General features: G+C 40.1%; 3 protein-coding genes across 4 annotated transcripts in view; 1 reads left to right on the top strand and 2 right to left on the bottom strand.

Moving 5' to 3' along the window:
- LOC137645113 (uncharacterized) overlaps positions 1 to 15,891 on the top strand; it is a 19,666-nt gene extending 3,775 nt beyond the window's left edge. Inside the window, exons 2-3 of the mRNA XM_068377949.1 lie at positions 3,465 to 3,521; positions 15,302 to 15,891. Of these exons, the coding sequence (XP_068234050.1) occupies positions 3,465 to 3,521; positions 15,302 to 15,891 (647 nt within the window). The remainder of the gene's footprint in view (positions 1 to 3,464; positions 3,522 to 15,301) is intronic.
- A 12,337-nt stretch (positions 15,892 to 28,228) lies between these two features.
- Positions 28,229 to 89,174, bottom strand: PheRS-m (Phenylalanyl-tRNA synthetase, mitochondrial). Of its 2 annotated transcripts, none has more exons than XM_068378513.1 (9): positions 89,022 to 89,174; positions 80,022 to 80,159; positions 67,563 to 67,892; positions 65,582 to 65,713; positions 60,126 to 60,285; positions 59,467 to 59,598; positions 51,774 to 51,934; positions 34,090 to 34,209; positions 28,229 to 28,532 (listed from the first exon to the last, which is right to left on the bottom strand). In XM_068378513.1, the coding sequence occupies exons 2-9, from the start codon at positions 80,115 to 80,117 to the stop codon at positions 28,365 to 28,367; spliced, it is 1,299 nt and encodes a 432-aa protein (XP_068234614.1). In that variant the 5' UTR covers positions 80,118 to 80,159; positions 89,022 to 89,174; the 3' UTR covers positions 28,229 to 28,364. The 2 variants fall into 2 exon arrangements, with proteins under 2 accessions (XP_068234614.1, XP_068234615.1); XM_068378514.1 differs by lacking the exon at positions 89,022 to 89,174 and adding an exon at positions 88,857 to 88,996.
- A 23,487-nt stretch (positions 89,175 to 112,661) lies between these two features.
- Positions 112,662 to 142,500, bottom strand: part of LOC137644840 (protein Wnt-4-like) — a 122,303-nt gene continuing 92,464 nt past the window's right edge. Inside the window, exons 2-8 of the mRNA XM_068377730.1 lie at positions 139,979 to 140,117; positions 138,085 to 138,205; positions 118,090 to 118,225; positions 116,984 to 117,116; positions 115,816 to 115,961; positions 115,181 to 115,300; positions 112,662 to 114,472 (exon numbers count right to left, since the gene is read on the bottom strand). Coding sequence (XP_068233831.1) covers positions 114,271 to 114,472; positions 115,181 to 115,300; positions 115,816 to 115,961; positions 116,984 to 117,116; positions 118,090 to 118,225; positions 138,085 to 138,205; positions 139,979 to 140,117 — 997 coding nt within the window. The 3' untranslated portion in view covers positions 112,662 to 114,270. The remainder of the gene's footprint in view (positions 114,473 to 115,180; positions 115,301 to 115,815; positions 115,962 to 116,983; positions 117,117 to 118,089; positions 118,226 to 138,084; positions 138,206 to 139,978; positions 140,118 to 142,500) is intronic.

The raw sequence follows: 142,500 nt of genomic DNA, 5'->3' as shown, positions 1-142,500 counted from the left end.
GACACGACAGTTATAATTATTTGCAAATATACAAACAGCTCTAGGATAACTTTTCTATGCACTCATGAAATTATCATTGAAAAGACAGTCCTAGTGCATTTTACCATAAAAATACCTTCTCTGCCATATTATGTAATAAGTAATGAATAATGCTAGGAAAAATAAAGATTGAATGGAAATCTGAATAGAGGTTTTGTATAATTCATGAATAAAATATATAATTGTTCCTATGTGAAATACAAACCATCGTCATTTAAATGGGTTTACTCTGTTGGTGTTTAGTTACGACCAGAATTAAGGAAATCGTGGGATTCTAGTGACTTTGTATGGTTTCCAGCAACCCACCCTTGCTGGGTAGGAGCGGTTGGGTTAGCATGATTCAAACCACCCTACTTCTGGTCGCCGCTTCAGTTACACATGCTGCTTAATTGCTGTCTACTTTATCCTTTGCTTTTTGCTTTGTCTCTACTTAGTACATTTGTGATTATGAGTGTTTCCCAAGTAAATATGAGAACCTATACCAACATTGAAGGTACTGTAGTTCTTGTGGCACCTTCATGAGCCGAGCTGAGGTTGATTCCCATCCTTGTTGTCGTGGGTGTTATGGTAAGCAATGCTCCTTTACCTCTACTTGGCTGCACTCTCAGTGGGAGATATATAATTGCCAGAAAAAGAAGAAGGCTAAGAGGCATTGCTCCCCTTCTGCTAAAAGCAGGAAACAGAAGTCTTCCTTCCCAACTCCTGACCTTTCTCTTTCAGATCCATCTTCATTGGAGTTCTCAGGAAATATGATACCCCAAAGAGACAACCATTTTATGCATGATTTTGTTGACGTGTTATCATCTAATGTGATTAGTGAGCCCGAGATCATACACAATGATGTAGATCTGTTGTATTCAGCTCTTACAACCAAAGCAAGAGATACAAATTAATTTGGTATTTCCAGCTCTTATGATCCTTAACAGGTGTCCATCCCCACCAGCTCTTATTATCCTTAACAAGTCTCCACCCCCCACCCCACCCCACGAGTAAGATTAACCCAGGAGATCATGTTTTTGTTTCCATTTTTACAGATATGGGAGTTCTTTCCTCTACAATGCAGGAACATTCCCCAATGAAAATTTTAAAAGCATCGCCTAAATGTATGCCTATGCATACACCACACCAAGAGGTGACTGAACAGCCTATTTCACCAAGCACAGAAGCAACTGTGTTGGAAGCTTACTATTCTCCTATCCATACTCATGATGATTTGACCTCCCTTTAACTCTTAGAGGTCCTAGGTAAGTATTCCCCCCCAAAAGGAGGTAACCATCTTCTCTCCTTGAAAGACCTCTGCTTCTTTTTCAGATTTTTCAGAAAGAACTCACCATGAATTACATACCTGGTTGTGTCATCTTAATGTGAGTGCAACATTAGATCTGCTGCCATATGCTCACAAACGTGTTCCACGTTCACTGTCAGGTTTAAATAAGCATAATTTTTATATGAATTAGTCAGGAGGCATGCAAACAAAATTGCGCGCACCTATGGAATGCCCCACCTTTGTCACACGTCATCAAGCAGATACATTATCTGAATGTATGGCCATCTCATCTAGCTTACATGTGAGACATAAGGCCACCGTCACACGAGTAATAACAACTCATATTAACGACATGGGAACTAACTTATCGTCCTGTATGAGACTAACGTACGGTCTACCCTTTCAGGTCCACCTAGAAATTGGAATACTAAATAAACTTCTACTATGCTTGTCACTAGATCAGTTAAAGTAGCTATGGGTAATTTTAACTCTAAGCTCAGACAAGCATAGTTTTTAAAGGAAACAGGAACAGGAGTCATACCTGCCATTTCCCTATGTCAGACCATCAATGAATTTTAGAGATGGTCCTTTACAGAGACAGAGGTCAGACTCCCCTCCATATTATTCAGTGAAGAGATATAGACATTGTAGGTGGGATACTCTAGATAATAATTTTCCTCCCCACAGGCTTCTAGCTTAGAGAAGGAGAGGAAACCTTTTCTCATATTATGTCTATGAGTCTTGCATTCATTTTGACTGAGATTCTCCTCATTCTGAGTCTGTTGTTTCATCTCGTTCTTCGGGACCCAGACAAGAGAGGAAAGATTTTTCAGAAAAGGTAATAAATTCACATCCTTTTCCAAAACGAGAGCCAAGCACTCCTCTCATGAATCAGAGTACTAGAGGTCTTGATCCGAGTATGATCACAATCGGGGGAGTCTTCTAAACAAATTACAGAGACGACGGTAGATGCCTCTGGGGTTCCTTCATTAGAAGTTCCAACATCAGGTCCTTGAGTGGCCTCCCACTTTTTGAGCCTAATTAGGCATATACATGGTCTTGGTGAACCATCAAATTCTCAATCGTCTAGTAGGCATTATACCACTGTCTATTCAGGCAAGAGACACTTTAGAACTATTGAACAAACAAATGTCTGCTTCAGAGAACTCATTGAGGTTGAGTTAATCCTCAAAACTATCTCCACCTGCTTTATCAAGGCAAAGGAAATTTTACGTGAATGTAACTGTTGTTGTTTTAGATTGGGCCTCTTGCAGTTATCTTTTATTTCAGATTTTATTGCAAAGATGCAAAATCCATCAACTAATCATAGTAAATTTGACTCCTTCTCACCGATCAAGGCGGTAACTGATGACCCAAACATTCAGCTACTCTGTCCTGTAGGGCAGTTTCCTAGTTACCTTAAAATAACTGATCCTTTACGACCATTCATCCCTAACTTATTTGTCAGCACAAGTCGAAACACGAAGGGAATAACAAAAAATACCATATCCTTTTGGTGACATGAAATCATACCTAAAGCTTATAAATCTTTAGGAGAAGTGCCGCTGGGGACCCTTCCAAAGCTAATAACCTGTGGTGTTGCTGTAACCTTAGTGTTCTGCAAGAACCACTCAGTATTTCAAGCCCTTAATGGTGGTTTGTGGAAGAGACAAATCACTTTTCACCACACATTATTTAAAAGAATGCACCTACAGATTACCGGGTACTTTCTCCTGGGGCCCAGTAATGGCTGCACAATAACCAGTCTGACACTTATGCATTTACAGGACAGCTGACTTTTGTCACAAACATCAGTTATTGACAGCATAAGTGTATATGAGAGTTAAATGAATGCCATCCAAGAGAGAGAATTTCTGATAAAGTTCTAATGGAGAAAGAATTTCCTTCCAAGTAGTAGCCCCCCTCTTTCTCCATCACCTCCCTCACGCCAGCTACGACTCATCAAGGGTAAAGTGTGGCTTGTATACCGAGGTACCAATGTATAAGCAATAATATTCCCTGGTAAGTATTGAAATACACGACTGTAATGAATTTTGTACTAGAAAATAGGATATATATTTTAGATTTTAATTTTGATGAATAATTCAGTAACTCGGTTGTCTCAATTCTGTATGTAATTGAAAATTATTCTTTACAGAAAAAGCACAAGAACTAAATAGAAAGAACATTAAGCAAGAGGAAGTTCAGCCAGGCAGTAAGTAGACCCATTTTTTATAATGGTGAAATACGTATGACTCAAATGGCATCGGTAATAAGATTTTTAATCATAAACCCATCATTTTACTGTAGCCTAATTATGTGTTACCTGTATATCCAGACACACTGAGAAGTTGTTCTCTCCTGGACTCCTGTATGTTTGAGATCCAAAGTGTCTCTAGCAGTAGCTGATTGAAATGTTTTTCAGTGCGACTCCCAGAACATTTTATATTCTTCACTGATTTAATTCATAAATTGCTCTTTAGTTCTCTTTTTTCAATATTTAACTTAGCCGGTGATTATATAAGCTGCAACTCTGTTGCTCGACAGAAAACTCTACGTTAAAAATCCGCCAGCGATCGCTACGCAGGCAGGGGGCGCACTTCAACAGCGCCATCTGTCGTGCAGGTACTCAGTACTCAATGTAAACAAAGAACTCAATTTTCTCTCTGTCGGGCTACCGGCAAGACCTACTAATTCGCTGTTGCTAACTGGATTTGTTTTCACAACTATTGGTGAAGTACACTATTCTAGTTTTGAGCTTTCGCTATGCAGGTATTTTATCTTCATCTCAAAACTTGAACTCGTTTTGGATAGATTTAATTATGGTGACAAAGAGAGTATGGACTTTCTTTCACTTTTAAATGGCCGACCCTTCCCTTAGACGGAAGTGTGTTTAGGCTTTTAGTAATTATCTTATCACGTTATAGATTTTCCTCTATATATTTTATATCTCTCCGCCTTTATTAGGCCTCTTCGATTAACTTTCCATTTTTTATAAACATATAAAATAAATTTTAATGCTTTGTTTATATAGACCTTTCCTGAGAGTAGGCGGTCCTAACTTGGAAACCGAAGTTAATCAACATTGAGCCCTTTATATCGTCTTTAGTTTTTAAAGGATTTAAAACTTTTTAAATGTAATATTTTATGAAAGAATTTCTTTGATAGTCTTCGTACTGTTTTCAAAGATGAACTAACGTTTAGTTTTTTATGCTACGCAGTTGTTGACGTTCAGGACGTTCAACATGCGCTCTATCGTTACGATAGAGAGAGAGTGTATCACGGTTTCACTTTGCAGTAAGAGTAAATTGATTCTGACGTTTTGTTCATTCTTTCTTAGCTTAAATGTTTTAAATTCTAATTTAAAGGAACTTTTTATTTGAAAAACCTTTCAGTTTTTTCCTTTAGTCAAATAACATGTTTTTTTTTGACGATATATAATTGGGCTCTTCTCTTAGGTGCGAAATCAAGAGAGAAAGAGAGAGAGAGATAGAGACGGAGGGAGAGAGAGGAGAGAAAACGTTCAGTTCAAGCGGGTAACGTTGTTCTCGTGTTACTCTCGTCCCTAGTCTCTGTACGGGGAGGAAGGATAAAACGTTTTTAGGTTTTTATTCTCGTCCCCAGGCTATGTGCGGTGAGAGATTGAAAACGTAGTTATATGAACTAGTGTTTAGTCTCTTTCCCAGCCACTGATTTTTCTTTTTATCTTAAAATATGTTTTCTGTTTTTTGCTGGTATTATGAGCTTGCATTATACGACTAATTTCGCAATTACTACCTTTTAATGAAGGGTAGAATTGCGTGTTTCAGGTAGAAATAAGTGCAAAACAGAAAATCGAAGTGATAAAGTGATATGCGCAAAGTGTTACAGTGTTGCGTCCGAGGCGCAAAGTGTTACAGTGTTGCGTCCGAGGGTTCGTCTGTTCGTGCCTGTCGTTCACCTAGTCCGGGACCTCTTGCAAGCTCCCAAGCCCAGGGGAGAAGTAATGTCAAAAGACTTATGGGTTCGAGAGGCCTTGACCAACGAACAGACGTTTTCCCTCTATGGTATCGGGTGTTTCTTACCAAGATCTCCCCTACCATAAGACGAGAGAGACGTTGTTTCTCCTCGCCATCCGTAGGCTTTTCGCATAAGAAACCTGTCACAAGGTTTCGAAGCCCTTAAGCGAAAGTCAGTCCTTTCAGGATAGGTCCAGCGTCCTGGTTACAGCCATTAGGACAGCTCTGACCCTATGCAGTCTTCGGATAACTGCTCGCCGCCTAACAAAAGCGTAACACAGACTCCGAAAGTCTTTTTTTTTTTGTAGGCAAAGTGTTGCGGTCACAGACGTTACCCTCGTCTATTACCACAACCATTTCCGTTAATCCTTAAGGGGTTGTATGGCAAAACATGCAGTATATGCTTGCCTCCCTTATGGAAGACTATTCTGCCGATTAGTCCGTTGAGTCTAGCCGTTTATCTCATCGATATCCTGGCTTTCAGCCAACCTAACGTTCCTTTGTGCTTACTGTTGACGTTGGCGTAGCTTAGTCACGTCAGTCAGGTTGTTGAGAACCACACTCGATGCGGTCTCGTGTGGTTTTTCAGCCGCATTTGGACGTTAGGCCACTGGCTGATGCTCCTGTTGACGTTCTAGACGTTCACTAACAATCGGAGTTGACTTGTTTTGACGCTGTGCGTCAACCTCCGCATTCTAGAGTTGTTTTGACTGCTCAGTCTAGGCAGTCAAAGCAGTCTCGAGTGGACGCTGTACGTCCTCACGCACCTGTTGTGGTTGACAGTTCAGTTGTTGACAGTTCACAGACTGTCAACCAGTTACATGACGTTGCGTTCTGGTCCGCTACTAATGCACCAGTGAGAGACTCAGCTTTTATCGGACAAGGTTCCTGTAGATGAGGAAGTTGCTGTTCTCCCTCCTACTGATATTCCCTTGAGGACTCTGTCAGATGGAGAGGAGCCTTAAGCTGCTTAGCCTCCTATGGACTTTAATTAAATCATGATGATTTTTTTTAAGGATCTTCGTCCGGATCTTGTAACTGCTGCTCCTCGTTCGCCTAAACGTCAGAGCTTACACTAGGCCTAGCTACTTCGAAGCCGTTGTTTTTAAGCTAGTGCTCTCTCGCTCTCCTAGAGAGCGTTACGTTGGCTAGGCGACTGGTTTTTCACCAGGAGGAGTTTGGGGGATACAGCCTTTGCTTTCCCTTCTTTTAAACTGGTTTATAGAGCGAGAGTCTGATATGACACGAGAGAAGTTCTCGGCTTGGGAGTTCATGCCTCTGCCCAGATAGACTTCTCAATTCTGGTAGACTCTCCCTGGCGCCTAGCCAGGAGACGCTCCAAGTTGTTTACAGGTCAACTTCTCAGCTGTTGTCGAGCCTTTGAAGTTTTGCTGTACTATTATGTCACGCATAACAAGGCTTTCAGGGATGGTAAACGGTTCCGCCTCAGTCGCTAACCCCGTCTGTTGCCACACCTGCTCCCGTAGACCCTAAATGGGCTTTGCTGCAAGACATGCAGTCCAAGCTTGCGTCCTTGATAGAGGACTTAAATGCGGAGAAGAACCTTCTGGCCAACAACCTTCCAACCGGTCGGTTGTGCGCCCTGTTGACGCTGAGGTAGCCTACTCGCGTCTGCCAGTTGAGGTGGTTCCTCTACCGATGCGACCCAGTGTGGGTTGCCAGCCGCACGTTGACGTTAAGCGACGCTCGGAGGTGGTTGTTGACGTTCAGGACGTTCAACAACCAGCAGAGGTGACTTGTTGTGACGCAGTGCGTCAACCTCAGCAACCCGGTAGGGTGTTGACTGCACAACCCAGACGGTCTAGACAGTTTCGGGTTGACGCTGTGCTTCCTCGCGCACCCATGGTTGTTGACAGTTCACAGACTGTGCAGCAGTTCCATGATATTGCGTCCGGCTCCGTCACGCATCCACCAGTGCGACCGGATTCAGCGAGTCAGACATTGCCCACTCCGTTGCCGTTTCCTCATCAGTTTCGGATGAGGAACCCTCTGATGAGGACGTTGCTGAACAAGACGATCAGCCCCCAGCCCTGCTATCCATCCAGAAGATGCTGAAGAAGGAACGCTGCTCAGTCAGGCTGTGGATGAGTCTGGTAGGGACGCTGTCATCCGTGGATCAATTTGTGTCACTAGGAAGACTACACCTCCGTCCTCTTCTATACCATCTAGCTTTTCACTGGAAAAAGGACAAGACGCTAGAAGCGGTCTCGATCCCGGTTTCCGAAAAGATAAAGTCTTGTCTGACTTGGTGAAAGGACTATATCATCCTAAGAGAGGGTCTTCCCCTGACTGTTCAGACTCCCAACCACGTTCTCTTCTCGGACGCATCGGACGTAGGCTGGGGTGCGACATTAGACGTCGGGAATGCTCGGGAATATGGAACTCGAGTCAAAGGACAATGCATTTCAACTGCAAGGAGCTACTGGCAGTACGTCTGGCCTGGAAAAGCTTCAGGTCTCTCCTTCAAGGCAAAGTGGTGGAGGTGAACTCGGACAACACCACGGCTTTGGCGTACATCTCCAAGCAAGGAGGGACCTACTCTCTGACGTTGTACGTGATCGCAAGGGACCTCCTCACCTGGTCAAAAGGTCTAGACATATCACTAGTAACGAGGTTCATCCAAGGCAACTTGAATGTCATGGCAGATTGTCTCAGTCGGAAGGGACAAATAATTCCAACAGAATGGACCCTCCACAAGGATGTATGCAAGAGACTTTGGGCCACCTGGGGCCAGCCAACCATAGATCTCTTCGCAACCTCGATGACCAAGAGGCTCCCAATATTTTGCTCACCAATCCCGGACCCAGCAGCAGTTCATATAGATGCCTTTCTCCTAGATTGGTCACATCTAGATCTATATGCATTCCCTCCGTTCAAGATTGTCAACAAGGTACTGCAGAAGTTCGCCTCTCACGAAGGGACAAGGTTGACGCTAGTTGCTTCCCTCTGGCCCGCGAGAGAATGGTTCACCGAGGTACTTCGATGGCTAGTAGACGTTCCCAGAACACTTCCCCTAAGGGTGGACCTTCTACGTCAGCCACACGTAAAGAAGGTACACCAAGGCCTCCACGCTCTTCGTCTGACTGCCTTCTGACTATCGAAAGACTCTCGAGAGCTAGAGGCTTTTTGAAGGAGGCAGCCAGAGCGATTGCTAGAGCAAGGAGAACATCCACCCTTAGAGTCTACCAATCGAAGTGGGAAATCTTCCGGAACTGGTGCAAGTCAGTATCCGTATCCTCGACCAGTACCTCTGTAACTCAAATAGCTGACTTCCTCTTATATCTGAGGAAAGAACGATCTCTTTCAGCTCCCACTATCAAGGGTTACAGAAGCATGTTGGCATCAGTCTTCCGTCACAGAGGCTTAGATCTTTCCAACAATAAAGATCTACAGGACCTCCTTAAGTCTTTTGAGACCACGAAGGAGCGTCGTTTGGTTACACCTGGTTGGAATTTAGACGTGGTACTAAGATTCCTTATGTCAGACAGGTTCGAACCGCTACAATCAGCCTCCCTGAAAGATCTCACCTTAAAGACTCTTTTCCTGGTATGCTTAGCCACAGCTAAAAGAGTCAGTGAGATTCATGCCTTCAGCAAGAACATCGGATTCTCATCTGAAACGGCTACATGTTCTACAACTTGGTTTTCTAGCCAAAAACGAGCTGCCTTCTCGGCCTTGGCCAATATCGTTCGATATTCCAAACTTATCGTATGGTTGGAAATGAACTAGAAAGAGTCTTATGCCCTGTAAGAGCTCTTAAGTTCTATTTAAAACGAACTAAACCTTTACGAGGCCCGTCTGAAGCTTTATGGTGTTCAGTTAAGAAATCATCTTTGCCTATGTCAAAGAATGCTTTATCCTATTTTATCAGACTGTTAATACGAGAAGCTCATTCCCATCTGAATGAGGAAGACCAAGCTTTGCTGAAGGTAAGGACACACGAAGTTAGAGCTGTCGCAACTTCCGTGGCCTTTAAACAAAATAGATCTCTGCAAAGTATAATCGACGCAACCTATTGGAAAAGCAAGTCAGTGTTCGCGTCTTTTTATCTTAAGAATGTCCAGTCTCTTTACGAGAACTGCTACACTCTGGGACCATTCGTAGCAACGAGTGCAGTAGTGGGTGAGGGCTCAACCACTACAATTCCCTAATTCCATAACCTTTTTAATCTTTCTCTTGAAATGTTTTATTATTGTTTTTGGGTTGTCCGGAAGGCTAAGAAGCCTTTCGCATCCTACTTGATTTGGCGGGTGGTCAAAGTCATTTCTTGAGAAGCGCCTAGATTAGAGGTTTTGATGAGGTCCTGTTGTATGGGTTGCAACCCTTGATACTTCAGCTCCTAGGGGTCGCTCAGCATCCTAAGAGGATCGCGAGGCTCCGTAAGGAAGACGTACTTAAAAAGGCAGAGTAATTGTTCAAGTCGACTTCCTTACCAGGTACTTATTTATTTTAAGTTTGTTATTTTGATAACTGCTAAAATGAAATAAAAAATCCTTAGCTCATAATAATGTAAACATTTATTGCTGGTCTCTACCCACCCCCCTGGGTGTGAATCAGCTTATATAATCACCGGCTAAGTTAAATATTGAAAAATGTTATTTTTATAATAAAATAAATTTTTGAATATACTTACCCGGTGATTATATATTAAAGGACCCTCCCTTCCTCCCCAATAGAGACGCAGTGGACCGAGGAGAAAATTGAGTTCTTTGTTTACATTGAGTACTGAGTACCTGCACGACAGATGGCGCTGTTGAAGTGCGCCCCCTGCCTGCGTAGCGATCGCTGGCGGATTTTTAACGTAGAGTTTTCTGTCGAGCAACAGAGTTGCAGCTTATATAATCACCGGGTAAGTATATTCAAAAATTTATTTTATTATAAAAATAACATTTTACCAGCCTTTTCTTTTTGCTATTGCTTTAGGGGTGATAGTTTTTTACAGAAATGAATTTGATTACAGTACAGTAATTAAAATTAATTTAGAGATTACATGAATTTATCATGCTGTGTTCCTTCTTTTAAATTGTCTGAAGAGTTGACAAGCATCTTAATGATGCAGATTCTAACTCTTAAAACTTATTCCTGTCTCTCAAACAGCGGTTCTCTTCATTGTTCTTTAGCAGTTATTTTGCTCCATTTACTGTAGGCATTGTTAACTTTCATAGACGTAATTTGCATACAGCTGCATCTTGTTTATACCACTTTTAGTGATATGTATAACCTTGAGTTACCTGCACTTGAATTTATCCATTTTGAAGTGTTTTGTGTGTAAAATTTTGCAATGCTTCAGACTTCACTTGTGTCTGTTTACAGTGTTGATATATTGCTAGGCCACAGATGGTTCCTGTTAATTTTATTTCTTTTATTTTCTCTAGATCTTATTTGATTATTACCTTTGCTCTTTTTACTCAGTTACAAGTTTTTATATAATTTCATATATTTTAAGTACTGTATTGGCATATGATTGTATGGATGTCTGAAAAGTTCACTTGATTTAGATATAGCAAATATCTAACAGAAGATTTTTAATTTTACAGTGTTCCTACACGAATACAAACCCTTCTCTCTTTACTGTGGATATGTTTTTAGTGTAGCTGGAATCTAGCCATAAACTTTTGCATGAATTGTCAACGTCTCCCCCCCCCCTCTAGTTAGGGGGGGGGTTTAGTGGTAGACCAGCCACCCCACTCATACACTCACTCAATGATATACGCCACAGAGTTCCTGCTCTTGACAAAGATATGTTCACTTCTCTGGATGCGCGAGCTACTGGTGGGACACGCACGCATACCTCGGTTTACTCTCCGAGAGAAGTGTTTATTGGTGACCAGTGTGCTCACGAACACTGCTTACCAAGGGTTCTTGCAGATGCACATTTGTTCATGAAGGATTTGCCATGGTTTGAAAAGCTTTTGAAGGCTGTGAAGCAGGCTGTCATCGACCCTGCTCCAGTCCGATCATCAGGGGCCCTTAACCAACCCATACCTATCCTTCTTTTGTGTCAGGATCTCTCTGGAGTTCCAGTCCACCTGTGGACCCTAGGCACTGGAGTAATGCTTCAAAGCATGTTCCTCCTCCACCCTCGGAGTCTAATTATGGTCAAGGTTACTCGTCTAGATACCAGCAGTATCCTTTCTTCAAAGCTGCCCATGACAAGCCTGGTCCCCTGTGTGAGAAGCGGGGTATTATCCAAATCAAAGTGACCAAGAGACGTAGAAGATAGAGGCAGGAGATACTGCCCCCAGGAAATACTTTTCACCTGAGAACCAGCAGTGGTTTGAGGTCTCCAAGGGAGGTCTCATTTGTACTGTGCCAACCACTCCACCCCCAAAGCCTATAGCTGCCCCTGTGGTGCATCCACAAGCTTCGCAGCTAGTGAAGGCCCCTCGGAAGGACACAGCCAGTCTCCTAGCCTACTTTGCGGCTAATACCTTGGAGTGGAAAGATGCAAAAATCATTCTGAAGAATTGGCCTTCGAAAGTACTTGATGACCCAGAGCGACAGAAGGGCTCTTGCCACGCGGTACCTGCCTTGTCGTTGCACGCAACTTAGAACCTCCCCTCTAGGTCTTGTTCCCCTGTTGGGGTCTCAATTGACAAACCAAACCCAACTCAGGCTCCTATGGATGCTTGTCTGGAGTAGGACGAGTCGAAACATGACGAATCAGACAACTCTGCTAACAAGAGAGTTGGACCATTCCTTTATGCAGGTGTTAGCTTGCTTACATAAGGAAAATTAATGGATTGGGCAATCCATTGTACTATACTTCCCTCCTGAAGGAAAGGATACATTCCTGGACTTCTTTTTTCCAGGCCCCATGAACCGGAAAGATCAGTCGAGTTACCCTGGTCGAGGATGGTTAAAGGGGTCAGAAAGTGTTATTTCCTAAATTGCTGGAAAAAAACTCTCTCTTAGGGCTAGAAAATCATCACATTTACTTCCTGCGCAATATTTTTGGCAAAGGAATTAATATGACATCCTTCACAATAATCCCTCGCCACTGCCATTGGAGCCTGTGGCCTCAGATTTGGCACACAGTATGCCCATGCACAAACTAGCAGCCGAACAGGTTATGTTCTCAGCTGCAGAAGTAACAAACATGGTTGCAAAGGCAACTTTTCCGGCCGCTTCATGGATCGAATACTGGTCTGGCTCCGTTGGTTATCTGACTACCAACGAGGATTAGATGGACCTAGTTAAGAAGAAAGCAATGTACACCTTTTTGATATCTGGAGCTAGAGCTCTTGAGTGTCTTGCTCATTACGCGGTCAATCAGTGGGCAAGTTAGATCTTGAAATGCTATCATTTCAAAGTTCAAAAGGCAGGTTCCAAAGAGAGAAGCACTCAAGTTATGTAACTGATCTGTGGAGGGTTCTTCCTTGATTAGCATGGAAGACATTGACGCAGTTGCAGAGCACTAGAGGAAAGCGAGTCAAGACTTGTTCTTCCACAGGACAATGAAATCTCGCCCCAACTCTAGTACTTTATGCACCGAGGTTGTCCCCTTATTCAAAGACAGGCTCCTAAAAAGATGTCATTAGCTTCGTGGCAGCCCAATGCCAAGAATAAGAACCCCAAGCAGTCCATTCCTGGCAAAGACATTACAGGGAAAGAAGGTAGTGGAAGAAGACGTGGCCGCTTCCGCTAGGGGGCCCATTCCTCCCACCTGACCAACGATGGGATGATGCCTGAAGCGCAGGTGGCTAGATGGGAGATCCTTAGGTCCGAACCTTGGACGGTCTCAATCCTCCAAGTAGGGTACCATGCCATGTCCACTCTATTTCACCCTCCTTTAGACTCAACAACTAGTGATGTTGTATTTCTTCGGGAAGGGATCAGTGAAGGATCTCGCCATTCAGGTGGAAGTCCAGACCATGTTGAAGAAGGGCGCCCTCCAAAAGGTTCGCAACGTGTCCCCAGGCTTCTGCAGTTGACTAATTTCTAGTAGAAAAGGTGGCTAGAGACTGAAGACTAGTCATCGACCTCTCCGCTCTGAACGAGTTTGTCCATCAGATTCCGTTCAAGATGGAGACCGCAGAAATGGTCAGACAGGCTATCAGACCAAAGGACTTCATGATCACACAGGACCTCAGAGACTCTTACTTCCAGATCCCAATTCATCCATCATCAAGGAAGTCCTTACGATTCATCCTACATGAAAGGATCTTAAACATAAGACTTACCCGGTAGTTATATATATAGCTTACGTCCCTGACATCACAGCAGAAAATTAAAAACTTGCGCCAATCGCCGATTGGATAGTCAGGTGTACCACCTGCGCCCCCCTCCAGTGAGGTACCTGGAACCATTCCATGATTCCTCAGATCTTCCCTGCCGCCGCTAGCAGCGACATCGTTGGATATTCTACTCGCTAATTACCTGGTTTATTGCTGTTTACATTGGTGATGTACAATAATTTGGTTAATTGACTCTCGCTTGTTTGGATTCTCTTTGGATATTTTTTAATTCCTTTTGGATTTTGATATTTTGACCCTTTCTTGTAGATCTTTCTTACAAATTTTTCAAAATGGCCACCCCCCCTTTAACTTTTAGAATGTGTGAGTGGGTTTAAGACCCGGTTGGCTAAGGCCTCAATTGATCCCCATTCGCTCTGCATTAAATGCAGAGGTAAAGTATGCGAGTTGGGTGATAGGTGTGACGAATGCATTCTTTTATCCGAGAATGAGTGGCTAGAGTTTGACCGCTATACGCGTAAACTAGAAAGAGATAGGTTGAGACGTAGTTCTTCTCGTTCTTCCAGAGACTTTTCCTCTTCCCGTGTCACCGAACCTATTCCTCCCCCTGTAGTGGTAGTTTCTGATCCCACTACGGTTACTGCTAATGAGCCTACGCTTAAAGATATGATGGTGACTATTCAAGCTTTGGGCGCGAAGGTTGAAACCCTCGCTGCGGACAGAACGCAATTAATGTCCAATGTGAAGCAGTTAAAATGTGACAGTGCTAGAAGTGCTGTGAATATGTTTAGTGCAGTGGAGGGTGCGCCTGCTCGGGCTTGTCGTTCTCCTAGTCTTAGACCTCTTCCAAGCTCCCCAACCCCTGGGAGAAGGAATGTCGAACGACGAAAGGAAACGAGAGGCTTTAGCTCCCGAGCAGACGTCCCCTCGAGCGTACCTGTTGACGTTTCACAGGACGTTCACCCTCACCATAGGAAAGGTGAGGTTAAGGTTTTTTCATCATCCTCGGATGACGCAGTACCTAAAAGAGGCTGGCGTCAAGCTTTCAGACCTCTTAAGAGGAAAATTGATAATGTCAACCAGCGTCCTACTGTAACACCGCAAGTTCCTGGTTGTAGCCATTGAAGCAGTCCAGAGCGTTTTCTGTCCACCGTAGAGAGCTCGCCTGCTAAACGTCCTGCCAGGACGTCGGATTCTATCAAGAATCGTCCAGTTGTTGGACAGTCGTCTGAACCGGGCATGACCTCGGTTCATGCTCCTCCTCCACCACCATCAGATTGGTTTTCGCCCTCTGGACGCTCTGAGCGTTCTTTGAGCGGTGTGGAGAGCGAACCTGTGATAGACGTGACGTCCCCTGTATCACAACTAGTTGACCCGAATCTTAATATGCTACAAGAGATGCAACAGAGACTCTCTTCTTTTATGCAAAGCTACCAAGCTACAGATAATAAAAGAGTAGCATGCCTGGATCCTGAACGTTAGGAAGCTTCCTTTCTGGACGCCAAGCGGTGCAAGGCGGTGAGTCGAGAGCTTCTTGAAAGCAAACATTTGGACATCTCGCCCCGTTAAATGTTGTGAAACTCTTCCTTATAAGGAAAGTGGACATAATCTTTACCCCGAACGTTAGGCAACCAAACGTGACGCCAGGCGTCTAGCAGCCAGTCGTGACAGTGAGTGTCAAGCGACCAGACGTGACGTCGAGCAGACAACAGCACAAAGCACCGAGCGTCCTCCTAAACGTGTCGTTAAACATCCTACATGACGTGTTCTCGAACTTCCAGCGAAACGTGACATCGAACGTCCAGCCATACGTGACATCGTGCGTCCTACAGAGCGAGGCGCCGAGCGTCCTAATAAAAGTAACGTTGAACGTCCTACAGGACGTGATTTCGAACGTCCAGCAAGACGTGAACTCGAGGGTTCAGCTAGACGTGACGTCGAGCGTCCTACTGAGCGAGGCGTTGAGCGTCCTACTATACGTGGCATTGAACGTCCTACAGGACGTGTTCTCGATCGTCCAGCAAATCGTGACGTCGAGCGTCCAGCTAGATGTGACGTCGAGCATCCAGCAATACAGGACGTCGAACGTCCAGCGAGACGTGATGTTGAGCGTCCTTCAGGACGCGATGGCGAGCGGCGAGCAGCCAGACAGGACATCGAGCGTCAAACACGACGCGACACCGAGCGTTTTGAAGAACGTAACACCAAGCGTCGAACATCCTTACGCGGAAGTCAAGAACATGACTTTGAGGATGAAAGCCTTGGACTTCATGCTGAACCTAGTCTTATCAGGAGTCGAGATCAAGAACACTTTAGCTCTGATCACTTTGATCGCGAGCGTTTTACCGAGCTTCAAGCGTTAGGTCAATAAGATGACCGACATGATGGTCTGCGGTCTATTAACGCCAGAAGTCGGGACCTTAATGAGGTATATCCTGAGAAGCACAACGTTGTTACTCCCATTGGGGCTTTGTCAGAGGAAAACATCGACGATCACCTTTCCCCTGTTGAATTGTTTGAGGAGTTATCAAAAGGAGAAAATTCTAAGTCCTTTCGTCCTTCAGTGGATCTTAAGAAGCTCATGAAAGTGTTTAATGATGAGTTTCCAGATTCTTTTGTGCCAGTTGCTCCTTGTTCGCCACCCTCAGAATTCACGCTTGGGAAGGCGTCGAAGTCTCTTTTCACCAAAATGGTTCTGTCAAGGTCATCAAAAAGAGCCCTTAGAATGATGGGAGACTGGATGGAGTCCAAAAAAAAAAAGGAAAAGCAGCCTTCACGTTTCCTCCGACTAGACTAGCATCTAGATCTAGTACAGTATCTGGTATGAGACAGGAGAAGTTCTCAGCTTGGGAGTTCCTGCCTCTACCCAGGGAGATTTCTCAAGTCTAGTAGACGCTCCTCGTCGATCGGCCATGAGGAAGACCAAGATTCTCTGGTCTACTTCGGAGTTAGACCATCTTCTCAAAGACGTCTTTAGAGTCTTCGAGGTTTTCAATTTCCTCGATTGGACTCTGGGAACCTTGGGCAAGAAGGTTTCTGTCCTTAAAGAAGGTGACACTACTAGTCTAATCCACATCATGTCCTGTATGGATAAGGCGTTACGAGACGGATCGAATGAGTTGGCAGCACTTTTCACAGCAGGGATACTTAAGAAAAGAGCTCAGATGTGTTCGTTTCTGTCTCTTGGGGTTACTCCCTTTCAGAAATCGGAATTGTTATATGCTCCTCTGTCTTCCTCTCTTTTTCCACAAGAACTAATTAGATTTCATCCGCATTGACTCAAAAGGCCACCCAAGACCTGGTCTCAAAGACGTCAAGAAAGGTCCTACCAACCTCCTTTTCTAGCCGCAAGCCAAAGGAAGATGCAACTTTCCCTAAGTTTTCTCATCCCTTTCGAGGGAAGACTTCCAGCAGGGGTAGCTCTAGGCCCGATGGAAGGAGAGCAAAGAGGAGAGGATTCAGAACAGGGCGAAGCAGAGTCTGACTGTTTTCGCCTTCAGGCAGTAGGAACCAGACTACACAACTTCTGGCAAGCGTGGGAGATGAGTGGGGCAGACCTTTGGTCAGTACAACTTCTGAAGAAGGGTTACAAAAACCCCTTTTATAGGGAAACCTCCTTTGGTTTTAGCTCCATTAGATCTCTCTCCTAGATACAGAGAGGAGTCAAAGAGGAGGCTTTACAACTCCAAGTGTCTCTCTTGTTGGAGAAGGGGGCCTTAGAGAGGGTGCAGGATTTACAGTCACCAGGGTTTTACAACCGCCGGTTCCTGGCTCCCAAGAACTCGGGGGGATGGCGTCCAGTCCTGGACGTAAGTGTACTCAACACATTTGTCCTAAAGATGAAGTTTTCTATGGAAACTTCAAAGTCAGTTCTTGCAGCAGTAAGAAAGGGCAACTGGATGGTCTCATTAGACCTCCAGGACACTTACTTTCACATCCCCATTCATCCGAACTTCAAACATTATCTGAGGTTCGTCTTCAAGGGGGAAGTGTTTCAGTTTCGAGCTCTGTGTTTCGGCCTCAGCACCGCCCCTCAAATATTTACGAAACTTATGCTCAATGTAGCAAGGATTCTCCACTCAAGAGGCATCAGAGCCTCCCTGTATCTAGACGATTGGCTTCTCAGAGCTCACTCTTATGATCACTGCCTGAAGGATCTTCAGATAACCTTGAAACTAACAGAAGAATTGGGTCTTCTTGTCAATAAGGACAAATCTCTCCTGACACCATCACAAAAGATACTTTATTTGGGGATGGTGATTCAGAGTCGGGTTTTTCGGGCTTTTCCATCTCCCTTAAGGACGGAACAAGCCATCTTGAAACTGCAATCTTTTCTAAAGAAGCAGAGGTGTTCTGCGAGGAAATGGATGAGCCTGTTGGGAACCCTCTCCTCGTTGGAACAGTTTGTCTCTCTAGGAAGGCTGAATCTTCGTCCTCTCCAATTCCACCTCAATCATCATTGGAGCAAGGAGAAGGATTTAGAGGCGATGTGCATTCCAGTTACAAAATCCATAAGAAGTTGCCTTCATTGGTGGAATGATCCGGACAAGTTTCAAGAAGGTTAACCCTTAGAACAGAAGAACCCAGACCTTGTGTTGTGTTCCAACGCCTCGGACTCTGGGTGGGGAGCAACACTGGGCAAGTTGGAAGTTTCGGGGTTGTGGACAGAAGTTCAGAAGAACTTCCACATCAATCAAAAGGAATTGTCAGTAATCCTTTTGGCCCTCAGAAGCTTCGAAGGGTCAGTTTTGAACAAAGTGGTGCAGGTCAGTGGCAACAACACCACAGCATAGGCTTACATTGCCAAGCAAGGCGGAACCCATTCGATATCCCTTTACGAGACTGCGAGGAATCTCCTCATCTGGGCAAAGGAAAGGAATGTAGTTCTAATTACAAGGTTCATTCAAGGGGAGAAGAACGTGATGGCAGACAGCCTCAGCAGGAGAGGTCAAGTTCTGTCCACAGAGTGGACACTCCATCAAGAAGTCTGCAAGAATCTGTGGCGACTTTAGGTTCGCCCGTGCATACTGTAGACCTTTTCGCGACCATGAAGACAAAGAGGCTAGAGACTTATTGCTCCCCAGTGCCAGATCCCGAAGCAGTCCACACAGACGCTTTCCTACTAGATTGGTCCAATCTGGACGTGTACATTTTTCCATCATTCAAGATCCTTTACAAGGTGTTACAAAAGTTTGTGGCAAGCGAAGGGACCAGAATGACTCTAGTGGCCCCCTTTTGGCCCTCAAGAGAATGGTTCACAGAGGTACTGGAATGGATGGTGGACACTCCAAGAAACCTTCCATTAAGAGTAGATTTACTCAAACAACCCCACTTGGATAGGTACCATCAAAGTCTCCAAAATCTTCAGCTAACTGCCTTCAGACTATCGAAAAACTCACAAGAGCTAGAGGTTTTTCGAATGAGGCAGCTAGGGCTATTGCAAGAGCAAGAAGGACTTTGACCATCAGGGTTTATCAATCCAAGTGGGAGGTTTTTAGAGAATGGTGTAGAGTCAACTCTGTTTCCTCATCCAGTACCTCTGTAACTCAGATTGCTGACTTCCTGTTATACCTGCGAAGGAAGCAAAATTTTTCATCATCTACCATCAAGGGATGCAGGAGCATGTTAGCAACTGTATTCAGGCACAGAAACTTGGACCTTTTGAATAATAAAGACCTACAGGAACTTCTTAAATCTTTTGATACATCAAAGCAACATCACCAGGATTCACCAGCTTGGAATCTGGATATAGTCGTTAAGTTCCTTATGAGTGACAGGTTTGAGCCCTTGCACTCAACTTCCCTTAAGGACCTCACGATGAAGACTTTTCTTGGTTAGTCTAGCAACAGCCATGAGAGTTAGTGAAATCCATGCGTTTAGTAAAAACGTTGGTTTTCGAGATAACGTAGCTATCTGCTCATTGCAGTTAGACTTTCTCGCCAAGAATGAACGCCCTTCTCAACCTTGGCCTAAGGCTTTTGAGATTCCGAATCTTTCGGATGTGGTTGGCGAAGAGTTGGAGAGAGAGTCCTATGCCCAGTAAGAGCCCTGAAGTTCTACCTGGACAGAAGGAAAGTCTTGCGAGGCAAGTCGGAAGCTCTATGGTGCTCGGTCAAGAAGCCCTCATTGCAGATGTCAAAGAATGCCCTTTTATTCTTCATCAGACTTTTAATAAGAGAGACTCATGCACATTGCAGTGAGACAGACCATAGACTTTTAAAGATCAAGACACAAAAAGTTAGAGCTGTAGCAACTTCAGTGGCCTTCAAACAGAATAGATCATTGCAGAGCATCGTGGACACAACCTTTTGGAGGAGCAAATATGTGTTCGCTTCACACTATTTGAATAATGTCCAGACTCTTTATGAGGACTGCTACACTCTGGGACTATTCGTAGCAGCGAGTGCAGTAGTGGGAAAAGGATCCACCGCTACATTCCCATAATCCTAATACCTTTTTCTTCTCTTGGAACTTTTAATTTGTTTTTATGGTTGTTTTGTGGAGATTGCGACAGTCTTCCGCAATCATTGATTTGGTCAGGTGGTCAATTTTGTTCCTTGAGAGTGCCCAGAACTGGGTATTAGAGGAGGCTCTGTCACATAGAGGTATGTACACCGGTTTGACAGCTCCTAGAGGTCTTCAGCTCCCTGGGAGGATCGCTGGCTCTCATAAGGAAAGCGGAGATAATGAGGCAGAGAATCATTGAAGTCAGCTTCCTTATCAGGTACGAACCCTGAAGCTTGTTTTTATTAACTCTTAAGCAGAATTCCAACTATATTGGCTGTCTCTAACCCTCCACCAAAGGTGTTAATCAGCTATATATATAACTACTGGGTAAGTCTTATGTTTAAAAATGATATTTTCATTATAAAATAAATTTTTGAACATACTTACCCGGTAGTTATATATAGTAATTAAATTCCCACCCTCCTCCCCTCTAGAGACTAGAGGCATGGAAGATCTGAGGAATCATGGAATGGTTCCAGGTACCTCACTGGAGGGCACGCAGGTGGTACACCTGGCTATCCAATCGGCGATTGGCGCGAGTTTTGAATTTTCTGCCGTGACGTCAGGGACGTAAGTTATATATATAACTACCGGGTAAGTATGTTCAAAAATTTATTTTATAATGAAAATATCATTTTACCAATTTCAGGTTCTGCGCTTCGGCTTGTCCACAGTGCAGTACCTCAAGTGTTCACAAGTGCCTAAATCTTAGCCCATGCCAACGACATTTGTCTCCTTCATTATCTTGACAATTGGTTAATTCTCACAAACTCTGTGGAGACCTGTTTCCTACACTGGGACAGGCTTCTTGCTTTTTGTCACAATCTGGGCAATTGTCATAAATTTTTAGAAGTCTTCTCTCCAACCTTCACAGAAACTGGTATATCTCAGGATGCAGATAGACACCCAAAAAAGAGAAATTAGGATAAATATAAATTACTTCCAAATTTGTCATTTACGACAGCCATTTTGAATATAAGAAAAGGGATAATCTAGCCCTCTGGATATCATAAAACAGTGAAATTACTGTATATGGGATACTGAAATAGATAGCTATCCCGGAAATTTTTGAAGAAAAAGTAAATAATTATGAACCCAGATCAGTTGCGTACAGGACCGTGCACACTTGCGCGAATATACTAAAAGGGCTTTTTAGCAATAAAGTAAACTTCATTAAAAGAAAACTATTTGAAACATGTAATATAGACATTTTCCTATCCAAAAATTATTAGTGCCATGGCAGGGGGCCTTCTCCAGTTGGAGCCTCTGTACAGAATATTGTAGACCTTGTCTTCTTGTGCAGAGAGAAACCACTTTGTCTCAGCAGTAAAAGGCAGCCAGGTTTTTCGGGTGTAAGGCCATGACCTCTCTTCTTCTTAGAAACTCTAATTACTTATGAGGAGTTTTGAGTGATCCTGCCTTCTGAAAGAGCTCAAACCACCAGCTTGGTATATCATCAAAGGGCTCAGCTCTATGAAAGAGGAAACTCTCAAAGAACACCATTTTTTCAGCCTTCAAAGCACAATAACCAGAGCGTAGGAAGATTAAGCAGCTAGTGACCTAACAGAACCGTCCTAAGCTTGTGCTTATGAAGTTGGGAATAGGAGCTACTCTAGCCTTCAAGTTGAGCCTATTAGTTAAGGGATTGTACCAACAAGTCTTTCAGAAGGTTCTCCCTGGGACCAGTGATATCTGTTCAACAAATAGTATAGCATTCCTAGCTCCTCATAGGACAAGTAGGATGTCTATAATAACAGTTGCGACATCAGTTTAGGATGCAGTGGTAGACATATTATGTTGATGGAATAAAGTAAGCTATCATACTGAGCATTATTCCGTTTCACTTGAAAGAAGTTAGATCCCCATGCTTCAAACCAGGGGGAGGAGGGATGTAGATGTAAACCCATTAATCTATATTAGATTTACGCTATAAGATATCCCAATGTGGGTATACTGTAGGTTCCTACATTATTATTATTACTTGCTAAGCTACAACCGTAGTTGGAAATGCAGGATGCTATAAGCCCAGGGGCCCCAACAGGGAAAATAGCCCAGTGAGGAAAGGAAACAAGGAAGAAGAAAATATCTTAAGAACAGTAACAACATTTAAAAATATTTCCTATATAAACTATAAAAACTTTAACAAAACAAGAAGATAGATATAAAATAATAGTTTGCCCGAGTGTACCCTCAAGCAAGAGAACTCAACCCCAAGATAGTGGAAGACCATGGTACAGAGGCTATGGCACGACGAGGCATCCGGGGACACCAAAGCAGAGGACGCGGTAGCTTTCTTGGGCGATTTCTTGGCCGACTTCTTCTTAGTCCCATAAAGGACCCACTGAATCTCGCCCCAAGACTCGCACTCCGAACACGTGGCGGTAGGGGAGCACACTTTGCCCCTACATGACGAACAACGCGAGTGTGGGTCAACCTCGGGCTTCGAAAGGAAAGCTCCTCAAGACTTACCGGCCACAGGCCCTGGGCAACGGCGTGGATGCTCCATAATGAAAACACTAACACCAAGAGACACAAGGACACAAGGGAAAGGGGTAAGGATACGGGCACAGGAACCACTTGGTAAACAGAAAGGGTCGCACTGGGTAAGAGAGATGCGGGATGTGAATCACGTCGCGACCAGAAACTTACTGAGGAGCACGACCTGCACTAGCACGCTCTCTGACCCTGGGTCGCCTCAGGGCGCGTATCACTCCGCCTGAGGTCACCCATAGAAAATGGGAATAGGGTAAACTACACAAAATTCTAGGTCGGTTGGGAAGAGTTACCAGTAACTCCTAAGAAAGTAGTTCTAGGTAAGTATGTTAGGAAAAATACAAATTACTGTACTTAAAAATTTGTGATTTTGCCCGAGTGTACCCTCAAGCAAGCGAACTCAACCCCAAGATAGTGGAAGACCATGGTACAGAGGCTATGGCACTACCCAAGACCAGGGTTGCCAAATGTAACGAACTATAACCCGCCAGACAAGCCTTCAAAACACATTTTTAGCCGAGAAACCACTAGATTTTTCAAAATGTCAAGAAAATGCACGAAACCTTCATTTTAATAATAAAATCATTTGATTTACTTACATTTTTTTACTTCGCAACGGGGTATATATATCCAGAGATCTTTTTGTGTCTTTATATGCAATATGCTCTTGAGCTTTTCCTGTAAGATTGAGGGTAATTTGGACCCATCTCTATGGGGGGAAACAATTCACCAATGAAAATTAGATAGCACAGAGACTGTTAGACTAGCAACCTATGCTGAAAAAAACTGTTGTCAATCTGATCAAGTGATGCCTCACGCCTTAAGAGATTCACTAAGCAATTCTCCCGAGTTGTTAAGTTCAATATTCTTCTCTAAGTGTAAATGTGTGTATCTTTCATAAGGGTAATCAAAGTTGTTTACTTCTTTTAATGGAACTGAGAGAGAGAGAGAGAGAGAGAGAGAGAGAGAGAGAGAGAGAGAGAGAGAGAGAGAGAGTGAGTGAGTGAGTGAGTGAGTGAGTGAGTGAGTGAGTGAGTGAGTGTGAGATCACGGCTAGAGAGAGAGAGAGTGTGTGTGTTAGATCACGGCTAGATTTCTGTTGTGTTTAACATGCTGGTAAAAAGGTTACGACCTGATAATGTAGCCCATTTATTTTACCCTCCCAGGTTCTGAGTACACTTCTTGTATTCATCTATATTTTTTGGATGAAATTATCTGGAAATCATTTAAATTTAAAATTTCATGAATTATAAGTCCCTAAACAGTCGTAAAAACATTGCTGCAATATGAATGAACTATCTTGAAATCCCGCCAGATTTCCCGCTAGCCGCAGTCATGGTTTGAAACCCGCAAATCAAATTTTGATTCCGCCAGAACTAGCGGGATTCCCGCCAGTTTGGCAATGCTACCCAAGACTAGAGAACAATGGTTTGATTTTGGAGTGCCCTCCTAGAAGAGCTGCTTACCACAGCTTAAGAGTCTCTTCTACCCTTACCAAGAGGAAAGTAGCCATGGAACAATTACAGTGCAGTAGTTAACCCCTTAGGTGAAGAAGAATTGTTTGGTAATCTCAGTGGTGTTAGGTGTATGACGACAGAGGAGAATCTGTAAAGAATAGGCCAGACTATTTGGTGTATGTGTAGGCAAAAGGAAAGTGAACCAATGTACTACTGTCTGGCCAGTCAAGGACCCCATAACTCTCTAGTGGTAGTATCTCAATGGGTGGCTGGTGCCCTGGCCAACCTACTGCCATGACTGTCTGATTAACAGGTGAAGCTTAATCTATTACCTATACACTTTTAGGACAATAGATATAGTTGGAAGTTAGCACTCCCGCTCCTCGTTAGGTCCAAATGTACTGATAGCTCGGGATTTTACACCATCCAGTTTAGTCATAGGAACCTCCTCCCTCCTAAGGAAAAGTCTCCTATCAAAGGACGAAGGTTTGTATCTATGTAGGAACAAATGAAAAATTTGAAAAATAATTTGTATTTTTCCTAACTGCATACAAACCCGTGTCTTTTAACTTAACTTCCCGCCTAATCCACCCTGCAATCCCTAGGCAAAAGTCAAAAGTGGTTACTCAGTGGGCCGGCAGAGGAGCACGGACTTCCCTGCCACCCACCTGCAACTACCGATACTTCGTTATAAAATCTTAATCGCCAAGTTTTCAGCTTTGCTGAAATCATATTTCTATGAAAGGGCTTGGACTCATATACTGTAGTGAGGAAAAATATAAATTTGTAAAATATGTGATTTCCCAAAATTGACTCAATTAATATTAAGTAAAATCGAACTGTCCTGTAACTTTTTAATTAAATATTGGCATCATAAATGTAAGTTGGCTTATTGAAATTCTGTATATTGATATTGGGACTAGCTGATATGATTTCTTTTTTTTTCCAGATATGAAAGTTTGGTCAGATCCATTTGAGAGGAAATAAAATTGATTTCCTTGAGAGACTGTAAAGGAGGGAGATATTGTACAGTTTTACCTAAATTTTAAGCTTGTAGATATCCTTTCCAATATGACTCTATGTATTGATATTGGGAAATTAGAAGTTTCTGAGGTAATTCTTCAGGCTTTGGAAGATGTTCATAGCGTTGTAATTTTTTTTTTGTTATCATTTTTTTTCAGTTGAGGTTTTTCCTTAGAATATTTGAATACTGTATATTCTGATATAATAAACATCATATATGCTAAGATTTACTGTTGTTGATGGATTAGCTGCTTGTGTTTAGAATGGCTGTCTCATATTAATCTGTCTTTTTTAGCAATATAAAGTAAAGTATTTTAAGATCTTTGAAGTTTTGTTTTCCTTACATATATTTGTAGGATAAGAATATGGTTTAGATAAGTAAGAGATGCTATAAGAAGTGACAATTCAGATTATTATGTAATAGATTTATGAATATTTGGGTAAAAAAAGTTAATTGTGAATAATGCCGGCAACCTTTGAGCCTTCACAAAACAAAGTCTCATTTAAAACAACTTTGTTCATCAGTGTCTTCAGAGAAAAATGTCAATTTATTATTATCAACAATCCTATTACAAGAGGTCCTCAGGTTATGAACAGGATACATTCTTATGATGTGTCGGGAGTTGGATTTACAATACCTGTATATACATACATACATATTGTTTGCAATCAGGTGTTAGGTAAAAGAGACAGACGTGAAAAACGAGAATCCACGAATACTTCCTGCCCTAAGGTGGGTTAAATCCTAACCTACCAACTCGCTACCCATTGGGTTACTTGGTGTTAGACATTCATAGGCATTCTATTGCCAAATATTGTTTTTACTTGGTTTCTATCACAGTTAAAGCATTGTGTTAATGAATGAACATATTCCAGTAAGTGTAAAGTACATGTACACTTGTGTACAAGACTACGGTACATATAACATGAGTCATTGCCACACTTATAAGTAAATATTGTACTGGGACAACAAAACACTGTTATATCTATCTAATATTACATCACATATGTATGCAATGTACTCCTGTAAATACTAAAGTATGGTATGAACTGATCATGTTTGTACAGTGTGTGCCGTACTTAAAAATATATAATATTTTCATCACATGTACAGTACTTACAAAATAAATATATAATAGTAGCAGTACTTACCAGAAAATATTCCACTAAACGGCACAGTTTGTGAGGTTGATGGAGGATAAGCTGTAAAGTTACAGGTGATTGAAATGAACAATGAAGGAACGTAACTGAACGGCATGACACTTCTACGTTGATAAGCCGTCACCGCTTTAAAGAAAAATATTTAAAATGGATTAGTACAGGATACATCTATCTATCTACCTACCATGGCACTAACCCCCAATTTTGGCAGGTAGCCTACATTATTAAAAAAAAAAAAAAAAAAAAAAAAATTCTCATCGTTCCATTTTGCCCGATGAGGGACTCAGCCGAGTTTGGTTTGCGCTGTTAGAATGCCCCAGACAACATCACCTGTTTTCCACCATAATTGAAGCTTCATATGCTGACCCCTACTATCACTACATCAGCGGTCACCAAGGTTACCCGAGGTAGCAGCAGGGCCTATCTGAACTGCGTCACAATCACTCTCCATTCATTCCTATTTGTAGCATGCTCTTTTGCCTCTCTCACATCTATCCTCCTGTCACCTAGGGATTTCTTCACTCCATCCACCCCTCAAAACCTTGGCCTTCCTCTAGCACTTCTCCCATCAACTCTTGTATTCATAACCTTCTTCAGCAGACAACCATTTTCCATCCTCTACATGGCCAAACCACCTCAACACATTCATAACTACTCTAGCTGCTAATTCATTTCTCTCACCTGTTCTCACCCTCACTACTTTGTTCCTAACCTTATCCAATCGAGATATACCAGCCATACTCCTCAGACACTTCATCTCGAACACATTTAATTTCTCTCTCCGTCACTTTCATTCTCCACAACATCACAGTTGGTACAATTACTTTCTCATACAGAACTCTCTTTACATTCATCCCTAACCCTCTATTCTTTACCACTCCCTTCACTGGACCCAACACTTCATATCCTTCATTCACTCTCTGACGTATATCTGCTTCTACTTCACCCTTTGCAGCAACAACAGAACCCAAGGACTTAAACTGATCTACTTCCTCAAGTAACTCTCCATTCAACATGACATTCAATCTAGCACCACCCTCCCTTCTCATGCATCTCATAACCTTATTCTTACCCACATTAACTCACAACTACCTTCTCACACACACTTCCAAACTCTATCACTAATCAACAAAACTTCTCCAAGTTTGCAACCAATACAGTATCACCCGTAAAAAAAACTAATTCACTTCCCACACATGATCACTCTCACCTATCAGTTTCAATCCTCAACCAAACACTCGAGCATTCACCTCTCTTACCGTGTGCAGACATGATGTCAAATGCAGTTATGCCAAAAGACAAGATGCCGAACAGACATGACGCCAAACATACAGAAAGCCGAATGGACATGATGCCGAACGGCCAGAAAATCAAACTAACAGGAAGCTGAATGGACAAGATGCCAAGTATATACGAAGTCAAAAGGAATAGGATAGATAAATACTGTACAGTACTGTATACAAAATACTGTACTGTACTTTACAGTAGTAATGTCGGTAGGTATAGGGTATGGGTATGGTGAGTTTGAACAGTGCAAGTAGACCTGTGGAAAACTGCGATCACTTGCAAGTGTTACCTTAGCTAATTAAGCTGTACTGTACTGATACTACTGTACCTATGTTACAGTAATATACGCTATATTATCAGCAGGTGTTGTTAGATAGGAACATCAGTGTTTTTTTTTTACTGTACGTATTACATGTACATATTAGTGTGGCGATGATTTGTGTTATGTGTACTGTAGTCTTATGTACGTAGTACACGTGTGTACATGTACAGTTCATTTACTGAAATGTGTTAATTCATTAACACAATACTTATACTGTGATAAAAACCAAGTAAAAACAATATTAAGCGGCACAGTGGGTTACAGTACTTAGTACTGTATGTTAGTCAACCGCGCATAGTCAATGGGCAGTGAGTTGGTAGGTAGCAGTTAAGTACCCTAGGGCAGCAGGTATTCATGGATTCTTGCTTTTTGTGCCTGTCTCTATTACCTAACCCCCGCGAATAAGGGTGGTTGACTGTATAATACAGTAAAGTAATGGGTTTGAATAAAAAGATATCTATAATTCAAAAGGAAATTTTCAATACAAAGGCTATGGTCAATTAAAAATATAACGAATAAAACTATTTTTAAAAATATTTACATTAGCATTTCTTTCAATTTTATGTACAAAACAGTTATTTTAACTACAGAATTTCATCTGATAACAACATTCAACATTTTTGAAGCTTCATTTTCAATTGCTTTGTGAATAGTATTAACTTCTTCTTGGGAAAGTGTTCGCTCCATGTGACGGTAAATAATACGATAACAATGAGACGTCAACTTCTTTTTAGGATGGAAGAATGAATCTATTAGCTTGACCTGGAAAAAAGTTAAAAGTTTTATTAAATAATTTTTCTAGAATTATTTATATCAATATTTACCTTGAATTCATTGCATTTCTTTTCCTTGAAGAAAAGGATTGGACCTTAATATTAAAATGTAATTGATCCCACAAGCATACAAATATTCATCCTCTAATTAGGAGGATGTCTTCTTTTTTAACTGGAACAGCCATTGAATCTTTAACAATGTATTTGTACTAGTTAATGAGAGGTAGGTGGGAGTAGCCACCCCACTGTATCACACCCCTTTTGTGTTTGGCCGTAAAGATTACAACAAATTCGTTACTGCTCTTCTGACTGTTGGATTTTTTCTTACTTTGCATGTGATAAGTGTTTGATTTAATCTGTGATTTGCTTAACAGTAAAAGCACACAGAATGTAGGCTTGAAGTAAAGTGAAATTTGTTCCTTTGTGGATACAAGCCTTTTGTCACACATTTTGTACCTTGTTAAGAGCAGCACTGTACACAGTTCCTCTATTGAAGATTGACTGATTGATTTGAGGTTTACTGGCATCCTGAAAGAGATTGAACTGTCGATTGGGGAGATGATGAACGTCGCTTGGAGCATTTTTTGGTTTACTTGGAATTTCCCTTAACGTCCAGAGTGTTTGCTCTTTTCTTGGTGGGAATTTCCTGTTGCATTGCGAGTGTTTGCTTTTATCTTTGTGCCTGATAGTGATCACCGTTGTCTGCCAGATATACCCCTGTATGTGAGCCTTATAGAGTACCAATGTTGTCTCCCTCCTCTTTCTTTTTTTTTCTTTTTTTTTTTTTTGCCACTTTCTGTGGGAAGTTGTTGAGGAAAGGGGTAGTCTTATAGGAAGGCCTTTCGCTTGGAGTCTACGGACTTATCAAATCACTCTTTGCCTTCGTGAGGGAGACTACTCTCCCGCTAACTGGTATCTTCGGGATTGGTCAAGTAGATATGAGTACAGTACAGTATGTACAAAATTCAGGAGCAGGTTGGGCGTTGGGCTCACCTTTCCTGTTTCCTGTTGTGATAAGGAAAGATTTTACCTTGCCATTAGCATGCTTCTTTAGAGCTCACTGTATACCCATAACTCTGGGGGTCTGTTAATATTTGTGAGCCTTGTTATAGGCCAATAAAGGTATTGGTTGTGTTCCTCCTCATGCCTAATGGTGTTAAGTTGGCTTTCAATTGTTACTTCTCTATTCGCTCAAGTGTTTTTTCCCAGTGATGGGTACCTTCAGGGTAGGTCAGTAGAAGGTAAAACTAGGGTGACAGTTAGCTGTTTCCACTGACTGGCGAGACTTTTCCTCCCATCCTCAAGATTGGAAATTTGATCCTCTGTCTCCTTGTAACTCTTGGGCTAGGAGAAACTTTCCCACACTCTTGCTCAACAGGGAACACAATAATCTATCAGCTGTTCTCTCCATGTGGTTCATCCACATGCCGAGGAGTTTCCATGTGCACTTGCCATCAGGAACATGATCCATCATCACGTAGTAACTAGCCGGCACATTGCTTGATACTACACTAGCCTGCTCCTTCTGTTTCAAAGTGCATGAGTTCTTTCTTTGATCTTCACCATGATCGCTTGAGACCGAGTCTATCTTTGGCCTCATTTTGGTATATCCCCAGGTTTGCTCTTGGCCCATAAAACTGTATTCTAACAGGAAGGGAATCCCTTCACCAAGTGTCAGGTCACTCTCTCTGTATCTGAACACCTAGCAGGGCAGATCACCATGAAGGGATGCACAAACATGGAATGGGACCTTTGATGTCCAAATCCATCGTTTTCTTCCATTTTCATGTTCCGAATCTGTTCTTGGATTTGTGGTTCCATAATTCTGGTGGAAGGAATGATCCTCAGTCTGGGTGGGTTAGGCATCCAAAGGGGTAACCGTTCCAGTAGGTTTTAACTGTTTGTGAGGCTTTTAGACTACCCACATCATTTCAAACCTGACCCTTAGACTTGTGGTCAATGACAGGTGGTGTGATGGGGAACCTCTACCTACTCCCCATTGATTAGCCACTTTTGCCTTCAGCAGCAACCAGTATGGACATACTACTATACTATATTGCTGGTCTTTTTCAACTCTTATTGGTTAAGTGCTGGTTTTTTTTTTTTTGTGTGTGTGTGCTATTACTTTTTCATTGCAAGTTCCTTGAGCAGTAAGTATGTGGCAAAGTAGAATTAGTTCATGTGAAGAATCAAACCTTTCAAATCCTCATGTATTGTGTACATCTTGTGAGAGGGGTGACTATGCAATTTGCCCTCCTTGAAGTTTTGTTTTTCCTTCTACAATAGGGAAGTTTATGAACCCTAAGAGTATAAATTGTCTCACTTCATGGTTGTTTCCCTTCCTAAAGAGGGAGTTACCCAATTTGGACTTGGTGTCACCCTTATCCGAGTGCCCAATAATGTGCATCTGCGGATGGTGACCCATGTAGTACAGTGTTAGTGAGAGTTCTAAGTACTCCCATTATGACAAAAACCCCAGCATTCTTGTTTGTTTTGGAGAGGAAGCTCTAGTAGCTTTCTCCTCCATGGGAGTGCAGTAGGTTGGTAAAAGAAAGTATATAGAGTTTGCTCTTGCTCTTCCTTTTACCAGCCTCTTATCCCTCCTCCTATCCTCTTTAGGAGAAGACGACAAAGAAAAAGGCCTTTCAATAAAGTTTTCGGGGAACTTACAGTGAGTGCTCTCTTCCTTCAAGAGGGAGTGATATACACACATACACTAACTGGTACCTTTGCTGTTATTGAAGTGTATTGCAAGTACTGCTGTTGTACTGGGTACAGGCGAGTGGTCCTTTTGGACCAACGCCAGCACTGTACAGTATGCCAATGTGGGGAGGGGAGTATGCACCTACCTTTCCTATTTTTTTGTTGGGTTAAGGGAGAATGATTCCTTACCCTTAAAGTGCCAGTCTATTCAAGAATCGCCTGCTGATAAGTACCTTTGGGGTTAGTTAGTAATTGGGAGCTTGATGTAATAGCTACATTAGCACTATATGGTAGGCAGGAATGAGGTCTTTACTTTTTGCGATCCGCTACAAGGCTTTCTCACTGACCATTTTAGGGTTCTATCAGACAGGCGAGACTGGTGTGATAATGACTGCTGTTTGCACAGGTGCTAGGTGAACAGACCTTTTTGGAATGCATACCAACTGGAGGTAAGGATATGCTGTCACTCTTCTTCCATTTATGATGCTTCTTCTCTGAAAAGTTGAAGGGGTACAGAAAGACCTATTGCAAAAAGCTTAAGATAATCTCTCTTCTTAGAGAGGGAGACAGTTCGCAACTGGTACCTTATCCTTTTCTGGATTAGTGTACAAGTCCATGAAGCCAGTACGGCTGCTCCCATAGATGTACTGGTCCAATGTAAGAGGTCCCATTACGTGACTAAGCACCTGTACTAATGAAAAAAAATATATATAAATAAACTTACCTTAAATTGATACAAGAAAAGTACAAAAATGCTTCAGTGAAACCAGTTAATATTGAAAACTTTTTTTTTTTTTTAGACTTCTTTCAGTACATATACGTTATGTTATCGGCTATAAATAGAGATGAGCTGAAGAAATTAAATGCCATGTTTTAAGCCCAGCCTACTATCAAACATGAATTTAAGTACAAATTTATTCTGTGAGTAGTATTTAATTAACACTTTAAGGAAACAAAGATTAACAATCTCTTGCTTTTGAAGAGTTCACTAGCGCTATGAGGTACAATGCTTTTGACAGGATAGAAAAGTGGCTTTCTCTACCAGAAAGAAGCGACTGAAAAACCCCGGGGAGGTGTTGGGGATTTGTTGGATGGCGCCCTTTAGAACCATGCTCTGGATCTACTGAGCTAGGGCTTGCTGTTTCCCGAGATTCCGAGGAACCTGGGAGGACGAGATCGGAGGAGGAAGGGACCTGAGGTAATACCTTGCCCGTGAGGAACTGGTTCCAAACTTCCTCTGATGGAGAACCAGGAAGTCCAAGGGTAGGGGATACCGCTTGTACATGATTTGGAATGGAAGCGGTAACAGAGTCATTCCTGGTGGCGGAAAATATTGCTCCACTGGGGGAGGCAACGTGATCCGCCTGACCAAGAGGAATGGGGGTTAAATCAATGGTGCCACTCTTCCTCGACTTCCCCCGGAGGAGGGAGGCAAGTAAGAGTCTGAAGGGAGAGATCGAGAGGTCGAAGAAGAGGCCCGAGACTCCTTACTTTTCGACGGCGAACCTGGAGGTAACGAGTCCCTCTTGGATTTCTTCTTCTTCCTCTTCTCGAACTTTTCCAACTGAGAGGGCGACCACTCTACATACTTGGCAGGGGGAGCCTTCAAAACACCTATGACCTCTGCACGTAGGGCATAGGGAATGAGGATCCACCTCTGGCGGTGACATAAAGGTGCCACAGGATTTCGGGGGAACCCCGGGACACTTCCTCATAATAGAGGACATCACATGTAACAAAGAAAAAAGAAACAGAATTAATCAAAAACACAATAAAGAAAGGCTAGTCTGCCAGTCAAACAAAAGCAGGAGCAGCGGTGTTACCACTGCGACGGCTAGAATTAGATTGAAGGTTAACAGTAGCTACTGACCGGCGGTCCCCCACCTCTAAAAAGTGGATAACTACCGGCCAGGTTGTTAACGACCTTGTTAGGTTTTTCTGCCGTATTTTCCAGCTCGCACTAGAATATCTCCTATAGTAAAGAATGAGGGTCTGTATCAAGTGTAGGAACAAAGACAAATTATTAGATTACATGAAAGTTTTTTCTTTGTCTAAGAAAATGTACGATAGAAATTTTTATGTATAAATGTTCATATCATTATATACAGTAATTCAGTACACCATATGAAAGTACACTCAGGGCCAACTGTATTGTAGAGTACAGTACTTAATAGTTATTGTATGACTTAGAGATGGAAGTAAGGTTGGGTAAAAGGCCGTAGCTTTGATTTCATTCCAATATTCAATATTCATGGATAAGCAACCTATATTGGATGGATAGTTTCAGAAAACAACTAGACCCTTCTCTTAATGAGAAAGGCTAGGGTTATACTCTTATTCCCCAACAACATTGTAGTTGACCTTATGATAATTTGACGACTGAAAGTTAGATGGCAATTGGTTCTTGTACAGTATTTATGTTTTGACAACGTAAAAATGATATCACCCTTAGCAGACAGTTTACAGGATTGAAGGTGCTGTGTCAAGTTTAATAGTGGCAGAACTTGGTCTGTCTCATACACATTAAGTCCATGCTTTGCAAGTTGGACACTGGCTCTACAGCAGGGGGCAACAATATTTCTTTGGTAGTTATGTCATATTGGATTCCCAGTTCTAGCCTTTCACAGTTAAGTACTTGGAGATCACACAACACATTAGTCATAAAAATGATTTATTTTCTATTCCAATGTTGTCAGCTTGTGCAAATATGATTCAAAAGTAAAATTCATAAGATTAATAATATTTCTGCAATTCAAAATACTGTACAGCTTTTATTTGCAGTTCAGCGACAACCACAAAAATACAAAACTCTGTGAAAAATATAATACAGTAAGACCACTAACCTGCTCAACAATATTTCCTCCAATGCTTCTTACAAGATCATAAAAATCAGCTGAATCATATCCTTCAGTAGGCAGCCAAAAGCTTATATCATTTGGACATTGTGGATATTGACTGATCCTCTGGAATAGAATTAGTGTTCAATATAATTTCCCTTTTTCAATATTAAACTTACCCGATAATCATGTAGCTGTCAACTCCGTTGCCCGACAGAATTCTATGGAGGGATACGCCAGCTATCACAATACTAGAAGGGGGTGTACTTACCAGCGCCACCTGTGGCCAGGTACTAAAGTACTTCTTGTTGACACCTCCTCAATTATTCCTCTGTCGTGCTTCCGGCAAGACGTTCTGGGATACGCTTATGATCTCCGAGTATTTTCACGGCTATTTGGTGAAGTATTCTCTCAGATTTCGGCTGTCGCTTTACTGGAAACCTTCTTATATTAGCTAGATAGCTTTTATATAGTCCTGATTAACGGTTAACGATCTTTTGCTTGATTTTGGAACCCCCTTTGGCTAACTCTTTGGATTCAAGATGTCTGACATTTCGCAAGCCCCCTCCCATAGACGATGTAGGTCTTGCAATAGGCGTATTCCGAAGGCCTCGGTAGATCCTCACACCGCTTGTTCTGACTGTAGGGACAGGCCCTGTCAGTTAGAAAATCGATGTGAGGAATGCGCCGGACTTTCGGAACTGGAATTTGTCCGTCTTTTGAAATATTCAACTAAGTTAGAGAGAGGTAGAGTTAGGAGGAGTTCTTCTCACTCTTCACTTTTTTCCTCACCTCATGATCCCCTACCTTTTCCTACCCCTGTAGTGGCTACCCCCGAACCTACTATTTGCCCTCCGCCTGATATGTCTGTTATTTTGCGTGCTATTCAGGCCTTAGGCGATAAAGTAGAGTCAGTGGTAAGTGATCATAAGTCTCTGATGGCCGAAGTCAAGGAACTTAAGGTCAAGAGTGCAGTGGGTGGAATTAGTGCCAGTGCTGTGACGAGTGCTAGTGTCAGTGCAGTGCCAAGTGCTAGTGTCAGTGCCAGTGTGGTGCGTGAGGATATTTCTGTGCGAGCCAGTCGTCCTCCCAGTCCGGGACCTCTTGCAAGCTCCCAAGCCCAGGGGAGAAGCAATGTCGAAGGGCATAAGGGTTCGGCAGGCCTTGTTAGGCGCACAGAAGTATCCTCGGTGGTTGCGGGCGTGTCTTCCAAAGACCGTCACTCCCACCTGCAGACGATTGAGCCCGTCTTTTTCTCGTCCGCTGATCAACTGTCAGGGAAGAAACGTTGGTCTCAGGTCTCGAGACCACTTAAACGCAGAGTCCAGTCCGCGAGTGCTCAGCCAGGTTGCAGTCATTGGCTCAGCTCTGACTCGCCGCAGTCATCTGTCGACTGCACTCCGCCCAAGAGGAGTAAGGTTCTGCCACAACAGAGCTCGACTGTTAAGGCTTTACCTCAGCCTACTGTAGTTTCTGCCGACCCCAAGTGGACTCTACTACAGTCCATGCAAGCACAGCTTTCGGACTTGATGCGTGAGTGTCGGGCTGAGAGTGTTGCGCCTCCGCCTACACTCCCTCCGCCTGCGCTCGCTCCGCCTGCGCTCGCTCCGCCTGATCGCAGTACCACCTGCCAGGCGTACGATGTTGAGCCACGTTCTGAGTTTGCTGTTCCCAGTGGTGTTCAGCCTCCGCCTTCCTTAAGGCAACCTTTACAATGGGATCAGGAGGATTTTACCTCTCTTCCTCCGCCTCCACTTGCTGCTCCACCAGTGATGCAACACTCGGTTGAGGTACAACAACCTCTCCCGTCCATGAGTCAGTCTCCTCAGCTCTCGCTGCAGCGAGCTCAACCCTCCACAAGGCAAGCACCACAACACCTTAGCCTTGCGCATCAGGAGCCTCAGCTTGCGAGACATTTACCTTGTTCTGCGCAGCCTCTACCTCATCGCGCTCCGCTCACACCACAGGAACAGGAACTTGCTACTCCGCTTCCGCCAACCGCTCAGCAAGCGCAACCCTTGGGTTCAACCACTCATGCTAGGAGTCAGCCTCCTCCACCCATGCGCCTTCCTTCTGCTTCGTCTTTTATTCAGCCTTTGCAGTCTGAGCCTCAGGTTTTCCCTCAACAGTTACTTGAAGAGGAAACCACTAATATTGTTCCTACTCGTTCTGACTCTGCTGTTCAGCATTCTTGTCCGATCTCTTCGCTACACTCTGGTGATGAGGCGTCTGATGATGAGGCGGCACACCTGGATCCCTCGTCAGACGTGGATGAATCCAAGCCTTCTCCACAGTCTATTGACTTTCGTAAGGTCTTGGCTCTGCTTAGGGAGGTTTACCCAGACCACTTTGTCTCTGCTATTCCCCGCTCTCCGCCATCTGAGTTTTCGCTGGGCATACAGCAAGCTAAGTCCACCTATACTAAGCTAGTCCTAGCAAGGTCCTCTAAGAGAGCGTTAAGGATCTTAGGGGAGTGGCTGCAGACTAAGCAACACCTTGGCAAAACTTCTTTCATGTTCCCTCCGACTAAGCTCACTTCGAAAGCGAGCGTTTGGTATGCCACAGGAGAAGCACCAGGCTTGGGAGTACCTGCCTCTGCCCAGGCTGACTTCTCAAGTCTGGTAGACTCGCCTCGGAGAACTGCAATGAGGCGCTCTAAGGTTTGCTGGACCTTCTCAGACCTTGATCACTTACTGAAGGGAGTATTTAGAGCATTTGAGATGTTCAACTTTCTAGACTGGTGCCTGGGGGCCCTCAGCAAGAAGACCTCTCCTGCGGACAAGGATTCTGCCATGCTATTAATGTCCTGCATGGATAAGGCCATCAGGGATGGATCTGGTGAGTTTGCGTCGATGTTTGTATCAGGGGTTTTGAAGAAAAGGGAACAGCTGTGTACCTTCCTTTCCTCCAGCATTACACCTTGTCAAAGGTCACAACTCCTTTTTGCTCCGCTCTCGAAGTTCCTCTTCCCCGAAGAGCTGGTTAAGGACTTGTCTGCTGCCCTGATACAAAAGGACACACACGATCTTGTAGCCTCATCGGCTCGTAAGTCTAAGGTTGCTACCTCAGTCCCCAAGACTTATCGCTCCCCAGTGGCTGATACCCCTGCTACGAGGTTCATACCGCCCTTTCGTGGTAGAGCCCCCAGCCGAGGAAGCTCCCGTCCAGACTCTTACAGGAGCAAGTCTAGGAAAGGCTCCAAGACATCTAAAGGAAAAAACTGACTCTCCGCATCTCCAGACAGCAGTAGGAGCCAGACTCAAGATCTTCTGGCGAGCCTGGGAGAAGAGAGGTGCAGACGCCCAGTCTGTCAGTTGGCTGAGGGACGGTTACAGGATTCCATTCTGCCTCAAACCACCTCTGACCACATCTCCCATCAACCTCTCTCCCAACTACAAAGAAGAGGACAAGAGGCTAGCATTGCACCAGGAGGTGTCGCTACTTGTGCAGAAGAAGGCAGTGGTTATAGTCCGGGACCATCAATCCCCGGGCTTCTACAACCGTCTCTTTCTTGTGGCCAAGAAGACAGGAGGTTGGAGACCGGTGCTGGACGTCAGCGCGCTCAACGCGTTTGTCACCAAGCAGACGTTCACGATGGAGACGACGAAGTCGGTCCTAGCAGCGGTCAGACAGGAGGACTGGATGGTCTCGTTGGACTTGAAAGATGCCTACTTTCACGTTCCTATTCATCCAGACTCCCAACCTTTCCTGAGATTCGTTTTTGGAAAGGTTGTCTACCAATTCCAAGCCCTGTGTTTTGGCCTAAGCACAGCTCCTATGGTGTTCACTCATCTGATGAGGAATATAGCAAAATTCCTACACTTATCGGACATCAGAGCCTCCCTCTACTTAGACGACTGGCTGTTGAGAGCCTCCACGAGTCGTCGCTGTCTGGAGAATCTCAACTGGACTTTGGACTTAATCAGACAACTGGGTCTGTTAGTCAACATAGAAAAGTCTCAGCTCATTCCCTCCCAATCCATTGTGTACTTGGGAATGGAGATTCGGAGTCAGGATTTTCGGGCTTTTCCATCGGCCCCCAGGATAAGCCAAGCCCTAGAGTGCATCTTGAGCATGCTGAAGAGGAGCAGTTGCTCGGTGAGACAGTGGATGAGTCTCACAGGGACCCTTTCTTCACTGGCCCTGTTCGTCGAGCTAGGGAGACTCCACCTCCGCCCTCTTCAATTCCATCTTGCAGCTCATTGGGACAAGGGTTCGACTCTCGAAGCAGTCTCTATCCCAATCATCCAAGAGATGAAGACCACTCTCCTGTGGTGGAAGAACAATCTCCTTCTCAGGGAGGGCCTATCGTTGGCTATTCAGACCCCCAATCTTCATCTCTTCTCAGATGCATCGGACTCGGGCTGGGGTGCGACCTTGAACGGACGGGAATGCTCGGGAACGTGGAACGAGGAACAGGGATTGCTCCACATCAACTGCAAGGAGCTACTAGCAGTTCATTTAGCCCTGCTGAACTTCAAGTCCCTCCTGCTAGGCAAAGTGGTGGAGGTGAACTCAGACAACACCACAGCCTTGGCTTACATCTCCAAGCAAGGAGGGACCCATTCGAGGAGCCTATACGAGATCGCAAGGGACCTCCTCATTTGGTCAAGAGGTCTAAACCTCACTCTGGTCACGAGGTTCATTCAGGGCAATATGAACGTCTCAGCAGATCGCCTAAGCAGAAGGGATCAGGTCATTCCCACGGAATGGACCCTCCACAAGAGTGTGTGCAACAGACTTTGGACCTTGTGGGGTCAACCTACCATAGATCTGTTTGCCACCTCCATAACCAAGAGACTTCCGCTGTACTGTTCCCCTGTTCCAGACCCTGCTGCAGTTCATGTGGATGCTTTTCTACTGAACTGGTCCCATCTCGACCTTTACGCATTCCCACCGTTCAAGATAATAAACAAAGTTCTGCAGAAATTCATCTCGCACGAAGGGACACGGCTGACGCTGGTTGCTCCCCTTTGGCCTGCAAGAGAATGGTTCACAGAGGTACTTCAATGGCTAGTCGACATCCCCAGGACTCTACCTCTAAGAGTGGACCTTCTACGTCAACCTCACGTAGACAGGTTACACCCAAACCTCCACGCTCTTCGGCTGACTGCCTTCAGACTGTCGAAAGATTCGCTAGAGCTAGAGGCTTTTCGAAGGAGGCAGCCAGTGCGATTGCCAGAGCAAGAAGGGTTTCCACTCGTAGAGTCTACCAATCTAAGTGGGAAGTCTTCCGAAGCTGGTGTAGAGCCAATTCAATATCCTCTACCAATACCTCTGTGACCCAAATAGCTGACTTCCTTCTACATCTTAGGAATGAGAGATCTCTTTCAGCCCCTACGATTAAAGGGTATAGGAGTATGTTGGCTTCAGTTCTCCGCCACAGAGGTTTGGACCTTTCTTCCAACAAGGACCTTCAAGACATTCTTAAGTCTTTTGAGACGTCTAAAGAGCGTCGTCTATCCACTCCAGGCTGGAACCTAGACGTAGTCTTAAGGTTCCTTATGTCACCTAGGTTCGAACCTCTCCAGTCAGCTTCCTTCAAGGACCTTACCCTCAAGACTCTTTTTCTCGTCTGCCTTGCAACAGCTAAGAGAGTCAGTGAGGTTCATGCCTTCAGCAAGAACATTGGTTTCACGACCGAATCTGCAACATGTTCTTTTCAGCTCGGATTCCTAGCAAAGAACGAACTTCCTTCACGTCCTTGGCCTAGATCGTTTGAAATACCTAGCCTCTCCAACATGGTAGGTAACGAACTAGAGAGAGTTCTTTGCCCTGTCAGAGCTCTCAAATATTATCTTAAGAGGTCTAAACCTATTCGAGGACAGTCAGAAGCCTTATGGTGTGCCATCAAGAGACTTTCGAGGCCCATGTCCAAGAACGGGGTTTCGTATTATATAAGGCTTCTGATTAGAGAAGCCCATTCTCACTTAAAGGAGGAAGACCTTGCATTGCTGAAGGTAAGGACCCACGAAGTAAGAGCCGTAGCTACTTCGATGGCCTTTAATAAAAACCGTTCTCTGCAGAGCATAATGGATGCAACCTATTGGAGGAGCAAGTCAGTGTTTGCATCATTTTATCTTAAAGATGTCCAGTCTCTTTACGAGAACTGCTACACCCTGGGACCATTCGTAGCAGCGAGTGCAGTAGTAGGTGAGGGCTCAGCCACTACATTCCCTTAATCCCATAACCTTTTTTAACCTTTCTCTTGAATGCTTTTATTGTTGTTTTTATGGTTGTTACGGTAGGCTAAGAAGCCTTCCGCATCCTTTTGATTTGGCGGGTGGTCTATTCATTCTTGAGAAGCGCCTGGGTTAGAGGTTTTGTAGAGGTCCTTTAGTAGGGGTTGCAACCCTATATACTTTAGCACCTTTGGGTTGATTCAGCATCCAAGAGGAACGCTGCGCTCAGTAAGGAAGACGAACTTAAAAAAGAGGCAGAGTAACGGTTCAATTCGACTTCCTTACCAGGTACTTATTATTTCATTGTTATTTGAGATAACTGTTATATGAAATATGGGATACTTAGCTATCCTTTAATCTTGTACACTGGTTTTCACCCACCCCCCTGGGTGTGAATCAGCTACATGATTATCGGGTAAGTTTAATATTGAAAAATGTTATTTTTATTAGTAAAATAAATTTTTGAATATACTTACCCGATAATCATGATTTAATCGACCCTCCCTTCCTCCCCATAGAGAACCAGTGGACCGAGGAATAATTGAGGAGGTGTCAACAAGAAGTACTTTAGTACCTGGCCACAGGTGGCGCTGGTAAGTACACCCCCTTCTAGTATTGTGATAGCTGGCGTATCCCTCCATAGAATTCTGTCGGGCAACGGAGTTGACAGCTACATGATTATCGGGTAAGTATATTCAAAAATTTATTTTACTAATAAAAATAACATAATTCATATAAAAAACATCTTATTGGTTACACATTGTTTCAGTAGATAACAATTCAAAAATGTTTGTCAACAGTATAGTAATACCCTACACTACGTCATTAATTGGTTCCAAGAGACCCAACACAAGTCTGAACTCAATACAGTTTGCACTATAAAGTAACATATGAAAGCAAACAGAAAAGAAGAAAGAATTAAAGTTAAAACATTATAGATATTTTACCAAATGTGAAATAGTCTTGTTTTCTTAACTGTAGTTATCTAAACTAAAATGCCTGTAATCTATTATGCAGTTAGGCATCAAATATTATTAAAGGGAAATATGGCACTACTATGGGTAGTGCCATAGCCTCTGTACCTGGGTCTTCCACTGTTTTGGGACAGTTCTCTTGCTTAAGGGTACTCTCAGACTATTCTATCTGTTTCCTTATTTCCTTTCCTATCTAGGCTGTTTTCCCTGTTGGAATCCTTGGGCTAATAGCATCCTGCTTTTCCAACTAATGTTTTAGCTCAGCTAGTAATAATAATAATATTGTAATAACCGCTGATGATGCTTGTCATTAACCAGTAGATTGTTTCATTACTTTACCAGAGCCATGTATCTTATGAAAGGAAAGAAAATGGTAAAAATTTAAATAAATTTTGAGGGTAAATGTCAATAAACCGAGATTCTGGAGAAAAAATCAATATGAATAACAAGGAATGATCATAGAAATAATAGAAAATCTATGGTTCCCAAAATCTTTTGGAAACTATTTGTGTAAAACATGCCAGTCGGAATATGCGACGAAGAGACTGAACTGGATTACCATTATAACCACCAGATATTGCCTTGGTAGGCATCAGAGGTGGCATATTGAAGGGAAGAAAACTGGAAATTATTATTTTGGGGGTTAACAGCAATATCAAAGCTTTGAAAGTCAGGACAATATGAACATTAAGGGAGGTTCACAGAAATTTCAACCCTTGATTCAAATTTCCACTGTACTAACCTGCATTTCAACGACTGGACTCGGTAGTCTATAAAACAATGTAATAAACATCTGATCTGAATTATTCTTTCAAAAGGAAAATCATTTTTTTTAAATATAAATGTTTTCTATCTTCGCCATTCATCCTCCAACTACCAATTGGAGAAAATTACTTTTTAACCAAAATATTTAGGTATCCTACCTTATTTACACTTCTGATTGTTAACACAATCGAACTTGCTGTCCCACATTTCATTTAGTTTTTATCGAAAATTCCGAAATGGCCAAAAACACCACTACAGTACACTTTCATATTTCTTGACCCAGTATAATCTGTCTAGATGTTTGTTTGATAAACAGTTCATAAGTAAAGTGAAATGGGGACAAGATGTTATGGAATACCATTCACTTTATAAAAAAAAAAAATTCACCTGATCTATTAAAGGGAAAATGGGGTTGTCATTTTTATCCTTAAAAATATACATGCATATCTTTTAAGTACAATGCTACTTAATTATATTATCTTAAAAAATAAAATATTATGATAGAAATCAAACAAAAGAAATTATCAAACCAGATGAAAAATTATGATTCTCTACTCGGTCTTGATAAGAACATTCCTGACATGTAAACACAGGTTTTACCCTTTGGATAACAGACATTAATTACTACATGTGTTATGCTAAGCATCAAGTAACATTATCAACTTTTTGTTAAATACAAAACAAATTACTGCAGTAACAAAACAGTAAGACCAAAGCAAAAATCTGAACCTCCCTTTCCCAGTAAGATTTGAGGAAATTAGATTTAACTTATCTTACAACAGAGAACTAGTTTTTCTAAATGCTACCCAATTATAAATAGGTTGCAGGCAAGAACATAGGTAAAAGAACTGCCTCTAGGACACATTCTTACAAAAATACAAAAGCCTGACTTGTACTAGACTAAAATTAAACCCTTAACTATACCTCTTCAATTTAAGCAAAAAAATGAGTGAATCTCTATTAGCGTGAGAAAAATTGGCCCGGAAACTTTTATGCCCTTAACACAAGAAATGGTTTGTAATGGAGTCAGCTCGTTCATTTGAGAAGAGAGGGTTAGTAAAGTAATCCTCACTATCAATTACAGAGCACAAAGGTTGAGCATGACCACTTTGTTCAGAAATAATATGCATGCAGTCCTGAACCAGTCTTCTATTATGAAGTCCGATTGTGATATACATGAATCAGTCGTCCAGTAGGACATAGCTGGCACTATAGATGATACTGTAACCCATGTGACAAATCCCTTTGCCTTCAGACAAAGGGAGGGAAACAGACAGAACCAAAGCTAGTATGAAAGGATTCAACTCTCTATTGCACTTAGATTATGAGACTTAAGGATCAATAATAGACTAATTATCGAAAGAACTTCATCCAAATAAGTTACTCTAGGGTATAATGTAAAATAGAATTGGCTAGTAAGCACTCTAGTAGTCAGTACGAGCAAAGAAAGAGATGTGGTATTGGTTAACGAACATCAAAAGCGGAATCATAAACAACAGAATGCCTGAAATATTCCATAAACATAGCAAATTGTGATTTAAAACCATCAATTTCCAATTGACATCTAATTTCTCATTAATCTCTACCTATCTACTAAAAATCACAATACGAGATAAAGGATAGGCTCAGAACTGAATTTTCCCCTGAACTACACTCCTTAACTCACACTAATAACACTATCATGAATTCTTTTAGTAACTAACTTGACACACTCTCCAATAAGCTTCTCGGAATAAACAGAACATTCCAAACATTGAAGGTAAAGATCATGTCACTAACTTGATCGATTTTTTAACCAAAGTCTAATCACAACAATGAAATGGGGAACTCCTAGTAGGTCCAGCATTCTCCAGCACGACAGAAATTATATAAAACACCAATTTTGCTTGCTCCTGGGGATCAGCAAGCACAGTATCTTCCTACTTATAAGTAGATCGGGCCTCAGCCAGCCACCCGGAGGGGTGGGATATAGGGGGAGAGAGAGAAAGAACTTTTGTTTTTGTTTATAAGGTCACAAAGATTGTGCTTAGAGATTATTAGCAATGGGACTCAGGTATGATTCATCAAAAGCCTGATTTATACACAATAAATTATAATCATAATATCTATCAACTAAAACCCACTTCAATTTATCAATTTTGGATCAGCAATAAACTAAAAAAGGGATTTTGACGTAGGAAAAATCTATTTCTGGGCGAGGGACCTGTGCCGCCCAGTGAATAAGCTCCATTTAGCACTTATTCCTAGGTAATTTACTGCTAAATATACCAGAGAAAAAATGTAAAGGAGTGCTAGGTTAACTAGCTCGCTCACCTATTGGTGTCGGTATAAAATTGGGCGTATAATCCAGAGGTCCCGCACTATTTAGATTCATCCACGACAGAAACCCCAATAGAGGAGAGCCGTTCAACCTCACTCGGTACTACTAACACTGCATCCGCTCAGAACCCAACTCCTTAGCACCCAAAGTTTGGGGACTCCAAGGGAGAGGAGCTGGGAGGGTTCACTGGGCGGCACAGGTCCCTCGCCCAGAAATAGATTTTTCCTACGTCAAAATCCCTTTTCTGGGCTCGAACCTGTGCCGCCCAGTGAATCTATACAAGAGAAATGTCACCAAACTTGCAAAATAAAGGAAAAAACATAAGCATAAGGGAAATACAGGATGCTTTAATCAGAGATGAGTACCAAAAAACAATTATAAGGGTATCTTAAATATGAACATAATTCCACTTGGTAGACAATTGACAAATAAGGTAGGTATAATAATGCCGTGAGTGATAATATATACAGATACTCAGGAGTTTTAAAAATTTACAAATATAATAACAGTATTCAGGTGCGAGACCAACGAATACAATAGGGTATAAATGAGGCAGGTAAGAGGGAGAGATAAAGAGACAAGGCATTAACCTGTGAGTTACCTGGAAGTAACTACGCTCCCTGCAGCTACTGTAGAAAATTTTAGGGCTTCCAAATGTTTAAGGTAGTGTTTCTTGAACACTGACGGTGATTTCCACCCTGTATACCTGGAAAGGTCCGTAAAATTCATGTGGTGAAAAAAGTTCACCGAAGTAGCAACCGCTCTGATATCATGTGCAAGAGGAAAAGAGTCAGGGCTAGCTTGTTTAATAAAATACAAAATTTGTTGCCTGATCCCTTTAATAGTAATGGTACCGCCTTGTTCTCTAACGAATAGAGGCCCCGAGGAGTTAGAGGAGGTCCGGGATAAATAAGACCTAAGAGTAGTAACAGGGCACAGAGACGGGTCTTGCGTGAGGGGAACAATTTTCCAGGAGGACCATCTGTTCTGAGGGTCTTCGTTCTTAGCCAAAAAGAATTTGTTAGGTGAAAGAAGGACCTCTCCCGAAGGCAGGAACTCAATATGACCCGGGTCTCTCGACAAGGCTGCCAGTTCAGAAATTCTTGCCCCGGAAGCCAAGCTCACCAGGAAAAGTGTTTTCCTGAGAAGGGGAATGTAATCGCAAGAACTGTTAAGGGTATCAGAAGCCAATTTGAGTACATCATTAAGGAACCAGGTCACCGGGGTAGGACGAATAACTGGTTTCAGTCTGGCACAGGCTTTCGGAATTGAAGCTAACAAAGAGTCGGTTAAGTCTATGTTAAAACCCACTAGGAAGATCTTTTTCAAAGCAGATTTAATAGTGGTGATAGTATTGGCTGCCAGACCTGATTCTAATAAAGATCTAAAGAAAGTGACTGTAAGGTTCAAGTTCATACAGTTCACGTCTGAGTCTATCAAAAATTTTGCCAACTTTTTAACTGCAGAGTCATACTGGCGGATGGTGGAATCCCGTTTATCCGATTCTAGGAACAGGGTGTTTTGAGGATCAATATTGGCACCATGCATGGCCGCAAACTTCATAAAGTCCATAAAGTTAGGGCGCTCTGAATGTTTGAGGAAGCGTACACAACGCGTGTTTGTACTATCTGAGACAGAACCGGATTGGGTATCGGGTGAGGGTATAGTCTCAACTCTCGCAGGAGAGGATACCAGTTGCTCTTGGGCCAGTTGGGTGCGACCAAGGCTACTTGTCCCTTGAAGGATCTCAGCTTGTCTAGAACTTTCAGCAAAAGATTCACCGGGGGAAAGAGATAAATCTTTTCCCAGATGTCCCAATCCTGAGACATGGCGTCTGTGGCGTAATCCTGAGGGTCTAGATTGGGAGCCACATATACTCTCAATTTGTGGTTGGACTCCGTGGCGAAGAGGTCCACTTGGAGACCGGGAACCTGAGAGAGAATCCACCGAAATGACTTTAGATCGAGTGACCATTCCGATTCTAGAGGGGAGGTCCGTGACAGGGCGTCTGCCACTACATTCCGGACTCCCGCCAGGTGGACAGCTGAAAGATGCCAACGGTTCAAGGCTGCTAGGGAGAATATGGCTACTAGAACATGGTTCAGAGGCCCTGACTTTGACCCGCCTCTGTTGAGGCAGCGGACCACCACTTCGCTGTCGAGGACCAGACGAAGGTGTTGTCTCTTGGGTAGAGCGAGACGTTTCAGGGTTAGAAGAACTGCCATGGCCTCCAGCACATTGATGTGAAATTGGCGGAACAAGGGGGACCAAAGACCTTGAACTTTCCTGAGCTGAGAATAGCCGCCCCAACCTGATAAGGATGCGTCCGTGTGAATGATTAACTTCGGAGGCGGAAATCGAAGGGGAACTGACTTTGACAGACTGTTTGCTCTTGTCCAAGGAAGAAGTCTTTCCCGTAGAATGGGAGGAAGGCGGACTTTCCTGTCCCAGAGCTTCCGGTTCGCCCTCGAACGCCAGACACGATTGATATCTTTCAATTTTGCCTTCAGAAGAAGATCCGTCACTGAGGCAAACTGAAGGGACCCCAGAATCCTCTCTTGGAGTCGTCTGGAACTTACTTTGTCTTTGAGAAAGCGTTTGGTGTTCCTTGCAATCTCTAACCTCTTGGGTTTGGGAAGACACAGAGTATGAGATATAAGATCCCATTGCAGGCCGAGCCATTGGAACTTCGATTTTGGAAGAAGACGGGACTTCTTGAAGTTGATCTGGAAGCCTAGAGATTGAAGATAATGGATGACTTTGTGAGTGGCTTTTAGGCAATTTTGGGAGGTGTCTGACCAAATGAGCCAGTCGTCCAGATAGGCTACTACTTGAATCCCTTGATTTCTGAGTTCCTGAACAGCGACTTCTGCTAACTTTGTGAAGATCCTTGGGGCGATGTTGAGCCCGAAAGGCATCACCTTGAAGGAGTAACTTTTGTCCCCTAAGCGAAAGCCTAGATACGGACGGAAGTGTCTCGCTATCGGGACGTGATAATAGGCGTCTGTAAGATCGATAGAGGTGGTGACGGCACCACGGGGAAGTAAGGTCCGCACCTGCGAGACGGTAAGCATTCGAAACTTGTCGCATTGAATGGACAAGTTGAGAAGGGATAGGTCTAGAATCACTCTTCTTTTGTCTGAATCCTTCTTCGGGACACTGAACAGCCGACCTTGAAACTTCAGGTGTTTCGTTTCTTGTATGGCGTTCTTTTGTAAAAGATCCTGGACAAATTCGACCAGGTCCGGAGTGGAATGTTGATGGAATTTGTTCGGAGGAGGAGGTCCTTGAATCCAACTCCACCCCAGTCCCTTGGAGATGATACTGAAAGCCCAGGGACTGAACCTCCATTTGTTGCGGAAGGCATAGAGCCTCCCCCCCTACCTGCTGCACCTCAGTATTGGTTTGAGGAGTTGCCTCCACGTCCGCCTCGGAAGTTCTTTCCCCTGCGAAAGGCTTTTCCCCTGCCTTTGTTCTGGTTAGAACCACGGTGGTAGCCTCTACCTCTACCATAACTCTGGGAAGAGCTATGAGCCTCATAAGACTGGTTAAAGGCAGGAGAAGTGGCGGAGGCACCGGAAAGCTGGCTCTTAGGGAGCAGAACGGTGACATAGTCGTCCGAAGGAGCCTGAGAGGTGGAAGGCTGTGCAGGGGCAACAGGAGATGGGGGAAGAGGCAGCCGGAAATAGGACGAACCACTCTGCTGTTGCCTGAACTGGGTGGAGGTATATGGACGGAGCTTCTTCCTACCCCGGGCTTGGTAATTTGCAGGGTCATATTTACGTTTAGGAGTCAAACCCCAACGGGCTTTAAGGCTCTGGTTGACTCTAGTGGCCTCCGTCAAGACTTCCTCTACAAGAACCTCAGGGAAGAGATTTGGACCCCAACAGGAGGACCGGATAAGCTTATTAGGTTCATGCCTAATAGTCGCCTCTGCCAGGACATGTTTGCGACACCTGCGTTTAGCAGTAGCGAAGTCATACAGGTCATAGTATAATGACTGCAACATAGCCTTGTTAAGAGACTTAAAAATACTCTCAGTATCGTAAGTCAAGGCTATCGACTCCGTGGAAGTGGCCAAGTTCAGAGTACGGCCAACGCGTAGGCGGGAATCATACTCCTGTTTAATGAGGGATTCCGGGAGACGGGGAAGCCGCTCACTAAACATTACTGAAGCACAGTCTGCTGCTAGCTTGCCAGAGGTAAAAGTGGTATGGACGTTGTCCCAACACTCAATGCCTGAAGGAAGAAGGAGGGAGATTGGATCCACCTCTCGGATGGGAGGCAAGGGCTTCTCCTCCAGAGCATATTGGAAGGCAAGCTCTGCTACCTTATTGACACATGGAGTCACGGTGTTTTTGTCCATTAAGAACATTGTGAAGGAGCTCTTATAAGGCGTCAACATGGTGTTGCAGCCGATGTCATTCAGGAATCTGGCCCACACAGATTGGGCTTGCTCTTTAGGAAAGATGACTGTCTCTTTGGGGACCTTGTCTAACCGAACCAAAGCTTCCTCGGTAAGCCTGGCATAACCATGAAATGGAAATGCCAGACCAGGAGGAAAGAATTCAAAGTCCTCTAGGGGACGAGTGCCAAGACCCTCCAAAGTTAACATTCCGTCTGAGAACGGGGAATGAAGAGCCATACGCCAAGGGTTATTCTTGGCAAACGGCGGGAGCTTAGAGGCATCCGGGATGAGAGAGCTTTGGACTCGCTCCGGAGCACCTTGCTCTAATGCCCCAAGTCTCTGACCGATGTTAGAGAACATCGTGTCCATCTTAGACTGCATCTCTGATACCAACTTGGCCTGCATCTCCGACACGATGCGAAGCATGGCTGATTCGGAAAGGCCCGGGCTAGCAGCCGGAGTGGCGGAATGAACTCCCGGGTCGCGAGACTTAGAGGAGGAGCCAGAAGCCTTAGATGACAGGTTTGTATTCTGCTTAGAACCATGAGAAGCCTTATGAGGCTTATGAGCTTTAGGTAAGGTTCTAGACTTATTCTTGGGGGGAACCGAGTGTGATCGTTGGGACGAATCACGGTCCCCAGAAAAACCATGAAAGGAAGAGCGATCAGATGAAGAAGAAAGAGAGGGGCTGAGGATAGGAATCTCAGCGCCGGAAACACCTGCCTCACTTACCACCCTACCTGTATCTGGATCATCCAATAACATGGGTTCCACGTCAAGGTTCATGGAGGCAACATTGTCTTCTAGATCCCCGGGGGCGTCCGACGGATCCTGCTCTGGATCAATGAACCCCGCTATGGTGGCATCAATGTGGGCAATGATGGGAGCTGCAACATGCCTAGCCACAGCGGCTGAAGACTTGGCGTTGGGGTAAATCAAGGAACAGTAGTCCTCGGAGAGGACGTACGGCCGCTTGGACTTCACGTTCCGGGCAAAACCACCAACCCACACTTTCAGTGTGGCCCGAGCCGCAGACTTTTGCTCCGGGGATGCCTGAAATAATAGTGGGAATTAAAAAGGGAAGATTCCCAGTGGTCCTTCAAGACCATAGATATCTTACTAAATAGTGTATGTATGCCAAAAAAGGTAAGATAAATAAGAAGGCAACATAGCCAACGGGACTCACCGAGTCAGATCCAAGGGTGGTAACGAGGTCAAAACAGACCACACAGTTATCCGGGTGCCATACCACGACATCCTCCAGCTGCACTCCGCAGAGGGCGTGAGACCGACAGACGGTATGGCCGCAGGGCTGATGTAGAACAGCTGCACAGGCCGTCGTCTGACAATGAACCATCTATAAAAAGAATAGTATATGAGAAACTGTAATTCTCTTAAGTAGGGGCGGGTCCGGAGGACCCGGGCCTAACATAAGCCTAACAAAAGATTAGGGCTTAACTGTAATATTCTTAAGTAGGGGCGGGTCCGGAGGACCCGGGCCTAAACATAAGTCTAGCTTAAGACTAAAGAATAGCCATCCATTCCGGTCGAGCCGGGAGCATAAAAAAGGATGCAACAACAAGAAATTAAGACACATGGTGTCTGATTTCCCGGGGCGAGGCTAAGCCCCGGGCCGGGAAATAAAAGTATCCAAAACCAATTCGTATAGGAACTCCGGGATAGTGATCTGTCATATAATCATTATATATAATCATAGGAACTGTTATAAATTAATAGGGGGACGGAACTGTAGATAAGAACCGCCAACCGAACCCAGAGGGTTTCATATAACATAAACCAGTGTGATAAGTGAATATAAAATAGGGTGCACCGGGATCCAACTCTGTTGACCGGTGGCCAACCAGACTAGACAGAGACGAACCCGCCGGGACACCCGGAGGACAAAGTCCATAAACACTGAACTACCCCCTCTAAAATGAGGGAAGGCAACGGTCCCCTAGGGGAGGGGGGGAGAGAAGCCTAGCCGCCCACCTAGCGAGAGGGGGAGCATGGGGGAGGATCACGTGATACGGAGCAGCAGGGCTACCAACTGACGATCCCCAACCAGACAGATCAAACGGAGTAATAGCACAATATTCATTATAATAGTAATAGCGTTGATAATATAAAATAAACACATAAAAATTTTTGGGCAAGGCATGCAACATAATAATTAAATCACAAAAGACACCTGATGGCTTAAAAAATAACATTGCCGCCTAGCAACGAAGGTCGGCAGCCATAACGATACGTAAATGATATCGGCCCAAAAAGTGAACCACGAGGGTTCTAAACGCTAAATAATGAATATCCACAATAACAAATAAAATTTAATAATAAAAATAATACATATAGTAACACCGCGAGTGAAACTAAAAGCTCTCAAAACAGGAGTACCAACTGTAAGTGGAATCAAGCAAGATCGATATGAACGAAGAGAATAAACTCCTATAATTCAAATATTAAACGATCTAGGTTGCTCAAAACACAGCAAAACCAAGCTTGGTACTTAACTTAGACGGTGTCTCCAGGGAAACCGACGAAGAAGCCATAATCCAATGAAAATAAGTGGAAAAACGAGAGCACAACAAAAAAGCGGGTTACAACACAAGACGTGCTAAAAGGAGTTGGGTTCTGAGCGGATGCAGTGTTAGTAGTACCGAGTGAGGTTGAACGGCTCTCCTCTATTGGGGTTTCTGTCGTGGATGAATCTAAATAGTGCGGGACCTCTGGATTATACGCCCAATTTTATACCGACACCAATAGGTGAGCGAGCTAGTTAACCTAGCACTCCTTTACATTTTTTCTCTGGTATATTTAGCAGTAAATTACCTAGGAATAAGTGCTAAATGGAGCTTATTCACTGGGCGGCACAGGTTCGAGCCCAGAAAGAAAGTATATAATGTAAGTATAAAATCTTGAAAATCTGGTTACTGTAGCACAAGAGAGCTACTGACCATAGATTGAATATTTACAATATATGTACCGGTATTGTATATCAGCACAGAAGTTACATCGCAATAATGGTAATATGTACTGACCTTAAATTTGATTCTCGTCGAGGGATCATCATAATGAAACTGTGATAATATCCCCGAATCCTTGGACCAGAATACCCTTATGTCTGGTATTTCATAAAATTTCATGGCCCATCTTTCCAATCCAAGTCCAAAAGCCCAACCAACCTTGTGTCCGGAACTGCCTGTAGAAGAAATAAGGCTGAAGGTTTTGTTTTCACAACAATGCAGATAATTTATGGTTGCATAATACTTGAGAGTAAAGTGACCACATCAGAGGATAAAGTAATTGCCGTACAAATATCTTTCTTGTAACCACTGACACTAAGCAAATATATAATGATAATGACAATTTTATTGCAAGAAGATAGTTTGGCATGATGTGCCATTTGATTACTAAGAATACAATGATTTTCTGAATTACTGCCTTTAAGAGAGGACTCCCTGGAATACTGATATTCAACGAAAAAAGCCAGAGAAGTCAGGAGCTTATGAAGCACATCACTATCAAAACTTAGCTGATTAAATTAATTAGCTAATGATATTGGCATGTTATTATTGAAGTCACCTTGCTATAATCAACTACAGTGAACCCTCGTTTATCGCGGTAGATAGGTTCCAGACGCGGCCGCGATAGGTGAAAATCCACGAAGTAGTGACACCATATTTACCTATTTATTCAACATGTATATTCAGACTTTTAAAACCTTCCCTTGTACGTAGTACTGTTAACAAACTACCCTTTAATGTACAGAACACTTAATGCATGTACTACAGTACCCTAAACTAAAACAGGCACAAATATTAAAGGCAATTTTATATCATGTATTTCCTAAACACACTAAAAAGCACGATAAAAAATGGCAACCAATGTTTTGTTTACGTTTATCTCTGATCATAATGAAGAAACAAACTGGAGGTAGAGCTTTGCTTATTACCCAGACATATTTCCCATACTTTTCCCTTAGAACTACATCACATCTTCCTACTTTAGATATATATACATACATATACCAAAGGCACTTCCCCCAATTTTGGGGGGTAGCCGACAACAACAAGAAACAAAACAAAAAGGGGACCTCTACTCTCTACGTTCCTCCAGCCTAACCAGGGACTCAGCCGAGTTCAGCTGGTACTGCTAGGGTGCCACAGCCCAACCTCCCACATTTCCACCACAGATGAAGCTTCATACTGCTGAGTCCCCTACTGCTGCTACCTCCGCGGTCATCTAAGGCACCGGAGGAAGCAGCAGGGCCTACCGGAACTGCGTCACAATCGCTCGCCATTCATTCCTATTTCTAGCACGCTCTCTTGCCTCTCTCACATCTATCCTCCTATCACCCAGAGCTTTCTTCACACCATCCATCCACCCAAACCTTGGCCTTCCTCTTGTACTTCTCCCATCAACTCTTGCATTCATCACCTTCTTTAGCAGACAGCCATTTTCCATTCTCTCAACATGGCCAAACCACCTCAACACATTCATATCCACTCTAGCCGCTAACTCATTTCTTACACCCGTTCTCACCCTCACCACTTCGTTCCTAACCCTATCTACTCGAGATACACCAGCCATACTCCTCAGACACTTCATCTCAAACACATTCAATTTCTGTCTCTCCATCACTTTCATTCCCCACAACTCCGATCCATACATCACAGTTGGTACAATCACTTTCTCATATAGAACTCTCTTTACATTCATGCCCAATCCTCTATTTTTTACTACTCCCTTAACTGCCCCCAACACTTTGCAACCTTCATTCACTCTCTGACGTACATCTGCTTCCACTCCACCATTTGCTGCAACAACAGACCCCAAGTACTTAAACTGATCCACCTCCTCAAGTAACTCTCCATTCAACATGACATTCAACCTTGCACCACCTTCCCTTCTCGTACATCTCATAACCTTACTCTTACCCACATTAACTCTCAACTTCCTTCTCTCACACACCCTTCCAAATTCTGTCACTAGTCGGTCAAGCTTCTCTTCTGTGTCTGCTACCAGTACAGTATCATCCGCAAACAACAACTGATTTACCTCCCATTCATGATCATTCTCGCCTACCAGTTTTAATCCTCGTCCAAGCACTCTAGCATTCACCTCTCTCACCACTCCATCAACATACAAGTTAAACAACCACGGCGACATCACACATCCCTGTCTCAGCCCCACTCTCACCGGAAACCAATCGCTCACCTCATTTCCTATTCTAACACATGCTTTACTACCTGTGTAAAAACTTTTCACTGCTTGCAACAACCTTCCACCAACTCCATATAACCTCATCACATTCCACATTGCTTCCCTATCAACTCTATCATATGCTTTCTCCAGATCCATAAACGCAACATACACCTCCTTACCTTTTGCTAAATATTTCTCGCATATCTGCCTAACTGTAAAAATCTGATTCATACAACCCCTACCTCTTCTAAAACCACCCTGTACTTCCAAGATTGCATTCTCTGTTTTATCCTTAATCCTATTAATCAGTATTCTACCATACACTTTTCCAACTACACTCAACAAACTAATACCTCTTGAATTACAACACTCATGCACATCTCCCTTACCCTTATATAGTGGTACAATACATGCACAGACCCAATCTACTGGTACCATTGACAACACAAAACACACATTAAACAATCTCACCAACCATTCAAGTACAGTCACACCCCCTTCCTTCAACATCTCAGCTTTCACACCATCCATACCCGATGCTTTTCCTACTCTCGTTTCATCTAGTGCTCTCCTCACTTCCTCTATTGTAATCTCTCTCTCATTCTCATCTCCCATCACTGGCACCTCAACACCTGGAACCGCAATTATATCTGCCTCCCTATCATCCTCAACATTCAGCAAACTTTCAAAATATTCCGCCCACCTTTTCCTTGCCTCCTCTCCTTTTAACAACCTTCCATTTCCATCTTTCACTGTCTCTTCAATTCTTGCGCCGGCCTTCCTTACTCTCTTCACTTCTTTCCAAAACTTCTTCTTATTCTCTTCATATGACTGACCCAGTCCCTGACCCCACCTCAGGTCAGCTGCCCTCTTTGCCTCACGTACCTTGCGCTTTACTTCCACCTTTTGCTCTCTATATTTTTCATAATTCTCTATACTATTACTCTGCAGCCATTCTTCAAAAGCCCTCTTTTTCTCTTCCACTTTTACCTTCACTCCTTCATTCCACCATTCACTGCCCTTCCTCATGCTGCCTCCAACAACCTTCTTGCCACATACATCACTTGCAATCCCAACAAAATTTTCTTTTGCTAACTTCCACTCCTCCTCTAAATTACCAGTTTCTCTTACTCTCACCTCGTCATATGCCATTTTCAACCTTTCCTGATATTTACTTTTTACCCCGGTTTTATTAGCTCTTCAACCCTCACTAGCTCCCTTTTACATCCACCTACTCTATTCCCCCACTCTTTTGCTACAACTAATTTTCCTTCCACCAAAAAATGATCAGACATACCGTTAGCCATACCCCTAAACACGTGCACGTCTTTCAATCTTCCAAACATTCTCTTAGCTATCAACACATAATCCATTAATGCCTTTTCTACTACTCTTCCATTTGCCACTCTTACCCATGTATACTTATTTTTATCTTTCTTTTTAAAAAAGCTAGCACTTATTACCATCTCTTGTTTAACACACATATCTACCAGTCTCTCACCACTCTCATTTTCACCTGGTACGCCATATTTCCCAATGACACCTTCTACCTCTCCAGCACCCACTCTAGCATTTAAGTCACCCATAACAACTACATAATTCCTTCTACCCAGTCCTTCTACACACCTAGTTAATTCATTCCAGAACTCATTCCGCTCTTCTTCACTTTTCTCACTACCTGGCCCATACGCACTGACAAACGCCCAACATTCCCTACCCAACCTAACCCTTACCCACATTAACCTAGATGATATCTCCTTCCATTCCACTACTTTACCTGTCATCCATTCACTCAACAATAAAGCCACACCCTCTCTCGCTCTTCCCCTTTCAATCCCAGACACTCTACCAGACATTTCACCAAACATCACTTCACCCTTTCCTTTCATCTTTGTCTCACACAAGGCCAATACATCCATCCTTCTACTTCTAAACATACTTCCAATCTCACATCTTTTACTCTCTATCGTACTACATCCACGCACATTCAAACACCCCAAAACTAGAGTGCGGGGAGCAGTCACTCTCCCCCCAGCTCCATCTCTTTGTTGCTGTCTCACAGGATACTTTTACAGGAGAGGGGGTTCCCAGCCCCCTCGTCCCGTCCCTTTTAGTCGCCTCTTACGACACGCAGGGATAACGTTGGCGCTATTCTAATTGTTTTATGCCCCCGCGGCCACAGGGGGCATAAATATATATATATATATATATATATATATATACATATATATATATATATATATATATATATATATATGTGTGTGTATATATATATATATATATATATATATATATATATATATGTATATATATATATATATATATATATATAATATATATATATATATATATATATATATTTATATGTACAGTGAACCCTCGCTACTTCGCGGTTCGACCATCGCGGATTCACCACTTCGCGGATTTTTTCCATAACCCATGTATATACATATATCGCGGATTTTCCAGAAATATCGAAAATACCGCGATGTGACCGATGGTGCGAGATTGGAGAAAGTAAGGAAAATTGAATCGTGATTGATTTTCAATATAAATGAAACTTTGAGGAGCAACAAAGATATCATTTGTTAGAGAGATAGAGAGAGGTAAGGAATGGGAGGTAGTGAAAAGTAGCCCACAGAGAGAGAGAGAGGTAGAGAGAGAGAGGTAGAGAGAGAGAGAGAGAGAGAGAGAGAGAGAGAGAGAGAGGAGAGAGAGAGAGAGAGAGAGAGAGAGAGAGAGAGAGAGAGAGAGAGAGGGGTTTAAATGTAATAAACAAAAAAATTTGATAGGTTATAACACATTGGTGCTTATGTAATATCAACTGTATACTGTAGACGGTTTGAATAAGTTAAGAAATGGTATAAATGATACTTTGTTAGTGTATTCGATACACACTCAAGAGTGGCAGCTAGATGACAGCTGATCTAATCACAGCCAAAAGTAAAAAAAAAAAAGAAGTCAACAATACTCGATTTTTAAAACAAACCCGAAATTTAAAAACAAAAGTACACGCTTTTCTTAATGTGCAATTAACTATTTAAAGAGTGGCAATTTTCTAGAATAAAATGATATTTCCCAAAAAATAGTGGTTTGCTGATGAAATCGGATGCCGTATTTTTAGCTATGATTGAAATGGATGAAGACTCGGCCTAATTATTTCGTTTCGTATTTAATTGACACTAAGAAAACTAATTTTAGTTTCTTCATCTAAATGTAAGTATTGTATAACACGAAGAGAGAGAGAGAGAGAGAGAGAGAGAGAGAGAGAGAGAGAGAGAGAGAGAGAGAGAGAGAGAATCAGCTGTTGTACTCAAAGGGCGTGTTTTTGTTTCGTGAGAATTTCATCGCCACGACTTTAACAACAACATACTGTACTGAACTTTACAGTATTATACAAACTACTGTAATATGATAAAGTAAAATATTTGTAATCTATTTTATATGAAATGGGGCTATTTTTTTTTTGTTTAAAATTTACATTTACGTATGTAAAACAACTCTCTCTCTCTCTCTCTCTCTCTCTCTCTCTCTCTCTCTCTCTCTCTCTCTCTCTCTCCTCGTAGATTGTTTTCCTGCTTTGCTACGTATGTATGATTTTATATAGATACGGTAAATAATATTTATAATAACATATTTTATTAAAGCTTTTACTGTAATATCATTATTTATCACTTTCATCATGCGCGTTAAATTCCTTAGTTTGTTTACTGAGCGTACTTTATGACGCCGTCGTTTCAGGCGGCGTCATAAAGAAAAACATTTCATTTGGAAGTCCTAAGAAAAATTAAGTAAAACATTACAGTAGTAATAACCAAATCAACATACTGTACTGAATAATCAATATAATCGATGCAGAAACTAACCTATACACAGATGTGTAAATGCGTTTGTTTCTTCATTATAATCAGAGATAAACGTAAACAAAACATTGGTTGCCATTTTTTATCGTGCTTTTTGGCGTGTTTAGGAAACGCATGATATAAAGTCGCCCTTAATATTTGTGCCTGTTTTAGTTTAGGGTACGTTAGTACATGCATTAAGTGTTCTGTACATTAAAGGGTAGTTTGTTAACAGTACTACGTACAAGGGAAGGTTTTAAAAGTCTGAATATACATGTTAAATAAATAGGTAAATATGGTGTCACTACTTCGCGGATTTTCACCTATCACGGCCGGGTCTGGAACCTATCTACCGCGATAAACGAGGGTTCACTGTATACACATATACATACCTACATACTGTATATACATACATACATATATACATAAATACATGCATACATATATATATATATATAATATATATATATATATATATATATATATATATATATTACTGTATATATATGGGTTATGGAAAAAATCCGCGAAGTGGTGAATCCGCGATGGTCGAACCGCGAAGTAGCGAGGGTTCACTGTAGTTTAGTCTGCCGTGGATATCCCCCTAAATCACAAGCAATCTTCCTTTGGTGCTTTAAACTTTTAACTTGACTGACAAATGATGAAACATACTTTTCCATGAAAGAGGCCATAAGGCAAATGCACTAGTCACAATGGAAATTTGAATTAGTATTGCCTTCGACACGAGACAAAAAGATAATCCAGATTATAATCGCGCAGACACAGTACCCTTGTACACTCAACGTAGTAATTGCTAACAAATCAAGAGGAAGACACCTTAAAAGGCAGCAATATCTAAATAATCAGGAGCAAGTCTTATTTAAACTGAGATGACAGAGAAACTGAAAGGACAAAGTGCCTCTGGTGCATCATTTTTAAGCTTCTTACCACTAGACTTGGGTTTATTTAAGGGATACAAAATAAGAAAATCTTGAAATTGAAAAAAAAAAATTACAGGTAAATATCTATCAAACCAAGCTTCTTGAGAAAGAGCAATATTTACACCAGGGAAGTTTCATGGAAATAATTAACATATGTAACACACACCCAACGAAAATATAACAACAGAATGACAGCATTGAAGTGGTCTTACTGGTTACATACAGATTGTAAGAAATTAAAATCATAAACTTTTTTAAACTCACTACATTTAAGTGACTTAGTCATAGATTCTTTTTATATGAAAATTTCTTCCTACCAGTGAGATTAAGTTCCCTATACCAACTTTATAAGCTAAAAAGATTAAGTAAGGAAAATAAGACATTCTATAACTTCTATGCAAACTAAACTACAGTAAGACTTAAAATGTACAACACGTAAGTTGCATGAATTTTCTGATCGACAGGGCGCTTACCTGGAAATGCAGATCAGACTTTCTTTCATCTATGAGTAAAAACTCAAAGTTCAGTTAATTCAACCCATTCAGGTGTTAAGTTTTAAAAACAAAAGGTTTGCCTATTATAAACACTAGTAGAACTATGAAACCATCGTCTCAATCATAATTTTTTTCAGCTGTTTCCATTACAAATTACGAACTTTGGGTAATAGCCTTATCAGCATACAAATGAATAATAAGTGCAAATCAATCTTTCTTATAACTAACTTCAAAACCAATAGGACTTACAATTAACTAGAATTTCTTGTTCTATAATGCCACAGCCAAGAAGTTCTATCCATTCATCTCCAATTTTTATTTCAAGCTCCCATGAAGGATGAGTAAATGGAAAGTAGGCATCTACCCATTTCATCTCTACATCTGAAAAAGTTTCAATATAATAAAAATCTAGTATTCTCCAATACTTCTTTTAAAGAAGTGTCATTCAATAAAGTGCAGTAAACAGAACCTTCCCCCAATGCCCACCCCCAAAAAAAATCAAAGATACAAACATCACAATCTAATACACAGAAACTTTTCATTGTTTCATACAAACAGCACAATTTAATACACAGAAACTTTTCATTGTTTAGAATTTAATGCTGATTTTGTAAGCCACCACCAAAATTGCCAATATGAAAAAAACAAACAAAAGAAGTGCTCATAGTCCCCGCTACAATCTCAAAAATAGCGCTAGTTGGAGAATATGCTCTTTACTTGCTTGATTGTTTCCTTGGTGCCTCTTTACAGTGGGAAAAAAGTGTCTGACATATGTCATATAAAAAAATTTAATTCTAAATTGAATTGTAGCTAAGCTGTTTTTCTTCTTAGAATGAATAGCGCATGAATTCAAAGTAGTTTCGCTGAATTAGTTAAGTTTTAATCTAATAACAAACATTATAACATACCTTTACCAAAAAGTGTTGCAGCTAATCCTTCTAAACATCCTTTAAGATCCCTTTCTAGGATATCTACTGCTTCTTGTTTATGGACCCCTTGCCTCCTATCTGTTCTTTCACCATTTTCAAATAAAGTGAACTCCTGCATATCTTGATGTATGCCAAAAACCTGCAAATACAAAGTTTAAGCCTACATCCAAACACAGCACAAAAGTTAAAGATAAACAGAGAGATGTACACGAGTGACGGATATTCACATCTATAGAAGTTGGAATACAACATTTTAAGAAAAAAAAATCAACCCATTACTGTACTTCTAATTAGCATAATCATACATCATGGACCATTCCTAGACATGTCATCCACCAGAAAAAGTTTAGGTAGCTTAGGCAGGTCACTGCATGTGACCAGGTACAAGGTATGTATCTATGGTAGGTATGGGAATCATTGCAATGCTTAAATGTGAAACTAATGTGAAAGACATAAGATCTATTTAAAATATTCATAAAAAATATAACAATTATGTTAGAGGATTTTATCTTATATGGAAATTGTGTAGAAATCACTTTTTTAATTAATAAGAAATACAAGAGCACTTTCTGATCACCATCAGAATGCCATAAGAAAAAGGTTTAGCATGACAGCTCCTGACACTTGTAGAGGATAAACACTAGCTAGGTACTGAACGTTTGCTTGACCAGTCCAGTGTATGTGCTGTTGCTATTTGTTTTCTGTACTCATTATTGATTAGGCCTAGCACCTGCCCTCACTCACATATGCAAATCTCTTTTTCCTTGGATGACACCATGATTTCTAGTGAATATTTGTGAAAAATAAATATTTAATGACCTACTTATCAACCAAACCATTAAATTTACAAATACATCAGTCATAAAATTTGGAACTTACTAGCCTAAACAAAACATCAATGCAGTCTTTGACAGGCAAAGTGGTGGGGTTTCCCTCTTTACACATGTCACTAACTAACTACTGTACTATATTAACGATTCAACTGTTTTTCCGATTTTTAATACCCACTCACTTTGCTCAATCACTATCTCTTGTATTACCAACTCAACTTTTTCTGCCATATTTCTTTCAAAGCACTTTAGTACATACTGTACCTATATTAAAACCAGATAAAGACATACCTTTTAACCTTTTCACCCTTTCAAATTCTACGACTCGATTACCCATAAAATAAGTTGGAGCTGGAGAGTGTTGTCAATGACAAATATATAAAGTTTTTGGAATTAATAGGTCTGTGGCAATGTTCCCCTTTCAACCCACAGGCCGTGTACAAGGTGTGATCAATGACAAATATATAAAGTTCTTGGTATTAATAGGTCTGTGACAATGTTCCCCTTTCGACCTACTTTTTTGTTCTACTGGACATCATAGGGGAAGAGGGGAATTGGAAAGACATTTTTAGAGGTCAGGAAGATAGTGCCTTCGATGATTAAAGTGAGATGATTACCAGGTATGATTCATATAAATAATAACTGTAAGTCAATGATAGAAGGAAGAACAGAAAAGTACACTAGCACAGATGCAGGTCTTAAACTTCATCATGTAACTTAAATCCTTTGAAATGAAATTCTTAAATCAATTCATCAGGATAAGAAGATGAATAATACCCTCTGAATATTATACTTTAGGAGGCTGATTCACCTATGCAGTATACATGGTGAGGAGAAGACCATAGGCCAAAGCTCAGCTATATACAATACTCAAGGATGCAAAAAATATCTATTTGAATAATCATGATACAAAACTATTCATGAAGCACAAACCCTGTTATCCTGAAGATACTTGAAAATTAAATTTAATAGCATAATTGAAAAGGGTGACTGAACCATCACATTGCTGGAAATAGTATGATATTAAAGAAGGAAGGTGGGGCACTAAACCACAGAGTGCAGCCTTGATCTCACGAAGCCGTGCAACTTTCCTGCACTGAGTGTGAGGGTATAAGGGATAAAGAAAGAAATATTTATAAAAATTTTCAAGATGATCATGGAAAAATGAGCCATAACCAGAGAGGGATCCAATGTAGTACAGTCTGGTCAAAGGACCCAATAACTCTACCGGTAGTATCTCAACGGGTGGCTGGTGCCCTGGTCAACCTACTACCTATGATAGAACTACATAGGATCACAATCTGGTTAAGGCTCATTTTTCCTTGGCCTACACATACACCAAATGGTCTGACTTATTCTTTACACATATTCCTCTTTCCTCATACACATGACAACACTAAGATAACCACAAATTTCTTCTTCACTCAAGGGGTTAACTACAATTGCTATTATTATTATTATTATTATTATTATTAATTGCTAAGCTACAAGCCTAGTTGGAAAAGCAGAATGCTATAAGCCCAGGGGCTCCAACAGGGAAAATAGCCCAGTGAGGAAAGGAAAGAGGGAAAAATGTTATTTTCCTTAGTAAAATAAATTTTTGAATATACTTACCCGATGATCATGTAGCTGCAACTCTGTTGCCCGACAGAAAAAACCTACGGTCGGGATACGCCAGCGATCGCTATACAGATGGGGGTGTACAACAACAGCGCCATCTGTCGAGTAGGTACTCAGTTACTTCTTGTCAACAAGAACCAATTTTCTCCTCGGTCCACTGGGTCTCTATGGGGAGGAAGGGAGGGTCCTTAAATTAATGATCATCGGGTAAGTATATTCAAAAATTTATTTTACTAAGGAAAATAACATTTTTCAATATTAATCTTACCCGATGATCATGTAGCTGATTCACACCCAGGGGGGTGGGTGGAGACCAGCATACATGTTAACATTAGAAACTAAGTATCCCGTATTTCATTTTAGCAGTTATTCAAAATAACAACATAAAATAAATAAGTACCTGGTAAGGAAGTCGACTTGAACAATTACTCTGCCTTTTTAAGTACGTCTTCCTTACTGAGCCTCGCGATCCTCATAGGATGCTGAGCGACTCCTAGGAGCTGAAGTATGAAGGGTTGCAACCCATACTAAAGGTCCTCATCAAAACCTCTAATCTAGGCGCTTCTCAAGAAATGATTTTGACCACCCGCCAAATCAAGTAGGATGCGAAAGGCTTCTTAGCCTTCCGGACAACCCAAAAATATTTCAAGAGAAAGATTAAAAAGGTTCTGGAATTAGGGAATTGTAGTGGTGGAGCCCCCACCACTACTGCACTCGTTGCTACGAATGGTCCCAGAGTGTAGCAGTTCTCGTAAAGAGACTGGACATTCTTAAGATAAAAGACGCGAACACTGATTTGCTTTTCCAATAGGTTGCGTCGAATATACTTTGCAGAGATCTATTTTGTTTAAAGGCCACGGAAGTTGTGACAGCTCTAACTTCGTGTGTCCTTACCTTCAGCCAAGCTTGGTCTTCCTCATTCAGAAGGGAATGAGCTTCTCGTATTAACAGTCTGATAAAATAGGATAAAGAATTCTCTGACATAGGCAAAGATGGATTCTTAACAGAACACCATAAAGCTTCAGACGGGCCTCGTAAAGGTTTTTAAAAAAGAACTTAAGAGCTCTTACAGGATATAATAATCTTTCTAGTTCATTTCCAACCATACGATAAGCTTGGAATATCGAACGATATTGGTCAAGGCCGAGAAGGGAGCTCGTGTTTGGCTAGAAAACCAAGTTGTAGAACATGTAGCCGTTTCGGATGAGAATCCGATGTTCTTGCTGAAGGCATGAATCTCACTGACTCTTTTAGCTGTGGTTAAGCATATCAGGAAAAGAGTCTTAAAGGTGAGATCTTTCAGGGAGGCTGATTGAAGTGGTTCGAACCTGTCTGACATAAGGAATCTTAGAACCACGTCTAAATTCCAACCAGGTGTAACCAAATGACGCTCCTTCGTGGTCTCAAAAGACTTAAGGAGGTCCTGTAGATCTTTATTGTTGGAAAGATCTAAGCCTCTGTGACGGAAGACTGATGCCAACATGCTTCTGTAACCCTTGATAGTGGGAGCTGAAAGAGATCGTTCTTTCCTCAGATATAAGAGGAAGTCAGCTATTTGAGTTACAGAGGTACTGGTCGAGGATACGGATACTGACTTGCACCAGTTTCGGAAGATTTCCCACTTCGATTGGTAGACTCTAAGGGTGGATGTTCTCCTTGCTCTAGCAATCGCTCTGGTTGCCTCCTTCGAAAAACCTCTAGTTCTCAAGAGTCTTTCGATATTCTGAAGGCAGTCAGACGAAGAGCGTGGAGGCCTTGGAGTACCTTCTTTACGCGTGGCAGACGTAGCAGGTCCACCCTTAGGGGAAGGTCTTGCCGGTGGCACGACAGAGGAAAAATTGGTTCTTGTTGACAAGAAGTAACTGAGTACCTACTCGACAGATGGCGCTGTTGTTGTACACCCCCATCTGTATAGCGATCGCTGGCGTATCCCGACCGTAGGTTTTTTCTGTCGGGCAACAGAGTTGCAGCTACATGATCATCGGGTAAGATTAATATTGAAAAATAAATATTTTAAGAATAACATTAAAATAAATATCTCCTATATAAACTATAAAAACTTCAACAAAACAAGAGGAAGAGAAATTAGATAGAACACTGTGCCCGAGTGTACCCTCAAGCAAGAGAACTCTAACCCAAGATAGTGGAAGACCATGGTACAGAGGCTATGGCACTACCCAAGACTAGGGAACAAGGGTTTGATTTTGGAGTGTCCTTCTCCTAGAAGAGCTGCTTACCATAGTTAAAGAGTCTCTTCTACCCTTACCAAGAAGAGAGTAGCTACTGAACAATTACAGTGTAGTTGTTAACCCTTTTGGTGAAGAAGATTTGTTTGGTAATATCAGTGTTGTCAGGTGTATGAGGACAGAGCAGAATCTGTAAAGAATATGCCAAACTATTTGGTGTATGTGTAAGCAAAGGGAAAGTGAACCGTAACCAGAGAGAAGGATCCAAAGTAGTACTGTCTGGCCAGTGAAAAGACCCCATAACTCTCTAGTGGTAGTATCTCAACGGGTGGCTGGTGCCCTGGTCAACCAACTACCTACTGCACAGTAATTGTTCAGGGGCTACTTTCCACTTGGAAAGGGCATGGGCATGGTAAAATCAAAACCATTGTTCTCTACTCTTGGGTTAGTTCTCTTGGTTGAGGGTACACTTAGGCACACTATTCCATGTTTCCTTATTTGCTTTTCTCAATGGGTTATTTTCACTGTTGGAGCCCTTGTGCTTATAGCATCCTCCTTTCCCAATTAGTGTTGTAGCTTAGCTAGTAGTAATAATAATAATATGAAATTTTTATCAAAGTAATAATAAAGATGGTGATGATCATAAAAATAATAACAATAATAAAAGCTGCAAATCTGTATTCAGAATCAAATTTTCTATATAAACTCTGCTGGGATCAAAACAGATCTAAACTCTGATATTCTTTACTAAAGACAAATATGAATACTACACTATTTAAGCCATTAATACTGTACTTACCTCTTTGACATCACATAATCTAACTGCTTCCATCTGATGGAAAACAGGATAATGTGATGAATCAATTTCATCACGCCTATACACATCGCCAACCACTAGGAAGTTGTCAAACCCCATTTTTATCATCTCACACTGCAAAAAGAAACATACAATAAAGAGTTAAGACCACTAACTATTTTACATTTGTTGTTTAAGACACAGAGAAAAGAGAGTCTCTCTCTCTCTCTCTCTCTCTCTCTCTCTCTCTCTCTCTCTCTCTCTCTCTCTCTCTCTCTCTCTCTCTCTCAGGCAAAACCTGATGAACGGGTGTTACGAGTATTGGTGAAAAGAAGACATGACTGATTGCAATAATTACAGGGGCATCACACTTACGTTAGTTGCCATGATGATATACTGTATAATATGCTTATTCTATAGACTGGAGACAAAGATTGATGAAAAGCTGAGAGATGAACAAGCAGGATTTAGAAACGGAAGAAGTTGTACTGGCCATATTTTCATTTTGAGATATATGGTACAGCAATGAGTAGAATATAGAATTTGATTAAGTCTGCACATGAGCATAACAAGTGCAAAGTTAATGTTAATGGAGTTCTATCAAATGAATTTCCAGTGAACAGCGGAGAACTCCAAGGGAATGTGTTGTCAACTATGTTGTTTATTCTGCTCAAGCATTTTGTAATGCGTACAACAGTCAGAGATGGTGGAGAGGGATTGGACTGGATTGGTAATAGGAAATTAGCAGACCTAGAGTAAGCTGATGATGCTGTCCTTATTAGCAAAACACAACAGGATTTGCAATGCTTACTTACCAGCATACATGAAATATCACATGAGGTTGGGCTCAAGATAAATAGAAGAAAGACAGAGATGATGAAAATGGAGTATGCAATGGAAGATGAAATATCATTGGAAGGAGAAAGGATTAATGAGGTAGAATAATTTTAGTATCCAAGAACTATGATCTCCAACATAGGGCCTTTAGAATTTGAGTTTAGTGAAAGATTGAAAAAAGCAAATTAGAGTTGTGGTGGCTGATGTGTAATGTCACTGACTGGTGAACGCCAGACAGGGGTTTGAGTCTCGCTCAAACTCGTTAGTTCCATTGGTCGCTGCAATCTCACCATCCTTGTGAGCCTTTAGGTCTATCTGCTGAGTCATCAACAGCCATTGTCTAGCCCTCCTTGGTCCTAGCTTGGGCCCAGATCATATGTACATATGGTCAGTCTCTAGGGCATTGTACTGCTTGCTAGGGCAATGTTACTGTCCCTTGCCTCTGCCATTCATGAGCAGCCTTTAAACCTTTAAACAGCTAGGTTAAGTAAAATTTTGAAATCAAATCACCTGAAATTACAAATAAAAGTCAGACTATATATCAGTTTAGTGAGATCGGTGTTACTATATGGACATGAGTCATGGTATGACAATAAAACAATCTCCAACTGATTTAGTAATTTTGAAGCCCTCCGATGGATATTGGGAGTTAAATGGTAGGACAGGATTATCAATGAAACTATAAGAGAGATTACTCAAGTGCCATATGTGGATGAGATCATGATGAGGGGTAGATGGAGATAGTTTGGGCATGCTCTTCGCACTCCCCAAGAGAGATTAGTTCACCAAACGTTTAGCTGGGCTCCAAGAAGGCACTAGAAGAGTTGGAAGACCCAGGCCTACATGGCTGAGGACTATGAAGCGTGAAATAGATGATGAATGGAGAAGTATTGAATTAAAAGCTCAAGATAGAGACGATTGGCAAAATCTAACCAAGGCCCTTTGCGTCAAGGGGCGTAGGAAGAGGAGATGATGATGATGAATCATGAAACAATTATTCACCTTAATCAAAGAGGTATAAAAATGATAATGCTCTTCACACAGCAATTTGCAAAATCTGGCATAAACAAATCTTGCAGTCATATATTTTCTACTAAACAACATTATATACAAAATAGAGGACAGTACTTTCAAAATAAAAACTAACCTGATGAGCACTGGTGTGAGCACGTAGCAAATAATTTTCATTTACGTAATAATTGTCACTTTTTCGCCTACTTATGTGATCCTTTGGTATTAACAAAGAATCAAAATTTGCTTGTGTAGTCACAACAGGATGAAACTGATTATGAAGAGAGAAAAGGGGATTTCCTCGGGCAGTAATGTAACGATTATATAAATATTTGACTATCATAGTTTGCATATGATTCAATGGGTGATACTTTAGAAGGTGAAGATTTTGTCCAATACGCGATAAAATTTGGGGTGAAACATTTGTCATATGATCCACTTTATAATCCTTCCCAGCAATAGTTATCTGAAAATAAAAAAAAAATATACAGCTTGTAGAAACAAATACATCTAATAAAAGTCAGCAGCACAAGTGTCAAGTTAGAAAAAAAAAGGAGTAAAGATTAAATTTTCAGTACTGCTTAATATGAATTTCTTGTAAAAATTATAACGACATACACTTGGTGCTATTCTAAATTATTCTTTTGCATTTCTAATATTACTTATCCAAAAGTTGCAAAAACACAAAGATTAAAATTATTATCATTTACCTATGTTATACTGCGCAGTACAATGCAATGTTAGCTGTGACCACAGTCATAAACTAAGATCTTGCTCAACCCTTGACAGATGGAATGAACAATATGCAAAATTTTGCATGTGTCCTTACAACTCACAAACTATTATTTTACTTGCTGAGTCACTATTTAGATAGGAGACAAGGCACTATTCAGTACTTTATCTTAGAATTAGAATTGATCAAGATAGTAATGAGAACTAACAACTTGAAAAGATTTTGAGGAGATCCGAGGATCTCTAGTATAATTTTTCTGGATGATGAATCTGTACGACTGTTAACCCTTTTACCCCCAGGCTATTTGGAAATTTCCAACCCTTAACCCCCAGGGGTTATTTTTTTCCCAGCCCATTTTGCAGTATATTTTTTTTTAATTGCTCTAACAGCCTTAATTTTCGTCATAGAGAGGTCAGGTTGGTCTCATTCTCTTGGAAAATGTCTGAAGTTTCTCAAAAAATTATCAAAAATATGCAAAATAAAATGTAAATATGTTATTTTGATAATAAGATAAATTTTTTAATATACTTACCCGGTGATTATAATAGCTGCAACTCTGTTGCTCGACAGAAAACTCTAAGGTAAAATTCGCCAGCGATCGCTACACAGGTTGCGGGTGTGCCCAATAGCGCCATCTGTCGTCCAGATACCCAGTACTCAATGTAAACAAAGAACTCAATTTTCTCCTCGTCCCACTGCGTCTCTATTGGGGAGGAAGGGAGGGTCCTTTAATTTATAATCACCGGGTAAGTATATTCAAAAATTTATTTTATTATCAAAATAACATTTTTCAATATTTAACTTAGCCGGTGATTATAATAGCTGATTCACACCCAGGGGGGTGGGTAGAGACCAGCAAAATATGTTTACATTATTATGAGCTAAGAATTTTTATTTCATTTTAGAAGTTATCAAAATAACAAAAACAAAATAAATAGGTACCTGGTAAGGAAGTCGACTTGAACAATTACTCTGCCTTTTTAAGTACGTCTTCCTTACGGAGCCTCGCGATCCTCTTAGGATGCTGATCGACCCCTAGGATCTGAAGTATCAAGGGTTGCAACCCATACAACAGGACCTCATCAAAACCCCTAATCTAGGCGCTTCTCAAGAAATGACTTTGACCACCCGCCAAATCAACCAGGATGCGAAAGGCTTCTTAGCCTTCCGGACAACCCAAAAACAACAATAAAAACATTTCAAGAGAAAGATTAAAAAGGTTATGGAATTAGGGAATTGTAGTGGTTGAGCCCTCACCCACTACTGCACTCGCTGCTACGAATGGTCCCAGAGTGTAGCAGTTCTCGTAAAGAGACTGGACATCCTTAAGATAAAAAGACGCGAACACTGACTTGCTTCTCCAATAGGTTGCGTCCATTATACTTCGCAGAGATCTATTTTGTTTAAAGGCCACGGAAGTTGCGACAGCTCTAACTTCGTGTGTCCTTACCTTCAGCAAAGCTTGGTCTTCCTCACTCAGATGGGAATGAGCTTCTCGTATTAACAGTCTGATAAAATAGGATAAAGCATTCTTTGACATAGGCAAAGATGGTTTCTTAACTGAACACCATAAAGCTTCAGACAGGCCTCGTAAAGGTTTAGTTCGTTTTAAATAGAACTTAAGAGCTCTCACAGGGCATAAGACTCTTTCTAGTTCATTTCCAACCATATTCGATAAGCTTGGAATATCGAACGATTTCGGCCAAGGTCGAGAAGGCAGCTCGTTTTTGGCTAGAAAACCAAGTTGTAGAGAACATGTAGCCGTTTCAGATGAAAATCCGATGTTCTTGCTGAAGGCATGAATCTCACTGACTCTTTTAGCTGTGGCTAAGCATACCAGGAAAAGAGTCTTTAAGGTGAGATCTTTTAGGGAGGCTGATTGTAGCGGCTCGAACCTGTCTGACATGAGGAATCTTAGTACCACGTCTGTGTAACCAAACGACGCTCCTTCGTGGTCTCAAAAGACTTAAGGAGGTCCTGTAGATCTTTATTGTTGGACAGATCTAAGCCTCTGTGACGGAAGACTGATGCCAACATGCTTCTGTAACCCTTGATAGTGGGAGCTGAAAGAGATCGTTCTTTCCTCAGGTATAAGAGGAAGTCAGCTATTTGGGTTACAGAGGTACTGGTCGAGGATACAGATACTGACTTGCACCAGTTTCGGAAGACTTCCCACTTCGATTGGTAGACTCTAAGGGTGGATGTTCTCCTTGCTCTAGCAATCGCTCTGGCTGCCTCCTTCGAAAAGCCTCTAGCTCTCGAGAGTCTTTCGATAGTGTGAAGGCAGTCAGACGAAGAGCGTGGAGGCCTTGGTGTACCTTCTTTACGTGTGGCTGACGTAGAAGGTCCACCCTTAGAGGAAGAGTTCTGGGAACGTCTACTAGCCATCGAAGTACCTCGGTGAACCATTCTCTCGCCGGCCAGAGGGGAGCAACTAGCGTCAACCTTGTCCCTTCGTGAGAGGCGAACTTCTGCAGTACCTTGTTGACAATCTTGAACGGAGGGAATGCATATAGGTCTAGATTTGACCAATCTAGGAGAAAGGCATCTATATGAACTGCTGCTGGGTCCGGGATTGGTGAGCAATATATTGGGAGCATCTTGGTCATCGAGGTTGCGAAGAGATCTATGGTTGGCTGGCCCCAGGTGGCCCAAAGTCTCTTGCATACATCCTTGTGGAGGGTCCATTCTGTTGGAATGATTTGTCCCTTCCGACTGAGACAATCTGCCATGACATTCAAGTTGCCTTGGATGAACCTCGTTACTAGCGAAATGTTTAGACCTTTTGACCAGGTGAGGAGGTCCCTTGCGATCTCGTACAACGTCAGTGAGTGGGTCCCTCCTTGCTTGGAGATGTACGCCAAAGCCGTGGTGTTGTCCGAGTTGACCTCCACCACTTTGCCTTGAAGGAGAGACTTGAAGCTTTTCAAGGCCAGATGTACTGCCAGTAGCTCCTTGCAGTTGATATGCATTGTCCTTTGACTCGAGTTCCATATTCCCGAGCATTCCCGACCGTCTAATGTCGCGCCCCAGCCTACGTCCGATGCGTCCGAGAAGAGAACGTGGTTGGGAGTCTGAACAGCCAGGGGCAGACCCTCTCTGAGCCTGATACTGTCCTTCCACCATGTCAGGCAAGACTTCATCTTCTCGGAAACGGGGATCGAGACCGCTTCTAGCGTCTTGTCCTTTTTCCAGTGAAATGCTAGGTGATATTGAAGAGGACGGAGGTGTAGTCTTCCTAATGACACGAACTGTTCCAGGGATGATAGCGTCCCTATCAGACTCATCCACTTCCTGACTGAACATCGTTCCTTCTTCAGCATGTTCTGGATGCATAACTGGGCTTGGCTTGTTCTGGGGGCCGACGGAAAAGCCCGAAAAGCTAGACTGTGAATCTCCATCCCTAAATATACAATAGCTTGGGATGGGACCACTTGAGACTTTTCCATATTGACAAGGAGACCCAATTCCTTGGTCAGATCTAGAGTCCACTTTAGATCCTTCAGACGGCGACGACTGGAAGAAGCTCTGAGAAGCCAGTCATCCAAATAGAGGGAGGCTCGGATGTCCGCTAAATGAAGGAATTTGGCTACATTCCTCATCAGCCTCGTAAACACAAGAGGAGCTGTGCTTAGGCCAAAGCACAGGGCTTGAAACTGGTAGACAACCTTTTCGAAAACGAATCTTAGAAAAGGTTGGGAGTCCGGGTGGATGGGGACGTGGAAGTAGGCGTCCCTTAGGTCTAACGAGACCATCCAGTCTTCCCTTCTGACCGCTGCTAGAACCGACTTTGTGGTCTCCATGGAGAACGTCTGCTTTTTGACAAAGACATTCAGCGCACTGACGTCTAGCACCGGCCTCCACCCTCCTGTCTTCTTTGACACCAAGAAGAGACGGTTGTAGAATCCCGGGGTTTGATGGTCCAGGACTTTGACTACCGCTCCCTTCTCTAGTAAGAGAGACACTTCCTGTTTCAATGCTCGTCTCTTGTCTTCCTCTCTGTACCTGGGGGAGAGATCGATGGGAGACGTTGCTAGAGGGGGTTTTCGTACAAACGGGATCTTGTACCCCTCTCTGAGCAACTTCACAGATTGTGCATCTGCGCCTCTCTTTTCCCAGGTCTGCCAGAAGTTCTTGAGTCTGGCTCCCACTGCTGTCTGAAGAAGCTGGCAGTCAGACTCTGCCCTTAAAGGACTTGGTTCCTTTCTTCTTTCCACGTCTCCCTTCGGCACGAGCACCTCCTCTGCTGGAGGCTCTGCCACGAAAGGGCGGAATAAACCGGGACGCTGGAGTGTCCATCCTTGGTCTAGCTGACAAGGTAGGCAAAGGGGTGGCTTTGCGAGCAGAGGACGCAACAAGATCGTGAGTATCCTTCTGTATCAAAGAAGCGGCAATCTCCTTAATCAGGTCCTCTGGAAAAAGGCACTTGGAAAGAGGAGCAAACAGAAGTTCGGATCTCTGGCATGGTGTAACTCCAGCTGAAAGGAATGAGCATAGGTTTTCACGCTTCTTAAGGACTCCGGACACGAAAGATGCAGCAAGCTCATTAGACCCATCACGTACGGCCTTGTCCATGCAGGACAAAATGAGCAAGGAAGTCTCCTTCTCCATCGGAGAGATCTTTCTACTAAGAGCTCCTAGACACCAGTCTATGAAGTTAAAAACCTCGAAGGCTCTATAGATACCTTTCAAAAGGTGGTCCAGGTCCGAAGATGACCAACATATTTTTGAGCGTCTCATGGCTAGGCGGCGGGGAGAGTCTACAAGACTTGAGAAGTCGCCCTGGGCAGAAGCAGGAACTCCCAAGCCGAGAACTTCTCCCGTGGCATACCAGACGCTCGATCTAGAAGAGAGTCTAGCCGGGGGAAACGTAAAAGCTGTCTTCCCTAAACTCTTTTTGGACTGCAGCCATTCTCCTATTACCCGCAAAGCTCTCTTGGACGAGCGTGCGAGGACGAGTCTAGTAAAGGCAGGGGTGGTTGACGGCATGCCTAACACAAACTCTGACGGAGGAGAACGCGGAGCCACAGACACAAACTGGTCCGGAAACATCTCTTTGAACAGGGCCAAAACTTTCCTAAAGTCCAAAGAGGGTTGCGTAGACTTAGGCTCGTCCAGTTCTGAATGCGGTTCATCTACGTGTGCAGCACCATCATCATCAGAAAGTCCCTCATCCGAGTATTGATGAGGAAGCGGCAACGGAGTGGGTAACGGCTGGATAGCTGAGTCCGGTCGCACGGGTGCATGCGTGACTGAGCCGGACGCAACGTCATGGAACTGTTGCCCAGTCTGTGAGCTGGCAACAACCATAGCAGCGCGGGGACGCACAGCGTCTACTCCAGACTGTCTAGACTGCTGTGGGTGCGCAGTGGCAACCACACTGGGTTGCGGAGGTTGACGCACCGCGTCAAAACAAAACAACTCTGACGGTTGTTGAACCTCACGGACGTCAACGGATACCTCCGTGCGTCGCTGAACGTCAACATGCGGCTGGCAGATCACACTGGAACGCATGGGTGGCGGAACTCTCTCAACTGGAGTGCGTGAGAAGGTTACCTCAGCGTCCCCAGGACGCACAACCGATCGTGTGGGTGGTTGTAGGCAAGGAGCTGCACTAGCTACTGGTGCGGCAGCAACCTTCTCCGCACAAAAGTCCTGCATAAGCAACGTTAGTTGTGACTGCATGTCTTGCAGTAAAGACCACTTAGGGTCTACAGGAGCAGGTGCGGCGACAGACGGTGTAACTGTCTGAAGCGGTACCGCTTTGCCTCTCTTAGGAGGTGAGCAGTCATCGGATGACTGCAGCGAGTCCGAACTGACCCAGTGGCTACAGCTGGGCCGTTGGACTTGCGCGGAAGGGACCGACTTGCGCTTTAACGGTCGTGAGACCTTGGTCCATGGTTTCTTGCGAGAAACCCCTTCCGAAGACGAGGTATAAATGGGCTCTCTCGTCTTTGTTAGGCAGGGGCGATCTTGGGTAGATACGCCCGATACCACGGAGGGAACGTCTGTTCGCTGATTAAAGCCTCTCGAACCCATTTGTCGTACGACATTGCTTCTCCCCTGGACTTGGGAGCTTGCAAGAGGTCCCGGACTAGGAGGACGACAGGCACGAACAGACGAACCCTCAAGCGCAACACTATCCACAACACTATCACTCACTTTAACACTTCCCACTGCACTTTTACACTTCAGCTCCTTCACATCCGCCATGAGCTGATTACAGTCACTAGCCAGGGACTCAACTCTCTCACCCAGAGCTTGGATGGCACGCATCATATCAGCCATCGAAGGTTCCTGAGTGCCAGAAGGGGGATTAGGAGCAACCACTACAGGGGAAGGAATAGGTTGTGGGGCATGAGGAGAGGAAATGTCAATAGAACGAGAGGAACTTCTCCTAACTCTATCTCTCTCTAGCCTACGTGTATATTTTTGGAATTCGATAAAATCGAATTCCGAAAGCCCAACGCACTCCTCACATCGATCTTCCAATTGACAGGTTTTATCCCGACAATTGGAACAAACAGTGTGAGGGTCGATAGAGGCCTTCGGAAGACGCCTTGAACAGTCCCTAGCATTGCACTTCCTAAATTTTGGGACTTGTGAAGGGTCAGCCATTTTGAATTGGTCAAAGGGGAATTCAAAAACTATCAAAAAGTCATCAACAAAGAATCCGTAATCAAAAAGAGTTCAAGGAATTGCGAAGAGAAAGCCTGCACAGCGAAAGCTCAAAACTAGAATACTGTAGTGTACTTCACCAATTAGTTGTGAAAACAAATCCAGTTTAGCAACAGCGAATAAGCACGTCTTGTCGGGAGCACGACAGAGAGAAAATTGAGTTCTTTGTTTACATTGAGTACTGGGTATCTGGACGACAGATGGCGCTGTTGGGCACACCCGCAACCTGTGTAGCGATCGCTGGCGAATTTTACCTTAGAGTTTTCTGTCGAGCAACAGAGTTGCAGCTATTATAATCACCGGCTAAGTTAAATATTGAAAAAGCAGGTTTTTGCAAGAACGTACCGGTACGTCCATGGGGGTAAAGGGATGAGTTTTGTGAAACGTACCAGTAAGTCCTTTGGGACTAAAAGGGTTAAAAAGAAGAACCATACCTTAAATGTCTCTGACGTCTGAATTTCGATAGAGTTGAAGTAAAATTTCTTACTCAATACTTACCAAACATTCATTGTGCAGTAAGCTTTGGTTGACAAAATAAAAGATTAGATTATATCTCCCATATTTCAGTTACTACAACTGTGCACAACCATTCATGGTTGTCATGATCTAAATCTTCATTATTGCTTTATCACCATTATATGTGGAGATGAGGGCAGGATCAAATGAATTTTGGGTAAGTATTGAAATAGTAAATTGAATTTTTATAACCTTATTTATTTCAATTAGTTTTACCGAGCAGTCACTGTGCTGATTCCTAATCTAACCAGATGGTGAGTAATAGTAAAAAATTAGGGATGGTTACAGAAATCCACCAGACTGTTTGTTACCCAGGATTAAAGCACCAGCCAACTTACTCTAAGGAAATATGAGATTGAGAAAGGACTCATAATTTCTCTTCTAACTCCATAATAACTAGAGAAGGCTTGCTTTAAAACCAAGGACCCCATCATTACAAAACCTAACATTTAGATGATTAACTGACCAAAAGGAATACCACCAACAGGAAACCAAATGATAACCAGCCAACAGAACGTCTCTATGGAAGCAAATAGAGTTGATTTTTAGCTCTAGTAGGCAGAATCTTTTATATACTGTACTAAATTTAACCCTAATAGCTAATTCTCAATTAGTGATGATAGAGGTGTGTTTTAGCTCTAGTAGGAAAGCTAAAACTGTTTATAAATGCAAATTAATGCTATGCACCTACTGCAAAAGCAAATTAATTTGAGATGAAACAAACAAATGAAATGAGAGAGACAGTTGACTGCAAGCCAAGTTGGAAGGAGGGAGTTGGGGGTAGCCTATGAGGCATGAAAGCGATTTGGTAAATGTGTCATGAAAGTGAAGGAATATAGCAGTCCTGAACATGCAGAAAACATTCACAGACAGCGTGTAAGCTGGGGTGAGAGATTTCTGCTGGCTCGGAGAGAGAGAGGTCCCAAGTGACTGATGCTTAAGTGTACTGTAAGGTGAGAGGTACGATGAAAGTTTGGTTGCAGAAAGGGAGAGAGAGCTAGAGAAGTTCTGGCTAAGGAAGCAACACAGAGTCCATAAATAGAGAAGGGTTAAGAAGATAGTTTCTTAGGTTTATATAATGAATGAGATTTTCAGATGGGTATGGGAGGAGACTGTGTGTGAGGGAAGGGGATTTTGGGAAAAGAAGTGAGAAGCTTCAACATCAAACGGTAATTAGAGCATTCATCTCTAAGGAGGGGGAAAATGATGGTAGGGGAACGGTGGTGTGCTGTAGGGGAAGAAGGGGATGGAAAGTGAGACACAGGATAGTGAGCAATGCAGTGACAGGCAATGACATATCTAGGTTAAAAGATCAATGCATGACAAAGTAACTGTCAGGATATGTAAGTGAGTAGGCTCACATATATTTAGAACCTCAATATCTTCATTTTCTATTAGTGATATACTAGCAAATTGCCTTTTGAGTTTGCTAACATATCTCCCCATAATGGATGTCTGCTGTTCATATCTCTCAGAGAAAGAAATTGTTAGGGGAGTTGGTTTATCACCTCAGCCACATCATCATAGATACTGTCATTAGGGGGTAAATAAAGTGAACATATTGTATGCATATTTCCTAATTAGATCTATTTGGACTGTCACTGCTTGTAGAGTAGATCTAAAAAATTTTGGGGAATTTCGCTGCAAACATGCATGAGACTTATGCCATGACTACTTCTCTGATGATTGCATGGTGTTCTGTAACTGATGTATTCTCTAAGCATGGAATAAACACATCTAGCATTGTTTCATTTAGAAATGCAACTATAGGTGAATGGTCAAGAATTAGGTGCTTCAGCTCTTCATATTTAACCCTCAAACCCTAACAGTTCCACTTAAAGATTGAAGAGAAAATAATACTTTAATATTAGATATCTTTGAATTGATAGAAATCTCTGATAATCTCTTTGTGAAAGTGGGTCTTGCTAAGCTTTATTTGACATTTTTCTTAGCAAACTTCTTATCTAGTTATCAAGGGGGGGTGAACCTTGACATTGATTTTATATATATTCATCATAATTTTCAGACAAAATATCATACCTACAGTATTTGCAATGGGTATTTTTACGTTTCTTATTGGAGGGGAGAGAGATAGTGGTCACCCTTTTTTTATAAAAAAAAATGGAGAGCTATTGGGATTATGTACTTCTTTTGTCACAGGTGCATAAAATAGTTCTCCAGCAGAAGATCCTTCCCCTAAATTCAGCAACAATATTGCCTGAGATGACAACCTAGGGTTGTACATCCAAGATGTGGAAGATTCAGTAGAGGCAGTGCCTCTTTGATAAGATGCAGAATCCCAATCATGAGGCATGGTATTTGCCTTAAAAGGTAATTTAGAAAGTAGAAGCTTACCATTACCTGGTCTAGGTAGTGTTACATTTTTCTCTGGATGTCCATCACCCTTAGATTTTAAGGCCTGGGCATAACTTTTTGTTTTGCTTAAAAGTCACCTAGCATATCCCACACTGATATGTTCTGCATCTGACTTCTGAACATCTGCTTCTTCTATTTGATATTGAGGACATTTCTTATTGGTTGGCTAGTGATTCTGGCTACAATTAGTGCACTTTGCAACAGATGTGCGGATTCCATGTTTAAGACCAGAATAATTGTCGCAGCTTTTCCTTTTTACATACCCTAGATGGCTGTCTAAATTTGAAGTAATTGTAGCATTGTAAAATTTTCTGTTTGTAAAGGCAAACTTGTATTCTCTAATGTATTTTCAATGTATATAATAGTATACATTAATACTGCAATCATAAAAAATTATCATAATAGTTCTGGGAATCTTATATTTCTTTAAGGCACATATCAAAGATTTCATCCTTGGTAAACTTATAAAGGTCCCTATTAAAATTCACTTATCTTCCACAGCTAAAATTCTAACGTGGTTTGATATACACCATTAGAATTCTTCTATTATGATGTTATTCAGCATAGAAGACTGCATTTTAGATAAGGTATGAATACAGATGGATTTATTGCCAAATCTAGAAACTGTCTCCGCGTTCTATAGTACCTACTTTCTTTTCTAATATCTTGTTAAATTTATATTAATTATTTCTTCTCCTTTTATAGTTGCAATAATACACATTGGTGGCTTGGGCTTTCTTCCTGATATCAAACTTATTTTGGGGTAACAAATTTCATTCTGATACCAGTCAGTGGGGCAATATATGTCCAGATTTCCAGGAGATCCATTGAATAGCACTCCAGTAACCTGACCATTATCAACGTTTATTTTCAAAATATCACATATTGCTTTGAAAGCTTCCTCATAATTACTAAAGGAGATCGATGCTTCCCATTTGCCTTCTTTGAAATCCATCCTTATTTTGCTAATTTTAACATGTTTAAAAGTCATCCATAATACAGTACTTTATAGTATTGGTATACTGTATTACATATGTGAATGACATTCAAATTCTTTACCTTACCTTTACTTTTCTAAACATTAGAATAGTGGTACTTTTTAGTGCCTAGGTCATCAACAGAAAAACTGAAGTTATTCATGATCATTTTGGGGGGTAGGAAGTGAAATAAAAATGAACAAAACAAATTGGAAAAAAGTTTAAGGGATGTAAAATTCTAGACTACAGTATCTGTCATCCTTATAGAAACCCCACTAGCCTTTCATGGAGCTAATTCCTACACCCAAGACACATGTCAGAGCTGACTCCCAAAATTACACTCCTTACCCTACCACGATGGGATGGTACCACTATGATTAGAGTGGTTGAAGTGTAAGCCAAATCCACTTGATGGGACTGAAAGCATTTCAAGAATACAATCATCCACACTTTAATTACAGTGGTTGGTAAATCGTACAGAATAGTGGGAGTTCTATCCATGGGCCAAATTATTTCACAAGAATAGTTCCACATCCCAATATAGGAATATTGACACTTCTTTGGTCCAAACATTATCGGGTAGTTGGCACAACGACCACCACAGCTTCCACAATTGGTTCTAAAAAAACTCTAATCCCAGAAATGGTATCCCTTCCCAAAATTCTAAACATTGTAAAGAAAGGTGGGAGACAGTTGATAAAAATATGGAGAAGAAAGATCAGACAGCAAGGTGGGAAATAGTGACTAAAATATGAAGCAGTTTGAAGTAGTAATAAGCCATAGAAAAAGCATGAGAGAAATTTTGAGTCAAACAGAGGAAAAGATGATTCCCATCTGAAAGCCCTCTTGTCCATTATATCGCTTCAATCTGTTGAAGCCAAATGACTAGGTAAAGGCATTCTCTCATTACGAGGGAAAAAGCAAATAAAATTCCTTTTATCTGCTAAATCACAATGAAGTCAAACCATAACTACATGCACCCTTCCACCTTTATTGATGGAGAAAAGATGACAATGAATAACAATGAACAAGAGTTTAACTAAAGAAAGCTAGCAGTGGTGATACTTTTTTCTATTAGGACTGGACAATGATATATACAACAATTAAACCTACAACTCATATCATTTAGCACAATGATTACTGGGTATTTTCAATAAAACAACGAATAATTTCTAACATAAATTGAAGTAAAAAAAAATAACATCTACATTGGAAACTAAGAACTGATAATTTTGCTTTTCCAATTTGAAAAAACTTATATTAACTCATTGGGTTAAAAATCAGATCATTTTATTTAACATTCACATTTTCTTACCTTCCCTTCAGAAGCTTTATTTGAAGCAGTTGAATATGACCGATAATATAACGTATGCAACCGCCTCAATAGAGGTCGCCTGAGATTTGACAACATTTTATACTTTATTTCTGATTACTGTAAGTGTCCTCAAAAAACCTGTAAATAAAAGACATTGTTCTTCATATATCACAATCTTAATACAAACCAAATTAAATGCCAAACAACCTAAAACCATATGACCAATATTTCTCAACATCAAAAAAACACAAGAAACTAATATTCTAAGTCTGATTTCAGCATCCTGTACTATAGAATACCAATTATTTCATAAAAGCATTTTATTTCAATAAGTCTCACACAACATTCAATGTGTTATAAGCTTTGAAGGCACAGATTTGGTTGACAAACATCAGACATTTTTTTATAATTATGTTATTTTCCTTAGTAAAATAAATTTTTGAATATACTTACCCGATGATCATGTAGCTGTCAACTCTGTTGCCCGACAGAAAAAACCTAAGGTCGGGATACGCCAGCGATCGCTATACAGGTGGGGGTGTACAACAACAGCGCCATCTGTCGAGTAGATACTCAGGTACTTCTTGTCAACAAGAACCAATTTTCTCCTCGGTCCACTGGGTCTCTATGGGGAGGAAGGGAGGGTCCTTAAATTCATGATCATCGGGTAAGTATATTCAAAAATTTATTTTACTAAGGAAAATAACATTTTTCAATATTAATCTTACCCGATGATCATGTAGCTGATTCACACCCAGGGGGGTGGGTGGAGACCAGCATACATGTTAACATTAGAAGCTAAGTATCCCGTATTTCATTTTAGCAGTTATTCAAAATAACAAACATAAAATAAATAAGTACCTGGTAAGGAAGTCGACTTGAACCATTACTCTGCCTTTTTAAGTACGTCTTCCTTACTGAGCCTAGCGATCCTCTTAGGATGCTGAGCGACTCCTAGGTGCTGAAGTATGAAGGGCTGCAACCCATACTAAAGGACCTCATCACAACCTCTAATCTAGGCGCTTCTCAAGAAAGAATTTGACCACCCGCCAAATCAACCAGGATGCGGAAGGCTTCTTAGCCTTCCGTACAACCCAAAAACAACAATAAAAAGCATTTCAAGAGAAAGATTAAAAAAGGTTATGGGATTATGGGAATGTAGTGGTTGAGCCCTCACCTACTACTGCACTCGCTGCTACGAATGGTCCCAGGGTGTAGCAGTTCTCGTAAAGAGACTGGACATCTTTAAGGTAAAATGATGCGAACACTGACTTGCTTCTCCAATAGGTTGCATCCATTACACTCTGCAGAGAACGGTTCTGTTTGAAGGCCACTGAAGTAGCGACAGCTCTAACTTCATGTGTCCTTACCTTCAGCAAAGCATGGTCTTCTTCCTTCAGATGAGAATGGGCCTCTCTAATCAAAAGCCTGATGTAATAAGAAACTGCGTTCTTAGACATCGGTAAAGCAGGTTTCTTAATAGAACACCATAAAGCTTCTGATTGTCCTCGTAATGGCTTTGTACGTCTTAAATAGTACTTAAGAGCTCTTACTGGGCATAGTACTCTCTCTTGTTCGTTACCAACCAAGTTGGACAGGCTTGGGATCTCGAACGACTTGGGCCAAGGACGAGAAGGAAGCTCGTTTTTAGCTAAAAAACCAAGCTGTAAGGAACATGTAGCCGTTTCAGATGTAAAACCTATGTTCCTGCTGAAGGCGTGAATCTCACTGACTCTTTTAGCTGTTGCTAAGCAAACGAGGAAAAGAGTCTTTAATGTGAGATCCTTAAAAGAGGCTGATTGAAGCAGTTCGAACCTTGCTGACATCAGGAACCTTAAAACCACGTCTAGGTTCCAGCCTGGTGTGGCTAACCGACGCTCCTTTGAGGTCTCAAAAGACTTAAGGAGGTCCTGTAGATCTTTGTTGGTGGAAAGATCTAAGCCTCTGTGGCGGAAGACTGCTGCCAACATGCTTCTGTAACCTTTGATCGTAGGAGCTGATAGGGATCTTACATTCCTTAGATGTAAAAGGAAGTCAGCTATCTGCGTTACAAAGGTACTGGTTGAGGAAACTGAATTCGCCTTGCACCAGCTTCGGAAGACTTCCCATTTTGACTGGTAGACCTTGAGAGTGGATGTCCTCCTTGCTCTGGCAATCGCTATGGCTGCCTCCTTCGAAAAGCCTCTAGCTCTTGAGAGTCTTTCGATAGTCTGAAGGCAGTCAGACGAAGAGCGTGGAGGCTTGGGTGTACCTTCTTTACGTGCGGCTGACGCAGAAGGTCCACTCTTAGAGGAAGAGTCCTGGGAACGTCCACTAGCCATTGCAGTACCTCGGTGAACCATTCTCTCGCGGGCCAGAGGGGAGCAACCAACGTCAACCGTGTCCCTTCGTGAGATGCGAACTTCTGCAGTACCTTGTTGACAATCTTGAACGGAGGGAACGCATACAGGTCTAGATGGGACCAATCCAGAAGAAAGGCATCTACGTGAACTGCTGCTGGGTCCGGAATCGGTGAGCAATAATTCGGGAGCCTCTTGGTCATCGAGGTAGCGAACAGATCTATGGTGGGCTGACCCCACAGGGCCCATAGTCTGCTGCAAACATTCTTGTGAAGGGTCCACTCTGTGGGGATGACCTGACCCTTCCGGCTGAGGCGATCTGCCATGACATTCATGTCGCCTTGAATGAACCTCGTTACCAGGGAAATCTTTCGATCTCTTGACCAGGTGAGGAGGTCCCTTGCGATCTCGAACAACTTCCTCGAATGAGTCCCTCCTTGCTTGGAGATGTACGCCAAGGCTGTAGTGTTGTCGGAGTTCACCTCCACCACCTTGCCTAGAAGGAGGGACTTGAAGTTTCTCAAGGCCAGATGAACTGCCAATAGCTCCTTGCAGTTGATGTGAAGTGTTCTTTGCTCCGGATTCCACGTGCCCGAGCATTCCCGTCCGTCCAGTGTCGCACCCCAGCCCGTGTCTGATGCGTCCGAGAAGAGAAGGTGGTCGGGGGTTTGAACAGCCAATGGTAGACCTTCCTTGAGAAGAATGCTGTTCTTCCACCACGTCAGCGCAGACCTCATCTCTTCGGATATAGGAACTGAGACCGCTTCTAGCGTCATGTCCTTTCTCCAGTGAGCAGCTAGATGATACTGAAGGGGGCGGAGGTGGAGTCTCCCTAACGCGATGAACTGGGCCAGCGATGAAAGCGTCCCTGTTAGACTCATCCACTGCCTGACTGAACATCGGTTCCTTCTCAGCATGCTCTGGATGCATTCTTGGGCTTGACTGATTCTGGGGGCCGACGGAAAAGCCCAAAAAGCTCGACTCTGAATCTCCATACCTAGATAGACAATGGTTTGGGATGGGACGAGTTGGGACTTCTCTATATTGACCAGGAGACCCAATTCCTTGGTCAGATCCATAGTCCATCTGAGATTCTCCAGACAGCGACGACTTGACGGAGCTCTTAAAAGCCAGTCGTCCAAATAGAGGGAGGCTCTGATGTCTGCCAAGTGAAGGAATTTGGCAATATTCCTCATCAGTTTGGTAAACACAAGAGGTGCCGTGCTTAGGCCAAAGCACAGGGCTTGGAACTGGTAAACGACCTTTCCAAAGACGAACCTTAGGAAAGGTTGGGAGTCTGGATGGACGGGGACATGAAAGTACGCATCTTTTAGGTCCAACGAGACCATCCAGTCTTCCTTCCTGACCGATGCTAGCACCGACTTCGTCGTCTCCATGGTGAACGTCTGCTTGGTGACAAAAGCATTGAGAGCACTGACGTCCAGCACCGGTCTCCACCCTCCTGTCTTCTTCGCTACCAGGAAGAGACGGTTGTAGAAGCCCGGGGATTGATGGTCCCGGACTATGACTACCGCTCCCTTTTGTAGCAAGAGAGACACCTCTTGCTGCAAAGCTAGCCTCTTGTCCTCCTCCTTGTAGTTGGGAGAGAGGTTGATGGGAGAAGTTGCTAGAGGGGGATTGCGCCAGAACGGAATCCTGTATCCCTCTCTTAGCAACTTCACAGACTGAGCGTCTGCACCTCTGCTCTCCCAAGCCTGCCAGTAGTTCTTGAGCCTGGCTCCCACTGCTGTCTGGAGAGGTAGGCAGTCAGATTCTGCCTTTTGAGGACTTGGAACCCTTCTTCTTTTTGCCACGATGACTGTCGGCACGGGTACCTCCTCTGCTGGAGGTTCTGCCACGAAAGGGCGGGATGAACCTAGACGCTGGTGTGTCCATCCTAGGTCTAGGCACGGAAGGTAAAGCTGTGACTTTACGTGCGGAAGACGCCACCAGGTCATGGGTATCCTTCTGGATCAACGAGGCAGCAATCCCCTTGATCAGCTCTTCCGGAAAGAGACACTTGGAAAGCGGAGCAAACATCAACTCCGACTTCTGGCATGGTGTGATCCCCGCAGACAAGAAGGAGCAAAGGTGATCTCTCTTCTTAAGCACTCCAGACACGTACGAAGCCGCAAGCTCACCAGACCCATCCCGAATGGCTTTGTCCATGCTAGACATGATAAGCATGGCAGAGTCCTTATCCGAAGGGGAGGTCTTTCTGCTTAACGCTCCCAAACACCAGTCCAGGAAGTTGAAGATCTCAAAAGCACGAAAAACTCCCTTCAACAGATGGTCCATGTCAGAAAAGGACCAGCAAATCTTGGAGCGTCTCATAGCCAGCCTGCGGGGAGAGTCAACCAGACTTGAGAAGTCGCCCTGGGCAGAGGCAGGAACTCCCAAGCTGGGTTCCTCTCCCGTGGCATACCAGACGCTAGATTTGGAAGCAAGCTTGGTAGGCGGAAAGATGAAGGCAGTCTTCCCCAGTTGCTTCTTGGACTGCAACCACTCTCCCAGTACCCTCAAAACTCTCTTGGATGAGCGCGCGAGTACGAGTTTCATAAAGGCAGGAGCTGCTGACTGCATGCCTAAAGCGAACTCGGAGGGAGGTGAGCGCGGGGTTGCAGACACAAACTGTTCCGGATACAACTCCCTAAACAGGGCAAGGACTTTCCTAAAGTCTAAGGAGGGAGGCGTAGACTTGGGTTCTTCTATGTCGGAGTGCGGATCGTCCAAATGCGCAGCTTCGTCGTCATCAGATACTCCTTCATCCGAAAGCTGAGGAGGAAGTGGCAAAGGTGGAGCAGAAAGCTGAACGGCTGAATCCGGCAGCACGGGTGCATGCGTAGCTGCACTGGATCCAACATCATGCCGCTGCTGGTCAGTCTGCGAGCTGGCAACAACAAAAGCGGAGTGCTGGTGCGTGGGAGGGACTGCCGCATTGCGTCAAAACACGGCAGCTTGACAGCACCTTCCCACTGCTGATGCGGTAGCTCACGCATGTCAACGGAGGGTGCCGCATGTCGGTTAACGTCAACATGCGTCTGGCAGGGTCGACTGCGCATCGGTGGTGGAGCTCTCACAGGTGGAGTGTGGGAGCAGGCAGCCGCAGTATCTGCTGAGCGCACAACCGTGGCAGGTTGTAGGTTAACAGGTGCAGTGTCAACCTTCTCAGCACGATACTCCTGCATGAAGGAAGCAAGCTGAGACTGCATAGTCTGCAGCATGGACCACTTAGGGTCTACTGTGGTTGGTGCGGCAACAGACGGAGTGATTGCCTGCTGCGGAACCACTCTACCTCTCTTGGGAGGTGTGCAGTCTTCGGAAGACTGCGGCGAGTCCGAACTGACCCAGTGGCTACACCTGGGCCGTTGGACTCGCTCGGAAGGGACCTTGCGCTTGAGAGGTCGTGAGACCTTGGTCCAACGTTTCTTCCTAGAAACTTCTTCCACAGACGAGGAATGAATGGGCTCACTCGTCTGTTTGTGGATGGGACGATCTCTGCAAGATGCGTCCGCAACCACTGAGGGTACATCCGTACGCTGATCAAGGCCTGTCGAACCCTTTGGTCCTTCGACATTGCTTCTCCCCTGGGCTTGGGAGCTTGCAAGAGGTCCCGGACTGGGAGGACGACTGGCACGAACAGATGCACCCTCATGCGTAACACTGACACTGACACTTTTCACCGCACTTGCACTCACTACACTTCCCACTGCACTTTTTGCTTTCAACTCTTTGACATCGGCCAAAAGTTGATTCCGGTCATTAGCTAATGACTCCACTCTGTCACCAAGAGCCTGAATGGCACGCATCATGTCCGCCATCGAGGGTTGAGCACTAGTAGCAGGGTCGGGAGTCACCACTACAGGGGAAGGAATAGGTTGAGGGGCATGGGGAGAGGAAAAAATCAAACGAGCGAGAAGAACTCCTCCTGATCCTATCCTTCTCTAGCCTACGTGCATTCTTTAGGAATTCATTAAAATCGAATTCCGAAAGCCCAGCGCATTCCTCACATCGATCTTCCAATTGACAGGATTTACCCCTACAATTGGAACAAACGGTGTGAGGATCTATAGAGGCCTTCGGAAGACGCCTAGAACAGTCCCTAGCGCTACACTGCCTGTACTTAGGGACTTGAGAATGGTCAGACATCTTGAATTCTTGAATTAGCCAAGGGGGGAATCCAAAATCTAGCAAAGTTCATCAACAATTAATCCAAATCTAATCAAAAAGCTTGATAAGCTAATGATAATAGTTCCTGAATAGCGAAAGCTAAAATCTAGAGCGAATACATCACCAAAAGCGTGAAAACAACTCCAGAAACAACAGCGTATCCAAGTAGGTCTTGCCGGTGGCACGACAGAGGAAAAATTGGTTCTTGTTGACAAGAGGTACCTGAGTACCTACTCGACAGATGGCGCTGTTGTTGTACACCCCCACCTGTATAGCGATCGCTGGCGTATCCCGACCTTAGGTTTTTTCTGTCGGGCAACAGAGTTGACAGCTACATGATCATCGGGTAAGATTAATATTGAAAATGTATATTTCCTAACTATACAAACCTGAGTCCTTTAATAGAAATGACAAATTTGATAGTAATTTGTATTTTTCCTAATGATACAAACCTTGAGATCTTTATAGAGAATATACTTCAGCATAGCTGAAAGACTAGCCATAAGACTTTTAGTAAGGTGCGGCAACAGACGGAGTGATTGCCTGCTGCGGAACCACTCTACCTCTCTTGGGAGGTGTGCAGTCTTCGGAAGACTGCGGCGAGTCCGAACTGACCCAGTGGCTACACCTGGGCCGTTGGACTCGCTCGGAAGTAACTGGAAAGGAATTATTTTTTCATACACCAAGGCCCGCCTGAACAGACCTTTAGTGTTTGATGGAGGGCGAGAAATAAACCTCTAAAAGTAAAAGTAAAAGTAAGTACCCCCACTAGTTAGTGGTGGGGGGGGGGGTTAGATGGTAGTACTGGCCACCCCGCTCACACACACACTTGTGTTCTATCATCACTTTTGATTGCAGGCAGGACTTGTAGGGGATAGGTGCAGGAGGAACAAATTTGTATAAAGAGCTCAGGGATTGTATTGTTAAGAAAAATATCAATTACTTTCAAATATGTCATTTGTTCCATCACTAAATACAAACCATTTCGCTCTTTATAAGGAAGACTCACACTTAGGCGGGTCGAAGTCCTCCCCAAATGGTTGGTTTTTGACCCAGGGTGTTCCTCCGTTATATGAACGATCTTATAGAGGACGTACCCTGAAATTTTGCTAAAATTCTGTGCATACGCACACGTTAGCGGCCTGAGCAACCCGTATGATTGTGTGATAACTAAGCAATGTAACTTATCCTGGTAAGAATTCTTGGAGCCCTAGGACATGCTTGAACAAACCAATGGACATTGCCCAATTCCCTGTTCTAGCCCTCTACAGTTAAGTCCTTGGAGACCATAAAGCATTCTAACTCCCAAAAAGGCAGTAAGAGTCACTGGATATCATCCTACAAATATTGTTTTTATAGAATTATATACAGGCAGATGAATTTTTGTAAACTTGCGACTTACTGTGTAATTGGCAACTGTAAATTTATTACAATTTGGTGAAGGTACTATTTAGGAGTTTGCAAAATATAATAAAGAGCAGCAACATTACTAAGGGGTGCTAACTGAATTGCACTGGTTGTCTATTAAAGCTGGAATGATTATTGAAGTATGTGCAATGACACATCAAACTATTAGAACAGGATATGCACGGTATTGTTTTCAAGTTCTTGGAGCCAAGATGCACCTTAAATGTGGGTTCTAACCACGACATAAGGACTGTTATAAATTCTTCCAGGAAGAACAGGCTTGCTGTCCCCCACCCCCGGGCTAGGTCTGTGACCTGAGAAGGCTTGTGACCTAGGAAGGGGGGTCTAGGGAGCTTGCCCCTAGTTAGGTCTGTGACCTGGGAACTACTAGGTTAGGTTAGGTCAGTTTGTTAGGTTCTGTGGCCTTCTACAATTCTCAAAAGTGTTAAATAATCCTGTTTTGTCCTGTTTTCGTACACGCATAGTCTCTAGTTTCCACCTGGTTTTCCATAACGTTAAGAGTCCCACTCAGCGCCATTACTGCTTACCAGCACATAAGAGCTTAATGTTTTCTTTTTTTGCAAGCGAAGCGAGCCCACGGCGCAGCAAAAACCATTAAATTTCGGTAATATTTTGATAGAGTCTAATAGTCTTTCCTCCGCTGTGTGTTCGCTTCTCGTGGAAAAAAAAATAGAGCTTCCATGTACTGGCAAGCGGTAATGGCGCTAGGTGGGACTCTACCGTATTATTACCCGGCCTATTTGCAGTGAAAATAAGGGTAAAAATTGTTGAAAGCAAAATTTTCACTAGAGGAAAACCTATTTTTTTCTATAATAAATGTTGTCCCGTGTTGTTCTACAATTTTACCAAAATTACATATTACTAATGCATACAAACATCAAAACCTTGGGTTCCTTACCTAACCGACCCTGGGACAATGTGTCTTTACCGTACTTGGATGGGTATTCCTTTGACCGGTGACAAGGTACCATAAAGCTGGCTACTAAAGGTAATAGCACTTTGGAACTTTAACATGCAACTTAACTCAAGTTGAGACAAGCGTAAAAGTAGTGAAATGACGTACCGTTAAGACTAACATATAAATTATCGCCTTTACATTGAAAATTTTGACACAAGAAGGCAGACGTCTGGGGGTGAAAAGGAAAATAACGGAGAAAACAAATACGAACAGTAGTAGTAGTAACGGGACTATTCTTTTGAAATAACCCTTTTCTTGTGAGCGCGCTTATCTAAGTTATCTTTTCCTATAGTATTGTGTATTTTAATAATAGTTTTTGTATATATGTAATGCTATACTTCCCTCCAATTCCTGTTTCAAAAAATTCTGACTTCTTTTATAGGAATGTTGAGTTGATTTGCTGCTGAAGGTGGTCTACGTGGTATTTTCCTTTTATTTTTTGAGACCCCAGAGGCCAGAGTTGATTGATTTCGGAACTTATTTGTGAGGAATGTGACAGTGAGCCTTGGACCTTTGGAAATAGATGAAACATGCCAGAAAATTTCATACGGCTTTCAGAGTTAAAGAGAATTAGTGCAATAGGCAGTAAATTGGCCAAGGCACCAACCACACTGAGGTACTACTGCTAGAGTTATTGGGTCCTTTGACTGGCCAGACAGTACTGCATTGGATCCCTATCTCTGGTTACGGTTCATTTCAATTTTGCCGACACATACACAGAATAGTCTGGTCTATTCTTTACACATACTTCTCTTTCCGTATACACTTGACAATACTGGAATTACCAAACAATTCTTCTTCTCTCTAGAGGTTAACTGCTGCATTTTAATTGTTCAGTGGCTACTTTCCTCTTGGTAAAGATAGAAGAGACACTTCAGCTATGACAAGTAGCTCTTCTAGGAGAAGGCCACTCCAAAATCAAACCATTATTATATAGTCTTGGATAGTGTCATAGCCTCTGTACCATGGTCTTCCACTGTCTTGGGTTAGAGTTCTCTTGCTTGAGGGTACACTCGGGCACATATTCTATCTTATTTCTCCTCATCTTGTTTTGTTAAATTTTTTATAAGTTGATATAGGAAATATTTATTTCAATGTTACTGTCCCTAAAATATTTCATTTTTCCTTATTTCCTTTCCTCGCTGTGCTATTTTCCCTGCTAGAGTCCCTGGGCTAATAGCATTTTGATTTTCCAACAAGGTTTGTAGTTTAGCAAGTAGTAGTAATAATAATAATAATAATAATAATAATAATAATAATAATAATAATAATAATAATAAGGTGATATCGAGCGACTCTTGCTACATTATTCATTTCAGCACTGAGAGACAAATTACAGTCAAGTGATATACCCCGTCTCTCCTAAATCATTCACCAGAATGCTTTGAAGAAGTTTTTAAGATTTTAAACTGGGAAATAACATTAATGGGGAATACCTTAACAATTGAAGATTTGTAGATGACATGGTTCTATTTAGTGAATCGTGGAATAAATTACAAAAGATGATAGCAGATTTGAATCGAAAAAGCAGAAATGTAGTACTGAAAATGAATATGGATAAAACCAAGATAATGATCAATGAAACTGAAAAGACAACAAATAAAGGTTATGGACAAACCTCTAGAGATTGTTCATGAATATACGTACTTGGGATAGACAGTAAATTGCCACTTTCTCTAAAAAGAATATATAATCGTATGCTCCTACCAGTACTAACTTATGCATCAGAAACTTGGAGCCTTACTAAAGCCTTAGAACATAAAGTAGTTACAACTCAAACTCCCAAAGAGCTAAGAAAAGAATAATAATGGGATTAACACTAATAGACAGAAAAAAAAGCAACATGGATACGAGAGCAAACTAAAGTAAACAACATGCAGGAGAAAGAAATGGACATGGGTAGGACATATAATGAGAATGTCAGATAATATATGGACATTAAGAATAACAAAATGGGTCCTTATAGATTGCAAAAGAAGCAGGAGAAGGAAGAGAATACGATGGATTGGCGAGCGAAGAACGTTTGCGGGTGTGGACTGACATAGAAAGACCGTAAACAGACACAAGTGGAAGGACATATCTGAAGCCTCTGTCCTGGTGATGATATACTGCAATATACATGTGCTTGTTATTACTATGTTAATATTAGTATATATATATATATATATATATATATATATATATATATATATATATATATATATATATATATATATATATATATATATATATATATGTATATATGTGTGTGTGTGTGTGTGTGTGTGTGATACAAATTTATACGTGACTGCTGACATGTTCTGACGCATGGTGTGGATTAGATCATACAATTTGCATCAGCTTTTGGTCACTGATTTTCGCGTAAATCTTAAATCTCATTAATTGTGTGAGTGAAGGCTTAAATGTCACCTGTTGTCAAACTGACTATTTGAGGAAGGTGATGTCAGTAATAATGATCGCTCTCTGATTTCGAGAGATAAGTTGGCGATGAGAGTTTTGCTTTTGGTGTCATGAATAATTTGAGTCGTGATTCATGATGGCCAGACGATGGGTTAAAGGAGGGGGGGGGGGTGGAGTGGAAGGGAAAGGAAGGAATAAGGGGTTGACGAAGGAAACAAAAAAAGGAAATATTGACTATATATGCTCCAAAAGTTTAGTTCTCTCTCTCTCTCTCTCTCTCTCTCTCTCTCTCTCTCTCTCTCTCTCTCTCTCTCTCTCTCTCTCTCTCTCTCTCTCTCTGTATATATATATATATATATATATATATATATATATATATATATATATCATCATCATCATCATCATCATCATCATCATCTCCTCCTATGCCTATTGACGCCAAGGGCCTTGGCTAGATTTCGCCAGTTGCCTCTATCTTGAGCTTTTAATTTTATACTTCTCCATTCATCATCTACTTTGCGCTTCATAGTTCTCAGTCATGTAGGCCTGGGTCTTCCAACTCTTCTCGTGTCTTGTGGAGCCCAGCTGAAAGTTTGGTGAACTAATCTGTATTATCCTTTTTACTATTTATTTTATCCAAAAATGACATTTGCTACGTTTCCAGACTTTCTCAAACTGTAATTTGTAAATACTTTTATGAAAATATGTCTTCAAGCTGTCGTTGCATATTTTGTAATTTACGTGGCATTTCTTATCATGTTCCCTTTACAATTATTGTGAAATCTATATCTGTAGTAGTATTTCCAGGGCAATATCAGTAACCTACTTTAATATACTCACTTCTTTTTCGCAGTCTTAGTGTAGTCGAGTCGTTAAAGATGACGTCTAAATACATAGATAGATTTGTACACGCACACAGACATTCAGCTCTTCCAACCCCTTCCCCCTTTCCTAACTACAACCTGCTGGTTCTGCAAATCTGTTTTGAATATTAAAATTTCGAAAGGTGAATAAATCAAGATTATTAAGTTGTGTAAAAAAATCGTACACTAGATGTCTCTAGTCAATAAGATATAGACCTACTTCATAAAACATTTAAAATTCTGGTAGGCTAATCAGATAAATTGATCATGATACTTATGTTAATTTTTTCAACAAGATATCTTTCTAATGACGGTGTTCCAATGTAGTGAAACATGTCTTTTATATAATATATATAAAATTATATATAAATTTTGTCTGCAGACGAAATGAAGTCGAAAGAATGGGGCAGAGTTGACATAAAGACAGTTGCCAGATAAGCTATGATCAACTATTTCACCAATGAATTAGAAATGATATGCGACATTACATAGGGTATCAAAGACGTTGGTTGATTTTTATTTCAGAGGGATGAAGTGATTGGTCACCACTCACCAGCATCAGGAAATCAATCAATATTTAATAAACTGTTTTCACAAGGCGTCTTTTCAATGATCAGATAACTAACAGTTGGTCAATCGCAAGCTGAGCTCCACTTGGGAAAGACGGATAAAGACGTTCCCTTGGATTCCGTTTGTCGTTCATTCGCAATACAACAAGGTGCGTGAAACTTTGTAGATTATTATTATTATTATTATTATTATTATTATTATTATTATTATTATTATTACTATTATTATTATTATTATTATTATTATTATTATTATTATTATTATTATTATTATTATTAAAATGGAAGAGATTAACCAGCCCGATGAATCAAGCGTGACTCTTACAGAGCTGGTCACTTCTTAGGTTAAATTTGTTCAACCGAAAAAGCAGTTCCAAAATCGTCATTTAGTCTAAAATTTTCAGTTATAACGAAACTGCAGCAGCATTCTTAAATTATTCAACTCTCGAAAGAAGGAAAGGTAACTGGAAGTATGGATACCATGGAAGTCATATAATTGTATTGAATGAAACTCCCTTTCCCACAAGAAACAAACAACAATTCCTGTCAAAATACTTGTTATATATGTCAATGTGATAACAGAAAAAAAAGCAATTAAAATTTCTTGACTTATTTGACCAGGTTTGGTCATTCTTCCCCCAGGAACATGTAATTCTAGTGCTATTTTTTGGTCAGAATCGTCCTTATCACCACCACTCCTGTTCTGATTTATTCCTATTCACGCGTAAATATATACTCACAAACAATATGTATGTATATATATATATATATATATATATATATATATATATATATATATATATATATATACGTGTGTGTGTATTTATAAATTATATATTCATATGTAGTAGGTTGGCCAGGACACCAGCCACCCGTTGTGATACTACCGCTAGAGAATTATGGGGGTCCTTTTACTGGTCAGACAGTACTACACTGGATCATTCTCTCTGGTTACGGTTCATTTTCCCTTTGCCTAAACATAAACCAAATAGCCTGGCCTATTCTTTACACATTCTCCTCTGACCCCATACATCTGACAACACTGATATTACCAAACAATTCTTCTTCACCCAAGGGGTTAACTACTTCACTGTAATTGTTCAGTGGCCACTTTCCTTTTGGTGAGGGTAGAAGAGACTCTTTACCTATGGTCAGCAGCTCTTCTAGTAGAAGGACACTCCAAAATCAAACCATTGTTCTCTAGTCTTGGATAGTGCCATAGCCTCTGTACCATGGTCTTCCACTGTCTTGGGATAGAGTTCTCTTGCTTGATGGTACACTCTGGCACACTATTTTATCTTATTTCTCTTCCTCATGTTTTGTTAAAGTTTTTATTGTTTATTTTACTTTTCCTAGTTTCCTTTCCTCACTGGGCTATTTTCCCTGTTGAAGTCCCTGGGCTTATAGCATATTTCTTTTCCAACAAGCGTTGTAGCTTAGCAAGTAATAATGATAGAGAGAGAGAGAGAGAGAGAGAGAGAGAGAGAGAGAGAGAGAGAGAGAGAGAGAGAGAGAGAGAGAGAGAGATTCACCATATACCAGTAGGTATATCCTTTGAAGTTTAAAAGGTAACATGAAATTGTGATAAGATCTCTACCTTGAACTAAGAAATCTGCTTAAACTTCAAAATTATCAGACTCCACTTGTGAGAACAAAGAAAATACTACTCGTGTGGGACAGGACAGACAATGCATATTCATTTAAACCTCAAACCATATTGTTTCTTGAATATATTACTCTATAGAATACACATCATTATTTCTAAAAGAATTCAATTTAATTTCTGTATTTAAGAGAAGATTATCTTGATGATTTTTAATTCCATTTTACTCGCAAAGCAGGATGATGACACTTCAGAAATTGTGGCTGGTGCTGCTCTTTGTTAGAAGCGTAAAATCTGCTTTTGAAGACGGAGCAAACATACAAGCTAACGCGTCCCCGGGAGTTTTCGCCAAGAGTTATCTGAAGGAAGACCCCCATCAGACAACACCTGCTCCCCATTCATCTTTATTTCCAGATGTAGTCACTGAGGAGCTTTCTTTGGAGATAGCCAACCTTTCGTGGCAGGTTTTAGAAAAGCGGGTGGATCACGACTCCCAGTTTCTTTTCATAAGACAAAGTGATAAATGTCCTCTTACATTACCGATCATAAGGTGAGATTTAGCCATCTCAAATTACCTTACGAGGTCTTATGAAGTGTGATTAGCTTACGTATGATATTAGAGATATCTGTTTTAAAAAGGAATTAAATGAAATATCCAGATGCCAATCTAATCAGAGTTAATATCCTTAGATATTTATTATGCAGTTAAGTGACATAATATTTTCTCATTGGTATAATTTTTTTTATTGTGGGTTTTTTTGACAGATGCAGTTCTCACTTGATGTATCCCCTGATTGTGGTGGACGTCAGGGATTTGTACACAAATGGTATATGGGATTCCGTCAAGATTTTTCTAAGTACATCCGTAAATAGACCTTTCACTATTATCCTTGACTTGACCTGCGAAGAAGATGACACAGACATATTCAGGTAATGATGTTATGAGTTGTTGCTTCTTATCTGTTTATTATTAAGAGAAATTTTAAATGTTTATTTTAACAGATTCTGACTAATAGTTTAATTCTCTATCATTTCCCTATTATTTTCATAAGTCTTAAGGATTTACAGTGCAAGACCGAATAAACTCCCAATATTCACAGTTTTAGAGATTGAGGCATATAACATGCTGGATATAAAAAGAGAATGCCTCAGTAACCAACAATATATAGAGAAAATGTCTTAGTAATTAATAATCTAAAGAGAAAATGTCTTAGTAATTAATATTATAAAGAGAAAAGTCTTAGTAATTAATAATCTAAAGATAAAATGTCTTAGTAATTAATAATCTAAAGATAAAATGTCTTAGTAATTAATATTATAAAGAGAAAATGTCTTAATAATTAATAATCTAAAGATAAAATGTCTTAGTAATTAATATTATAAAGAGAAAATGTCTTAGTAATTAATAATCTAAAGAGAAAATGTCTTAGTAATTAATATTGTAAAGAGAAAATGTCTTAGTAATTAATAGTCTAAAGATAAAATGTCTTAGTAATTAATAATATAAAGAGAAAATGTCTTAGTAATCAATGATATAAAGAGAAAATGTCTTAACAATTCATAAAATAAAGATAAAATTTCTTGTCTTAGTAATCAATGCTATAAAGAGAAAATGTCTTAGTAACCAATGAGATAAAGAGAAAATGTCTTAGTAATTAAGTATATAAAGAGAAAATATCTTAGCAATTATATCTTATGATTATTTCCATAGCACTTTGCATACCCATCATCATTTTAGCATGGTAGCTCTTCTTCCTAATCACAAGTTTCCTCTTTCCTCTCGTAGGTTTCTAAATTCGGCTGAAGTGTGGTCTAGGAAAGACGTTCAAATATTTGTGATAGGAAATAAAAAGAGTGTTAAACCGGTTCTCCTGCATCACGTCTTACGTAATGCAGTACGTCCTCTTTATCTCGGAATATCCCAAGACACTCTTGATGACCTAAACAATGGACGTCGAACTTCTAATGCCTTTTCGGATAGGATCATCTCCAAGTTATCCGAAGCTGTCACTACAATGCAAAAAGCGAATGGTAAGGAATTCTTATGTTTATTTGGCATTTTCCCTTCTTCCTAAACATACCAGGGATTAAAGTTTTCTTTTTTTAATGGTTTCAAAACAAAGACTGAGAAAACAGCTAAAGAGTCTAATATAAACTCAAAAGTTTTGTCCAAGCTACATATGGCATTGTATGAAAATTTAATCCGCTTCTCATCTATTATTATTATTATTATTATTATTATTATTATTATTATTATTATTATTATTATTATTATTATTATTATTATTATTATTATTATCGTATGCTATTAATTGACCATGAACATCCATTTAGAGTTAATGTTAGGTGCAGATTAAGTAATAATAAGAGAAAACTTTATAGGATCAAACGCGAAACGTCAATTAAAAATGAAAAAAAAAAAAAAAAAATTGAAAAAAAAGGGAATTTTTATGTTTGGCATTAAGTATGGGTAGGCTGGATGCACTAGTGCAAATTAACCCACCTCTTCATATACAAAAGTTTCGCATACTGATTAGCCCTGGTTTGGTCCCTGGTTTAGCGTTGTGGTGGTCAGCTGGTAACGTCCTTGTCCCACTATCCTTGTGAGCTAAGGATGGGTTCTAGGAATTCTTGCCGCATACATTTTCGCCGTAGGACTTTTTGTCACGGACTTTTTGCCGTAGGAATCTTTGCCACTAGGTATTTTTGCTGTAAGGAATTCTTGCCGCAAATTGCACATTACTTTTATAATTTAAAGGTATATAAAAGAGTTGACCTATAAAAAAAAAACAAGTATAGTGGCCTACATACATACATCTTATGCGATGGATGGTCTCTGATAATTAGCTCTTACTTATGAAGTTCTAAACAAGAAGTTTTAGCCCATACATACACTCCACTGGTCTTTGATAAATAGCTCGTGCGTCTAAGGTTTAAAACAAGCTGTTTATAAACAAGAAGTATACATACCTACTTATCTATTTAAAATTCAAAATATTTGAAAAAAAAAAAAAAAACTTTAATTAAGTTTAGAATGAGTGTAAATTCATTGCAATACTCCGTAAATAGTGTACTTTACGCTGAAAATCCTATCTCGAAACAATTCTTTTTATTCATACATAAACATCTTTGTACTTTTTCTTCATGTGAGATGCTTCGCCGCGTTCAATATCAATTCTTTTCTTTTTTGCTAGACTCTTCGTTTTTCAAAAGGTTAATTAATTGCCCAAAAAAGTTACTGTTATTTTAAATATTTTCCAACTTTAGAAATACATACATAGATGTATGTGTGTATGTATGTATGCAAGTAGGTATGTAACAACTTGTTTTAAACTTTAGAAGCACGAGCTATTTATCAAAGACCAGTGGAGTGTATGTATGGGCTAAAACTGCTTGTTTAAAACTTCATAAGTAAGAGCTAATTATCAGAGACCATCCATCGTATTAGATGTGTGTATGTAGGCCACTATACTTATTTCTTTTATAGGTCAACTCTTTCATATACCTTTAAATTATAAAAGTAATATGCAATTTGCGGCAAGAATTCCTTACGGCTAAAATACCTAGTGGCAAAGATTCCTACGGCAAAAAGTCCGTGACAAAAAGTCCTTCGGCAAAAATGTATGCGGCAAGAATTCCGGTCACCCTAAGGATGAGGTGTTTGAGGGAGCCTATAGGTTTATCTTATGAATCATCAGCAGCCATTGCCTGGCCTTCCCTGGTCTTAGCCTGGGTGGAGAGGGGGTTTGGGCGGTGATCATATATATGTACATTGGATCCTCCTCTCTGGTTACGGTTCATTTTCCCTTTGCCTACATACACACTGAATAGTCTGGCCTATTCTTTATATATTTTCCTCTGTCTTCATACACCTGACAACACAGATTACCAAACAATTCTTGTTCACTCAAAGGGCCACTGCACTGTAACTGTTCAGTGGATACTTTCCTCTTGGTAAAGGTAGAAGAGACTCTTTAGCTATGGTAAGCAGCTCTTCTAGGAGAAGGACACTCCAAAATCAAACCATTGTTCTCTAGTCTTGTGTAGTGTCATAACCTCTGTTCCATGGTCTTCCACTGTCTTGGGTTAGAGTCCTCTTGCTTGAGGGTATCTTATTTCTCTTCCTCTTATTTTGATAAAGTTCTTATAGTTCATTTAGAAGATATTTATTGTAATGTTGTTACTCTTCTTAAAATATTCTATTTTCCTTTTTTCCCTTCTTCATTGGACTATTTTCCCCGTTGGAGCTCCTGGTCTTATAGCATCATGCTTTTCCAACTAGGGTTGTAGCTTAGAATGTAATAATAATAATAATAACAATAATAATAATAATAATAATAATAATAATAATAATAATAATAATAATATCTATATATCAATCTATCTATCTATCTATCTATTTATATATATATATATATATATATATATATATATATATATATATATATATATATATATATATATCCATATATATACATATGGTCAGTCTTTAGGGTATTGTCCTGCTTGCTAAGGCAATGTCACTGTCCCTTCCCTCTACCATTCATGAGTGGCCTTTAAAACTTAAACCTTTAATGCCTTGATAGATCCGGAAAAGCCCCTCTGCCACTAGAGAGAATTGTAAAGTATATGAATCTATTAAACAACATGTTATAATAAAACTCTGTCTCACTTAACTCTGCAGCTATACATGAGATGTCTCTGCATAGCAAGTGCTTGTACTGCAAGAATGGTCAGCCGCGCATACAGTCGTTTGTATCGTTTCTTTCAAACCCCAGTTTTGAAAGTCTTTGGATAGAAGCTCAACGTGCTGGTTTGTATTTTCTGGTATTGTTACTGTTTTTGAAATATTTTACTGGTCATTTTTTCTCATATCGTTTATTTATTTCCTTATTTACTTTCCTCACTGGGTTTATAGGATCTTGCTTTTCCAACTAGGGTTGTAGCTTAGTTAATAATAATAATGATAATAATAATAATAATAATAATAATGATAATAATAATAATAATAATAATAATAATAATAATAATAATAATAATAATAATAATAATAATAATAACATTACAGTCAGTTACAATGAGCATGAAAAGAAGAAGAGGACATGGTCCACTACGTGAAACTTTTGTAACAAACCTCTGCCTTCATATTTTAAAATCTCAAGTTTAGAGCAAGAATGGAATAAATTGTATTTAAGAATAATATTTCCTAGACCCTCATGATAGTCTCAATTAATTCTCGTGCTTGTAAAGTATTCAATTGTTCTCTAGTCTTGGGTAGTGCCATAGCCTTTGTACCATGGTCTTCCTCTGTCTTGAGGTAGAATTTTCTTGCTTAAGGGTACAATAGGACACACTATTCTATCATATTTTTCTTATTGTTTCGTTAAAGATTTTATAGTTGATATAGGAGATATCTATTTCAATGTTGTTATTGTTCTTAAAATATTTTAGTTTTCCTTGCTTCCTTTCTCACTAGGCTATTTTCCCTGTTGGTAGCCCTGGGTTATAGCATCCTGCTTTTCCAACTAGGGTTATAGCTTAGCAAGTAATAATAATAATAATAATAATAATAATAATAATAATAATAATAATAATAATAATAATAATAATAATGAAGTTTTCTCTTTCTGATTTTATTACAGACCTGGCTACTAACCTTCAAGGCAAGCTTCTCCACGTTGTGGCTTTCCAGTTTTTTCCATATACTGACGTCATCTTGGACAGTGACCAACCAGGATCAACCGTTTCAATGAAAAATTCGTTGGACAAAGAAATACTGCAGGCTGTATCCGCTCACCATAATTTCACGTAAGATGACACCTGAATTAGCTGCAGATGACAGGATATTCATTTGTCTCGTTAGTTTGATAGTCACGATCCAGGTAAAACGTTCTTGATGGATGTTTCTGTTCTTTTCTGTTCTGTAAAGATTGCTTTGCCTTATGTAAGACACGGGCTCTTGCGTTGGCAACCCGTAAGCGATTGTGATTGGAATTTACTTTATTTTACTTTGAAAAAGGGATTCGATTTTTCTGGCACTGCAGATTTTGGGGTAGATTCTTTTTGAACAATGTTTTTGTTTATTTTCTATCAAAACTAATTTGTGTGTGTGTGTATATATATATATATATATATATATATATATATATATATATATATATATATATATATATATATATATATATATATATATAACAGAATGGGTCCCTAGAGATCGCAAGCAAAGCAGCGGAAGAAAGAAAAGAGGATAGATTGAGAAGCTAGGAAAAATTGCGGGTCTAGACCGGCATACGAAGACCATAAACAGACGCGAGCGGAAGGTCATATTCGAGGCCTTTATCCTTCAGTGGACTAACTACAGCTGCTACTGATGATATGTATATTCTAGTTACTTTCGTTTGTTTCCAGAAATCACTTTATATACAAGATGTAAGCAAGTGACGCTTGAATCTTACTGAGCTGGCCTGATTAAATTCGGGAATGAAGATTATTATTTATATTGATGTGAAATCAATGAAAAAAATCTATATGAAATATAATGGATAAAGTATAAACTAATTAGTTTGCTGAAGGTAATCATCTGTTCCCTAGTTTGCAATGTGATTTTCGTAAAGGCCTTGGAGCATGTGATGCCCTTCTTATAATCTCTAATGCTGTACAGAAATTCCTTGATTGTGGTCAGGAAGTTCGTATGATTGGCCTTGATTTTAGTGTGCCTTTGACCGTGTTAATCATGAGGCCCTTATTTTCAAACGCAAACAGTTAGGAGTGGGTGGGTCGTTTCTTAGCATCATTATCGAATTTTTAAGTAATAGATCGCAAAGGGTTGTTTTAATAGGCACCATAGTGAGTATAGGAATGTGATATATGGTGTTCCACAGGGTAGTGTTCTTGGCCCATTACTATTCATACTATATATACATGACATGTGGTTTGGCCTAGAAAACAGCTTGTTACAAATATAGATGATGCTACTCTCTTTGCATCAATTCCATCTCCTGAATGTAGATCTGGGGTTGCTGAGTCCCTTAATAAAGATCTAGCTAGAATTAGTAAATGGTTCAAATTATGGGGCATGAAGTTGAATTCTAACAAAACTCAAAGTATGATTGTAAGTAGATCAAGGACAGTGGCTCCTCAACATCCAGATCTCAGCATTGATAACGTTTCTTTGACTTTGTATGACTCTTGAAATTTTAGGTGTGATTCTCGACAGTAAATTTGCTTTTGAGAAACACATTAGGTCTGTGTCTTCTTCAATAGCACAAAAAAAAATATGACTTATCGAGAAAGTCTAAGATTTTCGGTGATCAATCTATTCTGAAGATGTGTTTTAATTCTTTCATTCTACCTTTTTTCGAGTATTGCAGTTAAGGATAATGTTTTGACCTTTCCAGTTATGAAGTTCGACTAGCGGAAGGCATGCAATTGGGTTTACCAACGAAAAGTGGGAACTGGACGGGAATGATGGGCGCTATTCAACAAGAGACGGCAGACTTCACTACCTTGTCGTCGACCAATGCCGATAGAATGAAAATTATGGACCACAAATGGATTGCTCATCCAGAAACGATGGTCATTGCTTCCTTGAAGCCAAAACCCCTTCCCCAGTATCTCATTATAATAAGGCCATTTACAGGTAAACATTCACGGTTATTTACGTTTAAAGAAGGGAAATTTGAGCTGGGTTTAACAAGCTGATCAGAAATCTTAGTAGCATCGCTACAGAAATGTTAATTCATGCTTTTAAATTCACTTATTTCAGTCACAATCCTACATCACTTCCTTGGTGATTAGTAGTAACCCGTGTACGCTATCCGTAAAAAAAATGGCTAAATATTTAGATAGATATGCACACATGCTAACGCACCCCTATGACAAGGCCTATACTTATCTCAACTTACTGGAGGAACGGGGAGAGATGAGCATGACTTGAAAGAATATATATATATATATATATATATATATATATATATATATATATATATATATATTCAATATATAATAAAAGCAAGTGTCTGGTAATATATATATATATATATATATATATATATATATATATATATATATATGTGTGTATATATATACATATATATATACATATATATATATATATATGTTTATATATATATATATATATATATATATATATATATATATATATATATATATATATATATATATTACCAGACACTTGCTCTTATTATATAGGGGATATATATATATATATATATATATATATATATATATATATATATTTATATATATACATATAGATGTATATATATATATATATATATATATATATATATATATATATATATATATATATATTTATATATATATATATATATATATAGCCAGACACTTGCTCTTATTATATAGGAGAGATAACTTAGAGCGTTATTTTTTATGTTGCTTATAAAAAGAAGAAAAAAATATTTCTTTTTTCTATTTATCTAAATTATCTTAGCAGAATAATTTCTAATTTACGAAAAATAGTACATGTATCACATACATAGACACTATAATCAAAGGAACTGTTTCGTGTACATTTTATTTAAGTGGTACGTTTAGCAATTAGAATTAGCGGTTCTATGAAAATGATAATGTTTCATATCATTAATATATTTCAAACATAGGTATTCAGAAAGATTACCCTATTAGAGGTAACGTCTTAACACCACCGTTATTATATTATTCTACCCCGTGCTGACTGATTGTTCCTGGTTCCTAATTGCTCACGCAGCAAAATAAGTTTGAGGGCACTCTATCACTTAATAGATAGGTGCAAAGCTTCTAAGCTTATTCTTATTATTGTAATTAAGCTTCTTTTACCTGTACTATAAATAAATTGATAACGAAACTCTCAATTTTTACTTTTATCCCATTCTATCTTGAAATTAGCTAGGATAACACCTTGCTATTATCAGTTTTGGCAACCTATTGCGGTCAGTTTGGACTTTTTAAATTCTTCTTTCAAAGGCATTGCCCTACTTATAAATGCAATCAGATCCCTGTTAGGATTTTGCAACGTACCTACACTTATGTCTAGTTTCATTAACTGTCCTGATTTTGGGCATGAAAATCAATGTTCTGTAGTATCTTCATCTTTGCAAAGATCACACAAATTATCTGCATATTTTCCCCTGAAATTTGCTTTTAAGTTGAGCATATTTGATCTTGTCTTCATTACAAGGGTTGCCTTATCCAGATCCATTTCTCTGATATATGGCTGTGGGCTATTTCTTTCTATAAATCTTAATGTCTTCCTCACTTTCTTCTCTTCTTCAATGGTTTCTTCTATTTTTTTCCACAATTCTTTTCTTGATTTTTTTTTCAGGGTCCTTTTCCCCCCAACTTATTTCTTCAACTCCCATCCCATATTTACTACAGATTTCGTTTATGTTGTTACTCCAACACTTTTCATAATGGTTCTTTAACTGATCCTCAATGATTTCTCTTACTAGTCTTTTTTATCTGAGTTTATGATGTTATGGAAGAGCATTAATTTCCCGAGCTTGCTAACGATACTCTTGTTCTTCAACTAAAGCTTTTCCCGCTATGCAGGTTCGATAATTCTTGAAAGCCGTCTCCAATTTCTTCTATCTCTGATGTCCTCCACTGTGAGGTCTTTCTCCTCCTTATCCGCTGTTACACACTCCATCCATCTTCTCTTTGGTCCCCCCCCCTTACTCCTACCTGGCACATCCATCGCCAACAACCTCCTCCCAACATACTCTTGGTCTCTCCTCATTGCGTGCCCAAACCAGTGGACTCTCATTTCTTGGATTTTCTTTAACACTTCTATAACCTTAGTTGTTCCCTGTACCAAATCATTCCTAACACTATCCGGTCTCGTGATCCTAGTCAACGATATTGATATGCTTATGCTGCATATTCTCAAAGAGTGTATTTTGTCCATTGGAGACTTTTCTAACTATCATTACACGATTTCTTGTTTGGTATGGATTGCTCAGAACTTCAGTTCTTTCATTATATACTGTGGATTGTTCGTTGATTATACGAACGCGTGGAATGGTCACTACAATGTTCGTCATAGTTTACTTCTTCTTTGTGAGAAGCCATTAAGAGAAAGTTTCAAAAGAAAAGTTTCAAAATATCCATGTTTCTAAGGACATAATGGTTATAATAAACACTAATTGAAATGATGATTGGATGAATCTAATTAGAAATACAGAGAAAGATAACGTTCAATCAAAATGCAGAGACAACAAATAAGACTTATGGATGAACCTCAAGATTATTAATGAACATACGTACTTAGGAAAGACAGTGAGTGTTTCCCCAGGACACAAAACCGAAATTAAAAGAAGGATAGGCATAGTATGGAGAGCTTTTGGTAATCAAAAGGAGATTATGAAAGTAAAATGACACTTTCTCTAAAAACAAAAGTATTTAATGAAATTTTCCTACCAGTCTTGACTTATGCATCAGAAAATTTGAGTCTTACTAAAGTCTTAGAACATAAGCTAGTTACGACTCAAAGCGCTATGGAAAGAATAATGATGGGATTAACACTAAGATACAGAAATAGAGCAACATGGATACGAGAGGAAACTAAAGTAGGGGATATTCTAACAACTTGTAAGGGAATAAAAAATGGGCGTGGGCAAGACATATAATAAGAATGACAGATAATAGATGGACAATAAGAATAACAGAATGGGTCCCCTAGAGACTGCAAACGAACCAGGGGAAGGAAGAAATTTGCTGTTGTAGATTGGCATAGAAAGACCATAAACAGACGCGTGTGCAAGGATATGGCTGAGGCCTTTGGCCAGCAGTGTATTAGCTATGGCTGATAATATATATATATATATATATATATATATATATATATATATATATATATATATATATATATATATATATATATCACAATGTCTTTTTCAGGAGAAGTGTGGGCGTACTTGATGGCGAGCATTGTCGTTTGGGGAGGAACGTTTTGGCTACTCCAGAAATTATCATCCAACTTCAGTACAACTAAAAAGACCGATTTCCTTTCTTCTCTCTTTTACGCTTGGGCTGTCATACTGGAGGATCCACCTTCGAAATACCCGCCTAGAATATCTGGCCAGGTTAGTTTTGAAATCCCTCTTCTTCTTCTTCTTCTTCTTCTTCTTCTTCTTCTTCTTCTTCTTTAGTATTTGTGCGTCTTCCACTCGTAACAGATATAACTGCTTGATATTTCATTATCGCATGAGGATTGCCATAAGATTATGTATGGCATACGCCAGTTCCTTTTTTGCAGGTATTAGTAACCTGCTGGACGATCGCATGCTTAGTCATTTCGCTAGCGTACCGATCGTCACTAGTGGCGCACCTCGCAGTCCAGAGCTACACTTCGCCGATTAATTCTCTGGAGGACCTGGAAGACAAGATGCACTGGTCAATAGGAATGGAGAGGCGGACACTGACAGGGGGTCCTCGTACATATTTCGAAAAGACTACAGACCCCATTTTGAAGGCTGTCTTCAAGAAAGGAGAGGTGGGAGAATCCCTATGATTCCTTTTAGTTGTTTATTCCACCTTACGAAAGATTCCGTGGGATTTCCACATTTCTCATGATTATTATCACTATTAATATTATTACTATGCATTATTGTTATCATCATTCATTATTATTATAATTATATCACTCACATTAGTATTTCATTAATGAGAATACTATAAATATTACTCTTATTTTATTTTACTTCAACATTATGAGCTAAGCTGTGGGCTATCCACAGGTGCTGGGGGTCAGATAGGGAAACAACTAAGGAAAAGGAAAAGGCAGCCATGAAACGAGACATCCAGTATTATATTTCTAATAATACAGAATAATAAAGAAAAAAATTGATATGGCATGCTCAGTTTTCTGTTAGATTTTCATGATCTCAAATAATATTGTTTGATAAAATATTTGCATATTAAAAACAGATCATTGATATCGACGAAGCCTTACTGAAGGTTTTGAAAGGGAACTACTTTTTTCTTTGCCCGAAAAATATCGTAACGTTCATCATAGCAACGAAATACACGGATGGAAAAGGCAGAACACCATTCCACATCAGCAGCAACGACTATAAAGTTGTGACTGAAATTGGATGGGGATTCAGGTGAGTTAAACAAATCATGTTATTATCAGAATCTAACTGTGGTGTGAATTGGTAACTGTGACAGCTGGTGTTTGTATGCTTGCTTGGCAACATTGTGTCTCTACACTGTACCAGCTTGGCCAACACCTTGCCACAACTTTAAGCCGAATAAAGCCAACGTTCCAGCAACTGTGTTTGGTATTCCACACTAACTACACCACACTGCACTGTTAAAAATTTTCATTAAAACAAAACGGGAAATGTCTGGCAACATTTATTCAATAATTTTTAACATTTTAAAAACGGATATATTGACGTAAAGGAGTGATATTACGGTCACCAACCTGTAAAAGATATTAACATAGTAAGGTAAAATTACGGCCGCCTGTATTTTACTGAAATACGGTTGAGAACAGTATATTTTTTTTTACGGAGAATTCCCGATGAGAATTACGGTATTTTTTTCTAACAGTGTTAAAAACCTTAATTTTAATCATAAATTCTCCGTAAAAATATAATATTCTCAGCCGTATTTCAGTAAATACAGGTGACAGTAATTTTTACCCTACTTTGTTATTATCTTTTACGGGTTGGTGACCGTAATATCATTCCTTAACGTCAATTTATCCGTTTTTAAAACGGTAAATGCCTGGCAACATTTGTTCCAGGATTTGTACCGTTTTTAAGGCAATTTTTTTAACAGTTCACGTTTATTTTCTTGGTAAAGAGTTCAAATAAATTTCTATTTTTTAAATGTACCTTGGTAATTATAGTTGAAAATTGCTTGGCCCTTGTGGCTAAGCAAGGGCTCTTGCAATTATGCAGCCCGCAGTTTGGTAAAGTAAATTGTCATAACTTGTTGAGGAATCATGTTGATTTTCCTTGTTAATGTCTTAGATATAAAGACAATAAACATTGACAGGAAAAATACAGAAGAGAATCTTTTTGTCATAATTAATGGGAAATTGTTAAATCGCTTCAAATCGTTGTCAAATAGCAAGGCTTTATACACCGAATAGAAGAGTAATATTTTTGCATTGATTACAGAAGAGGCGCTCCATTCATACCTCAAATGTCGAAGACAATGGAAAGGTTGATAGATGCCGGACTCATCAACTACTGGATGAAAACTGTAGTAGCTTCAAAGGTGAAAGAACTTAGGAAAGAGGCAGAAATGAATCAATATTCATTATCAAGTTACGGAGTAGATCAAGAAAAGGTATGTGAATGACGTCCTGGTTCCTCGTTGCTCTCACTACAACACAGTGATTGTGGGCACACTACTGGAAACGTAGTAGGTGCAAAGCGCTACAATCTACAGAAAATTCATTGTCATTAGTTACCTCTCACACAGATAGCACATATTCCAGGAGCTTATCGTGTCAGATATCGGGCAGACGGTTAACATTGAAATAAGTTTTGATGTGTACAGTTAGAGTAAAGTAAAGTAACAAAAGAATTTCCTCCACTGTGATTTGAAGGACATTGAGATATGTGTGCTCTTCAATAGTCTTTAATTTGCATTAACTTTTTTCTTTGTCCTTCAGTGTCAAATATGGAGCCACATCTTACCAGATGTCGCTGATATCGGAGAACATTTCATAACTCCATAATGGAGTGATACTCATAAGTATCAAGTAAATCTCCCTTCATCAGGATTTTTCGTTTTATGACTTTCCTTAAAAGTGTAAAATTATCTTGGATTTTCCTGCTTTAAAACATACAATTTCCGTTGCTGATTCATATATATATATATATATATATATATATATATATATATATATATATATATATATATATATATATATATATATATATATATATATACATATATATATATATATATATATATATAATATATATATATATATATATATATATATTTATATATATGTGTGTGTGTATGCATGTGTACACACACACACACACACATATATATATATATATATATATATATATATATATATATATATATATATATATGGATAAATATCAACACAACATCGTGTTCAAATAGAAATAAATTTTTACCTCATACTTGGGATCGAACGCTGGCCTTTCATTAGAAGGGGCCAGCGTTCGATCCCAAGTATGAGGTAGAAATTTATATATATATATATATATATATATATATATATATATATATATATATATATGTATATATATATATATATATATATATATATATATATATATATATATATATATATATATATATATATATATATCTTGAGCCTTCAATTCATTACTTCTCCATTCATCATCTCTTACTTCAAGCTCCATAGTCCTCAGCAATGTAGGCCTGGGTCTTCCAATTCTTCTAGTGCCTTGTGGAGCCCAGCTGAACGTTTGGTGAACTAATCTCTCTTGGGGAGTGCGAAGATCATGTCCAAACCATCTCCATCTGTCCCTTATCATGATCTCATCCACATGACATGATCTCATCTATATTCATAATCTCGTCCAAATAAAACTTGAGATAATGCATAAAATTTAGTATGAATGAAATTTCAGTATAATCATAAAAACGATATTGAATGTAATTTTTGTTGTTCTAATATTTGTTTGATCTACTTAAACATTACGAAAAACAACGCCACGACTTTGAATGACTAAATCAAAGATAGCTTAGGTTTCATAACCAACTGCAATTATACAGGTGAGTCTCTTATTCATTTTTTTTTTCCAGGACGAAAAAGTGATCTTAAGAATGACGCATATGGTGGGTGTATTCTACACCCTTCTTCTGGGATTTGCAATCTCCCTCCTTACGTTCTTGGCGGAAAAACAAATCGCAAAGGTCTTCAGAGATAATCTTCAAAAATCAGCTTCGAGTTTTGATTAAATAAATGAAAGAACTTTCTTGTACCTTGAATTAATACATGATAGCAATCACTTGAATTCTGGGTAGAAATGTTAGCAGTATACAGCATCTTCTTGAAAATCACTTATCCTGCTTCACGGATAAGGAAGAAGCAACTACTGTACGTTAGAACTTAATTATTTTAGAATAGAATGTTTATGATAATGATATTTTTTCAAGTGACAAAAGAAAATATTCTATCAAGTTACAACTTTCATTTTTTTCTTAGTGCCTCTCTGTATGGTTGAAATTGATGTTTCCTATACTTTATCAAATTATTAAGGCATATCATTCGAAAATATACTACTATAAGTAATTAAAATCATTAAAAAAAGTTTTTTAAAACAACGGTTGCCCCAATGAGAGCTTCCCAGTGCACAACATTGAAGATCTCCCGGATTATTACTAAGCTATTTTCCCTGTTGGAGCCCTCGGGCTTATATCATTCTGATTTCCAACTAGGGTTGTAGCTTGGCAAATAATAATAATAATAATAATAATAATAATAATAATAATAATAATCTGTGAAAGAAGAAACAAGAAGGTGCACGGAACAACTAACACCCCCCCCCCCCTTACCCCGCCCCACCAACACAGTTTATCCAAGTATCATTCCTTGGTACTTCTTTATTCAGATATCCTAACTCAGGGTATCTAACACGTAATAGAAAATGAGCCTTAATGGTTATTGTGCTATGTCGGTTAAAATTGCAAAATATAGATATTATTATTATTATTATTATTATTATTATTATTATTATTATTATTATTATTATTACATCTGATAATCCGAAAGTGTTTAGAAATGATTTTTTTTTACTTCTTTAAGAGGATAAAATATGCACAGATGTTTGCATTGTTTTCATTATATTTATATATATATATATATATATATATATATATATATACACACATATATATATATACATATATATATATATATACATATATATATATATATGTATATATATACATATATATATGTGTGTGTGTGTGTGTACGGTATATATATATACATATATATATATATATATATATATATATATATATATATATATATATATATATATGTGTGTGTGTGTGTGTGTGTGTGTACGGTATATATATACACATATATATATCTTATTTTGTTTTTGTTTCACCATGATGTGATAATATTGATATAAGAAAGTCAATTATATGGGCAATAAACAAGGGACAATCAAACACTAACACGTAATTCATTTGAAAAGACGCATTATATAAATTATCCTCTCATGATGTACGCACATTTTTTTGTTGATGTTTAAAAGGACAATTAAAATTTCCGATATGTAAAAGATACAAAGGTTTAAAAGAATTGTTTAACAAATACGCCACTCCAATCTTGCACGCATTGTTAAAAAACCATAATTTTAATCGGAAATTCTCCGTATAAATATACGGTTATCAGCCGTATTTCAGTAAAATACGGGCAACATTAATTTTATTCTATTTTGTTATTTTTACGGGTTGGTGACCGTAATATCACTCCTTCACGCCAACATATCCATTTCTAAAACGGTAAAAATCCTGGAATAAATGTTGTTAGACATTTTCCGTTTCTTTAATGCTAATTTTTAACAGTGCACAACATTGTAATGATTATTTCAAAAGATGGATTTCACACGAGAAATTCCGTTTTTTTCATTGATCTAGAGATTTCAGTCAAAACTGACAAAGTATTATAACCTTACCAATAGGGAAAGAAAAGAAACTATGCTAAATAAATTTATAATTTTATTTCCAAGCATCTATATTCTTTGAGAATTTTGTCATTTGGCTCTTAAATATCATCCATTTAAAGGCTCCAATACTCGTAATAGGCCTATTGGATTTAGAGTTGGCATAAAAATTTTAGTTATTTACCTCCTATAGTTAACAACTGGTTTTGACTTGATATATTTTACCTTAGAGTAAATACATAGATATATTTCTAAGATATCTTTTATCTCCTCATAGTCATATACCAAAATTCAGTCAAGTTGGTGTTTTCCAAAAGGAATAAGTTAAATAACACACTCAACTCATATTGATATATTGAATTTGTAATATTGACATTACAGAAATAGAATATACTTCAAATAGTCTTTAAAGATATTCCAAACACATTCAATGGATTTTTCTGATAGAGTTTTCAAATATGCGTTGAATTATATTTATGAGAGATTTTTACATTTTCAGCTGTTATTTTATATTCAGCCTGATAATTATCCTTTCATTGGAGTGATGAAGGGAAAATGGATATATATATATATATATATATATATATATATATATGTATATATATATATATATATATATATATATATATATATGTATGTATATATATGTTAGAGAGAGAGAGAGAGAGAGAGAGAGAGAGAGAGAGAGAGAGAGAGAGAGAGAGAGATGAGTAATTTATATATATATATATATATATATATATATATATATATATATGTATATATATATATATATATATATATATATATATATACATATATATATATATATATATACATATATATATATATATATATATATATATATATATATATATATGTATGCATATATTATGTGTGTGTTTGTATGAGAATATATATATATATATATATATATATATATATATATATATATATATATATATATATATATATATATATATACATGCATATATATGGTACATACATGTGTGTGTTCGTGTGTGTATGCATATATACATAGGTCAAAGTCTTAATTTAATCATATGGGATGAGAAACAATCTAGTCCTGGATGGAATTCTCGCTTTAATATGTAATCTTGAGGTTCAGGAGACAACCAACCCTACGTCTATACTTTTAAATGATAAAGCTGCTTAGTGTTCTTACAATTAAGTCCACACAAATCTTACACTAAACAATACATAGTTTGAGGTCTAATCTACGGAATTCAATATCTAAGATCAATATGACCTAATTTGTCTGGTTAACATTAATTATATATAAGTCTGATGTTTGCATTTTCATTGTTAAAGCACAGTATTAATTATTATTAGTAATAATAATACTAATAATAATTATTAATAATGATAATAATTATCAGTAATAATAATAATAATAATAATAATAATAATAATAATAATAATAATAATAACAATAATAATAATGATAATTATAATCGATAATAATAATAATAATAATAATCGATAATAATAATAATAATGATAATGATAATTATAATAATGAAAATAATAATAATAATAATAATAATAATAATAATAATAATAATAATAATAATAATAACATCATACAATAATCATTCATATATAAATCTCAAGGAAACTATTTACAAAATCTCCCCAGGCTGCCTCATTTAGTAATGTTTCTCTTTTTTTTCTTTTCACTAGCAGAGAGGTGGTAGATTTAGAGACGTTGCTTTTAACCATAAGCAGATAATTTTGACATTAGATGTCAATGCCTGTTTTAGACCTTTGATGATAAAAGGATACCCTCAGCTATACTATAAAGTCTCTTATATGTTACCAAGTAATTAAAAGGAAAATAATATGTTTACACGTAACTGTATGAGTCTAATCCTTTTCTCCTTAACGGTTCACGGGATTTAAAAGGATATCTGTTGTTGTCGGATCTCAACTTAGCTATACTTTAAAGTCTCTTATTTGTTATCAAGTAATTAAAAAGAAGAATAATACATTTACGCTTAACAGTATGAGTCTAATCCTTCCTCTCCTTAACGGCTCACGGGATTTAAAAGAATAACTGCCATTGTCGGATCTCAAAAGAATTTTTTTTTTTTTCAATCACTTGCTTATTCATATAAGAGGGACCCGATATTTTCTACTTGAAAAGTGAAGCTTACTATCCACTTATGAGTGAGTATCACTTATCATCGAAGTATATCATCAATGAGATCTCTAAACCATATTGTGTTATGGTCTTCATGCTAATTATGTCAATCTATTTTGCCAAGAGTATCGATGACAGCAACAGTAAAGGCGGAGTCTATCTATCCCCGTGAGGACATGTTCTTTGCATCTTAATAACTATGGAAGATAAAACAACAGTATTCAAGGATATCCTAACATTAACGAGGCAGAAACTTCTACGGGGATTTACACTGATAGAATCTGTAAGGTTTAGTTCAGCTTTTGTTACAAAATAATACTTTTAATATTTGGAAATCTTTCTTGAAACCTATACAACAGAGGATGCTTATGATGTTGCAAATACTGTACAATAATAAGATGACTATTTTCTATAATTGGACTCCAGAGAAGGGGGATAGTTCACTATTTATTCTCTACTTTTTTGTCTACAGTTCCGTCCATTGTGACTAATATGGTTTTGGAAAAAAAGTTTCTGCTTTGTTTAGACCCCTTCTAATACTGTTCAACTGTTCTGAAATGGATATTAAAATGTAAATAGAATTCATATATTCCAATTGCACATGAATTTTAACTATACACACTTTCAGCCGCAGTTTCACATTTACACAGTTTTGTGACATTCACTACCATAGTTTCTAATTTATCTACAAAAGCAATCAGGTACAGAAAACATAAATTGTGATAAATGATGATGACAGTAAATCCCATGTAACAGGGTTGGTAAAGTTATGATTGGTATGTTAAAGACTTGGAAATACTTCTGAACATAAAAGAAATCCACAACAATGCGACAGGTTTTTTTTTATATATTACATATAATCCTTCTATGGTAATGTACCACTAACTTAGGGACTAAGACCACTCAAGAGAAGTTAGCCGTTGAATCTTAGCTAGCAGGTTGTTACCAAGAGTCTTTTCAAAGTACACGGTGACTCTACTAAGACCAGGCGTTCGCCATCGTTGGTGTCAGAGATTCCGTTAGCGTTTCTAATGAAACCTTTTGCTTTATTGAGCCTCCGGAGTATGCTGCCTATTCTTTATTTCCTTCCGACCTTTTCAATCCGTTCAGTTGCAGTAATGCTCTTCACGCGTTACCTGACATTGCTCGCACATTACTTTGCAACACCAGATGAAGCGACAGTTGCATTTTTCCGAGACTTCCATGACCATGGTCTGATAGCCTCTGCCACAGCACAGAATCTTGCATCCATCCATCCCCCAGCTGGTTTTGTTGCATAACCGACTCGATGTTCCCAACACTCCGAGTCTGTTGGTAAGGAGCGCACAAACAAATGATTGTTAAGTACATCTTGGAGTAAATAACTAAGAGTTTTAAATGAAAATAGGGCTTATGAGATCAAATAATATACTTTGTATATACAAACAAAATATTGAGGTTATTCAAATGATATTTAGGGCAATTACTAAAGCGGACCGGTTCAGAAACATTCCCAAAAATATTCATATACTGTACATAATTATATGTTATTAATCAAATATATTTTTACAACAAGAGGACTAAAAAAATATATAGAATTCACACTTGCCAATTTCTTTTATTCTATAAAATATCTCCATTTTAGCCAAATCTTCAACAGATTTAGATATTATGCTATTAATGAACACGTATATGCAGTTACGGTATATATATTATATATATATATATATATATATATATATATATGTATATATATATATATGTATATATATACATATATATATATACATATATACACAATATATATATATATATATATATATATATATATATATATATATATATATATATATATATATAGTATACATATATATATATATATATATATATATATATATATATATATATATATATATATATATATAAATTTATATATATACATACATACATATGTATAATATATATATATATATATATATATATATGTATACTGTTTATATATATACATAATCATGTGTAAAACGTTTAAATACTCACTTCATATTTCGATTACAGTAATCTGGAGATTCCTCGAGAAAGACCAGATCTCTCTTCGTAGGTCTCTTGTACCCTCTTTTCATCGGTCGAAGTTTCTTCCTCTTCTTGCGATTCACAAACCTGATGCAGTAAGAAGAAAGAGTATAGTGAAAGGAAGATTTGGTAAATTAAAGATTAAAACAATGATTTAATTTGATTATTTTTTCCGACATTTAAATCTCTCTACTTTGTATTCCTTCTCATGCTGATGAAAATGTTAATTTGTAACAAATATCATAGAAGCAAATAAAATTCCTATTCTGAAAGATTTCATATAATAAGATCACATAATATTTTTTTTTTACTAATCATAATCTCTATCGAATGTGGAAGATCTAAATTCCTTTAAAACAAAAGCAAACATATTTTTCCCTTGAACTTATAACGAAATTTTTAGTCAGAATTATTTACTATAACAAGAACAAACATATTTTCTATGGAACTTATAACATGTTTTCAAGTCAGAATTAGTTACTAAAACGAGAGCAAAATTACATTTTCCTTGGAAGTTATAAGATAAGATAACTAGTAAATAGAAAGGAGTATTGGTTATCAATATGTCTTACCTGGCGTAATTAATTATCAAGAGGTCTTACCTGACGTTGATTGCGCTTTCAAAACGGCGCAGCAGAGAATCGCCGATATTCCTGAAGCCGCGAATTCTGCGCCAACAGACTCTCATTGAACAAGACCCGGAGACACCGTGGCACTTGCACACCAGTTCCATTTCCTTTCGAATGCCCTGTGCCAAAAGATATGTTTCTTTTAGTTAATAAAATTCCAGTAATCGTTTCACCTTCAATTAATGACTAGGTTAAGTAAGATTTGGAAATCAAATCGCCTGAAATTACATACAAAAGTCAGGCTATATATCAATTTAGTAAGGTCGGTATTACTGTATGGACATGAATCGTTGTACGACAATGAAACAATCTCCAACAGATTTTATAGATTTGAGAACAAAGCCATCAGAAGGATATAGGGAATTAAATGGTAGGACAAGATTAGAAATGAAGTTATGAGAGAGATTACTCGAGTGCCATATGTGGATATCATGATGAGGGGTAAATGAAGATGGTTTAGGCATGCTCTTCGCACTTTCAAGAGAGATTAGTGTACCAAACTTTCAACTGAGCTCCACAAGGCACTAGAAGAGTTGGAAGACCCAAACCTACATGGCTAAGGACTATGAAACGTGAAGTAGGAGAAGATGAATGGAGAAGTATTGATTTAAAAGCTCAAGATAGAGGCGTCTGGCGAAATCTAACTGAGGCCCTTTGCGTCAATAGGCGTAGGAAAATGTCGAGAAATAAGCTGCCGCAGCGGAGGTCTGCGCTCTACTGAGTGTCTCTCTGGTTCTTTTTTATTTTCGGGGCCTCTCCAGATGAAATAAAACTATATATTACTAAACATTCCTCCAACATCCAGGTATATCTTAATGTGAATTTGGAGAGTTAAAACTGAGAATATAAAGCATCGAAATGGTTGTTTTGTTGATCTCTGAACTTTTATGTTGTTTATTTCCTGATAATTGAATATTCTAGATATGAATTCAACTTTCTTATAATTTCAGTCATATAATGAATGAGTTAACTGCATTTTAAGAAGCTGCTATTATGACGTAACTTCAAAATTAAATGATATCAAATCGAATGCACGTCTTCCATACACAAATCTCTCTCTCTCTCTCTCTCTCTCTCTCTCTCTCTCTCTCTCTCTCTCTCTCTCTCTCTCTCTCTCTCTCTCTACATACCCCAGACTCACCCGTCGTCCAGCTTCATTGTTGTGGAGATTCATGAGCCCGTCAGCTGTGGTCCGAGATTCCCTAGCGTCAACAAACTCCTTGCTGAAGTATTCTCCGAACCTCAGGTCCTCAGAGCAACCGCCCCATTCCCACCTGGCGAGAGAAGAAGAAACCTCTTCGATTAAGCTGCATTTCATGAATGAATGTATTTAATATGTAATCAAATAAATTAGAGATGTAGTTGAAACAAATTTCGATGATATTTTTATGAAACAACAAAGTAGTTAACCTCGCGTGAGGTAGATGCCAAAAATGACCATATTTTACCTAAAAAGGAATTTGAAATCGTATGAACAAATGAAAATAGGTTAATTATGTTACAGTTTGCATAGAGAAACCCTGCTAGAAAACTAGAAGGTCTAAGAGAAGCTTGAGAACCATGTAAAAGCATAAAGATCTTGACAAGCAACTTTATAACATAATATGTCAAAAATAAAAGGCAGACGAAGTGAAATGGAGATACCAAAAAGAATTTTTATACCTAAAATGTCCTTTTATTGTATGTGCTTTCTTGCTTGTTAGATTGCTTTACCTTATCTAAAGCACAGGTAAGTTACCTGATTACAAGCAACGGTTCATACTACGCGATAGGACTAAAGATATTGTTCAAGACAATGAAAAGGGAAATATATAATTGATAGTAACAAGGATAATAGATTGATTTTAGATAGACCCATTTTCTTATCAAAGTTCTATAATGGCCACAGAAAACACTGGAAGGGGGTTGATTTAGCCCATGTAGGCTAGTTAAACTTCTTTTGTTATGTTGTAAATTTGTCTAGAAAAGTTCTTGATCAGTGTATCTTTACTTTAAATATTAATGAAAATAAAAGTTCTTGTATATAACCCCACCGACCACTGATGCCATCTCTGTACACTTATCTGTTTGGTTACGCACAGTAAGGGTATGACAGTATGCACTTCATCAGAGTGTGGTGTGCCAGGAATTCCTGTATCCAACTGTACGTCTGGAGATTTTTTTTTTTTTTTTTTTTTTTTTTTTTTTTTTTTTTTTTTTTTTTTTTTTTTTACCACACAGCAGAAGGCGTTGCCGTGGCCTACCTACCTTCCCCTGGTTGGTCTCTGTCGGATCCTCTCGTCGCAGCCGCATTCCGTGAGCTCTCCTCGACTGCATGCTCTTGTCACGCTGTATGCAACGCCCGCGGCCGAGATGGCGTACACGTAAGCTTTCTCTCTGCTCTCTGTCAAGAGGAAAAAAATTAATGCAAAATAATTCACTTGTATATATTCTATTTCTGATATTAAAATCAAGAAACCACCAGTCTCTATTTTACAGTTCTCTCAAATTTCCTTCTGTTTCATGTCACATACTAATAGTACTAACGATTTCGGTTTTCGATGGATTTATTTTCTTATAGAAATAGAGTATGAAGCTTTTTTCACAGTTTTAATTTTTCCCTTAAAACAATAAAGTTTATCTTATTTTTACAGTATTCATTGTAAATCTGGTTACCATGATGTTCGTTAATTTCCTTTAAGAGTGCGACTAATTAAAAATAGATGAATAGTTTCGATGCTACCTCTCACACCACATACACATTCATAAGCACACAAACTCACACACACAGACACACACACACACACACACACACACACACACACATATATATATATATATATATATATATATATATATATATATATATATATATATATGTATGTATATGTGTGTGTGTGTGTGCGTGTGTAACTTCGATATGAAAGTGTTTTCTTTGCATTTGACGAAACATTCGAGACTTGTTCTTGGAAATGCCTTTACAAAATCTTCCATTATTTCTTCATGACTGAGAAAAGTCTCCAAAACCAAATTCAAACCTTAATCTGCAGCAAACAATTGCTTTTTATCTCATGGACAGATCATCAGACTAGAGAAAGAGGCATTACTCTAAATAGGTGTGTCGATAAAGATATGAGCTAATAACTGCTAGAAAGCTGAAGTATAATTCTCCAATTATTATTATTATTATTATTATTATTATTATTATTATTATTATTATTATTATTATTATTATTATTATTATATGGACAAGAGTCGTGGTATAACAATGAAACAATATCCAACCGATTTTGTAGATTTGAGAACAAAGCTTTCAGAACAATATTTGGAGTTAAATGGCAGGACAGGATTAGAAATTAAACTATAAGAGAGATTACTCGAGTGCCGTATGTGAATGAAATCATGGTGAGCGGTAGATGGAGAGGGTTTGGGCATACCCTTCACACTCCCCAAGGGAGATTAGTTCACCAAACTTTCAACTGGGCTCCACAATAAGCTAGAAGAGTTGGAAGAACCAGGCCTACATAGCTGAGGACTATGAAACGTGAAGTAGGAGTGATGAATTAAGTATTGATTTAGAAGCTCAAGAAGATAGAGACGACTGGCGAAATCTAACCGAGGCCCTTTGCATCAGTAGGGTAGGAGGAGGAGATGATGATGATGATGATGATGATGAAACAATTGCTGCTGCAGATTAAGAGAGACTAGAATAGAGGCGATTACCACCTTCTGTTATTCACTTAGTTTTCTGTCTCGTATTTTTTCTTCACAGCAGATAACCAGCCATTTTCCTTTGCCCAAACTGAAAATTTCTCCGGCATTCTGGCGAGCGGCAAATTAAAGAGAAATAACCCGAATCGTTTAGAGCATTTTAGGTAGCAGAGAATTAGCCCCAGCCTGCATTAGCATATTTATCACTCACAAGAAAAAACTTAACAACCCATGTGTGTGGTAAATGCCACACTTCAATCATGCTAATCAGAGGGTGTGTGTGAAGGAATATTCTAGACCTGACGTGGGTCCTTCGCGCTGACGTCGTTTATTCAAAAATGGTGGGCAGGGGAAGTGAAGCGTCTTTGTGGCTCATTTGCAAACAGAACTGTTTCATGATTGCTAAAGTCATAAATGAATATCTATTAACAATTATAGACTTTAATTATATATAACTTTCTTGCCGACATAAGACAAATAAAGCAACTATTGCCTTCTGTCCATATTGGTAAATCAACATTTATTCAAACAAATGAATGAGTGGCATTTGTAAAATTTTCTTCATTTGCCTGAGGCAATATGTGGACTTTTTTTTAAGAAACCGAAGGGACATAAGTGTGCTAAACGTAAACCAATTATTGAGAGAGAGAGAGAGAGAGAGAGAGAGAGAGAGAGAGAGAGAGAGAGAGAGAGAGAGAGAGAGAGAGAGAGAGAGAGAGAGAGAGAACATGTTCTTGGGTGGAGTCGGTCACTTAACAAAGGGTAATTTTTCCCGACTTTTGTGATGCTAATGACGAAATGTTAAAAAGTCTTCTCCCGCAGATGAAATGGACTAAAACCCTATGAAGTTTCAATGTTATTTAAACGGAGCTTATATTAGTCTTTTTATATTGTTGTTTTATGATCATCTTTGGCATACAGTATCGAAGGTCAGTCGCCTCTTCATTTCGAATGTTCGTTGTTTAGAAAATCCGGATGTGAAGCAAATAAAAGATATAAATGTTTAATCTTGTTAAAACGAAATTTGTTTGCTTTTAACACTTATTGGTGTTTTTTCACAATACCACATGTTTGATTATTTATAAATTTTCATGATAATAAAAGCTAATAAAGTTTGAATTTATCATACCATCGATTTCGTTTCGAGGTTTCTCAAAATTAACCTCGTTTGTCTTAAGTGAAAAAAACGTTTAAACGGGTTTATAATATATATATATATATATATATATATATATATATATATATATATATATATATATATTTATATATATATATATATATATATATATATATATATATATATATATATATATATATACTGTATACCTGTATATATATGATCTGCCATTCTCACTGTGTGGTCTGCCAGTATCCATTTCTTCTTCTTACATGTTGTTAGAATATCCTCTACTTTAGTTTGGTCTCGTGTCTATGTTGCTCCTTTTCTTTCTCTTAGTGTTATTCCTATTATTATTCTTTCCATAGCTCTTTGAGTTGTAACTAGTTTACGTGCTAGGGCTCAAGGAAGGCTTCAAGTTCCTGAAGTATAAGTTAAATCTGGTAGGACACTCTCATTAAATACTTTTCTTTTTAGAGAAAGTGTCATTATACTTTTCATAATCTCATTTTGTTACCAAAATCTCTCCATCCCATGCTTATCATTTTTCAGTCTCATAACCTGGGGAAAAAACTTCATTATCAATCTCTAGAGGTTCGTTTATAACTTTAATTTGTTGTCTGTGTACATTTTCATTGAGCATGATCTTAATTTTACTCATATTCACTTTCAGTATTACTTTTCTGCTTTCTCTATACAAATCTTCTGACATCTCTTGTAATTCCTGCCATGACTCACTAAACAGAATCATGTCATCTGTAAATCTTCAGTTGATAAGGTATTCCCACTTCATGTTAATTCCTACCTTTTCCCAATCTAAATCTAAAGGAATTCTTCTAAGCATGCTATGGAATAATTTAGGAGAGATATATCAGGACTACTCCTTGATATGCAATTTACTCTATTTTGGAATAACTTATTGGCCTATCCATAGTGCATTTACTACCCTATGAATTATAATATGTGATAATCACATATATCCTGGCAAGGATTTAAACCTATGCCTTAGGAATTAGGTAAAGAAGTGTTAATTTACTTATCAATTCAGTTATCAGTGATACTGGAATGATGCGACAACTGACACTTCTGTATCAAAATCTAAAACCATAGTTATTAATCCTATTCTCTTCTGGTAACTTCTAAGGTCGACCGAATACTGCCAAAAGTATTAGTGACACACATACGCACACACACATATATATACTGTATATACTGTATATACTGTATATATATATATATATATATATATATATATATATATATATATATATATATATATATATACAGTATATATATATATATATATATATATATATATATATATATATATATATATATATATATATATACAGTATATATATATATATATATATATATATATATACAGTATATATATATATATATATATATATATATATATATATATATATATATATATATATATATATATATATATACAATGAACAGAGAGTGTTGTGGGTTTAGGGAAATAGGAAAAGGTAATAAAACAATAGCTGGCAGAATGGGGCAATGTCAAGCAAAAGCAAATACGAGGTTATCTTAGGTGGGATTTTAAAATAGAAGGAAGTATTACATTCAAGAATAAGTTGGCGGGGGGGGGGGTGAATAATTATGTTAAGGATCTTGTGAGATGAAAAAAAAAAAAAACAGATGGTGTGGCGGTGAGCAAGGACCATGGGGAAAATAAGGAAGAAGATTTGCCAAAATATTCCATGACTATAATGATTTGTGTAGGCCTATATATTTGTCTTATATCCATCCAGTGGTGTTTGATTATAATTTGCACGGCTTTAGTATTTTCCTAGATGTAATGAGCCATTAATTTATTCATCTAAAGTGTTAACACCAATCTGGAACTATTAGCTACTGTACACTGTTTGTAGACTTGCAAATTGCAACTTCGCAAGTGATACATTCCAGGACATTATTCTTATTACAAAAAGAAAAAAATCAAACAAGCTATCGGACGTTACGTGACGTCATAGCAATACTACTGTGGATAAACATAGACGTTTCCTGTGCTTTATTTGGCATGGGTGAAGAGTTTTCGAGTTTTTCTATTTATAGTGATATAGGAAGCGAATCGAGACTGGGTTATTTGTGTCAATGGAAAGTGTAGATGTGATAGAAATTGTTAAGTGTAAAACATACTCGCTGTTTTGAAGTGAACTGTCGTGTTCTATTATAATTAATTATAAAAAGAGGGCTTTTGTTGTGAAGACAATTGCGATCTTGGAAAAGATGCCCAAATATTATGTACAAAAACTAGGCTACACAATTCTATGCTGTCAAGACAGACAATCACAAGAAGTATCCTACAGCATAAAAGGTTGCCTGCAGTATCAAAGTTTCAAGTTGTCAATTGTGGTGCACTTCACCAAACTTACTTAGGTGAGAGTACTTCTTATGCTTACTTTATTATTCATCGTTGTTCTGTTTTATCATACCGTACATAATCTGTTCTTGTGAAAAAAATCTTGCTCAACCAAACCTAAGCTATTTAATATACCAAAATTACAATGAGAGCACTAGGCTACAATAAGGGATGAATTTGATCCAATGTAGAGTTGTACAGGTTAGGCCTACTTCGTGAAAGAAAGGTAACGTTTTTTTTTTCTTATTCTGATTGGGTTTGATGAGCATTAAGAACCCTTGTAGTTGGTTGGTCCTAAGGAAGAAAGTAAGAAGTGTTCTTGATGTATTTATAGGTACTTTGAACGGTTCTTTTGCAAATGTTTGTGGTGGGGGAATAGAACCCACATTTTTCAAATTTTAGGCTCTTTTGAAATACTCAAGGTTATGACTGAAAAATCACATTTTAAACGGGAAAAAAATGCTAGAACGTCACCAATCCCCGCCTAGCGTAACGAAAGGGTCCCCACCTAACCTAACCAAAGGCTTCTCACCTAAACTAACCAAAGGATCCCCACCTAACCTAACCAAAGGATCCCCACCTTACCTAACCAAAGGATACTCACCTTTCCTGACCTAATCTAAGGTCTCTATCCTTACCCACTGGGTTAGGTCGTATGCAACTCACTTAAATTGCCTCATCATTAGCTTACCCTAAGACTAAGTTTCAACCCTGTGTTTGCTTCCCAACTGTCTTTACTCCTGGCAAGGTATCACTAAATCTTGTTTTGTAAATCAAGATTTATAAAAAAAAAAAAAAAAAAAAAAAAAAAAATAGGGTATATTATAGTTATGGAGAGTGAAAACTTTCCTACTAAAAAACAAAATTTCTTATAGAAAAATCCTCTTTTCCTTTGAAAAGGACACTTATTTTCACTTGAAATAAATACTTAACGAAATATATATTATATATATATCTATATCCACCAATAATGGGGGACCCCAGTGTGAATCCTGTGTTTTGGGTGGGGAAAACAGTATATAATGGTAAAATGAAAATTTTCTTCTCTATAAATTGTTTTCTTGGATGTATAATAAATCCATGGAAAACTGCACAAATTACTGTATTTATATCTTATACTACTGGTATATTTTTCACTTGTTTATTGACATTCTACAGATCGGTTGTATTTGCTTCCATTCATTCATGTGTACATACCAGTTTTAGATTTTCTGCGCATAAACCCCACCCTTCTATGTATAAACCACGCTCCCTTTATTTTGACCAATAGGATTAGCCTACTCGTTTTCTTATAAACCCTGCTCATTTTTACCAGCAACGTTCAAGCATTTTTACCTGCGACATTCAAGTATTCTACTTGATCTGACCCTTCTTATACTGTATGTACCTATTCTTTTATGTAATACCTACATGGACATATTACATATTACCCAAGAATTACTAATTTTCTTATAAACCCTCCTCATTTTTACCCGCGTCATTCAAGTATTCTACTTGATCTGACCCTTCTAATACCAAATGTACCAATTCTTTTATGCAATACACATGTCCACATATTTTTTTTTACCCAAGTTATTCAAGTATAGTACGAGACTTGACCCCGCTAATATCGTTGTTTACGTATTCGTTGTTGCAATACCCACCTGTGTATTTCTCTTTGTTTCCATTCCCTTTTCAAGCTTTTTCTCCTTTATTACAATATTTCAATTTATTACCATAAAATAATATTTATTATTCCCTTCATTTTATCTTACTATTTTTTCGTCATACAGTACTTGTTCTTATTACCTCATCATACCCAGTTTTCACATAAATGCTTGCTCTGAACAAGTTTCCCATACAAGTTCATTCAAGTTTACTTTATAGACTCGGTGCTCTTTCCGTTAACCAATCATGTACCTATACGTATGGAAAGTTGCCACAGGGGAAGTTAATATTTCCCCACCCCCTTTTCTTATCGGTTCAAGACAAGTGCTCGCATTAGCCCCTTCCCAAGCCTTTTTCCGTGTTAAGTCTTTGTCCGTGCTCTACTGTTTACGTGTACTATTATGGAACTTACTATCGAAATATATAATAGTTGTAGTTAACCGTACCTAGAAGCCGCAGGCAAGTTTCATAGAAATTACCCCGATGATCCCTAGCATTCGACGTCCCAACCCTAATGTAAGTCATTACTTTTAGTTTAAGATTAATTACCTGGATAGTGAATGCAGTTCATTATTAAAGATATATTGATGTTAGCCTGCGCAGCTCAACATTACCGGTTGCCAGTACATATGGAGATTGATGTTTTCTTTTTTTCACAAGTGAAGCGAGTGCACGGTGAAGCAAGAACCATTAGATTTAGGGTAAATCATTTTGAACAGAAAGTATATTTGTTCTGTAACGGGAATACAAACCTACACTATTTATTTAGTGGTATTACTTTCTGCGAAGCTGAAATGACGAGTCATTAAAATTTAGCGAGGGTTAACTACCCACACCGCTAGTTAGCGGGGGTTAGCTTGCTACCACTCCCACTCACACACTGGTGATTTAGCTCCCTTTACTTTTAGCTCGGATGGAGAGCGGTTGTATCCGCTCTTCCTCCTCGCCTATTCTGGACTGCCATTAATTTTCGTCTTTTAACTTACTTTTTCTTATATGTATACAGTATACTGTATTTAACAGCCACATCAGGCATAAGCACCCACCCCATAGATAGGAGGCTGATGGCTAACGACAGAACCCAATACTCGGACACGAGTGGGCGCCGACGACGATATACTGTATATATGAAAGCATTCTTAATGTTTATGTATATACTGTATATATGTATTGAAATGTTGTAAGTTTCCTTTTCAGTGTTTGTGCTGTGCGTGTGATACGTATACGACAGGTTCTCAAGGCACTTGCGCAAGGCCGGGGCACCTTCCCTTCCGACCTCTCCCACCTATGTCTATCGGTCTTCCCGTTGTCATATAACCTACTATTGACTCGGCCGCCGCCGCAGGGGAATCTCATCGTTTGTGCCCTCCTCGTTCAACTGTTGAATTCGCCTTTCCCTCTTCCTACGGGAAATGTGGATTACTGAGCGAAGGGAGTGTGGCCTCTTAGAGATTGACTACGGTCTTTCTCTTCTTAAGGCCGTTCACCCTCATGGGCCTCTGACAGTGTACTAACCGGGGGAGCACCTTTCCCGTTCGCGTGTTAGGTTGCGCTTCCGATTCTTTTTTCAATTATTTAAGTGAAATTATAATTGTTTGTAATTTTAACTTTACAGCTTCTTCTCCGTGGGGAACACTTCCCTTCGGAGGATCAGTGGTTCTTCCTATTAGTGAATAGTTATAGCTGATTTAAATAATTGTAATTCTTGTTTTATTACAGTTACTCTCCGCTCCCTTTCTCCCGTCGATGTCGACTGGGGAAAGGAGGGAGCAATACTTATTTTATGTTTGTTCCCTCGATGGGTCCTCTTCCCATCGCGGACTAGGTGTTCCTCCCTAGGGAATTTTCTGTTACATAATTTATTTTACTTTTCCTGAGTTAGCGATGCAGTTTTCTTCGTTCGACTAAGAGTGCCAATGAAGCAGAGCTGTTCTGCTCATGCTTAGGGAATCTGCTGTCACTGCCTCCCATCATGGGCGTCATCCATTCTCTTAGAAGTACGCCCTTGGCAACACCTGATCAGCACTTCATCTTTGAGGAACTAGCTCAGGCAGCGCTCTCGTCAGATCATCTTAGAGCGCTACCAGGAGGTTCTCCTCCAGGGGTTGGACAACTTTCCCTTCCGAGGGAGAGTTTTCCTCCCCTGGTGTGAGGTTGTTTCTCCCTTCCGAGGGAGAACTTCCTCCATCATCATCACTTCATCGACTACGACTGCTGTTGCTGTCTCTGCCTAGACTACTCTCCCCCCTTGCTGAGTCTCACTTCCTTCGGGGGCAGAGCATAGTCTTAGGCAAGTCTCTCCTGCAAAGTGATCACGTCTCTCGTTCGCGAGAGGGGCCACTTATAGAGACTCGTCTTCGGAGGATTGCTACTGCTGAAGGTCAGCTTCCTGGTCTACCGGCCCTCATGGGCGTCATCTGTTCCTGAACCTTCTCCTGATAACGCTGCAGTGGATGTTCACCCTTCCAAAGGGCACATCCCAGTTCCTGATCGTCCTACCAGCTGACCTGCTGACCTACCAGCTGACTTGCTGACCTACCAGCGCAACCTCGTGCTGCAGCTAGTCCTTGGGCTTCGTTCCTGGACTCTTCTGTGGATCGTTTGCGATCTCCATTGATGGATGTTCGCCCTTCTAAAGGGCACATCCCAGTTCCTGATCGTTTTACCAGCTGACCTGCCGACCTACCAGCGCAACCTGGCCACAGAGAGCAATGTTTGCCAGTGCACCAACCAACCTACGATCACTGGTGCAACACATCTTCGGTCTCTTGCTCGCTAACAATCTCTTGCGTCTGCGCGCCAGTGCTTTCCTACGCGCCACTGCTCTCTTGCGCGCCACTGCTCTCTTGCGTACCAGCATTCTCCTGCGCTCCATCACGCTCCCGTGTGCTTGCGCCATCGTTGTCCTACTCGCCAGCGCTCTCCTGCGCGCCAACGATCTTTGCACACCAACGTTCGCCTGCGCGCCAGCAGTCACCCACCCGCGCCAGCAATCTTCTGCGCGTGCACCAGCGCTCTTCTGTGCGCCAACGATCTCTGCACACCAGCATTCGCCTGCGCGCCATTGCGTCCGCGCGTGCCAGCAGGCTTCTGCTCGTGCGCGTCACCCCTCTTCCGTGCATGCGCCTCGGCAGCCTTCCACGCGCTCGTGCCACCAGCCTTCCGCTCACTCGCCAGTGCTCTCCTACGCGCAAGTTCTCACCCGCAATCGCGAGCCCAGGCACCCGCCCTTGCGCAACTAGTCGTGTGCTTCTGCTTATTCTAGGGAGACTAAACAAAACCCTACACAGTGCCTTACTGCGCGCCAGCTTTCTCCTGCGCACTTGCGCTCTTAGATCCAGCATTCTCCTGCTCACTTGCGCTCAGATCCAGCACTCTCCTGCTCACTTGCGCTCTCAGATCCAACACTCTCCTGCTCACTTGCGCTCTCAGATCCAGCACTCTCCTGCTCACTTGCGCTCTTAGATCCAGCTCTCGCCAATGCGCCAGCTCTTCACAAGAAGCCAGTGCTTGCCTGTTCGTCAGCGCCTTTTTGCGCTGTCAGATCCAGCACTCTCCTGCGCTCACAGATCCAGCTCTCTCCTGTGCAGATGCGGTCTCAGATCCAATGCGCCAGCTCTTGCCAAAAAGCCAATGCTTGCCAATGCGCCAGCTCTTGCCAAAGAGCCAGTGCTCGCAGATCCAATGTTCGCCAATGTGCCAGCTCTTGGCAAAGAGCCAGCGCTCACCTGCGCACCAGCGCTTGCCTGCTCTCCAGCACTCTTCTGCGTACTCACCGAAAACTGCGCTTCAGCAGAAATTGAGCACCAGCATCATCCTGTGTGCCATTGATCCAGTACTCTCCTGCACACTCGCGCAATAGGCAAAAAGAATAAAAACTTTTTGACAGGTCACCATTGCTCCAGGGCATTCCTCTCCCCGCAAACTCATAACAGCATGGCCGCTGGGAAAAGAGGGAAGAGACTTCACAGAAGGGTTCAAGATCCCGAAGATTCTATCTTCCAAGGGGAATCAAATGCATCTACCATCGGTTGAGACTCCTCACAGGGAACCCTTGGTCCCTGTCTCTTCAGGAGTTTTTCTTGACCGTCTGCAAACAAGAAATCATCAACCGACTGATCGCTAGATCACTGATTGCTGATCCCTAGCTCGCCGATCACCAAATCACCAATTACTAGCTCATCTCTCTCTGATCATTGACCTCTAGTCTTTCTAATTGCTAACGATCTCCGATTGCTAGGGTGCCGATCGCCGATTGCTAGGGTGCCGATCGCCGATTGCTAGTCAATAACCAGTCATATGCTTGCTGATCACTAGATCGCCAATGGGCAGCTCATCTTTCTTCGATTATCGACCTCAGCTTGCTGATCTCTGACCAACCAATCGTCAGCTTGCTGATCTCTAGCTCACCGATCACCGGTCCGTGATCGATCGCTGATCATCAATGGCTCACCATCACCATCTGACTATCATTAAACTATTCTGCTGTCTCTCAGGGCTCTCCAAGCAGATAACCAACGAATTTATCGCCAACCTTCCTTGGCTGACTGACCAGACAGCCTTCATCTGCCTGTCAGTTACCATCTTTGGCTCACAGATAGCCGATTCACCGATCATCGACAATTCGCCAGCAGTTCATGTCTCAGACTTACTAGTCAACCTCTGCCCGTGGTTCCTTAGATCAGAAGGTATACAACACACTTCTCGCTACTGGCCGTTCGCCATCACACCAATCCACTAAAGTGATCGGCAAACAATCGACAACCCTCATCAGTGGCTTGTCGACAGGAGACTACTTGCGAGCACTCTCCAACTGCACAGTAACTATGATACCCAGCCGTTAACCATTGATTAACATTCGTCCGACTGATGCTGTTCTAAGGAATAGCATTAATTCCATCAGGGCGCATAGTAGGGCTAAGCGTTGCCGCCTTACTTCTATCAGTTAAAGGAGTTCTCTCCCAGGGAAGAATCCTTACACAGGGTATCGCGTCCCATCCTTTACGCCATGAGTCATGACCCCAGCGTCAACAATCTCCTATGCGAAAGGATCCGCAAGGAGCTGTCCCTTTGGGTCGATGTACACACCATGTTGGAGTTCGGACAAGGGCTAAGACCTCAGGTCTTCATTTGCATGCTGGACCTAAAGGACGCATGCTTCCGGGCCCAAACCATCCATCTAGGAAGGATTGAAGATTCAGTCTAGACAAACAAGAAACACCAGTTCAGGGCACTGTGCTTCGGTCTTTTCATTACACCCATCATGGTCTCCTCCGTTTCTGGACGACTGACTGACCTTAGCAGACTCGGTGGCAACTTTGCATTAGCACCGGAACTTCTGAAGTCTTTTTACCAAGTTGCAGTGATCAAGGTAAACCTGTGGAAGTCTTCCCTACTTCCCTCCCAGAAGACTGGTGTATCTGGGAATGATTCTAGACACCAATCTCCAGAGCGATATAACCTTCTCATCCTTCCCCACCCCTCGGACTTGATGCTGTGCTTAGAACACATCAAAAGAAGAGAGGCTCTCTCTTTTTGAAGAGAGAAACGCAGCTTGTGGCGAATTTTTTTTGTGTGCACTGCTACAGCTGCTTCCTCTTTGGCTTTTGTAGGGTTCCAGAGACACCAACCGAATCTTTCGATGTGACGCCTGCCAAGGAAGTAGTCACCGAAGAACAGGACACCTAATGTCTGACTTTGGTGTCTGTCTGGTACTTCTTTATGGTTTTGCAGGAACAACACCACTGTACCAAATCCTCTTCCTGGAAGGTGTTGAGGTACCAGTATGAGATTCAAAGGCTCACGCCTTTGCGACTAGTGCCAAATTTTGTTATAGACAATGCATAAGCGCTAGTGGTCAGGACTCAGAGCTTTGCTCTTGTCCATCTACAGGCAGGTACGTTCCTGGGATGCTTCGAGGACTCATTCTTTACACTCGCAAGCTTCTATATGTCCACAATCCTCATGAGCTGATCTGACGGATACTCCTGGGATGGCTGACTTCTTGCATTGTCCTTCTGGGTCTCACAAGTAAAGAGCACCTTCCTCATGTGAAAGTGTGAGGAATTTTGCCTATGGTCCTCGGTCCCTGCTATGAGTCCATGCTCTTTGATCAGCAATGCACTATCATGGATTTGCTGTCCATACGACCATGATCTCTGAGAAGACGAGTGTGGTACGAGAATGATCGCCCAGACGTTACTGATCCTCAAAGCAATGTCCACGATTGTCTCTATATAGTATAGTACTCATCTCAACGAGCACGATCTATTGCTCCCGAACAATTGTCTTCTACTTCTCTACGAGCATGATCGATTACACACGCAAAATTGCAGTATACTTTACTTCTCTACGAGCACGATCTATTGCATACTCGCAATCAATGTCTACTCCTTCGCACTCATGATCACCAGCTTGAGCGGCTGCACATGCATGATCAATTCATGTGCTAATGGTCTATATGTTATGTTCCAGTTTACCTCCGGTGTCCAAACCAACTGAATGACAAGAACTTCTCTGACTGCGTTCACATGGGAGGGATGGTACGTACCCGGAACATTTCCACGTGGGAGGACGATCCTAGTACATGCTCGAGGCGAGGTGAGAGGTTATTTGCCGGAAATGCTCTCTTCTCTGAAAATACTTTTTGTTATAGGGTTCAGGTCTTCACCGCGCTTGCTGAACGATGGTTGACGGGAGACTACACATTAGTTGTTCTTCACTGACTTTTGGGTCACAGAACTTCTGTCAGTTGCTTTGTCCCTACTCTTCCATTACACAGTACAATTGAAATGGAACATAGGACCATTCTCATTGCTTATAGAAGCTACGAGATCTTACCTTCACGAACAGTGAGGTTTCCTTATGCCTTGTCCTATGTGTTTTTTCTTCGGGAACTTCCCTATTGTTTCCTCCCTGGAAGACAAGTCACCTTGTTAGTTCTCCACGATTGGCTTTTTCCATGTGATTGGTTGCATGCTGAAATCAGGACACTTAAGATTGGTTACTGTGATCAGAATCCATACGATCGGTAACCGTGATTGGGAACCATACGATTGAGAAAATGTAAATTGGCAGCTGTGATCAGGAATCATGCAATTGGCAATCATGATTGTGAACCATGTAATCAGGAATCATGCAATTGCCAATTATGATTGTGAACCATGTGATCGGGAATCAAACAATCAGGAACCACACGATTGGGACTTACACTTGTTCTTCAGACAATGGTTATCTTGAATCACTAGGGAACTAGTTCACATGTTCTTGTTACCTATTCTTTCCCAGTGCTCAGATCTTCCCTAAGAGGAGGAGGGTGAGGTCGCCGAAATACAGGAGAACAGATCTATCAGTCTATTGAGACCTCGACAGATTCCTCTGAATGGTTTCGTGAGAGGAGCAGTGCTGTACCAAAGCCAAATTGGGAAGGAAGGTTTTTGGCATGAGGTACAACTCATTTTCCTGTTACCATTGGTCTGTCTCATACAAGACTGAACATGAGCATGGCTGTTCAGGTGGTGGTCAGGTCCCCGTGTCCCTCTCCTGCACTTCGGTCACACTATTGCTCAAGATCTGCCCCTCAACATGGATTTTCCCACACAGAGAAAGGAAGATGGCAAGCCAATCCATGATCAAGTTTTTCAAATGCCATGATACTCAAACTCAGTCTTTCATTAATGATTGAAACATGCGGCCCCTCAAACGTAATCTCAGTGTTCTTACAAGCAATGAGATACTATATGCTCAAGCAGTTGTCGACAAGAACCCTCTCCAACCAAGAACAGTTATGCAATTGCGTCGTTCTGTCCGTGGATTGGCTGGCAAGTGTCCCAGGAAAGGAAGGAATCCTCAATGAAGGTGGAGATAATGCCACAGAAGTAGTTTAGGAAGACCAGTCAATAGGAGTCGTGTAGCCGTGTCTCCTATTTTTCCCTAGATGGGAGAGAGAGTGCAGTTTTGAGAACCTTGACCTGGTTGAAGGGATACATGTAAGGTCTCACTTTGTTTGTGAGTTACCCTTCCTCGAGAAATCTGATTGGCACATGGTACAAGAACGTATGCTTCCGCAATAGGGTTTATTAGTCACCTTGTAGCATTGAAGAATAATAATTCCACCTTAGTGAATTACATCTACTAGAGAAGGTATTCTGTTTCACAGACCCCTGGCAATTGGGCAAGCAGGTACCCACCAGTGCAACCAACAACATGGCAGAGTTGTAAGCAAGATCCATTCCTACTAGAGGAGTGATGTAGCTTACACTACTTTGAGCACGGACTAGAATCAGTGACTCGTTACTTATTGTGCATGGCAGAAAGGCTCCTTACACTCTCGGTTTTACCATTGAAGGACCTGTTCCCCTCCCAATTGTTCCAGAACTCGTGTTCCAGAATATCAGCATATAAGCTACTCAGCCATTTAATCCAGGGATGTCGGCAGCATTCGGGTCACTTTCCAACACACCAATTTCTTTGGATACCCAAGACTTTCCACTGGATTTTTGGTGTATCAAATACCCAACAAGTCTGTGGATGATTTTAGTTTCAGGGTGCCATCTGGTTTTACTGATGTCTCCTTTCAGTATCTGTAGAACTATCCTTCTCCGAGTGACATCATAGTAGGGATACTGTACTATGCTGGGCGAGCCTCTGCAATGAATTACGGTTCTCCTCATTTTCCTTTGCCAAGGAAGCTCTACTCAATCTGCAGGAAAGCCTGTCACTCAGCCTTTAACTAGAACTCAGACTGAAGAGCTTGGATCTTTTCCTCTTTGGAGGGTCAGGCAGGGCTCATGAGTAGCTTTGAACAGTGTTCCCTCTCTAGGTACTCGGGCCCTTTAGGGAGGTTGCTTGAGTCCTCGGGTCTATCTAGCTAAGCCTCCAGTACCATTGACCAGTCACCAGATAGGTTTTGACCACTAGACTACTTGCAAGCCTCAGTCTTGATATTACAATGAGCTTACCACTTGAATTTTCATATGGCAAGAGTTTGTTCATCTGTTCCAGATGGAGACTACAGCCACAGTCAGACTTTTCTGAAGGAGGTAATTGACTGGACCCTTTAGCCACCCTCAACCTCTTTCTCAGAAAGAACTCGAGTCAAAGCGCACAAGGCGAAGGGGTAGGCACTAAAGTACAGTATTTCAGCCCTCTATTATAATTCCCCCGTGGCACAGGTATTAAGGGCACAATTGAGGAAATATCAGACAATGTTTACAGCTCATTACCTGCGGGATGTGACCCACAGGTCTCTAGCCTTTTAGGGCTTCTTGTATCTGCACAGCGAGTGGTATAACTACCTTGGCTCCTTTCATAGGACCTTTATCATTGGATCAAGGGCATGCATCATGTGTGAGTCTTTGACAAAGGGAAAGATTGACTGACATTTCTTTTTCCCTTCACTTCGGTCTTCTCCCCTCTTGGGGTACATCATCAAAGACTTTGCCAACTGGACTTGATCTCAATGCAGGTAAGCCCCATAGAGCTTATGGCTATTCTGTACTCATGTATAGAATAGTCTTTTCTCCATGCTCCGTGCGAGGTGGAGTGTGACGTAGCCGACGATATGACATAATTCAAACAGATTCAGTACATACATCACACATATATGTTAGGTCTACAACATAGATATATTAGGCTCAGAACAATTCATAAAGTAGGGCCGTGGACATGTGGGTATTAATAAACCACTGGTACACGTGGTGGCAAGACCCTTAACTCTTTCAGCATCCCAGATGCACTAGTGCTGAGTATCCTGAGTTAAGTTTTCCAGCCAGTTGGAACGGGGGCTTCCTTCTGCCTGAGGATGAGTCTCCTGTGTAAAAGATGATAGCTTGTAATTTTGTTGGAACAAGTGACAAATCCTTTAAAAGTAATTTGTATTTTTCCTAACTATACAAGCCTGAGTCCTTTACTCATACTTTCCTGCCAGCACCAAACCCCTAGAAAATCCTGGCTGATATCCAACTGGTTTATCAGTGAGCCAGGAGGGGGGTGTTTCCAATTGCCTCTCTGCTACCGTTATATGACTACCGTTCAGTTGTTGACACCTTATTATAATTTTTAACTGCTTCACAGTATTGGAGCTTCACTGTTATCTCTCTCCCATGTAAAAGACTCAGATTTGTGTAGATAGAAAAAATACAAATTTAAAAAAAAAAATTGTAATTTTTCTGGTTCCAAAAATATTAAGCGAGGTCTCCAACTTACAGACGTCCAGAGTTATGAACACACTTCGACTGAAGTAAATCTCCAATGTTTGTATCATAAGTACAAGTTTTGAAATTACATTATTTCCGAGTAGATCTCTACTCTGGCGCTGCCAATGCCTGGCAGCACCAATCCATTTTATTCAAAAATTAATTTGTTTGTGAAACTGGTCATCAAAAGACCTCTCTGCTGATGACATTATATCCAATGTTGATACTATTTCTAACGACAATGACAACATCTACCTACCTTAAATCTTCTCTCCCCTTATTCCTGTCTCTGTCATCTCAAGCAAATCAACTTCTCTACACATGTAAGTTATTTCTTTTTACTTTATTTCTTTTTACTTTATTTCTTTTATTTCTAACTTTATATCTACTTAAGGTCTTTACCATACTTAGCTGGAAGCTGGTGCTCAGAGAGTTTGTTTCAACTGAAAAAGGAATACTGTACAATTTAACCATAAAAGAAACTTTCTGGTACAACACAGGGACATGATTGGTGAGTTACCCTTAAATCTACACTCTTTGGTGTAGACGTAACAGTTCCTCCTTTACTTAACCAGACGGCTCTGTCACTCACTGTCCATAGGAAAAGGCAACCCTTTTTGGCTGATGTGTTTGACAGTAAGTAGAGTACTGAGAAACTTGATCTTCCTTATTCCTGTTTTCCTGAGGCTAAACTAACTAGTTTAGCTTTTTGGTCCTAGGAAGATAAAGCTCTCTTAATGAACCTTGATTGTGGAGGTGTAGACCCAAATGGAATTTTTCTTCATAACGCCCATGTTATCGAAAGTTTTTGAATTGTATTTGGCAGAACGTCTAAGTAAATACGCTGACGGTAATCATCTGTTCCCTAGTTTGCAATTCAGCTTTCATAAAGGCCTTGGAGCATGTGATAGCCCTCTTTTAATCATCAATTGTATACAGAAGTCCTTTGCTTGTGTTCAGAAAGTTCATATGATTTGCCTTGATTTTTGTTTGTTATTTTTTTATTTTAGTGCTGCTTTTGGCCGTGTTAATGATGAGGCCCTTATTTTCAAACACGAACAGTTGTGAGTAGGTGGGTCTTTTCTTAGCATCATTATTATATTTTTTATCAATGGATTGCAGAGTTGTTGTTGATGGGCACCATAATGAGTATAGAAATGTGATGCCTGGTGTTCCTCAGGGTAGTGTTTTTGGTCCAGTACTTTTTATACTATATACATGTGATATGTAGTTTGGCCTAGGAAACAAGCTCGTTGCATATGTAAATGATGCTACAATCTTTGTGTCAATTCCATCTCCTGAATGTAGATCTGGGGTTGCTGAATCCCTTAATAGAGATCTGACTAAAATTAATGCAAGGTGCAAATTATGGGGTCTGAAGTTGAACCCTATCAAGACTCAAAGTTTGATTGTAAGTAGGTCGAGAACAATGGCTCCTCAACATCCAAATCTCAGCATCAAGCATGTTTCTTTAACTGTATACGACTTAAAATCTTAGGTGTGATTCTTGATAGCAAATTCACTTTCGAGAAACACATTTGGTCAGTTACATCTTTAATTGTACAAAAATTAGCTTATTAAGAAAGTCTTTTAAGATGTTTTGTGATCAGTCTATCCGAAAAAAATGTATTAATTCTTTCATTCTGCCTTGTTTCGAGTTTGTTCTCTTGTGGGGTCTTCAGTTGCTGAATCTCATCTTAATTTCCTGGACAGGAACTTGTGGTTTATTAAAATTTCTTATTCCTGGTTTAGTTATTAATCTTTGGCACTTGTAAATTATGAATATTGTACAGTATTAATATTGTGTATAAGCAAAACAATGAGTTTTAACTAAGGAAAAACTTTTTTTTTGGGATTTGTTGTGTAGTTTCCTTAGACTGTTTAAGGCTAGAACAGGGGATCCGATACGATCTGATTACCTAAGAATTGTTGTTCCCTTGCAAAGAGATTAGCATGTTCAATATATGCAAAAGGCTTGTTTCTAGACCAAACCACATGTGAGTGCATAGTATGAAAAGTGATGGTCCTAAAACACTCAGCCTGGGGAATACCAGTTTTTACTGCTCATTGGAATCTATTACTTAAAAATTCCATAATGAAATTATGAAATGACCCATCTACTCCAAGCTGTTAGAGTTTGAAAACAAGGGCCTCATGATTAACAAGTCAAAGGCAGTAATAAAATCATGGTTAATCATACGACCTTTGTGACCACAATTGAGAATTTCCTGTACAGCATGCTCCAAAGCCTTTCCGAAAACCAGACTGCAAACTAGGGAACAGATGATTACCATCAGCATACCTATTTATATGTTTCGCCAAGAAGTTACAAATATGGAGTCATGGAAATCGGAAGGTAATCAGCAGGGCTAGACCTACCATACACACACATTTGCCTATTAGAGTTCTCCAGCAAGTGCAAGAAGAACCTCTTCTTTCTATCTTGCGAAGAATGATATACAACGCAGGAGCTTAGAAATCAGCGGGCTCTATAAAAAAAATGAAAAATACCATTCGGGTCTAGGCCCTACATCTCTATAAGCATCGAGATCCATCAAGAGTGTTTTAATTTTACAAACCGAATAGCTAAACTAATTAGTTTAGCCCCAGGAAAAAGGAAGGTTAAGTTTCTCATTACTCTTAGTGTCAATCACATCATCCAAAAGGGTTACCTTTTTCTTAGGATAGTGAGTGATACTGAACTGAATTAGCTGCTTTAATGTTTGAGACCGAATTTAGCACTAATTAACTAGTTTTCCACAGACACCAGACCCACCCTCTAAGAGGAAAGAGCAAATTATAAAATAAGTAGTTTATTAGATATATGGTTAATTAGGATTGATTTATGAAGACTGGATGATTCGATTCGAATTGATCAGTCACATAAATGGCATTGCACTCGAACGTTTCTTTTGTAGAGGCTTAATTTGTAAAAATAAAAATACAATATATCCAATATATTAGATAACTTTGGTAAATAGTGAGAAGTTTAGGTATAATATGTCCCCTATGAATTTGAAACCGGCGGAAAATTATGGAAACTAAATAAAGGTATTCTCGGTATTTACTAACGCACATACTGGCACAGAAATAAATGTCCTATCTATTCTGCTATTAAGCTCGTGAATATTGACTATGATTTAAGATTATGGTTATGCTGTAGAAGAAATTTTTGCGTATTCAAACATTGTACTTACTGATGCCCAAGAGGTGTCCAAAGACGTAGGGCGAATTGGTGAATGTAGTGCAGTTCCATCGGTGCATATGAAACTGATACTGGCATTCGCTAATGCCCATCCGTGCCCCTTCACTTACAATCTGCAGAATAGAAAAAATGGTAAAAAAGATTCTTGTTTTTCCTTTCTATATTGGATATAATGGATAATAGTTTTATTGGTCAATGTGTAAGCACAGTGGCCTTATATATGATTATTTGATAACTTCAAGTTAGATTCTCATATGTTACAGATGATGCCATCGTTTCTATTGTTCAGTTGGAGATAAAACTAAAAATTTAGGAGCCTCAGTTGTGAATTCTCTTTTGTTACCTAACTATGAGTAGTAGTTCGGTAGAAGCGAGAGTTATTTCAGTATAATGGACAGCACTGTCTAATTCATTAATGCGAATCATATGTTCTAAGTTATTCTCTAAATTTGATGATTATTTTGTCGAATTTTTTTCTGATTTTGTGTAAGCTGATATCGTTTAAATAAATCTTCATCAATGCGTTTATTTGTTGGAAGGTCTGGGTGGTTCACCCACTTGTCCTCATTTAGCCCATCTTGTTGTCCCCTTCTTATTTATAAGTTAGTTTAATTTTCATGAATAACTTCTCTATTGTTGTCATATCTGTTTTTTAATGTTTAATTTTCCTCTTTAATACCTCTAAAGTTTTCACAATTTTATTTCTTATGGAAGTTTATAGTTCTGGTGCCGTTCTTTTATAAAAGTTTTTTCCCAATACCGTTGATAGCTTACATCCTGTTCCTATTATCTATGTTCATTTATGGGTTTTGGTTTTAAATTTAGTTCCTAATTATGCCGTGTGGCCTTATGAGGCCTTTTCAATATTTCACTTCAATACTATTCATTACGATGTTGGTAAAAACTCATGGTATGCATTTTAAGAGGGATTTGAAAGCTAGCCATTGGAACTCAGTTTAAATAAAAGCAAACCCTATCATTATCATTGTTAGTATGTTTTATTTTATCCTTCTAGGAATTTATGTTGTGTCGGTAAAGGCATTTGAACTATTCTGACTGGTTTTATCCCAAGTTAGTTTTATGAATTTCGATACACAATGCAAGTAAAAGAGCCATATCGGAACTGCATATTAAAGTAACAAAGCTATACGAAGGATTGTTTTAATAGCATTGTTCTCCGACTAAGGTTGTGTTTCATTTCACTGTAGTACACATAAGCTACAGAATAATCATCATAATTTAACCATTTGATTACCATAGGAATGTTACTTTCTACATTGTTGCCATGAAATCCAATGAAATGAATAAAGCCAACTGCATGTGTACACTATATTTTTAGTTTAGAAAGTTGCAATTCTAAGATATTACCGAGACATGTTTGTTATATCTATTATTTGATATGTTAAGTTAATCCATGATATCTAGATCTAAGTTTCCCTCTGACCCTACTGTTCATTGAGAGATTCTTTTCTTGTATCAAGTTTTTTAGTTTTTTAATATTAATTCAATAGCCTCCTTTAAATTTTTTCGGTGTTGTATTTGTTTTGGGTAGATTATTTTCAATAGTAGTTCTTAATGATCTCGTTTGTCTAAAATTTTGATAAGTGTCAATTGTCTTCAGGAAATTACTAGGTTTCTTATCCGTAGGGTGTACTTAATTCCTGTTTGCTGTGTGTGTGCGCGCGCACGCAAGTGCATTTCCTTATATATTTATTTTTTTAAGTTTCTCCTGTCTGTACAAATTGTTCATATAGTAGAGGAACTTTTACTTATGAGCATATTGCACGGTATAATAGAACAAATATCATTTACCTTCACCTGAAATGTGCTCCTCCGTTTGTTATGGTAATGTAAAGAAAGCAGCAAAATGAATAATTGTAACTTACCTTCAGGACATTTTGCGAAAGCGAGCACAGTTGCCTTTGTTTTGCCACCAAATACGTTAGGTTATTGCACTTATCTCTATATATGTGGGGCGTCAACTCTGCCGAGCTTTGGAATTGGGCGCTGTTCAGTCCAAGCAACCTGCGAAAGGATAAGAAAACAGACTGTTAGTTGTATATTTGTATATATAAAAGACATTGCTAAATGAAAATATATTTGTTTGCATAAAAGGCATTGATGTATTGAAAATCCAGGAAAGCTCATTAAATGATTTAGTCATTTTGATGAGGTGTACAATGCTAGAGGGTAGGCAATTAGGAGTTGATAACATTGCAAACAATTTTTTATATGAGTGTCCGGAGAAGCAGCAATCATATATTTGAGTATTTCGAATATATATCAAACCAAAAATTGAATATTTAATCACAATCGTGTAATAAATTGAGTGGATTGATTTAATTCCTCGAGTGTAAGACGTCTTGAGTTAGTGGAATTTTTATGGTAACTAAATTTATGATTTACATCATCTTTAGAAGATAGTTTATAACCTTCTTCCGCAAATGGCAAGGAACTTATACATCTCATTTAGTACCATTGACTTTATTAGTGCGTGCTAATTGCGTTTTTAGTACACCTAAGTTCACATTCTTCTGATTCGTTTTGTGCACCTAAGTCTACATTCTTCTGAGACTTTTAATGACATAAGTCCACATTCTTCCGAGGCGTTTTTCTTGCTTAGAAGTTCTTATTCGTCTGAGACACTTTATGCACCAAGGTTTACATTCTTCTGAGGCATTTTTCCTGCACTAAGGTTCACCTTCTTCTGAGGCATTTTTCGTGCACCAAGGTCCACATTCTTCTGAGGCATATTTCGTGCACAAAGGTCCAAATTCTTCTGAGGTATATTTTATGCACCAAGGTCCACATTCTTCTGAGTTATATTTCGTGCACTAAGGTCCACATTCTTCTGAGGCATTTTTCGTGCACCAAGGTCCACATTCTTCTGAGGCATTTTTCGTGCACCAAGGTCCACACTCTTCTGAGGCCTTTTTCGTGCACCAAGGTCCACACTCTTCTGAGGCCTTTTTCGTGCACTAAGGTCCACATTCTTCTGAGGCATTTTTCGTGCACCAAGGTCCACATTCTTCTGAGGCATATTTCGTGCACCAAGGTCCACATTCTTCCGAGTCATATTTCGTGCACCAAGGTCCACATTCTTCTGAGGCTTTTTCGTGCACCAAGGTCCACACTCTTCTGAGGCCTTTTTCGTGCACCAAGGTCCACACTCTTCTGAGGCCTTTTTCGTGCACTAAGGTCCACATTCTTCTGAGGCATTTTTCGTGCACCAAGGTCCACATTCTTCTGAGGCATTTTTCGTTCACCAAAGTCCACATTCTTCTGAGGCATTTTTCGTTCACCAAGGTCCACATTCTTCTGAGGCCTTTTTCGTGCACCAAGGTCCACATTCTTCCGAGTCATATTTCGTGCACCAAGGTCCACATTCTTCTGAGGCATTTTTCGTGCACCAAGGTCCACACTCTTCTGAGGCCTTTTTCGTGCACTAAGGTCCACATTCTTCTGAGGCATTTTTCGTGCACCAAGGTCCACATTCTTCTGAGGCATATTTCGTGCACCAAGGTCCACATTCTTCCGAGTCATATTTCGTGCACCAAGGTCCACATTCTTCTGAGGCATTTTTCGTGCACCAAGGTCCACACTCTTCTGAGGCCTTTTTCGTGCACCAAGGTCCACCTTCTTCTGATGCATTTTTCGTGCACTAAGGTCCACATTCTTCTGAGGCATATTTCGTGCACCAAGGTCCACATTCTTCTGATGCATTTTTCTTGCACCAAGGTCCACATTCATCTGCGGCGTTTGCAGTGCATCAAGGTCCACATTCTTTTGAGGAATTTTTCGTGCACCAAGGTCCACATTCTTCTGAGGCATTTTTCATGTACCAAGGTCCAGATGCATCTGAGGCATTTTTCCTGCACCAAGGACCACATTCTTCTTAGGCATTTTTCGTGCACCAAGGTCCACATTCTTCTGAGATATTTTTCTTGCACAAAGATCCACATTCTTCTGAGACATTTTTTGTGCACCAAGGTCCACATTCTTCTGAGGCATTTTTCGTTCACCAAAGTCCACATTCTTCTGAGGCATTTTTCGTTCACCAAGGTCCACATTCTTCTGAGGCATTTTTCGTTCACCAAAATCCACATTCTTCTGAGGCATTTTTCGTTCACCAAGGTCCACATTCTTCTGAGGCATTTTTCGTTCTCCAAGGTCCACATTCTTCTGAGGCATTTTTCCTTCACCAAAGTCCACATTCTTCTGAGGCATTTTTCGTACACCAAGGTCCACATTTTTCCGAGACATTTTTTGTGCACCAAGGTCCACATTCTTCTGAGGTATTTTTCGTTCACCAAGGTCCTGATTCTTCTGAGGCATTTTTTGTGCACAAAGGTCCACATTCTTCCGAGGTATTTTTCGTGCACCAAAGTCAACATTCTTCTGAGGCATT

The sequence above is a fragment of the Palaemon carinicauda genome, chromosome 8 (assembly GCF_036898095.1).
Source record: "Palaemon carinicauda isolate YSFRI2023 chromosome 8, ASM3689809v2, whole genome shotgun sequence".
NCBI lineage: Eukaryota > Metazoa > Arthropoda > Malacostraca > Decapoda > Palaemonidae > Palaemon > Palaemon carinicauda.
Note: the sequence above shows the minus strand (reverse complement) of the source record. Positions and strands in the feature narration are given on the sequence as shown.

What these genes read in the sequence shown, in the direction of transcription:
- PheRS-m (XM_068378513.1), bottom strand. Translation starts at nt 80,117, where the DNA reads ATGTTGTCAAATCTCAGGCGACCTCTATTGAGGCGGTTGCATACGTTA. An exon ending in ATAAAGCTTCTGAAGGGAAG is followed by an intron (nt 67,893 to 80,021) that starts GTAAGAAAATGT and finishes TTTTATTTTCAG; the next exon opens with ATAACTATTGCTGGGAAGGA. An exon ending in CGACGAGAATCAAATTTAAG is followed by an intron (nt 34,210 to 51,773) that starts GTCAGTACATAT and finishes ATTCTATTCCAG; the next exon opens with AGGATCAGTCAATATCCACA.